The following is a 144,179-nucleotide window of genomic DNA, read 5'->3' as shown; positions in this document are numbered from 1 at the left end:
GTGTCTCTGTGTGTATACAGTATGTGTCTGTGTTTATACAGTATGTATCTCTGTGTGTGTATACAGTATGCGTGTCTGTGTGTATACAGTATGCGTGTCTGTGTGTATACAGTATGTGTCTCTGTGTGTATACAGTATGTGTCTCTGTGTTTTTATGTGTATATGTTACAGTGTGTGTATGTGTGTGTGTGTGTGTGTGTGTGTTTATCTCTTTGTAAAAGTGTGTGTTCAATATTAAAGTAGAACAGATAAAACGAAGATATCTGTGCTGCCTCCTATATACTCTGCTGCCCCCTATATACCCTGCTGCCCACTTACATGCAGGTAACATCTACAACATTATCTGTACTCAGAGAGTTATGACTGTGTCATCTGTGGTGTTACATAGGACTGCAGGTAACACTAGTACATTATCTGTTCTCAGACTGTGTTATCTGTGGTGTTACATAGGACTGTAGGTAACATCTACTACATTATATGTACTCGGAGAGTTATCACTCTGTGTTATCTGTGGTGTTACATAGGAATGCAGGTAACATCTGCTACATTATCCGTACTCAAAGAGTTATCACTGTGTTATCTGTGGTGTTACATAGGACTGCAGGTAACACTACCACATTATCTGTACTCAGAGAGTTATCACTGTGTTATCAGCTGTGTTACATAGGACTGCAGATAACATCTACAACATTATCTGCACTCAGAGAGTTATCACTGTGTCATCTGTTGTGTTACATAGGACAGCAGGTAACGCTACTACATTATCTGTTCTCAGAGAGTTATCACTGGGTTATCTGTGGTGCTACATAGGACTGCAGGTAACATCTACTGCATTATCTGTTCTCAGAGAGTTATCACTGTGTCATCTGTTGTGTTACATAGGACAGCAGGTAAAGCTACTACATTATCTGTTCTCAGAGAGTTATCACTGTGTTATCTGTGCTGTTACATAGGACTGCAGGTAACACTACCACATTATCTGTTCTCAGAGCGTTATCACTGTGTTATCAGCTGTGTTACATAGGACTGCAGATAACATCTACAACATTATCTGCACTCAGAGAGTTATCACTGTGTCATCAGTTGTGTTACATAGGACAGCAGGTAACGCTACTAGATTATCTGTTCTCATGTGTCTTTGTGCTTGTATATATGTGCCTTTTATGTATTTGTATATGTTCCTGTCTGTGTATTTATCTGCCTGTGTATGTGTGTGTGTGTGTGTGTGTGTGTGTGTGTGTGTATATGTGTCTGTACGTCTATATATTTACCTGTATGTATATATTCTAGATGTGTGTATGTATATTTGCCTGTATGTCTAAAATTCTGTCTTTATGTATGTACAGTATATATGTTCCAGTATGTGAGTGTCTATATATGTGGTTAATTTTTGGTTTGTGTAGGGGGCGGCAATAGAGAGTCCCGCACAGGGCGCCATCCAACCTAAGGCCGGCCTTGACTGTACTGCTCTCTACCTGTACTCATGCACTCTCTATGCAGCCAGCTGCTATTTTTAATGCGCCACAACACTAAGTGTTCCCAGAATCATTTTAAGTGCTTGGTGAAGGTCACATGAGACTGAAACATTGCACATACTCACTGGCATAATAATAAAAACAAGAAAAATGATTTCACTACGAATTGGTGTGCCAAGTACTCTCTTTATTATATTATAGGATTGGGTCCATACTCGTGTACCCACCGACACCGAGTGCTGTCTGAACCTCAACCAAACTACCTGTACTACATGTACTGTACTGTTCTCTAACTGTACTACATGTATTGTACTGCTCCCTACCTCTACTACATGTACTATACCTTCTGTACCTGTACTACATGTTTTGAAATGCTCTCTACCTCTACTAAATGTACAGGTTAAGAATTTGTACTCGGCACACCTTGCTTGTGTTACAAAAATATATTTTTATTTTTATTATGGATGCCAGAGGCTGTATGTGCGACGTCGACGTTTCGGTCAGACAGACCTTCGTCGGGCACTGAGCCGTGCTGGGGACTGGATCGGTACAAAATGATGCGTGTATAGCGCTGCTGTGGTCAGTAACCGGCGGCTTACCGCTCTGTGTTGGCGCAGGTCTGTCTGACCGAAACGTCGACGTCGCACATACAGCCTCTGGCATCCATAATAAAAATAAAAATATATTTTTGTAACACAAGCAAGGTGTGCCGAGTACAAATTCTTAACCTATACCCGGGTTGGGACCCTACCTCGAGCACCCAAAGAAACCAGTGCCATCTGAACACAACCATATCTACTAAATGTACAGTCCTGGCCAAAAGTTTTGGGACCGACACAAAAAAAATTTCCACAAAGTTTGCTACTTCAATGTTTTTAGATCTTTTAGTCAGATGTTTCTTTGGTATACTGAAGTACAATTCTAAGCAGTTCATAAGTTTTTACATTTTTAAAGACAAATTGTCACGTACTCTGTGCCTGCGGCTCCCTCGGTCTCTAGGACATCAAGAATTACTCGCTCGGGCGTCGCCGGCCCGGCAGACTGAGGCAGTCTGCAGCCAATAGCAGCTCAGGAGCGTCAGGCCAATCAAAGCTTGGCTGATGTTCCTGAGCTCCCGCCCTCTCCTTATTTAGTTCAGCCTGGGATAGTTGGCCTTTGTCTGTACTTAGAGTTTCCTTGCCTGGTGCTTTCCCTTGTTTCAGACTCCCCTGAGAGACTTGCTCTTTGACTTCTTGTGACCTGACCTCGGCTGGACTCCTGATTATTCTTTGCCTTCTGACTTTTGTTTTTTCCGCACTCTCCCGGTTTGACCCTGCCTGCCTGACTCCGCCTTTTTCTCCTGGACTTGTCCACGGCGCAATTGCCCTGCCTCTCCCTCCGCGTACTTCCCAGATTACCCTTTGTTTTATCTGTTTGTCGGTTTCACTTGTACCAGTATAGGGAACGCCGCCCATTTGTGCGCCATCTTTTAGGTCGGGTCATACAAGTAGGTAGGGACAGAGGTTTGGGAAGAACAGGGACCTCACTGTTTACTGTGTATTTGTTTATGACACAAATACATCAAGTTTATGCAAACACTCAATATTTACAGTGTTGACCCTTTTTTTTTTTCAAGACTTCTGCAATTCGCCCTGGCATGCTGCATATCAGCTTCTGGACCAAATCCTGACTGATGGCAACCCATTCTTGTCTAATCAATTCTTGGAGTCCATCAAAATTTCTGTGTTTTTGTTTGTCCACCCGGTATTTGAGTATTGACCATAAGTTCTCAATGAAATTGAGATCTGGGGAGTTTCCTGGCAATGGACCCAAAATGTCAATGTTTTGATCACCGAGTCACTTAGTTATCACTTTTTCCTTGTGACATGGAGCTCCATCATGCTGGAAAAAGCATTGCTCATCACCAAATTGCTCATGGATCGTTGGAAGAAGCTCTTGGAGGATGTTTAGATGCCATTCTGTATTCATGGAAGTTATCTTAGGCAGAATTGTGAGTGAGCCCACTTCCTTGGATGAAAAGTAACCCCACACATGAATGGTCTCAGGATGCTTTACTGTTGGCATGATGCAGGACTCATGGTAGCGCTCACCTTTTCTTCTACGGACAATCATTCTTCCAGATGTCCCAAACAGTCTGAAGGGGGCTTCATCAGAGAAAATACCTTAACCCCAGTCCTCTGCAGTCCAATCCCTGTACTTCATGTTTTTCTTGGAGAGAAGTGGCTTCTTTGCTGCTCTTCTTGACCCCAGGCTAGCCTCCAAAAGCCTTCGTCCCAATGTGTGTGCAGATGCACTGACACCTGCCTGCTGTCATATCTGAGCAAGCTCTGCACTGGTGTTGAACCAATCCCATAGCTAAATCCTCTTTAGGAGACGGTCCTGGCACTTGATGGACTTTCTATGGCGCCCTGAAGCCTTCTTCACAGCTATTGAACCTCTCCCCTTGAAGTTCTTGGAGATCCGATAAATGTTTGATTTAGGGGCAATCTCACAAGCAGCAATGTCCTTGCTTGTAAAACCTTTTGATGCAAAGTTAAGATTACTGCATGTGTTTCCTTGGAGGTAACCATGGTTAACAGAAGAAGAAAATTATTTCAAGCACCATCCCCCTTTTAAAGCAACCAGTCTGCTCTTATAATTCAGTCAGCATGACAGAGTGATATCAGCTGCCTGGTACTCATTAAAACTCTCTCCTGAGTGTTAATGAGTACTAACGAGAAGATCACTGAAATTATGTTAGCAGGTAATTTTGTGGCAGGGCTAAAATGCTGCTGAAATTTTTGTGATTAAGTTCATTTTCATGGCAAGGAATGCAATTCATCTGATCACTCTTCATAACAATCTAGAGTTAATGCAAATTGGCACTATAAAAAATTTGTGTCAGTCTCAAAACTTGTGGCCAGGACTGTACTATACATTCTGTACCTTTATTATATGTACTATATGTACCGTGCTGCTCCCTATCTGTACTACATGTTCTGTCCTGCTCTCTACCTGTACTACATCTACTGTACTGTTCTCTACCTGTACTACATGTACTGTACTGCTCTCTACCTGTACTACATGTACTGTACTGTTCTCTACCTGTACTTCATGTACTGTACATGGGGCCGCCTTTATAATTTTCTGGGCCCCATACAGTCATGTGCGTCATCGCGCATAACGTCTTGACACCATCCAGCATCAGTCTTGTGAAGAAGAGCTCAGCATTAGTTACCTTGGAGAAATGAACGAGCCCTGCAATATAATGGGGCTCATTCCTTTTTCCAAATTAACTTTGGGCAGCATCGGCGGCAGTGGTCAGTGAGTGATGGGCCGCTGTACTTTCTTTTTTTGTCCGGGCCCCTGATGGGAGAACCAGCGGTACTGCCCTGATAGCAACACTGACCGTACTTTTCTTTACTTGTGATGAGAGAATTTTCTGAAATTTGTTAAGGGACCGATTCTATCGAATCGGCCCTGAAATTTGTTTCAGTCCGAATAAATTTGCCGCTAATTGCAAGTCCCGTGATAGGCCTGTCAGACTCTCTGATGTCTTCAAGGACTGTATTCAAGTGGGATACAGTCCTAGTAGACACTAGATACTCAAACAAGGCTATTGGGGCACTTGCGATTACATAAAAATTAAAAAAATCTATAAACAATCACCACAGCATCTTTTCCCTGCTGGCAAGTAAGATGACATAGCTGTTCCATGTGACCGCTGCAGCTTGTGAATGTTGAATCAGTCTGATCCTCTCTTGCGATCAGGAAGGAAAGCTTTAAGGAAAATTGGCTTTTGGTTTATGGGTAAAGTTTTGCCTTCCTCTGTATCAATAGTGGAAACAAAGTTATAAAATGTACCCATACCACTTACCTTCACTTATCCCCTGGTTGAACTCGATGGACATGTGTCTTTTTTTTTTTTCAATCCTATTTTGAAGCCAATTATTTTTCTCTCTCTTACAAGACCTTGTTTTTTTTTTTTACTGACTTTTTGTACCCTTTTTGAAACCTTCACCTTAAAAACATAAAATAGCAAAACAATATTATTCTATAGCGCAGCACTTGATGTAATAGTTTTGTAGACAGAAATCACACTGTTGTACAATTCTTGTGTGCTTGTGAACATGTAGATACAACACTTTATATTGGGCTAAAAGTAGAATTAGCTGATAGTCCACAGGCACCAACCCATCATGCACTCTCAGGAGATTATAATTTGGGTGCAGGGGTACTTTAATACAACTTCTTGAAGTGATCCTTTTGACACAAGTTATTTTATGGTAAACTATTTTGGTGTTAAATAAGTCAAAGCTCCATTTTTAAAATGTATAATTTGAGGGCATGCCGTTTCACATTTGCCTGAATTACTGCTCAGTTTTGCATAACTGGAGTATGACATTAATTCTGAATGTGAATTAATGGCATTTTTAAGCATATAATACAAGGAGCGCTCAGCTGCAACAGAATTTTCATTAGTTTTATAGACTCTTAATCAGGGAGAAGAGGGTCGTACTTATTCTGTTTAAAATACAAAATAAAACAGTGTTCCCCTTGTTCATGACCTTACTACACATTGTGCATTTAAAGTATGGCAAGAGATTTCTTAACAGCTTCTATCATTGTTGTACAGAGATGAAAAATCGCTCCATAGCAGAAATCAAAATGGAGCCCCATCCCAAGACAGGATGCCCCCCTCCTCCTCATCAATGGTGAGAGAGAAAGTATGGCCAAAGGGCTTGTTCTACATTTTCCTATTTGTTAAAGTGCTAAAGTTAAACTCCTTGTAGAGAATGAGAACCCAGCACAGGTTTAAACCAGCTATGGGAACACAGATATGGCCACCATGAGTCTTATAAATCCTTTCTACAAGCATAATTACTGCAAAATCTGCCTCTTGCATTCTATAATGTTGAGTAGTAATTATTTTTCACACACTTAACAGACTGCCTCAAAACATAAGTTTCCACTCGTTCATCTGCTGATCGTATTGTTTTAACCCCTTCGCGCACCCAGATATGCTATTACATCCGGGTGCGGGGGTGATGTTTGGAGCACGCTTCATATGCTGCAGGTATCAGCTGTATTTTACAGCGGACACCCGGGACTACCAGCCGGGAGCAGCGATAGCGCTGTTTCTGGCTGTTTAACCACTCAAATTCTGTGGTCAATCGCGACCGCAGCATATCAGGCGTTGAAAAGAGGGTGGTGGCCCCCTACGAAAGCTCATCCCCCCCCCCCCACAGTGAGATCAGGGGGGACGACGGTTATTATTGCAGCCGAGGGACCCAATGAAGGCCCCCAGGTCTGCCTTCACTCTGCCTCTGCTAAGCCCAGCGTGTGGCGACAAAAAACATTTTTTTTTAACCAAAACATTTTTATCAATAAAAGTAGTAAACTATAAAAAAAACTATATTAATTTGGTATCACCGTAATCATATTGAGCCACAGAATAAAAATAAGTTGACCTTTTTACCGCACGGTGAAAGCCGTAAAAACGAAACCCAAAAAAACAATGTGAGGAATCACAGTTTTTTCAAAAATTCAGCCCGCAAAGACATTTTTCTCAGTTTCCCAGTACATTATATGGAACTATAAATGGTAGCAAAAGAAACTACAACTTCTCCCGCAAAAAATAAGCCCTCACACCACTCTATTGACGGATAAATAAAAAAGTTATGGCTCTTGGAATGCAGTGAGTGAAAAACTAAAATCAAAAATCAGAAAATGACTTCGTCCCAAAGGGGTTAAAAAACTGAAATATTATCGTTGTCGGCAGGACCTCTCCCTGCGTAAACAGGGAGATACGCTGTCGACACGATAATAATGTATGGAGATGAGCGATCCGAGTAATGACTGTTCATCCCCATACATAGCTCCTTTTGACAGGAGCAAACGAGCACCCATCAATGTCTCGTTGAACGGCGCTCATAGCAACGGACAAAATCGGCCGGCGTAATAGGGCCCTAAGTTTGTGTCAGGAACCACCTATTCCTCTATATAAACAAATATTATTTTGGTAATCTCATAGTTTGATGAACCACCTATTTTTCTTTATTTCTTACTAAAACAAATACATTTTAGAATAACAAGTATGAACAAAATTAAAATTGAAATGTAAGATCTCATAAGGCTTCAAAGGCTGTGAGTAACCGTTACCTTTTAGTCTGTCTCCTTTGGGATCGAAGATCTGTAGATGACAACAAAATAATATTGTTTAAGTCATTGTGTACAATAAAGTGCAAATTTGAAATGATTTTTCGAAAATATGTCTGCAGCAAGTCGACAGTAGTGGAGCGCTAAATCTTACAGATAGCCAGTGTTCTTGTCTTAAAAGTAACAGCGTTCACAATAGCAAAGACGTTAGCTCATGGTGGTATCTTTGATACTGATTTGTAAAAAAGAAGAAAGTAAAGATAAAATGCAATAAAAATTATTATAATACATTTTGGCTCATTTTAACTGACATTAGTTTAGTCACAATGTTAAAAAATTGAACCACACAAGTAAATAAAAATATAGACAATACAAATTAGAAACTTTAGTACTAATTAAATCACATTTTTTGTCTATGGGGTTGTAGTTCAATACACACCAGACTTACATACATGTATTAGGATTAGTGCGGCCTCATCTGGAATATGCAGTACTGGTTCATAAAAAGAATGCCCTGGAGTTGGTAAAGGTGAAAAAAAGAGAAACAAAACTGATATGTGGCATGGGCAATCTTAATAATGAGTAAATGTTTAAAGAATTACATTTATTTAGTCCTGCAAAGAGACGTCTAAGGGGGGACATGGTAAATTTGCAATTTTGTCCCCAAAGGACAAGGGGGTACTCTATCCGTCTGGAGAATAAAAGGTTCAGTCTCCAGAGGTGGCAAACCTTCTATACTGTAGGGCTGGCCATACTGTAATGCTCGTTCAGCCAACACCTATTCCTCCCGACTCCCCCATACCCCTGCATGCTCAACTGAGTGTGAATGTGCTCTCAGGTAAAAAAGCCGCTGCCAGACTAGTTTGTCAGCGACTCATCTAATAATGAACAAAAAGATCGGGCATTTTAAAACTCAACATGCCCACCCCTTCTCTCCCTTGTCATCTGCGGGGAGAGTCGGGACTCCGCCATGCACATTAGATGGTTGGCCAGTCCCGCCGAAATCATCGGGTTCAGCCCCCATGCATCTTAGGTGTATGGCCTACTTAAAGAGGCTCTGTCACCGCATTATAGGTGCCCTATCTCCTACATAAGGAGATCAGCGCTATAATGTAGGTGACAGTAATGCTTTTTATTTAAAAAAAACTATCTATTTATACCACTTTATTAGCGTTTTTAGATTTATGCTAATGAGTTGCTTAATGACCAAGTAGGCGTATTTTCACTTTAGACCACGTGGGCGTTGTACAGGAGAGTGTATGACGCTGACCAATCAGTGACCAATCAGCATCATGCCCTCCTCTCCATTCATTTACACAGCGCATAGGGATCCTGTTAGATCCTTATGTGCTGTCTTATACTTACACATTAACAATACTGAAGTGTTTAGACAGTGAATAGACATTCCACGGGAGGTCTATTCACAATCTCTGCACTTCGTTACTCTGTCTGTGGTAGTTACAGCAGAGGACGCGTAATCTCGCGAGATTACGCGGTAAATGACAGGTTACAACGAGATCACGCTTCCCTGGCTGTAACTACCATAGAAACTGTAACGAAGTGCAGAGATTGTGAATAGACATCCCGTGGAATGTCTATTCACTGTCTAAACACTTCAGTATTGTTAATGTGTAAGTATAAGACAGCACATAAGGATCTAACAGGATCCCTATGCGCTGTGTAATTGGATGGAGAGGAGTGCATGATTCTGATTGGTCACTGATTGGTCAGCGTCATACACTCCCCTGTACAATGCCCACTTGGTCTAAAGTGAAAATACGCCCACTTGGGCATTAAGCAACTCATTAGCATAAATCTAAAAACGCTAATAAAGTGGTAAAAATAGATTGTTTTTTTAAATAAAAAGCACTGCTGTCACCTACATTATAGCGCCCATCTCCTTATGTAGGAGATCGGGCACTTATAATGTGGTGACAGAGCCTCTTTAAGTGTAATGAATATGTGAATAGTAATCTCAGGAACAGTTGATAACTTCAAAAAAGGCTTAAATGATTTCTGAACAGTAACATCAATGCTTATGTAAATGTATAGAATTGTTGAATAAATGTTGATCCAGTTTTGGAATTATTTTGGGATCTGAAAGTATTTTTTCTCTTTCAGAGCAGATTGGCTCATGCCTTTAGTTCTAAGATTTACCCCATCCCCTTCCTTTCAACCACGTCCTCTACGCTACCCTGGTTGAAATTGATGGGCATGTGTCTTTTTTCGATATTTATAACTATTTAACTACATAAACATTATAATAATCAGAATTCAACCATTCAATGTAAACCCCACATTTGGACTATCCACCACCTTTTTAAGTTGAACATTTGTGGTTTTTGTGGTATAATCCCATGAATACATTATCTCCTTAACCTAACCAGACAAAAATGTTCAATGAGTTTCACATATGAACATTTCCTAATTTTTAAAGGACATCTTTCACTTGGCAGAATTGTCCATGTTTAGTCGATGAAGGTGCACTAATATAAAGTACTCTGTTTGCAGAGTTGCTTTTTATGTATATAACAATTCATACCTGGTAGAACAAATACTAAAATCCTACAAAACACCGGCAATATACCTTAAAGCATATTAAAAACGATGTTATGGTAAATGGGACATCAAGCCTCGTATGCCTAACAAGGGTAATATTTGTGTGCCTTTTCTTAGCAGTATAGCCCTGGCCGTTACATCGACATATTTAGGTGCAGAGATCTAAGTTTGTTGCCTAGTGTAATCTGAAGATGTTTCCATTTACAAGGGAAGAAAGCATTCTGTTGTGCTTTGTGCTTTATAACATTTGCCTACTTTATTTTATGTGCAATTTAAATGTTGTTTCAGCTTGTTTTACTCTTATGATAAAATAACGTTTATAGCTAAATAATCCAGAGGCTGAAACAGTTCTACAAAATAATTGTTTGTGGTGGACTGGCCCATTAAGCAACACAATCGTATTAAGAAACAAGTAGTGTCTAGATCAATAAACCAATTTATTTTAAAGCAAATCATTGGTGTGAAGATAGAGTGCTTTGTAACTTCAGAATGGTTCCTTACAACTTTAATAACCAACTTACAACATAAAGCTCGAGCAGCTCTCTGTACACATTTTAGTTTCTTTTATAGATGTTACTAGAGGTTATCCGCACTTATGTGTGTTAGTCACCATGTATGATGCTGGTGTATGTCTGCATTTTCTCCTTTCATAGCAGTCCACAGCAGGCTTTTCTGAATAAGCTTTTATAAATATATTCCTGAATGCAGGGTAAACAATGGATGTTTGCATTTCCATTGTCATGACATCACTAGTCTACAAGAAATACATAGCAGAGTGGAAGCAAGTTCAGAACCAACAGAATAAATGAAAGGCGTCGACAGCAGTACCCAGAAACATTTGGATTTTTTTTACTTTGGAAAAAAGGTGGTTTAGGGTTGAGCTAATCCTTATATACAAATATATCAATAAACAGTACAGCTGTCTAATAATCTGATTATTCCTAGGCCTATGGCTATAACAGGGGTCTTCCACTGCGCCTAGAGGAAAGATGGTTTCTTTCTACATAGACAAAATACGATTATGGAACTCCACGAGAAATTGTCAAGGTTAAAAATTGGCCTGGATGTCTTTATTTATTATTTAAAGATATAATATTGCAAGCTATGTGTACAAGATTACTGGAGATAGGTCATTAATCCAGGGATGTATTTGGAGTTGGGAAGTTTTTGAGGAAAATTTACATTTGCCCTTACGAAATTTGAAAATTGACGATATTTAACCCATATAGGAGGCTGAAACAAGGATCCATATTTCAGTCTTTCAGCTTCCATTGCCTTATATGTGGGGAAATATGGCTCGGTCAGACAGTATAGCAAACGTTCATATCTAAAAGTCCCATTGCAAGATAAGAACTACTACACAAAAATGCTGTAATTGAGCTAAAGGGTATCCACCGGTCCATAGAGAAGGTGGGGAATGTTCCTATAGATTTTTCACAATAAAGCAATGTGGTTTTTACAGAGACCCACTACATATTTACATTAAGTTGAGACGTGGTGGATTTTCTGCAGCAGGCTTTTTTCTCTTTGGTTTTTATAACCATTTAGTTAAGTTAGAGCAGACGTTGCGGAAAACAACCGTGCGGAAACTAGCTTGTGGTGCGGAATTTATATTCTGCAGCATGCACAGTCTGTTGCGCAGAAGCAGCCGATTTTCACTGCAGATTTCAGCCTTTGCAATGCAAAGGCTGAAATCAACAGCAAGTCCACTGCAAAATCCGCCATGTCTGGATGATCCCTCAAATATGCTCATTTTGCTGCAGATTCGTTGCGTATTTGCTGTAAATTTCCATTCCTAAAGGAAAGCATTGCTTATGTACAAAGGTAAATAACCTCAAGATAGCAAGACAATAAATAGCGGTCAGATCAAGTGAAGTTTATGTCCCCCTGGGACAAAAACTTCACTTGACACAAATGAGATGGATATATGAATCACGTGAAGATTTTGTCCCCCCGCCTTCGGATATTCCAGTCAATTGTGCAGATTATGGCCCCCTGCGTTTGGATATTCCAGTCAGTTGTGCAGCTTATTTTTCAGAGGTTTCCAAACACCAGAGGTAAGTAACGTGTAGCCACCTTTTCAGAGAGATGTGCGACTTTTCAAAGAAAGAGCCCGTTCTGACGGATACCCATGATGACGCAAAGTTCTTGTAAACACACTTCCAAGAATATCCATCAGAACATTGGTGACTCGGGATCCAACGGAGAGGTTGATGGCAGTTTTCGCAGTCCAGATTGTGTGCAAGTGAATAGTGCTGTTTCATGAATTCGATGAAATCGGTTTTATTCGTACCAGATATAGCAGGCTGGAGTGTCTTCTCAAAGAAATGTCGATCCATTTTAATTTAAGGACACTAAAATATTGCAATTAATGGGGGAGATTTATCAAGCCGTCTTATAGTAAGAATGTCCTTTGTTGCCCAGAGCAACCAATCAGAGCTCAGCTTTCATTTTACCTGAGCTCATAAATATATGAAAGCTGTGGGGTTGCTATGGGCAACAAAGGACATTCTTACATAAGACAGACCAGGGAGGGGGTCACTTGATCCTGGCAGTCATAAATAATGAAGGAGCTTTATTATAACCATTCTGTTCATCTTTTACAACTTGGAAACATGAGGTTTTGGACATTATCTGTATTTTTTTACTCAGCAAATTACCTGAAATGTGTAATGTGTCATTTCATTAATTCTCCTCATTTCAAAGCACAGTTAGCAGATGGTGTGGCGATGCTAACAGCTATTTTAGATATCGCTGTAGTAGTAAATTGATTTATACACATCTGGGGCACTTATCTGCAGAACAAAACATTTTTTGAAATTAGTAATACATAGTGTGGCGCTAATTTCCCACTTTTCCCATAAAAAAAATTACTTTTTCATTAAATATAATTTACAAGTTTTCTAGTCTTCAATAGATTTGCACAAAAATGGCTTAGCTCACAAAGAAAGTTAACAAAATTAGGTATATTATTTTCAATGCCATTAACCCCTTTACCACCCTATGCCGTAAATGAAGCGCCCCGGATGCTAGCACTTGACTCCCAATTTAACATTTACAGCGCTGTTATCGCAATGGCACAGTAGTTGTGACCGAGCGCTCACCTGCTGGTAGTGGCTATGATTGACAGCTGTCACCCTGCTGCAACGGCTGGGATCAGAGAAAACTCAGATCCCGATGTTTAACCCCTGTGATGCCGCGCTCAATAGCGATCGCGGCATTACAAAGCAGGTGAACTCCCTTTGCTCGCAAATAACAATCGCAAGCGCTGACGATTTTAAGGGACATCCCTGGCCCAAGAAAGAGACACAAGAATGTCCTAAACTCATCCATGTTCGGACATAGTCTAGGTAAGCCCTAACAGCTGCCTGTGCATTTTATATGCACAGACAGTAATGCATTAGAATACATCGACATTCCAATGCATTCACTGGGAAAAAAAATTCAATGTAAACGTAAAAAGTCCCTTGTGAGAAAATGTTTTTAAATAAATAAATGTAATAATAAAATAATTTGTTAAAAAAATTAAGTAGTGACAGGATTATTTCTTACTAAAAACTGTTTTCATTCAAAATAATCCTCTTCATAATTTTTCTGTGGACATTTTTTTTTTATATGCGTGTGTGTGTTCTTTGTGGCAGCTGCAATGAATCGGAGTTAATTGATGGAGAAATATCATAGACTAATAGAGTCTTCCGGATGTGAGGGAGTACAGTCCCCTACCCAGAGACCTGGAGATATGCATAAAGATTATTGTGTGTATAAGTGTCGCTATCCTGCTTTATCTAGGCAGTACAATATTGTTGTCATTAAATCCCTGCCCCAGTCTACACAGCTAAGCTGAAAACTGAGCTTCAGAAAATAGGAAGTTACAGCGTATTGCGACTGCTCTTAACTAGGCCAGAGTAAAAAGTGGAATGTTGCACATAAAAAAAATATATATATTGAAAAAATCTGATTTAAATATTTTGTCTTCTGATGATACATTCCCTTTAATTTGCTCCTTATTCTAACACTGGAGGAAACTGTGGAATACCCTGCATTACTCTTGTGCCAATATCCAATATGCTATCTAAACACAAACTAATTCAAAGGAATACTGCGGGAGAATAATTTGTTCTATTCAATGAAGGACAAGTTACAGGATAGTGCTATATAGGTAATCCCTATTCCATTATCAGGCTATCTGGCTTTGCTTAATGGCCAGAACCTGTATAGAATATTAACCGTATTTCTGCCAGGCTTAAACTAATCAACTCATCTATCTAGCTGTCTGCATTTTCCAAATATCCTTATAAGATGAGTATTGACAGCGGGCAATGGGAAGTAAATGAAAGAGAGTGCTGGGGGATAATACTGGTCTAGTCAGTTGGGAATGTGTCATTTTAATGAATGGCAGAGCTAGTTTAAACTATAGGGGCTACTGCTTTATTAACCAAAGGAGACAGTATTGGCTTACTCATTGATATCATTGCTGAAATATTGAAATACTGTAGATGGGTGGTAACAGAATTATTGATTCCTTATATTCTTTACATTTCTTATGTGGTGAACCCGTTTGTTTTTTTAGCATAGAAAAGTTGCAAAAGAGCCCCAAAGACTTTTGGCCTTTTTACACCACCTTCACCATTTTTGTGGAAATTGGGCATACCTTCGGAAAGGGTGCAGTCTGCACAGCGGTGCAACACATTTATTATAATTTGATCCAGAAAACTGGCATAAATTATAGTGGAAATCTACAGCAGCTCCTAGCTGGTGTAGATTTCACTCAATGGGGCGAAGCAAGATAGAGGCCCCGTATTGAACCACTACCTCCCCCTGTCCCCGGTTTGACTAACTCCCACCCCTCATTGAACAGTTAAAGTGTAGCTAAACATTCGACAAACTTCTGACATGTCATAATGACATGTCAGAAGTTTGGATTGGTGGGGGTCCGAGCACGGAGACCCTCACCAATCACTAGAACGAAGCAGCTAAAGCACTCGTGTGAGCACTCAGCCGCTTCGTGTCTGTTCGGCTTTTTCAGGAAAGCCGATGTATCGGAGTACGGGCTCCTAGACTTTCTATTGAGTCTGTACACCGATAGATTTATTTCCGGAAAAAGCTGAACAGACAGAAAGCAGCTGAGCACTCACACGAGCAATTCAGCTGCTTCGTTCTAGCAATTTGTGGGGGTCTCGGCGCTCGGACCCCCACCAATCCAAACTTCTGACATGTCACTATGACATGTCAGAAGTTTGTCGAACGTTTAGCTACACTTTAAATAAGAAAAAAAAATGATACTCACCTTACCACGAATCTTCTTCCCCTCTGGGTCCTTTCATCACCCCGGAGCAGCTCATACAACGTACTGATGACGGGCAACGTCAGAACGTTGTATGCGACACAGCACTGATGATGTGTCGCATTTAAGGCCCTGATGCTGCTCGGGGTCAGGACCTTATATAAGCTGAACTGGAGTGAAGAGGGGACCTGGAGAGGGAGAAAAGGAGCATTGAGGAGAGTATCTGTTTTTATTACTTTATGGGCCATGTGGGGGGAGGGAATGGATGGTGCATGGCCGCTTTCGTCTCTTAAAAAACATGTTGCAGTTTACTCTAAATTTTCTTTGATAATCAGTGCTTTAGTAAATACCAGTTTATTTCAGCCCTTTTTTCCTGCCTCTGCCCCCTTTGACAGGGATATGAAAGCTAAGTAACAATACCAGTGCCTATTATGTTTTTGGACTGACCACAATGTGGACTGACCAAATTGTAGGCAAAATTAATTTACAGTTCTACAATGTGATTGTCAACCAGTTAATATTCACCAACCAAAATTCTAAAATGTCAAACTTTCAAAAATTTTCTATATTTCATAAAACATTATTTAGAATACAGACTTTATTTTATAAGACCTGTCGTTATCTCTTATATATTGCCTTTTACATTCCAACGTAGGCTCTAACTGATAACATATGAACATACTTTAACATGCAAGAAAAACACAAGGATCATTATAAGGGTCACTACAATATTCTGTCTTGTGACATTCAGGTGTCTAATACATTTGAAGCTATTAAGGTCTTTGAACATAGACTTATTGATTTTTTAATCGTTCGAGCCCAATTGAAAACATAGATGTCATTAAATGTTTACGTAAAGATATAATTAAAACAATTATTAGCATCCACTTAATAGAAGCCCAATACAGAAATACTTATAATCATGTATCTGATTCCTGGCAGTCTATATTGCGGCGGCTATTAGAAGCCATATTATTTATTTGTTCATGTACCTATCAGACTAGTAATAACTACAGTGAATATGAATATTAAAAACAATATCTTAATGCTCTGAAATTACTGACTCTTTGACTTTCTCTACTGAAAAACTTCACTAATTAATTTGCCTTTAGCTTGTATTCTAAAGAAGACAAGTTCATTATAAGCAATGCATTTTAAAAAACAAATTTTTTTCATAGCAGTTTTGTGTGCTGCGGATACCAGTAATTACCATGACCTAGTTTTAAACTTTGGACAATATCGCCCGTATAAGTGCCATGCAAATGATAGTGTTACGGCTCTGTGCAATCTCCAAGTTGTACAGAGCCATAAGATGGCACTTATATACTTCTAAAGGGCCATTCCTTACCCCTGTATGGTTCTGATTTCACACATATCCGACAAAGAAAATCAGATGGCGTATTATGGTGGTGTTTTCTCCTAGAAACAATAAATAGGTCACATGAAATGACTACGCCTCTGTAGTATGGAGTCGCAGGAACTCCATGTGCCACCATACAGGCTCTGTACAAGCCATCATTCCAAACAGGGGAAACATAAATATTCATGTTACTATTTAGAGTAACTATCTCTATCTAGTCCCACAATTCCATTCACTCCTGAACCTGTAACAAAGCCAATCCTATGACATTAAAGCTTAAAGTGTAACTAAACTTTAAAAAAAACTTCTGACATGTCATAGTGCCAGAAGTCTTCATCAGTGGAAGTCCAGGCACTGAGACCCCCACTGATCGAAAAAATGAAACGCTGTGCCATTTAGTTTCTGATGGGCTTTTCTCGGAAAGCCGAGCGAGCAATGTACGGACTCATAGACTCATAGTAAAAGGCAGAACCGTCTGAATAACAGCATTGGTGTCACGATCTGTGGGTATGTGGACCCGCTAGGCCACACCGCTGTAGCAGATGGCCAAACAACATTGTACCAAGTCAATATAAATTCCGAGCACAGGGGTTCCTGTAATAGTCCAGACAGTAGCAACGGCTTAGGCACAGATGGGACCTTGGCGGCAGGTGATGCAAAACGTGGTAGATGACACCAGATGTGGTATAAGTCAGTAGGCATAGCAGACGGCACAACACGACTCCAACACTAGAGATGGCACAGAAACAAATACAGCACAGGATACAGGATACAGGAGCAGGGAACGGGAACACAGGAAACGGAATACGACTAAGGGACCATTTGCAAGACTAACAGAGGAATACAAACAATGCTCAGGCAAGGAGTGAAAGGGCAGGGCTCTTTTTATAGTCATGGGTGATCTGGGAGTAATTAGTTAATTCTTAAAATGCGCGTGCTGGCCCTTTAAAGCCAGGAATGAGCTTGCGCGCGCACCCTAGTGGTCACTGCAGGATAGGACGGCCGCATGCTCCTGGCATCTCCGGGGAGTAGACGTCGGCAGGATGAGAGGGGTCTGCGGTCTGCGACCGTGGCCGTTACAATTGGTTTATATGTAATTTAATGTCTTGGAAACTGAGTGACAACCCCTAGGGGCTCTGTTATGTTAGTCATAAGTGGCTGTCAAACTGCATCTTTTACTTGTAGAATAGACCAACATATTGTGAAATCATCTCAATGACTTTTGGTTATTTTAGTGTGAAATATTCTTCAATGGCATGCATCAGGTCTCTTAGGCAGTGTTCCCTCTAAACTTTGCGCTCTGGAAAGAAAAGAGTAAAAAGAAAACATTCTAATGTGGCAATTTAACCCAATAACAGCTCCACATGTGTCCAGGCTGTGGAATTTTGTAACTTAGGACAGTGCTCTAAGAATCCTCAGTGAAACCATAATATAACCATGGTATCTTCTGCATGTTAATGCTGTACAGATGTTGTAAAGTTTAACTTGACTCTGATAACTTACTGCAGCGTAATATCACACAACAAAAGCCATTAAAAAAGTCACGTTTAAGTTTCTTGGCACAATGTATTTGACGCGCTAAAAGTCAAGTTAAAGATTGCTGCACCTGTCTATAAATCATAAGGCCATGTTAGCTGTAGTGGGATATCTAGTTTGGACCACCCCTTCTTAGGTCATAGATTTGTACAGGGACAAGCTGTATATGAGAGATAACACTTCCCGGATCCCCTGGAATCATATAGCATTATAATGTGCCCATTGTAGTAAATGGGTGTCCATTGATCTATTAATACTGGCAATTTTTCAGTGCCGTAATTCACACCTTTTAGAGAGTATAAAGAAAAAGGTTTCAGTGTTTCGGTACGTCGACTGGTACATCGAGAAATACTGGAGGCTTATATGAAGAGACACTTCTTTTATTATAACAGCAAAGACAACGCGTTTCAGGACCTGATAAGTGCATTCATGTGGTTGTGTAGAAATATCTCCTCATATAAGCCTACAGTGTTTCTCGATGTGCCATGTGCCTTACCCAAGCACTGCAACTTTTTTCTTTATACTCCCTAATATTACCATTCCCTAGAGCAGAATCTGATGCTCCAAGGAAAAGCAGTACAGAAGAGTTGTGCCTACCGTGGCACAACTGAAATAGGTGAGTGGAACAAAATACCATACCTGTATGAAAATCTTGATACCCCTGCATAAAACAATATTACTGTACTTTAGAGGAGCGCCGTCTTTCGTCTTACTCTTTCATGATTCCCACTTGACATTACTCTTAGCTCTAGGTAAAAGCATTGATTTAAGGGAGTCGACTTCTATTAGCTCAACATCACCTAATTGGACATTCATGAAGGGAAAGTCTAAGTCAGTAGACCCATTTAATAGGAAATAAGGAAATTATATTCATGAATACTGGAAGGAAAGTAAAATTCCAGGTCACCTCTAGGGTGACTTGTTCCTGTAACGTTGAGCTGATTTAGATTGCTCCAATTTCACTGGTAAAGTGGTTTCTCTATTAACACGGCTTTATAGCTAAATTGAGATTCTGTGTACACTTTTATTTTCACTCTCAGTTGGAATACAAAGAGCCACATAGTCAAACATTATTGCAAATCACAATGCCAAAGCATGTCGCATTGATCTGTACTTAACTGCTGCGGTTTAATTATCAACTTCAGTTGCTTTTGGATTTCAAATGTCAGTATGTGAATTTTACAGAAGCAGCTAGCATTGCATTTTATGTAGTTATTTAGATAAGCAGGACACTTCAGTAACACTTAATTTTATGAACCACAATCTTTCTGCTGATAGCGGTGATTCTATCGAAAAAGTTTTCAATTTCACCCTTTTTAAAGTGGTTTTCCCATAATAAATATTGATCACCTATCCACAGGATAGGTGATAAATATCTGATCGTTGGGGGCTGATTGTTGGGATCCCCACTGATCACGTGTATGGGCTTACCTGGGAGCCCCATAGGAATGGAGCGGTAGTGAGCATGCTCAACCACCGCTCCATTCATAGAAATAAATGGAGCAGTTGCAAAACGCTGCAAAGTAAGCCTGTTCTTGTGACCAGTGGGGGTCCCAGCGGTCGGACCCCCAGCAATCAGATATTTATCACCTAACCTGTGGATAGGTGATAAATATTGATTTTGGGAAGATCCCTTTAATGTAATTTCATAAATAGGTACTTTGACAGCTAGGCTTTATTGACTACTTGGAGGGGGGGGTGTTCTACTGAACATATTCAATAGCCCATTGTTTGATTCATAATTTTATTCATTGCTAAATAATTTTTTTGTAAATAATGGAATAAACATATTTTTAGATGGATGGCAGGAAGGCTTTGTCTAATAGCAGTGACAAAGAAAGCGGTGAGAAGATCCGTAGCAAAGAAAATATTTGGGCTCCCTCTGGTGCTTGAGAAAAATATCATACGCATAACCACCTGAGACAAGAGCACTCAGTCTTTGTTTGCCCCATCTGCTTTCCATGATCCTTGATTTAATTCCTCACACTATTGTTCGTAGGACTGAACTGGTTCTCACTACCCAATAAAAGAAGAGATGCAGCCAACCTGTCTGAGACCCCTCTCTTTAGGGGCCCCATAGCAGCCTTTTGTGTAAGAGATGTGAAATGTTCTTGATGAGGCTCACTAGGCCTTAGGTTTTATCCTGTGGTACTTGTAATGCAGGGGGTACATACCATGTTCCTTGGTCGTAGTCACAATGTGCACATGTGTTCTAATAGACAGCACTCTACGTGATCATAGCATAGGATGGTATTTTGATGGACGATAGTTGAGTAGGTGGTACTTTGCTTAGGAACATTGAAAAACACAAAGCACAGCCAAGTAGTTGATATAATTTAAATATATATATACACCACTAAGTCTAAGCACACCAGACAAAAAAAGGTTACAACTAGTTTGATATGGATCCCACTTATTTTAATTTTACAAAAACACTAAGACATGCAGAAATGTTAACCATATTCTAACATTTTAGATCAGGAAAATGTCAAGGCACTAGCTAAGAAGACAACATACCATAGTAAAAAAGAGTCTTGTCCGTTTTGGATCAACTACTCTGAGGCTTCATCAATGCAGATTTGACAACGTTGCTTTCTTCATGTCCTAAAAACAATATACATGTAGCAACCCAATTTTAAGGAGGAATGCCATATTAGAAAAAAACTTTTCCTAAGAAAATTACCCCAGATTGCCACTTTAAGATTTAGCCCTGCTGAACATGCATTTTAATGCCTATGGAGAGAAGAAGCGAGAGTGAGTGACAAAAATATCTAGTGGCCCTTACAGATGGAAGGGGAAAGGTTTTGTTTGGTAGCCCCTCCATAAATTCAGTAGAATGTCAGAAAGCTGTTAATGGGTGCATAACTTTAGCGGGATCCACTAAGGGGAATTTAATTACTAAGAGGAACTGTAGTGCTTTACTTTTCTTTGCAAACATAAATTTAATTTAGTGATAACCCTCCATAATCCGTTTTTGACAAGGGCAGGACCCAAAATATTATAAAATATGATAAAAATGGTAAATTCCTCTAATTTATTTAGTAATTTATGACAAAGCTACATGGTGATATTTGGTCATATGCAAATTGCAGTAAAATACCAGGATTACCATGACTGTAATTCCCCCCTACATCTCCCTATGGGACTCAAGGTTGTGATCATCGCAAAAAGTTTCACTGTCTCTGACTTTTGCAAAGGTTACGAGGTAGCCTTAGAGCTTGCTTCCCATATGGAAACATTGAGGTTGCAGTATTCCCATTATTTTACCATGACTTGTGTGCAATCAAATGTATCCCTAGCATTACTGATAGTAAATAACTTTCAATTAGCAATTTTTTCATGCAGGCTCCTCCAATTCATATACTTATTATTTATTTTAATTTATTAGTTTATGTTTTAACTTATCAAAATAGTGATCTAATATCCTCTTGGCCAAATATATGTAAAACTTTGAAAATTCCATACTTGTAATTGATTTTATGTAAAATATGCAAAATACTATACTAATAAATATAAACAGTCAATACTTTACGCTATACATCCATTTATTTCTGACTATGTTATCAAGGCTTACATTACTTTCCAGCAATTATTAATGAAATAAGGGATATCCCAGTGATGGTATATTATAACTTTTCATAAGTATTTGTATCTAACACTAGAAGGTTTCTAATTACACAATAACACTATAGACAGATATTTAATAAGAGATGTGAAATACTTGGATTAATCAAGCGTCAGACATTGATGATTAATATATTCTGCCTATTGAAGTCCTGCAATCATCTGTCACAGCCAGTCGGCCCCATAAACTTGAAAAAGTATTATTGTTCAGTAATATCCAGATACGTCAAGGTCCCTTTATAGCGAGCAGGGTACAATGTGTCTCTACTTTACCAATAGAAAGTCAAAGAGCAGGGTGAGATTCCTGCTAAAACTTATTGCTATGGATTTGTAATAACACATATTTACTGATAGTTCTTCAGCTATATTAAAAAATGTACACCACATTATTAAATAAAACACACACACACACACACACACACACACAGGCATTTTACGGAAATCTCAGACAGAACATCAGAACAGATGTGAACAGAGCCTAAGATAATATTCTAAATAGGTCATGTAAACAGACAAGCAATTTAAGCCATTCCCCACATCCACACCATGATTCATATAGATATAGCTGAGTTTATAAATGGAGCGGAACTGCATTTGACAAAACTCATCATTATATCACAATGTATTTTTTCTTCGTAAGACTGCTGAGTTATCTCAAAGTGGAATTCCAGTTGAGGTCAAATAAGTGATATCTAAGCCACCACCATAGCTACAGTATGCTTGGTTTCTAGGCTGCAATGGGCGTCTGATGTTGTCTGAAACATCCCTCCTGTCTCATTAGTAGCTCAGTTTCTACATTATTCCTCCCTTATTCTTTATACTGCAGCTCTGTGTTTTCAGACCGGTTGCTGCATACAAGAAGGAGCCAAGCACAAGTTCACCAGTCAGTCAGTACATGTTATAGTAAGAATAGAAGGATTATAAACTAAAAGCAAATAAACCACCAGTGAGAATACAATAATAAGGTATTTGCCTTATTTCCACTCCACTATTATAGAGGTTAGTTTAGCTGACCATGGTCAATTGTTAAATGGAACAGAGATCCAATGTCAAACAAGACTAAGGGTAAAGCCACACGGTGCGTCGTTAACGCGGTTTTGTTGCATTTGAAAACCGCATGCGGTCAACTGCATGTGTTTTTTGTCTCTGTAATGCTTCAGTTCTGTTGTGTTTTTAAAGGGAATAATTGATGGACATAGTTTTCACCCGTGTTGAAGTTTGTTAGGTGATTCCTGTATATAGTTCATTACAAGGCATTGCAGAACTGTTAGCAAAAACGCAAGCAGTTCAGCAACAACTTTGGCAGCGCGGTCATTAACTGCATGCAGCCGGACATTATGAAGATGCAGTTAACTGCACGAAAAACACATTGTAATATAATAGCAGCAGTCTGTCCATAACACAGATGTCACCATTGACTTCTATTGAAAAATGACTTGCTGCAGTTCAAAAACGCAACATAAAGGCACCGTGACCGCACCGTGCGGCCTTACCCTTAGACATAAGTGGTGTTGTTTCTATATAAAAATAAAAAAAACAGACCGTTTGTCTTTCTAAATTCATAGAACAATTTTTCTAGGGTACCTGTCACATTGAAAATGCAGAACCATCATGTTATAGAGCAGGAGTAGCTGAGCAGATTTATACACTATATAAAAATAAAACGATTCAGTATAACTTGCAATATAGTCATGTAAACCTCTGCTCATTCTGGACTTTGGAGCCCAGTGGGCGGTCTCACTCAATGAATGACAGATATCTCTGTATTCACTCTCATACAGGGAAGGCTGTCAATCACTGTGTAGCACCTCCCACTGGACTTCTAAGCGCAGATTAAGCAGAAGTTTAAATGAGTATATCAGAAGTTATACTGAATCTTTTGCCACAAAAATATACATCTACCTGCTCACCTACTCCTGCTCTATAACGTGCTGCCCGCATATTGGACTGCATTTTCAACATGACAGGTTCCCATTATGGCTTATGTATTCTTTATACTATGTCAGCCTTTAAATGTAACAGAAGAAAATATGTTTTTGTTCTTAATACTATTCTGTTATTTATTACCTGGAATTCTATATTCTGCCAGGCTATTGACTATTACTAGGCACACCAGTGCATTCATTTCTTCTTAACAATGCACCAGTTGATTAGGGCACACACCCAATGTTTTCCCGAATCTTTATTCTGTATTTTCACCTCATGTTGACTTCCTTCATTGGTGCTTGCAACTCTTTTGTACTCATTTGAAGCTTTAAATGTTAGAATCAATCCCTCAATTTTTGTTAGCTCTCTTGTACATGAAGAAGAAAAACATAAGCATGGAATAGCAGCTAGCTTTTGAATCACTTTTCTAAAAGAGAAGAAAATGATATACAGTTAACATGCTATGGGATATATATTTCCCATAAATTAAAGCTGATAAAATCAAAGCCTCAAAATCATTATATTACTTTGCTTCATTTTTAAAAATTGAAACAAAAACAGTAGTAAATAAATTTGTATTTCATGACCGGTTGCACGGTTGACGAAGTGGCTACCAAAATGGGGCTGGTGCTCATAGCGTGGGCATTTCCAACCCTTTGCACATCAGATTTTGCTTAACCTGTAAGAAAACCCTTATAGTTTACTGATTTCTCGAAGACTATATATCAATGTTGCAGGCTTTCCTACTGAATGAAATACTACTAAATTAAATATGTGGCTCAGACTATATTACATACTATTTGTCACTGTATAGTGCCTCAGTGAGGCATCGTATTACCCCTCTAAGGCCATGATTTTGGAAGTGTACCTCCGCATTACTCCATCAATAGACTGTATTGCCTATGTTTTCATACAGAATCCATTAAAAAAAACCTCTGTGGGCACCACTAATAAAATGGATAGGATATACCTTGAGTTATAGTGGTGATACAAACAATGTATAGGAGCTGCACTGTAGCCTGAACCAAATAAATGGTGGGTGCTATCCTCAGGGATTTTGACCAGATCCCTAAAATCTTCAATCTTTTTTTCTTGGAGGTATTACAGTGGTGATATATATTCACACGGAAATATTGGTGTGGTGCTTTTTGGGTACAACATTCAGTAAAGTATGTAAAGTTGACAGCTGATTTGCTTGTTTCTTGGCTCTTGAAACAGAAAAATATTTTGAAAAGATGGAATCCTAAGGATCACCAAGAAAATCTAAGCTACTACTGGTGTTTCCACTGGTATCCAAGGTGTGTATTATATTAAATAGGAACACTTTATCATATGAGATAATGACTATGTGCTTTGGAGCTGGACCCTTTATCAGGAGCGCACTTTATCATATGAGATAATTACTACGTGTTTTGAAGCTGGATAAGCCCCTTCATCAGGATATTTTAAATTGTAGATTCATGGAGGTAGCGTAGAGCCTATGGATGCTGCATTTTGCATTTATACAACACGGATCCACAATATGCCTATATTCATGAGGGCTTACACTGCATCAACCAAAATATAAAGGTGTAAAATTGGTCAAATGTGCTCATGTTAAGGAACGTGCATTCTCCCATTCTATCAGCTGTGGAGACATTGAGAGTCACAATAAAGTGTCAATGCGGGTTTAAAACCAACCTCTCGGCTCAGCAGTTTGATTTCATAATTAAAAAGGAAAAGCGACCAATATTACATTAGCATTCCCACTGTAACCTTCTCATTTCCTTCTCCATTAATTAGATGCCAGTCTGTTGAGGTGTTAAACCATGGTTTCTGTTTTCCAGTAGCTTAAAAGTAACTGGACTCCCTGCAATTTCAATTAGAAGCAGCATACAAAAAATGTGAAAACAATTAGAGTAAGCGAGGGTCAGGTATTGTGGGTTACTATTTCTATTTGTTCCTTAATTAAAATGATGCCAATCATGCACTCCATTAAGATAACAAGTGCAATACATACAAACAACATGAACTATACTGCAAATGAAAACCTATAGGATTTACCAGCTGTTGAGAACATCACAAACCAGCAGATAAATTACTTGTAGCTAATACAATACAATACTTTAAATACTTTTGTCAGGGCTAAAGTTTAACTCACTGCTACCAATTGTTGCATTCTGGCTCAGTTTATGCCAAGGGCTTAATAACATGGCACAGCCTATAAGGAGGCACAAAGAGTCCCTATGACTCCGTACAAAGGCGCCATAGGCATCTAGTGTCATACTATGATGTCTCCATGTGGCACCATATTATGAAGTCATTCTCCCCTATAAGCAGGAGAGTATATTATGTTGAAATTTAATTAATATTAGGTCCGAAGAAACATGTCACCATGTTTCTTCACGTTGGCTTCCATATGAATCCAACAGAAAATACATCTGTATGCCACCTCATAGAGAGGTGTAGTAGGGCCAAAATATCTTGCTTTATATGTAAACTAAATTATATCAAGAAAATATAATTTATTAAATATGTAATTACATCTACATTTGTAGGTACAAGGTAATTGAACATTTTCTGAAGGGTTCCCCAACAGATTACAGCTGATCACTGGGGGTATAAGCAGATAAACACCCAGTAATCAGCTTAATGTTGGGTGACCCTTCTAACAAAAATTGATTGGCCAAAGTTGACAACCCCTTTAACCTAAGTTTTGTAGGTTTTAAAAGTAAAAGATTTTTTATAAGAATTTCAGTACACAATTCAGACAAACTCTCTGAAGCAAGGGTCGCACAGAATTAACTGCCCCACTGAAGGTAAAATGGATCATCTCGCAGATAATTAAAAAAGATATTCTATGCTTAAGTCTTTCTCTTTAATAAACTCTGTACCATCCAAAATAGCATTATGTTTCCATGGATGATAAAAAAAAAAAAACATGAATAGCTGCAGTTATATGGTCCCCATGGGTAATAAATATGGTTGAACACATTGGGTCAGGATTTAACATCACTATGTATAAAATGTGATAGACATGTCAAAATTCCCCGCACAGAGAATAGTTCAGCAAGAAAGAAAATCATGAATCATTGAAATGTTTATATCTTGAATCCCTACCCGTGCTTGTTTTGAGATTAAGCTTTGACATATTCTAAGCAAGAATGGCTTCGCACTTCGAATGGTTTCACACTTAACTTGCTTTTACTCTGGGAGGCTACAAGCTGTGCCGTTTAAAGCCATACAAAAGGGTAGGCTGCAGAGAAGAGATGTTTCTGGGTGGCAAGTAATGATTTCCTCCTGTTATTTTCTCTCTAACGCATTGATACATTTGCCATGTTTTTGCCCATGCTGCCAGCTTATCTAGGTCGTTCTGTAATATTTTACAATCAAGCTGCGTTTACAAACATCTTACAAAGTTTTGTATCATCAGAAAAATACTAACTCCTTTCTATCAATCCCATCCACAATGTCATTGATAGAGATATTAAAAAGATTTGTGCCTATGACCGTTCCTAGTGGTACCCCACTACTGACTTCGGACAATTTTGAGTAAGTACCATTTATAATGACTATTTGTTTTCCGTTCCTTAACCAATACTTTACCCACATGCATACATGGCCCCCGAGTACCTGCCTCTGTAGCTTCGTTACAAGTCTGTTGTGTGGTACAGTATCAATTGCTTTTGAAAAATCCAGATATATCACATCCACCGCATGACCAACATCCAGATTTGCACTTACCTCCTCAGTTATTAGATTATTCACCGCTATATACTTTTGAGGTTAATCTCTTGGAATACCTGCAAATACTTTACATATTACAGATGTCAAACTTACTGTATGGTAGTTACTCGGTTCCACCTTCTTGCCCTTCTCAATAATTGTTGCAACATCAGCCGTCCACCAATCCTGTGGCACTGATCCGGATACAAGATATTCTAAGAAGATGCAATACAATGGTCTATCCATTACCAAGCTCAATTCCCTCAATACCTGTGGATGAATGCCTTCTGGGCCAGAAGCTTTATTAATTTTTAATTTGCTCAGACGCAGCTGTACTTCCTTCTATGTTCTATGTTAAGTAGATCATATTGGGTGGGGAACTTTTATTACTGTCCCCCTGAATATCAGGCACTGGCAGCTCATCAGTGAACACCAATGAAAAGTACGTGTTTAATATGCCTTTATCCTCTACAATTACATTCATTGTCAACTTTAATAGGGCCAATATTGAAAGATTTTTTTATTTTTGGAAATGATGTACTATTATTATTTTAATGTCGTTAGCTATTTGGTTCTCTGCACGCCAGTCCGACTCCCCCAAACATTTTACATTGGTAAGCTTTTCCAGGAGTGGAAGGGATGAGTGGTCTATTTAGGTCTTAGACCTTTAATATGTTTACCAGTTAGCATTTGACTCACGCTTGTATATTAGGTCTTAGACTCGTTGCCTGCCTGCTACTAGCATCTCACTTTATGCCCACACATCTATATGTATTTGTCTGTATGAATACCATGGCATGGTCTTTAGTGCTTAATACATTTACCATTAATACATCTATCACTCATACCTTATACCCATCTCCTTGATCACCCTATACCATCTCCTGTATATTATAGGGAGTCTCTCGAGTCGTGTTTACACTGGAATTACACAGTGTCCTCCTGTCCTGTATTGTACCTTTTTAACGCTTTCTATGTATGTATTTACGTGTTCAATAAAGCTATTTATTTTTATTTATGGCTTGTATGCTCCTCTTCTTTCTTGTGTATATAACTTTTCTATTTATTGAAGCATTTTATCCTCAGTCTGATCCGTTATGTTTGATGGCTTATAACAAACTCCAATGTCCGGTCCATGGATATTTACAAACAGAAAACCCCTCCCCCTTTTTATATATTTTTTATCCTTTCTAAACATTGTGTAGCCCTCCACATTTGTTACCTAGTCATGGCTCTCGTCCAGCCAGGTTTCTGTTATGCCCACTACATCATAATCTAGGTCAGTCATTAGAATCTCCAACTAGTCCATTTTATTTGCAAAACTTCCTGCATTAGCTAGAATACATTTATTATTACAAACACCTTTATTTTTCTTAGGTCCAAATGTATTCCTAGTCACCTCCCTACTTGGCTTGCTAAGCCCAGCCCACACTAAATCCCCACTAACCCCTGCTGTTTCCCAATCCCTGTCTACCATAACTAACCAGGTTTTTTATTACCACTCCCCTCTGTCCCCTTCAGATCTTAGTTTAAAAACTCCTCCAGCCATCTAACTATTCTTTACCCCAACACAGCTGTAACCTACCCTTTTAGGTGCAGCCCGTCCCTACCCTAGAGCCTTTAGATGATAGAGAAGTCAGCCCAGTTCTCCAGGAACCCAAATCCTTCCTTCCTGCATCAATTTCTAAGCCACTTATTTTACTCCCTAAACTACCGCTGTCTTTCTAGTGACTCTTGTGGCACTGGTATTATTTCTAAAAATACTACCTTAAGAATTTGAACTTCTCTCCTTGTTCCCTAAAATAATTTTTAAGGACCTTCCATCTTCCACTGACTTTGTCAATGGCACCAATGTGTATTATGACTGCCAGGTTTTCTCCAGCCCCAGCCAGAAATCTGTCTATCCACAATATGCTGAACCCGAGTACCTGGCAGACAAGACAGTGATCGGTATTCAGTGTCTAGGCGACAGATGACAGTATCTGTCCACCTAATAATAGAATCCCCCACCACCAGCATCTGTCTGACCTTTCATGCACTCCTATTTTTATTCTCCCCATATCAGACATTGTTCTGGTTGCTAGGAGTAAGCTCATGACTAGCCTCCCTGGCACTTTTTCCCTTACCGCTTCTTAACTATTACCCAGCTGCAGATCTCTGACTCCTGGACTTGCCCACCTCCTCCTTGCTGGCTTCAGCCAGTGCCTACATAGTGAGCTCTAAACTCCTCTCCAGTTGAATGGTTGAAATTTTCAATGTGCTAAAGTGTCCTAAATGTCCAGCTATAATCATAGTGTTACAATTTACACAAAGAATTAATACCTGTAAAAAGCTAAGTAACTTTATATAACTACAGGGTGGGCCATTTGTATGGATACACCTAAATAAAATGGGAATGGTTGGTGATATTAACTTCCTGTTTGTGGCACATTAGTATATGGGAGAGGGGAAACTTTTCAAGCTGGGTGTTGACCATGGCGGCCATTTTGAAGTCGGCCATTTTGTATCCAACTGTCGTTTTTTCAATGGGAAGAGGGTCATGTGACACATCAAACTTATCGAGAATTTCACAAGAAAAACAATGGTGTGCTTGGTTTTAACGTTACTTTATTCTTTCATGAGTTATTTACAAGTTTCTGACAACTTATAAAATGTGTTCAAAGTGCTACCCATTGTGTTGGATTGTCAATGCAACCCTCTTCTCCCACTCTTCACACACTGATAGCAACACCGCAGAAGAAATGCTAGCACAGGCTTCCAGTATCAGAAGTTTCAGTTGCTGCACATCTCGCATCTTCGCAGCATAGACAATTGCCTTCAGATGACCCCAAGATCAAAGTCTAAGTTGGTCAGATCGGGAGACCTATGGGGCCATTCAACTGGCCCACGACGACCAATCCACTTTCCAGGAAACTGTTCATCTAGGAATGCTCGGACCTGACACCCATAATGACATAAATAAATGGCCGCCATGGTCAACACCCAGCTTGAAAAGTTTCCCCCCTCCCATATACTAATGTGCCACAAACAGGAAGTTAATATCACCAACCATTCCCATTTTATTTAGGTGTATCCATATAAATGGCCCACCCTGTATATTGTTTAACTATAAATATATCTATATTATACACACTATATGGACAAATTATTAGGACACCTACACATTACACTGACATATAACATCCCATTCTAAATCCATACACATTAATATGGATTTTAGAGTGTGTCTGTGGGAATTTTTGCCCATTCATCCAGAAGAGCGTTTGTGAGGTCAGACATTGATGTTGGACTAGAGGGTCTGTTTCACAATCTTCTTTCTAGTTCATTCCAAAGGTGTTAGATGGGTTTGAGGTCAGGACTCTGTGCAGGCCAGTCAGGTTCTTTAACACCACACTCACCCAACCATGTCTTTATGGACCTTGCTTTATGCACTGGAATCGAAAAGGACCTTCCACAAACTGTTCCCACAAAGTTGGAAGAACACAATTGTCCAAAATGTGTTGGTATACTAAAGAATTAGGATTTCCCTTCCCTGGAACTAAAGGGCCATTAAAACAACCCCATAGCATTATCCCTCCTCCACCAAACTTTACAGTTGGCACAATGCAGTCAGGCAGGTAATGTTCTCCTGGCATTCGCAAAACCGAGACTCGTTCATTAGACTGCCAGATAGAAAAACGTTATTCATCACTCCACAGAACACGTTTCCACTGCTCCAGAGTCCGGTGACATACTTTACACCACTTCATCCAACGCTTGCCATTGTGGTTGGTGATGTAAGCTTGCATGCAGCTGCCAGAGCACAGTTTTATGTTGATGTTAATGCAAGAGGAGGTTTGGAACTCTGCAGTTGAGTCAGCAGAGCGTTAACGACTTTTATGCACCATGTGCCTCAGTACTCGGTGGCCCGCTCTGTAACTTTACGTGGTCTGTTACTTTGTGGCTAAACGCTTCTACTTTACAATAATACCACTTATAGTAGATATTGGAATATACAGAAGGTAAGAAATTTCACGAACTGACTTGTACAATGGTGGCATCCTATTACAGTATCACGCTCGAATTCAGTGATCTTTTTACACTGACCCATTCTTTCTGAAATGTTCATAAATGCAGACTGCATGGCTTGGTGCTGTATTTTATACACTCGCAGCAAAGGAACTGAATAAAACACCTGTGTTTAATTATTAAAAGGTGTGTCCCAATACTTTTGTCCATATCGTGTAGTTTATTTAAAAAAAAATGGGAGTTATCAAAAGAATTTTTTTTTTTTTAATTTGTATTTTCTATAACACTTGAAAAAAAATAATGAAGGATAACTCTTGGTGCTTTATAATCTGCTAAAAAAAATATTTCTGTAAAATATTGATACACTATAAACCGGTATCCAATCTTAAGAAGCTTTTTAGATTTTAATTTGATAGGATTAATATATATTTGTCTGTCTTGAACTATAAAACATAGGCCTCTCAATTCTAATTAGACCTTAGTTTGCATCTTACATTAGAACCATGTCCTATAATAGGCAATGCATGATCATGGTGACAACAACACATAAAGCCACCAATGATTAATAAGAAGTGACAGGATAGCTAAACACTACAGTGCATGGGAACTAGATGGTTTGTCATTCATCAATTGCCTAAAAGGTGACTGGCCTTCTTCCCTTTGGAGATGGTTTCTCTGGAATGGACATGTCACTTTGATCAAACTGTTACTCCAGTTAATAGTCTTTTGCTAATTAGATTGATTGCTCGAGCTGTCAATCATCCTATAAGCTTTTTTATAACTGAGGGAGAAAAATATGAAAATTTTAGGCAGAGATGTACAGTTATTGCAGACCTGCAGTCAGGAGTGGGATTCAGACATTTCTCCCTGGTTCTCCAAAACTGGTTGCTAAAATTATAGCTGGTTTGCAAAACCGGTGAGAAGGGGAATGCGGACCCGGATCCCCACCAAACTTAAATTATATCCGATTTCTAGTAACTGGGATACATTTGAGTTAACAGGCGCTGGCGGGTGTAGAGGAGCCCTTGGCTTCTTGTCTTACAGTTCGGTGCCTTCTGTGTGATGCGGGTGGCGCGTTGACGTTATGACGTCCACCAGAAAAGGCCAGGCATGGAATGCATCGCTGGATACCGGTGTGGGAACAGGGACAAGTGAGGATATATGTAAATGTATAAATTTTACTTGGCTTTTACTTGGGGCAGCACCGTGCGGCGCTCTGTTTCTTGGATAGCACAATATGTGATGCTTTGTTTTTGGGGGCCGCTATATAGCATGTGGCATTATTGTTTTCTGTGGACAATATAGTGCGGTATTGTTATTTTATGGGGGCTCTATATGTGGCACTTATTTATTGGGGGACTATATTTGGCACTGTTATCTTCAGGGGGTGCAGTGTGTGGCAATATAATTTTCAGGAGTGCAGTGTGGGGAAATGTTTTTTTTAGGGGGTGCAGCACATGGCACATATTTTTTTCAGGTGGCGCAGTATGTGGCCATGTTATTTTCAGGGGGCACAGTGTGTATAACACTATTATATTTAGAGGACACAGCGTGTGTAAGCACTATTACATTCAGAAGGAACAGTATGTGTAGCACTACTGCCTTTAAGGTACACAGTATGTGTAGAACTATTATATTCAGGAGGTGTAGTGTGTGGCCATGTTGTTTTCAGCAGGCACAGTGTGTGACAATGTTATTTTTAGGAGGTGCAGTATGTGGCACCGTTTTAAGGGGACTCAGTGTCTGAAATTATTATATTCAGGGGCACAGTGTGTGTAGCACTATTATATTCCAGGGGCACAGTGCGTGCAGGACTATTATTTTCAAGGGGCACAGTGTGTGTAACACTATTATATTTAGGGGTCACAGTGTGTGTCACACTATTATATTTAGAGGCACAGTGTGTGTAGCACTATTATATTTAGGGGGCACAGTGTGTGTAGCACTATTATATTTAGGTGGCATAGTGTGTAGCACTATTATAATTAGGCGGCACAGTGTGTGTAGTACTATTATATTTAGGTGGTACATTGTGTGTAGCACTATGATATGGAAGGAGCACAGTGTGTGTAGAACTAGAAGCACAGTTTATGCAGCACTATTATATCCAGTGGGCATTCTACATACAGCTATGCTGTTTTATTGATGGGCAACATGTTTGTTAAATGGTATTCAGCAGTCAATATTTGATAAGGTGCTGACCTCTCCAACATGCATTGTATTTTTATAAAGGACACAGACCTTACTAGGGCAAAAAATGTTCACAGCATAATAAGCATAATAAGCCAACAGGGACATACAATCTATCTGTCCAACGGCTCACATTTAGTAACACTCAAAATTTTACAAGGACAACTTCTGCTATTTTAAGATGTCTCCTGGTACTACAAAGTGGGATGGGCCCTTCAAAGCAAGATATGTGTCGCTAATGAGCCATAGAAGTTGGTAGATGTTATGAAATGCATTTCCTAGAAATTAGGACATGAAAAAAAAAAGTAAAAGAAGAGTACTGAATTTACTTCGCCATCTCATAAGAGAAGTATCGAAGTTATTATTTTAAAGATATCAACTAGTGTTTTAATATTTTTTAAATACATTGTAGAGCTAAAGATTTTGTTTAGTTACCTGTTATTTTCCTATTTCAAAATGTTATAATAATAAAATGAACATTAATTTTTAAAGCCCTGCAAATTCAAACTATTAAGCCCCATGCACATGGCCAGGGGCGGATTGGGAAGTTAAAGAGGTCCTGGAAAGAAAATTCAACGTGGCCTCATGTTGTGGGTGGGTCCAATTTGGCAGCAGGCTGGGCTAACACAAGTAGTTGGGGTCAGCAAATCTTTAGCTATATCCACATTGGTGGTAGGTTGGGCCAATGCAAAAATACATTGGTAGACAGAGCCTATGGGCGGTGTTAATGCATAAGTAAGCGAGGAATTTCATTGGTAAACAGGGCCAATGCAACAGAGCAGTAGGCAGAGCAGACTAACAAGTAGCTGACCCAGCACACTAGTGGGTGGACCACACACATCAGTTTTGTGAGCAATTGTGTGTTCACATCGGCGTTTGTTCCGTTTGCATTACCATTGATTTCAAGCTTCCTTTGCAAATGGTTTCCGTTTGTGTCCCTTCTGTAAGGTTTCCGTTTTTTTGGGCGTAATCAATACTGCTGCCGACTGAAGCATTACCATTGAAATCAATGATAATGCAGACGGAAGCTATGGTTTCCGTTTGCCTTTCCGTTGATGGGTTCCTCCGACGGAAAGGTCTGACGGAATCCATCAACGGAAACCAAACACTGATGTGAAAAGGACCTAACACAGATTAATTCAGTAACAGAAAGTTCCCAGGGCTAACGTGGTAGGGATAGTAATTGGGCCTGGAAATTCCTTGCAGTTGCATGAGGCCCTGCCTGCCACCGTGACATCATTCTTACTGCGGTTTCCTTTACTGTCAATTTCATCCTGGCTCCCTAGCAGTTTAAAAGACAAAATAGATCCCATTGCTTTTGTCTACCTTTAACAAATACTAGGAAAGTCTATGGTGAGGTGATCATAGTTAGGCTGGGTTCACACGACCTAGTGTCAGACGTAAACGAGGCGTATTATGCCTCGTTTTACGTCTGAAAATAGGGGTACAATACATCGGCAAACATCTGCCCATCCATTTGAATGGGTTTGCCGACGTACTGTGCCGACGACCTGTCATTTACGCGTCGTCGTTTGACAGCTGTCAAACTACGACGCGTAAATGGACTGCCTCGGCAAAGAAGTGCAGGACACTTCTTTGCAACGTAATTTGCGCCGTTCTTCATTGAACTCAATGAAGAGCAGCTCAAGATTTACGAGCGTCTCAGACGCCTCGCATAATACGAGGAGGAGCTTTTACGGCTGAAACGACGCAGCTGTCTTCTCCTGAAAACAGTCTGTCATTTCAGCCGTAAAAGCCAGCTAGCGTGTGCACATACCCTTATACTAAAAGGATGTTTCTGCACTTTTGTATTCTACCCCTGCCCCTGAGAAGAGGTTCCACCCTGTAATGCCCTCTGTACCTCTACTTTGGGGATACAAAACGTAAAAAAAACAAAAAATATGCTTTGTTATGTTATTGAGTAAAAGACTTTAACCCCTTAATACCGAAGTTATTTTAAACCTTAATGACCAAGCAATTTTTTACGTTTTTCCATCGTCACATTCAAAGAGCTATAACTTTTTTATTTTTCACTCAACATAGCTGTAAGGACTTTTAATGGGACAAGTTGTATTTTTTAATAGCACCATTTTGGGGTGCATATAATTTATTGATGAAGTTTTTTTAACTTTTTTGGTGGGGTAATGGAAAATGGAAAAAGAAACTGAAGTTTTGCAATACTTTTTTGCATATAAAATTTATGCCATTTACCGTGTGGTATAAATAATATAATAACTTTATTTGGCGGGTTGTTACGATTGCGGCGATACCAAATTGATATTGTTTTTTGTTATTTTGTACTACTTTTACACAGTAAAAACAGGTTTTTTTTCAAAAATTTTTTGTGTCCCCATATTCTAAGAGCCATAACTTTTTTATTTTTCTGCTGACCTAGCTGTATTTTTTTGCGGGACGAGTTGTATTTTTATTGGAACCATTTTAACTTAAGACGGTTTCACACGCGCATGTTCGGTCGGTGATATACGGTCCGTAAGTTGGACGCATTTCCCGGACGGAACACACTGCCGGGAGCCGGGCTCCTAGCATCATAGTTATGTACGACGCTAGGTGTCACTGTCTCGCTGCGGGAAAACTGTCCCGTACTGTAATCATTGTTTCAGTACGGGACAGTAGTTCCGCGGAGAGGCAGGAACACCTAGTAAATCCGGCCGACATACAGACCGTATGCGATTCCCACCTCTGGAACCTGCACCTATCTCTAGAAGAGGGCCCCCTAAACCCTGTTCTACTGCTCTGTGTTGTGGCTGAAGCGTGTGATTCCCGACCATGAATTACGTAAACACGTAGCTTGCTGAGCTACGCTGTTTCCGTAACTCTCAAAGTAGTGAATGGCAGTTATGGAAGCAGCGTAGCATGCAAGCTAAGCTGTTTCCGTAACTACCATTCAGTTCTATGGGACTTATGGAAACAGTGTAGCTCATCGTGCTACTCTGTTTTCATACTCCCGATCATACAATCAGGAAGTTGCCGGGAGGCAATTGCAGCAGTAAAAAGGTAAAACAGGGTTTAGTGGGCCCCGTTCTAGAGATAGGTGCGGGTCCCAGAGGTGGGACCCGCATCTATCTGACATTTATGACATATCCTGTGGATATCAAGAGGAAAAGGATTTTTGAAGCAGCACTGATCCCGAGTATGGTGCGGTGCACGCTGTCAAGCCAGGCAAACCCACTCCGGCACGATGTAAATTTCAAAGAAATTTCAAAGAAGTAGTAGGACAACAGCACATGTCTTCAAATCATCAGGCTTGACAAAGACCCCTCACTCACTATGGGTCGAAACGTTGCCTGTCGTTTGTGGATGTCTTGACAATAAAACCACTTTGATGATTTGAAGACGTGTGCTGTTGTCCTACTACTTCTTTGATATTCTGTGGATATGTCATAAATGTCTCTGATGAGAGAACCCCTTTAAGTGATGAATTTGGAATCTTGCCTTTCACCGGGAGACGAACAAATTTCTTGCTAGGCAACCATAAAAAGAACACTGGAAGATGTTTATATTTACGTGTTTCTATAAACATTTTACAACATTTTACAACAAATATGAATAGTTTTAAGTCATGTTAATGCTTCAGTATGCATAGACAGCAAGAGAAAAGGGAATCATGATTTCTTGTTGCGGTAGGTTTCTCAACAATATACTTTGAAGTGCCTGAATATATCTAGATTTGAAATGTAAGTTTTACAAAAGATATGACAGACACGCACTATAGATTTTCTTTTTACATGTCCCCTTACTGGAGAGGGAAGAAGGGGCACGAGAGAGAATAGAGATGGGTTGTGAAGACAGGGGAGTAAAGGAACAACATACAAATCATTGATAACAAATTTTGTTTTGTTGTTGAAGCCCAGTACTAACACTTAGCATTTCTCTTCATACTTTTAGAAGTCTTACTCGACCCGGGAAAGACCACATCCAGCTAAGCCATACGGCTCTCTGTGGCACGCGGAGCTCCTCAGCACCTTAAATATATATATATATATATATATATATATATATATATATATATATTAACACTATTATTTGAGAGAGATTGATAGATTACCCAATAAAATATGTTACTGAATCATATGGTTAAATAAAGCAACCTTTAATGTAATGTGTGTTTAGGCAAAATTGCAATAAAGTCTTCCCAAATTTCAAAAAACTGTTTCTATTTTAAGGGAGACATCTACCTAGTCTATCAGAAATGTTATCCAGGAACAATTTGAATGTTTGGATCCACATATGGAGAATGGATGTAAATTCTGTGGCAGAGAACATATCCAGAAGCTTCCTACTGACAGATTTGCATGGAATGACATTAGTGTCAATATAGCCAAAAATGTCTCAAATTGGATTTTGTAAGACATCATTTGTTAGCAGTTTACCAGTAACGTCACTAACCTTACGCTAAAATACTTGTATTACCAGGCATTGACATAGACAATTATATAAGTCTGCCCTTGCTGAGTGACAGCGGAAGCAGTTGCTGTTGGAAGGATCCCCATCCCATGACCTCTCACTGGTGTGATTTGTTGCTATGTAACGGCTATATGGAAGATAAGCGTAGCTACACTCCAGTGCTTTTAATAGCATAGACACTGAAAAGTTTAAAATGTCATCCATCCATTTAGAAAAAGCTGTTCAATTATGGGTATAGTCTGAAGGAGTATGCGAAAATTGATAGTATCTAAATATGTGCCCCTAAAGCAGAGGTGAATAAGTGAGAACTGCTTGGATGGAAGATGGGAAAGGGTCTTAGATACTTAGTTATGTCTCTGAATATATATAAAAGAAAAAGAGGGAGTCACTGTCACTTTGACATTACTAAGGCTGGCTTTGCAATAAAGAGCTTTAAAGGTGTTGGATACAGTCCTAGAAGACATCTAAGAGTCAGACAAGAGATTTCAGAGCAATAGAGGCACTTACTATTCCCAGAAAAAAAAAATCGGCCCAAATTACATTGATACGATCGAATTACACCCAAAACAAATTTGTTGAAACTCCTTCATCTCCACCAATAACCCGTTACAAAAATGAGGAAAAGGCTTCAGGATAATAACATGATAACAAACATCCCATAGGCATACATTTATTGATATAATATTTACCTTGAAATTGAAAGCCTAAATAATAAAAACCAGGCGGTAAATTGGCAGGAACCTAAATACAGATTTTACATCAGCATTTACAATTGAAGAACCAAGCCCAATACATTGAACAATAGAAACAGCTTGATCAAAGATTACAGAACAAACTGAAGCTAAATCCTTATCAATACTATCATTCAATGAGGACCCCGCAGGGTAAAGGCCCTTTTACACCGTCTGATAATCGGCCGGTGCAACGAGCGCCGATCAACGAGACATCGTTGATCGGTGCTCGTTTGCTCCTGTCACACGGAACTATGGATGGGAACGAGTGGTCGTTACTCCGATCGCTCTTCCCCATACGTTATTATCATGTCGGTAGCGCATCTACCTGTTTACACAGAGAAATGTGCTGCAGACAACGATAATATTTGACTTTTTTAAAACGATACGACCAGCAGATTATCGAGTGTTTTCTCGTTCATCTGCTAATCGCTGCCCTGTGTAAACTATGAACGCTCGTCTGCCTTATAATCGCCCAGTGTAAAACCGCCTTAAGACAGATAGTCGATCAACCTATAATCATTGGGTTCTTTCTTAAGGCCCTTTTACATGGGCCAATGATCGGGCAAATTAGTATTAATATGAATAATTATATGAACACTCATTCCAGGGCAACGATTAGCCAATAAACGAGCAAGCGATCATCATTCATTGACTGTTCGGATCTTTTTTGGCCAAAAAAAATGATCACTAGTGCTGCCAATGTGATGCAAATACATAAGAATGAATGATTGTTTGACCTCATACATTAACGATTGTTACTCCTTGTTAATAGGACCTACGAGCGCTCATCGATGTGCTGTATCATCAAACGAAGCTCGTTCTTCCGGCCAGTAAAACCACCTTAAGGCCACGATCACACATACAGTTTTGATGCAATTATGGTGTAGGTTTTTTTTAGGCAAACATAGGAATGAACACAAATGAAAGGAGATGCATCAGTCTTTTCTTTATACATTTCCTTCCTTTTTGACCACCCTTCTGGCTTTGGCTAAAAAAAAAGTGAGCTAAAAACTGCTACAAAAACGGCAATAAAACTGTGTGTGTGTGTGTGTGTGTGTGTGTGTGTGTGTGTGTGTGTGTGATTCTGGCCTAAGGCATCTCCTCTAAAAGTGACAGCCTAACATTTTTAAAAAAGAGACACATCAAATGGGCCCCCACCTTCAATTATTTTTCAATTTTATTAGCTGCCACCTCAGGATGCTACAAAATTGACTGTAAATTAATCACCCAGGTGCAACCAACACCAGAATAAGATGGGATAATTAAGCCATCGAAACCTTAATTTAACAATTGCGCCATTCTTCCTCTTCCTAACACCTGAGCAGATAGAACAGGAATATTTGTAATAAGTCTCCCTCCTGATGGTCCGGGATATTCACATTATATTCACACATGACAAAGTGTTCCTACCTCCGTATGTCCATTATTGCCATGGTTGCTCTGTAGTGAAGTGAAATGCTGCACCCCTCTGGGATCTCAGCCGTTCCTTCACGGGTCCTGTCTGTAGTCCTAGTGAGTAGGGTGAAGAGAAAAATGTGGTCACTGGCAATATAGGGTTCAGGGCTACCAACACTAAAGGGGCCCAGCGCAGCTGCATAATTTGCCCTATGATTAAAACAGTCCTGTAGGGAAAGAATACATAGTAATGGGTATAGGGTCATCCCTGATGGATGCCTCTAAAACTATCCAAGCAAGTGGAGTTGTGGCCATTAATCATAAGTTTAGTGCCTACATTTCTCGAAACAATTTTTGAGAGGAAGCGTAAATCAAGAGGAGCGAGGAATAATAAAAACACAATTTAATTTTCAAGTTACTCTTTCTTCTTAAGGAAATTATCCATGTTTTATTTTAGTTTCTGTAAGTCAAATGACCTTTACAATTTAGACTTACCTGTTATTTTTGCTTTACATATTTTTTTTCGTATTAGGTTTCAGCTATGAAATCGATCACACTCTTATAATGAAAGTATTTATTATAAACTAGTCTCTGAAGTTCTTTTATTGAATGTACAAATAACTAAAGCATGTTTCTGGATGTAATTGGCCCTTTTCTGTTGCTCTGTCTTGAACAGCTCCTTGGGCGGAAGCATAATCATTTTGTCTGATTTTCTAATAAGCCAACAGATTCAGCGTCGCTGTTTCTTTGATCATTAAGGTGCTTAGTGGCTTTAAGCAGAAACAAAAAGAAAAAGAATGTTAAACCCTGACGGCAATTTGGAATGAAATCATCTTCGTGTTTATTTTCCAGCTTACAAGTTTAATATGTAGATAGTGGAGTCATTTACCGCTTGATGTTTTTATGCTTGTAGCGTTATTTTAGCTATTCAATTGATAATTATAAACTTTTAATTGGTTACCTGCACTGCTTTACTAGGCTGTTAAATATCCAACAATTCCATATAGCACAACTATTTCCAGAAATTTGACTTTTATCGGATAGTACTTGGGAAGAGCATCGGAACAGAAACACGGTGGAAGAATGAAACAAGTAAATGACAAATTCACATTTGCTACATTTTTATTTTGATTCTGTGGAAAATATTATTTTCTTCACCCTTTTTTCTGGCTGTCACCTTGTCCTTTCATATGTGACTCCATTCTATCTATATGAATTGCCCCTTTGCCTGTCAATCATTTTCACACCTTTTATGATTGTCATGGCATGAGCTAAAAATTAAGAGTTACCCTGTATAGCCCCAGATTAGTTGTGAATTTCTTTCCATCAATCAGAAGTAAATATATATGTTTTGATATAAATGGTGCTAAATTTTGGGTTTGGTTTTGGGCCCTAGCATTATATTAACGCTACAGCAGAAGTGGCAACATTTTTTTATTGAGGTGATCTACCAGGAAACCATAGTCAGGTATGTATGGCATGCAGAGGATTCTCCTGCAAAAAACTACATAGGTCTTTTTTAGCCCTTATTTTTACATGAACGTGTCCGTTTTGCGCACGTAAAAAACACAGCATATTTCTTGCATTGCAGTTCCATGTGACATCTCATCATTTCTTTAAGTGTATGTGCACACGATAACGTCAATTACGGCTGAAATGACGGAGTTGTTTTCAGGAGAAAACAGCTCCTGAAATTCAGACGTAATTGCTCGTACTCGCGTTTTGCGAGGCGTCAATTACGGCCGTAATTTGGAGCTGTTCTTCATTGAAGTCAATTAAAAACGGCTCAAATTACGTCCCAAGAAGTGTCCTGCACTTCTTTGATGACGCTGTTATTTTACGCGCCGTCTTTTGACAGCGACGCGTAAAATTACATTACACGTATTTGAGCCGTGTTTTCAGGTGTAATTCGAGGCGTAAAACGCCTCGTTTACGCTTGAAAATAGGTTGTGTGAACCCAGCCTAATTGTTGCGTGAAACACACACAGCACACGTTGCATGAAAAACACTGAATGTCTGAATGGCCCCATTGAATTGCGTAGGTCCGTGTGACGTAACACGGGCGCAAAATACGCTCTTGTGAATAAGGCCTTAGGGTATTAGAAAAAGTATTCGGCACACAAAATTGTAGGTTTTAAATTCTTTGAATTTATTGCATTAGATGCCAGGGGTTTGGTGCGTGCACGCACCAAACCCCTGGCATCTAATGCTATAAATTCAAAGAATTTAAAACCTACAATTTTGTGTACCGAATACTTTTTCTAATACGATTGGGTTGGGACCCTATTCGTGGACACCTCCTCTGGTTTAGTGCACTCTGAACCAATCTCTTCTAAGGCCTTAGGGTATGTTCACACGCATAACAAAAAACAGCTAAAAATACGGAGCCCCTGATTTTCAGTCGTTTTTTAAGCAACTCGCTTTTTTGCAGCGTTTTTTACGGCCGTTTTTGAGCTGTTTTTCTATTGAGTCAATGAAAACGGCTCCAAAAACGGCTCAAAAAACGGCTCACGAAGTGACATGCACTTCTTATTACGAGGCGTTTTTTTAAAAATGGCCGCATAAAAATGCCCTGTGGGAACGGAACGCCGTTTTTCCCATTAAAATCAATGGGCAGATGTTTGTAGGCGTTCAGCCCCCGTATTTTCAGCTGTTTTTCGGGGCATTTACTGCCCGAAAAAAGTCTGAAAATAGGCCGTGTGAACATAACCTTAGATGTGACATTTGCTCCCTTAATAGTGAGAGTTACTTATTGCACTTGAGCCATTTTTTCTTCATACATGACCAAGCTGCTTCTCTTCTCTGGTCTTCTTCGTATATTAGCTGTCAAGGGGTTATGAGACCCACACCGGCTGATAGCACTAGTTGAGACTCTGGAGACTTTATATAATTGAGCATTTCACTAGAAAAAACAGGTAACAAGCAAAGTGAAACATACGCCTACAAGGAGGTAGCTATCCCCTTTCTATGTTAAAGCCATCAGAGAAGACAGCCTAGGGTTGCAGATGAGATCTACTTAAATATCGTGATTTACTATTTTGCGACCATTGCACTACAGCAGTAGTCAGCAACATTCGGCACTCCACTCCGCGGGTCGCATTTCGTGCCGTACCGGTACGGATAGGTGCCCGTGGCCAATAGAACCGGGCGGGTCCATAATGGCGGACCTTATAGCAGTCCACAATTACGGAGATTTAGGGTGGAAAAATAAAAATAAGAAACAAAAATAATGTGGTTGCATAAACAGGCACACACTAAGGGTATGTTCACATGGCCGTATAAAAAAATTGTATTATGAAGAAAAGAGGAAAGATATATATATATATATATATATATATATATATACACTACCTTTCAAAAGTTTGGGGTCACCCAGACAATTTTGTTTTTTCCATGAAAACTCACACTTATATTTATCAAATGAGTTGCAAAATGACTAGAAAATATAGTAAAGACATTGACAAGGTTAGAAATAATGATTTTTATTTCAAATAATAATTTTCTTCTTCAAACTTTGCTTTCGTCAAAGAATGCTCCATTTGCAGCAATTACAGCATTGCAGACCTTTGGCATTCTAGCTGTTAATTTGCTGAGGTAATCGGGAGAAATTTCACCCCATGCTTCCAGAAGCCCCTCCCACAAGTTGGATTGGCTTGATGGGCACTTCTTGCGTACCATACGGTCAAGCTGATCCCACGACAGCTCTATGGGGTTGAGATCTGGTGACTGCGCTGGCCACTCCATTACAGATAGAATACCAGCTGCCTTCTTCTTCCCTAAATAGTTCTTGCATAATTTGGAGGTGTGCTTTGGGTCATTGTCCTGTTGTAGGATGAAATTGGCTCCAATCAAGCGCTGTCCACAGGGTATGGCATGGCGTTGCAAAATGGAGTGATAGCCTTCCTTATTCAAAATCCCTTTTACCTTGTACAAATCTCCCACTTTACCAGCACCAAAGCAACCCCAGACCATCACATTACCTCCACCATGCTTGACAGATAGCATCAGGCACTCTTCCAGAATCTTTTCAGTTGCTCTGCATCTCACAAATGTTCTTCTGTGTGATCCAAACACCTCAAACTTCGATTCGTTTGTCCATAACACTTTCTTCCAATCTTCCAATCTTCCACTGTCCAATGTCTGTGTGCTTTTGCCCATATATAATCTTTTGCTTTTATTAGCCAGTCTCAGATATGGCTTTTTCTTTGCCACTCTGCCCTGAAGGCCAGCATCCCGAAGTCGCCTCTTCACTGTAGACGTTGACACTGGCGTTTTGCGGGTACTATTTAATGAAGCTGCCAGTTGAGGACCTGTGAGGCGTCTATTTCTCAAACTAGAGACTCTAATGTACTTGTCTTGCTGCTCAGTTGTGCAGCGGGGCCTCCCACTTCTCTTTCTATTCTGGTTAGAGCCTGTGTGTGCTGTCCTCTGAAGGGAGTAGTACACACCGTTGTAGGAAATCTTCAGTTTCTTGGCAATTTCTCGCATGGAATAGCCTTCATTTGTAAGAACAAGAATAGACTGTCGAGTTTCACATGAAAGCTCTCTTTTTCTAGCCATTTTGAGTTTAATCGAACCTACAAATGTAATGCTCCAGATTCTCAACTAGCTCAAAGGAAGGTCAGTTTTATAGCTCCTCTAAACAGCAAAACTGTTTACAGCGGTGCTAACATAATTGCACAAGGGTTTTCAAGCGTTTTCTAATCATCCATTAGCCTTCTAACACAGTTAGCAAACACAATGTACCATTAGAACACATGAGTGATGATTGCTGGAAATGGGCCTCTATACACCTACGTAGATATTGCATTAAAAACCAGACGTTTGCAGCTAGAATAGTCATTTAGCACATTAACAATGTATAGAGTGTATTTCTGATTAATTTAATATTATCTTTATTGAAAAAAACTGTGCTTTTCTTGCAAAAATAAGGAAATTTCTAAGTGACCCTAAACTTTTGAACGGTAGTGTATGTATATATATATAAAAAATCTTTAAAAATATATTTTTATATAGAACTTAATAACATTTCTACATAATTATTCTTATCTCAAAGAGTGCCTGGTTTGTTTTGGAATATATTTTTTTTCTTTTTTTTCTTTTTGTATAAAGTCTATGAAAAACAGCTCCAAAAATGTCCCCAGAAGTGACCTGCATTTCTTTTTCACAGTCGTTTTTTTACAGGGCCGTTTTTCAAAACAGCCGTGTAAAAAAACGGCCCTTTGGAACAGAATGGCGTTTTTCCCATTGAAATCAATGGGAAGATGTTTGGAGGCATACTGCTTCCGATTTTTCAGCCGTTTATGGCCCGAAAAACGGCCGAAAATAAGCCATGTGAACATACCCTGAGGCTGGGTTCACACACCCTATTTATGGACGTCATTCGGGCGGTTTAACCTCGAATTACGTCCGAAAACACGGCTCCAATGCGCCGGCAAACATCTGCCCATTCATTTGAATGGGCTTTACAATGTTCTGTGCCGACGGTCATTATTTTACGTGCTGCTGTCAAAAGACGGCGTGTAAAAAAGACACCCGCGTCAAAGAAGTGCACCATAGAAAAACAGCTCCAATTACGTCCGTAATGGACGCAGCGAAAAACGCCGGCTACATGCCATTACGTCTGAAATTCAGGAGCTGTTTACTCTTGAAAACAGCTCCGTGATTTCAGCCATACCCTAACTGTTGAGGCATTCTTCAGCCTGCCTCTCATCTCTCTGCATGGACTATTCTAAAGGGAACCTGTCACCAGCATTGTCACCAATAAACCCACAGCGCCCTCAGGTAGGGTATGAAATATGTTTTTTAGCTTACTCTCGTTTATGTTAAATATTGCCCGTTTACCTATAAATAAAATCGCCTCCAAAGTCATATGCAAATTAGCTGAGAAGAGTCACACACTGCCTGTTATCTGAGGAGCAGTCAGGCTGAGAGGCTGGAGGGGGTCACTCTGTAGAACCTAGATCCATCGTTCTGTGGTCGTTTTAAAGATAAGAACCTTAAGCTTTAAAACTGCACCAAGGGCTATGGACCGGAGATTCGGGCAGTTAAAGACATAGTAGGAAATGTGAGCTGCAGATACAGATCCCACTCTCAACTATGTGTTTAACTGCCCGTATCTCCGGTTCTATATCTTTGGCTCTATAGCACCTAGAACTGTGAGGGTATGTTCACACACAAACTCAAAAACGTCTGCAAATATGGAGCTGTTTTCAAGAGAAAACAGCTCCTGATTTTCAGACGTTTTTAAGCCACTCGCGATTTTTGCAGCATTTTTTCCGGTCGTTTTTGGAGCTGTTTTCTATAGAGTCTATGAAAAATGGCTCCAAGACGTCTCAAGAAGTGACATGCACTACTTTTTCGAGGCCTGTCGGAACAGAACGCAGTTTTTCCCATTGAAATCAATGGGCAGATGTTTGGTGGCGTTCTGCTTCCGATTATTTAACCGTTTTTCGGCCCGAAAAACATCCAAAAATAAGCCATGTGAACATACCCTTAATCTCTAGACCTGAGATTATCATCTTTAACCCCTTAAGGACAGATGCAATTTTGGCCTTGAGGACAGAACTATTTTTTTTATATGTTCCTCTTTGCATCCCGGCGCTAATACCTTTTTTAATTTTTGTACGACGTAGCTGTATGAGACTTTGTTTTTTTGCAGGACGAGTTATACTTTATGTAGGTATCATTTTTTGGTACATTTACAAAATCGTTTAACTTACCATATTTTTCGGACTATAAGACGCAGTTTTTGGCAAAAATAAATCTTGCTAAAAAGTCCCTGCGTCTTAGGCCTCGTTTACACGAGCGTATTATACGCGCGTGCGACGCGCGTGCTTTTCACGCGTGTCGTACGCACCTATAATAGTCTATGGGGCTGTTTAGACGATGCGTGTATTTTGCGCTGCGTGAGTGCGTTGCGTAAAACTCACGACATGTTCTATAATCTTGCGTTTTTCACGCAACACGCACCCATTGACTTCAATGGGTGCGTGAAAACAACGCATGCCACACGGACGGTCCTGCGTTGCATGCGCGAAAAACACGCAAGAGCTGTTATGTCCATTCTAATTAGTCTATAAAGCTACACAAAGCTTCTCCAAACCAGGAAGTGCCTGCCTTTCAAGTGCGAGGGGGCAAGACTAGCCAGTGCCAGGAGAGTTGTCTGGGGATATTTTGGAGTATTTCACAGCCACATACTACAGCCATGCCGCGCGGGATGGATGTGGAGCGCCTCATTCTTTTTATCCAGGAGCATCCAGCAATATGGGATAACAGATGTGAGGAGTATCACAACAGGACGGTGAAGGAGGACGCATGGGAGTTGGTGGCCAAAAACCTCTTTGGGCAAGAGTGGGAGACAGGCCGAACCCGTGACCGCACTCTGTTGGGTGAGTACCTTGCATTTTCTGTCAATGGCTGTCATGCCTATAGAAAACCTGGGCCCTGTATGTGTATTGCGCACATGAGCACGAGAAACTTTGGTGGAGCAGGTGCTTCGCACGTCCCACCGCATTGCCATTGCAGGGCCCTTCATTTTGTAGTGAGAGGTGATAGTTCTGATGGCGTGTTTTGTTTTTGTTACATACACCAGTCCAAGATATCAAGACACGGTGGCGGAGCTGCCGTGATCAATTCAGGCGAGAGATGGGTGACAAGGGACGCAGCGGAGATGGGGCATCTCGCAAACGGCCCTACATTTATACGAAACAGCTGATGTTCCTGAAGGACATCATGGATATGCGCACGTAAGCATTTATGTCGTTGCATGAGTGTACTGTGTGTTTGTCCAGGTCCTGTCTGTCAACGTGTTGTTGTGGGCATTGTTAGATTTTGGACTCATAATTGTTTGCCTCCTTGTAGAACCACCGACAATTTGGAGGATACAGCAGAGGAGACTGACGTGGGGGAGTCTGTGGCCGAAGCCCCTGCTCCCAATATCCTGCCACCCAGCCCCGAGCCGACACCCCAGGAGCCCGCACCAGGCCAGTCAGAACGGCCGGTTGGCTCTCCAGCCCAGGAGCGGCCCGTGCGAGCCCGCAGTCGGCGTCTCCGTGCCCCACAGCCCTCCACATCTGCCCAGGTGGATACGCAGGTACTCGAGTATTTGAGGCGAGCCGCAGAGGAGGATGGCAATGATGCCTTTGGCCGCAGCATTGTGCCCCTCCTACGCCTGGTGCCGATGGACCTTATGGGCCGTCTGCAGGCGTCGATCGTCACATTGATCGACGCTTGCAGACCGCCACACAATCCCCATCCGTGTTTCACGGCAATCGAGCAGTGGCGAAATACTTACATGCCGCCACCCACGGCCCAGGTGCCTGGCCAATTTCACCCTGTTCCCCATATGGCCCGTCCGCATCCATACATGCGCCCTATGGCTCCCCACTTTGCGGGGCCCACATTCCAGCCACCACATCAGCACCACTATGCTGGCCAGGAACAACCTACCCAGCTCCAGGTCCAGCATAGTGGTGCTGAAATGCAGGCATATGCCTCCCCAGCCCAACTATACCAACACCTCTGAGTGTGTTGGTGCCAATATTTCTGGACGGCACTGTTGGGTGTGGTGCAGGCCTGGCCACGTATATTGTATGATCCTGTTTTTCGTTTGGATTTCGTTACACCATGTTGGTGTGTTATTTTTTTTGCCAAAATATTGGGATTGGTCCGAATCCCTTAATAAAAAAAAAAAAGGTCATGGTTTGGTTTCGTTTTATTATTCTTTTCGAACACCCAACAGAAGGTTTGGCACACATTTCCTTAGCCTACACTCTCACACACTTCTGGCCTTTTGGACCAATGCATGGACATGTGATATGAGGTTTTAGTTAATCTCTCGTGGTTTGACATGGCTTGTAAGGGATTCCAAAGTTTAGGTCCTGCCATGGGCCCTGAAGCAAAATAAGTACACTTGCAATTGGAGTTCCCTAACTGCAGTCCGCACAACAGGATATATGGGCAAAGTAAGTCGCCAACTGTGTAAAGTCCTGCTCAAACCCCGAGAGATATAAGCTCGCAACCCGCGTCAAGGGTCCTCATGTTTTGCGAGTCCCTACCCCAACCCCAACACACAAAAGAAACAAAACAAAAAATGCCCACATCTCAGGTCGGTAGTGAAGCGTCAAAAGAACATTCACCCCTTCACAGGTCATCAGCCCCCCACGGTGCTGGTCCAGATGGGCACTCAAAATATGCCGCCAAAGTATCACAAACTCGAAGGCCGGAGGAGACAGATCGCCCTAGAGGAATCACCGGGACATTGTCAGTGGTGTCTGCGTGTGTTATGATATAGTCAGCATCAAAGTTTGCATCATTAATGCGGCAGAAGTTATGCAGAACTACACCCGCTTGGATAACACGTGTGACATTATGCATGGACAATTGCATTGTTGACAGAAAGACACGCCACCTGTTCGACATAATGCCAAAGGCACATTCGACACATCGCCGAGCTCTGCCCAGGCGGAGATTGAACATGCGCCTACGGTCATCCAAGCCCCTTCTTGGAAAGGGACGCATGACTTGCCTTGTGAGTGCGAACCCCTCATCTGCCACGATTACATACGGGATTGGGGGCCCGCTGGAGCCTGGGAGGATGGAGGGTTCCGGCAACCCCAGTCGCCTATTCACGAGTCGCTACCCCATTCTTGATGTACGGAATATGCGGGCATCTGCCGAGCTTCCATACGAGCCAATGTCAACAATTGTGAAACAATAATTAGTGTCCGCCAAGGCTAACAATACCATGGAAAAATACTGCTTGTAGTTATAGTATTGCGAGCCACTGCGTGGGGGCTTTCTCACACGAATGTGTTTGCCGTCAAGGGCACCAATGCAATTTGGAAATTCAGTAGCTCTAAGAAATCCCTCTGATATACTTAGCCACTGTTCTGTCGTGGGCTGAGGCATGACCGTGCTCTTTAAACTCTGCCACAACACGACACAGGTGGATGTGACAATGAACGAAATGGTGGTCACTCCCAAAAGAAATTCAAAATGCAACGAATGATAACTATTGCCTGTGGCCAGAAATCTAGAAAATAAAGAGAAAGAAAAAGAAAGGAAGAACACATGTTAGTGGGGGGCTGGTAAAGCAGACAGCGGCATGGACTAAGTTATAGCAGCTTCATACATACCTCAAGGTCACAAGCAGACGTTCCTCGGGCGAAATGCAGCGTCTCATGTTCGTATTCTGGAAGGTGAGACCAGAGCGAGTTTGCTCAAGCAGAAGGTCAAATGTGGCCACAGACATGCGGCAGAAGGCTCGAAATTTGTCGGGATGCCGGCGTAAGTCCTCAAACAGGGTATGGAAATGCCCTTTTATTGTACGTTGGGCCACAAGTGGGTGAACCCAAATGCGACTTCTTCCAGGCGTGTGGTGCTGCAGCATGTGTCGGCGCTGGCCAAACCGACGTGAGATCATCCAGAGAAGAAGCACACGCGCCAGTGCTGGCGAAGCCATAATAGTTGGGTGTCAAAGCGATTCCAATTTGAAGGGAAAAACAAACACTGTGGTTTCTGCAGAGGCGGAATTAACCTTGCAAATAGATTTCTACCAGCAAGCAGGGGTTGGGCCAGCTGGCCTATTTGTAGGCGGCCGTCCCACTAATCCCCTCTGCGTTTTTTACGCGCGATGCAAACGCTTGTCGTGCGCGCGTTTAAAACGCAACAAGGCTGCGTATACGCAGTGCATACGCCATACAAACGCGCGCAAAACGCAGCGTTTTTTGCGCGCGCAAAACGCACACGCTCGTGTAAATGAGGCCTTATAGTCAGCAGTCAGGGGACCTGGCAGTGCCGGGCCCCCAGACCACTCCTTACTTAACCCCTTCCTGACCCGTGATGCGTCATGTTGGGAGGTGATGTGCCGTGTCGGGAGGTGATGTGATGTGTTGGCAGGGGACAAAATCAATAGCGCAGTCGACTGCGCTATTGATTCCGTTGAAAAAACGGAAACCTGCAGGAACGGTGATAAATGGAAACCATTAGCAATGTTTCCGTCACCATTGATATCAATGGTGATGCAAACGGAAGCTAAGGTTTCCGTTTGACTTTCCGTTGAGGGGTTCCACAATGGAAACCTCCGACGGAACACCTCAACGGAAAGCCAACGTTGATGTGAACAAACCCTAAGTTTAGTTAAAAGTCAGTATAATAGTCATATGGTAATTCATCCAGCACAGCAAAAATATCAAAGAGGAATCAACCCATTCCAATGATCAATACATAAGATAATGTCTACCCGTTGTAATATTGTTGAGATTAGATTTTTTTTCCCCATTTTTCCAAAGATAAAAAACTTGAAAATAAAGCCATGGTTGCTAAGCAAAATATTTTGCAGTGTATGTTATATTGTGTAGAACTGTTATGTTCTTTCTAATAAATGAGAGTGCACTAACACTCAGCTCCTGTATATTAATGTAGCAGTAACAATGGAATGAATGCATCGATCCACTTAACATATTCCTTCCAGGTTTCACCTGAGACCTCTCAAGCATAAACCATTGAGTCACTGGTGGAGAATGACCTTGATTTTGGCAACCTATTTATATGTCAATTTAAATTTCCTTCCACATCAGTATATATAATGTATAATTGTACCCTACTGTTCTACGACCTTCACACTGTTCATGTGACCTTATTAGTAAGAGCATGTAGCAGGTATTTAAGACTCCATGTGAAGCCAACCGTAGACTTTTACTCCATGCTCATAATTTGTCACCATAAGGGCAGTACAATTCTTGCCCGTCCCATTCTGTTAGTTGGGGCCTGTATAGTGAACATGGGACTCTCTGGAGGGGTTGGGTAGTGGGGGAAATTTTTTTTTTAGGCTCCTGGTAGGAAGCTTTATGTAGCATAAAGATCATGTCTGGATTTATGCACATGTTGAGACCTCTAAAGTACTTTTGATGGTCACCCTAACAACATGGTGAATAGCATCAGGGCTGTATTTGGAGTTGGTGCTGCCCGAGGCAATTTAAGTGCTGACGCCCCGATAACGCAGTTTCCGCCGCAAAAATCGCAAATGCTAATGGTTGCGGGTTTTACCTCCCCAATGAATTCAATGGGGAAAACCTGCAACAGAAAACCAGCAACCCCAGTGGGTTATTTATGCAGCGTGTGGATGAGATTTGTTAACATCTCATCCGTTGCAAAAAACCTGCAGTGTTTACATTACATGTAAACTTACCCTAAAATAAATGCTCAGCTCTACTCCATTAACATTCCCTCCCCTGTTCCCCCCCACATGAACACTGGGGCCCATTTCCCATATTATTGATCGGGTCACAGTTTATTATTTTTTAGAAAAAAAACAAAAACACTCTTGCAGCGGCTGCCCTTCCCGATTGGAGCAAATTACACCCTGCCGGTTACATCAGTACATTGGCCTACTTTTAAAAGTAGGCCAATGAACTGAGGTAATCTTGGATCATGTGATGTAAACTAACCAATGACAGCTTAGAGCTGTCACTGCATAGTTTACTGTCACAGACCCAGGAAGGTAAGTATGATAATGGTTTAGATTTTTTACTTATTAGTGTTACTAATGTTTTGTGGGGGTTTTTTTGTGTTTTTTTTAAAGGCTTTGGTCATTGGACTACTTCAGATTCGAGGACTACTTCGATGATGACGTTTTTATTTTCAATGAAATGGTTAATGAGGGTTGTGTGGGGTGTTTTATTTCAATAAAATATTTTTTCTGTGTTGGTGTTTTTTTAACTTTATTACTACTGCCTTAGGCCTCATGCACACGACCGTAACCATGTGCACGGCCGTGATTTTCGGGTCGGCCGGCCACGGAGTGTCACCCGTGAGCCGCCCACAAATCGCGGGCCATGCCCATGGCCGCATCCATTATTTTCTATGAGCCTTTATTTCACGGCTGTAATAAGACATGTCTGTTCTTTCTGCGGTCCAGGCTCCCGGTCGATGCACGGTCGTGTGCATAGGCCCATAAAAATGAATGGGGCCTCACTTCTCTCGTGGATTTTTGGGGCAATTGCGGCCGCAAAAGCACGTTCTGATAGACAGCTTCCATTACTAAGGCGGGGCTTAGTGTTAGCTGGTGAAGAGGCTAACACTAACCCCCCATTCTTTCCCCGGTACCCACCACCACCAAGGGAGCTGGGAAGAGCCGGGTACAATCCAGTACCCGACCATCTGCAGTGATGGTCGGGTACTGGAGCGGCTGCAGGCTGGTATTATTAGCCTGGGAAAGCCCAAAAACAATGGACCTTCCTGTTCTGGTAATGCTAGGCTGTGGCTGGTTTATTGTATCTGGCTGGTTCTGAAAAATGCGGGGACCCATGTTGTTTTTTTCAATTATTTAAAAAGAAAACTACGTGGGGTTCCCCCCCCCCCCCCCATTTTTCAGCAGATTTCCTACTAAACTTTCCTTTTCCTTTATACACTTGCTATGAGGCATTGTGTTTGATTTTTTATCTTATTAGCCTCATAACACATATAATACCAGATGACAATATCCTATAATCTGTGTGAGGCAGCCATTACCACTAAACAGAACTATAGTTCCATGCACACATTTTCTATTTATAAAATGTTACATTTAGGAGGTTCATATTCCTGAAAAATAATTTCTTAAAGCAAGGTTCACATTTTACACCTGACATTTATTGACGCGTATAGAAGGCAACAGCATGAAGCAGAGCTCCAATAAAACTTCCCAACGTGCCAACATTGTCATTTTACTTGATTTAAAACACCAGAAGACTGGACTTGCCAGTGGTGTTTATAGAGATGAAAGTTTATTTAAAGTCAGGAATGGAGTGTGATGAATTGCTTGTATTCCTGGGCTGTCAGGCTGGAAATACAACACAGACGCAGTCATTGATTCTGTGGAAGTGATAATGACACCAGTCACTTTACAGTCATTTTGTGAAACAAAAGAATCTCAGTGATTGCTTAAATAATGGCTTTTTCCCGCAGAATCCATCACAGGCTTCACTAAGAGGAATGAAAGTAGAGATCTGTCTTCACAATATTATGATTTTTTTGAGAATTACGCTTTAACATTGCCTGGTGACATTTATACTGAGATTTGTAGTCATTTTTTATCTCTAGACACAACATCAGTAATGTAATATATGTAAGAGTTTAACACAAGAACTATATAAACTGAGAAAATATGATCGGAAGCAGATTGTTTAAATTTATCATAGACATTAACCCTTTCAGGACCAGACTAATTTTCGTTTTTATGCTTTTGTTTTTTCCTCCCTGACTTCAAAAAGTCATAACTTTTTTTATTTTTTTTGTTGACACAGAAATATGAGGGCTTAATTTTTCCGGGACAAATTGTACTTTCTGATGGTACTATTTAATATTATGTGTGATGTACTGGGAAGCTGGAAAAAAATTCAGAATGGGATGGAATTGGAAAAAAACAGCAGTTCTACCATATTCTTATGGGTTTCGTTTTTACAGTGTTCACTGTAAGGTGAAAATGACACATTGCCTTTAGTACGATCATGGTGAGACCAAATAAATATAGCTTTTGTTATGTTTTAGTAATTTTTTTGCATCGCCATATTGTGATCCCCATAATTTTTTATATTTCTGTGTCTTTTGCATGTGGAAAGATGTCGTTTTTATTAATACCATTTTGTGGAATGTCTGGCATTTAGATCACTTTTAATTAAATTGTTTGGGGGGGTTGAAGTGGCAAAAAAACGTTTTTTCCTGCTACTGTATTCACTGTATTGGAAAAATATTTTTATATTTTTATAGTTCGGGCATTTTCGGTAAAGGGAATACCTCATATGTTTATGTTTATTTTTGTTTATGTATTTTTATATGTGATCTAGGGAAAGGGGGGTGAATTTAATTTTTATATTTTTTTATTTTATTTTTTCTATTTTTAAAAACTTTTTTTTACATATGTTTATTACTATTAAAACTATGCCCCCCCCCCCCAACCCTTAGGGGCTTGAACCTGCAATCATTAGATCGCTTATGCCATAGACTACAATATCACAATTTTTTTCAGTCTATGGTAAAATTAGGTCATTGCTATTGAGACCTGACAGGCAGAGCTCAATAGCAATCTTTCTATAGTAGGGCTGAAAGCATTCATAAGGCTCCCAGCTAGTATAGGACTACACCGGCTCCTGTGATCTCGCCGCGCGGAAGCCCGTGACCGGCCCCGAAGTGAAAGTGGCAGCAAAAACCCTCAGATGCCGGTGGTCACACCTGACATCGACATCTGAGGGGTTAAATGCTTGCGATGAGATTTTTTTCTGATCACAAGCATTGCCGTTGGGTCCCTGCTGTGCAACACAGCAGAGACATGGCTGCTATGGCGCCCGCTCGGCTTCTGAGCAGTGTTCCCTATAAGGTGTGCAGCTGCATGGCCGCACACCTTCCACGGTCCCCCTGCTCACTAATTTGTAAAGCCCGCGCACTGTCACGGGCGGTGGGGGGATGCAGTGGCACTTCTATACTACTATAGGCTGCAGGCCACGTTAGGCCTGTAGCCTATATGGCGCTGGGAAGACTCCCTGCATCACACTGATCTGTGCATGCGTCCCACCCGCAAGGCAGTGCAGTGCTCCATCTGTCGTGGGAACGGGGCAAGGTAAGTAGTACAATATAATTTTTTGGGGAGGGGCTATGTGGCAAAATACAAGGGGGATTGCTGTGTAGCACTATGTACATAGGGGATTGCATATACACGCGGGGGGAGCTGTGTGGCACTATATACAAGAGAGGGGGGCTGTGTGCCTGTATATACAAGGGGGCTGTGTTTGGCACCATCTACAGGGTTGTATGGCGCTATCTACAGGTGGTGTGTGGCGCTATCTACAGGGTGCTGTGTGTGATTCTATCTACAGGGGGCTGTGTGTGATGCTATCTACAGGGGGCTGTGTGTGGCACTATCTACAGGTGTCTGATTGTGGCACTATCTACAGGGGCTGTGTGTGGCGCTGTCTACAGGCGGCTGTGTGAAGCTATCTACAGGGGGCTGTGTGTGTGCCGCTCACTACAGGGGGGTGTGTGTTGCGCTCTCTACTGAGAGCTGTGTGCCGCTATCTACAGGGGGCTGTGTGTGGCGCTACCTACAGGGGGATGTGGGTCTCGCTCTCTACAGGGGGATGTGTGTGGCGCTATCTATAGGGCTGTGTGTGGCGCTCACTACAGGGGGATGTGTGTGGTGCTCTTTACAGGGGGATGTGTGTGGCACTATCTATAGGGCTGTGTGTGGCGCTCTTTACAGGGGGATATATGTGATGCTATCTACAGGGGGGGTGTGGCACTATAGGGACAGTGGTGTAATGAGGGATTCTTTCATTGATGCCTATATTTGGTGTTTATAACTGTCTATTTTACTGCTGTACTTGTAATATTATAGTATTTAAAATAGTAATTAAAACTGATTTAAAATAAGTTTTCCTTTTTTCTTATTATGGTTTACTGGGGGTATTACTTTTGGTTATCAAATCGCCCACCAGTGATGGAGACTTGCTGTGCTCCCTGACTGCTCCGCTCAGGAGCTGCCAAGACTTAGAGGGAACATTGCTTCTGAGCGGGCGCCATTTTTAAAAACCCTTTCCCAACGTTAATAGGCATATTAGCGATGCGAAAGGGTTAAAGGGAAATTTCTATCCTAGACTTTTATGGCATAGCCACAGGATGTGCCGTAAATGTCTGATAGATGCAGTTCCTAGCCCTGGGACCCGCACCTATATCAAAATTGGGGGTCTACCGATGACCATCCTGTCTGGTGAGGAGGCCTCCGACTTCCGCATCCATATGAGTAAGGCACGCTAAGCTGTTTCCCATTATACTCGCTGTCTGGTGAGGAGGCCTCCGACTTCCGCATCCATATGAGTAAGGCACGCTCACCTGTTTCCCATTATACTCGCTTAGAAGTGAATAGAGAGATCTTCTAAAGGTGTCATTTTTCTAAGCTTTTCTTAATTTCCCACCTTCCAAAAAAGGTGAGAAGAGGACCATTTCATGTTTTTCTGAGAGGACTTTACAGACTTTGCATTTGCCCTGCATTACCCCGGAACAGGAATACAAGTCCACTGTGAAAATGTTTCCTGTACAGACATTCACTTATTTTTTTTTGTACATGTAATTCTTTGCAAAACTTATTCTGCATTAAAAGAAAACTTTGCATCGGATCAGGAAAATTTGGAATTTCTCATTTCACATTTCAGCTTTTATTTAGTTGACATAGGCACAAAATGTTACCATGGCAATGATTATATGTAGGATAGAAAAGACAAATGAATGCATCTGCAAGCACCTCGATAATAGCAGAAAGCAGCTCAGGTTTCCAATAAAAAGTTATCCTATAATTATTTTCTGTCTAGATTCTTTGAACTCATTGTTTAGTGTAAAGTGTAGTCTCATAAATCATTTTCTTCATCTTTACTTTATTCTTTTCAACATGGTCAGCTACATTCACCCTGTACAGATTCTGTGGGGACTGCTTGGTGACAGAGCCGCAAGTAGTAGCTCAGTAGCACACTAGAAGTATTGGTTAAAATCAGATTCTCCCTGTACCAATGTTTATAGAATAGAGAAAAAAAACAGGGGGCGCCTCATGGGACAAGCTTCTGTCTTATGAAAATCACTGAGATCTTACACGTAAAATCATATACTCTTATCCTGGTATTTTGCATAGTAATGTAATCCAGCCAGAACTCTGTCGATTAGTATTTTTTAGTATTGGTATATACCATATGTAGGTGCTGGTTAAACCAGTCCTCACCGCACAGGTCAACGGTTTCAAAAAAGTATTTGAAACATAGAAAAAACAAGACCAGGGAGCGCTCTTAGTGTATTCTTGTATTAGAGGGAAAAAGTCATTGGTGGTGCTCAATGCTCTCATCTCGTATTGTTGAACTGACGGTAAAACACCTACGGATGGAGCCAAGTTTAACTGCAGCGTGATATCACACAACAAAAGCCATTAAAAAGTAATTGAAAAAGTCAAGTTAAAGTTTCTTGCCACTGTGTATTTAATGCGTTAAAAGGCAAGATAAAGACGGCTACATCGGTATAACCGCATAGAAAATCAATCAGCTCAGATTTATCCATTTTCTTCCTGTAATGTCAGCAGCATAACACGTTTCAGGGTATTCACTGTCCTCTTCCTCATATCAATATGACATAAAACATCAAATACACGTTCAGTTAAAAAATTATTCCCAATAAGGTCAAGAGGTACAGATGGTGCATTACAATCATCAGTAAAGAGATACAAACATACATAATTGGTAGAAGTTATAGAAAATAATTTCTCATAAACCTAATCTAATATAAATAAATGGGATCCTTCAATGGAGAAAAAAAAGTTTAATAAAGTGTTTATAGTGCGTTTTTTCACAGTGTGGCTCCAGATCTGAAACTATGATTGACAGAATACTAGACCTATAGGGCCGGGTAACAGTCCGGTCAAGATTACTATAATAAGAAAAAAGCGTGGATCCTTAAGGGCTGGGATCTAAAAGGAAGAAAATGTATAACTCTGAGCTGATTCATTTGATATGCAGTCATATCTGTTGCTCCATCAGTGCAACAATATAAGATGAAAGCATTGACCACCACTAATGGCTTTTTTCCTTTATATACAACAATTTACAAGGAGGGCTCCCTGGTCTTGTTTTTTCTATGTATATACCTTTGCCAGTGTGGACTTCTTCCCTATACTCCAACATGAAACAACATGAAGTAGGAAAAATACATACTAATAGGAGCTTACAATCAAAAAGTAAAGTTTATTGTCACAGAGAGAGAGAGGGATAAGAGGCTGCCAGACGGCTTGGACAACACTTATCTTGTGTTAGAATAAAGAATTGGGCAGCCTAAAACCTTCTATACACATTAGATTATTGGTGGGCCAAGTTAAAATAGACAATATTCACCAATAATTATCTAATGCCACTTAACAGTCTAAGCAAGTGTGCAAAGGGAGAAGTACAAGAGTATGTAAATAATGAGTAGTAAATCAGCCATTTGACTAAAATCTTATGGTTTATAAAGTAGAAAACTTAAATGATTAAAAGGGATGTCTTACCAGAAACAACCCTTTCACATGGGGGCCTCTGCGAGCATTGGGGCACATTCACACGTGGCGGAATTGCTGTTGAATTCTGCGGCGGACAGTCCGCAGTGGAATTCTACAGCAGCCGTTTTTTACATTTGTTTCTATACATTTTTAGGAAACTTAGTTCAGACGTTGCGGAAAATAACTGCGGAATTTAGGCTGCGGTGCAGAATTTTCCCTCCGCAGCATGCACATTCCATTGCGGAGAAGAAGCGGAATTTCACTGCGGATTTCAGCCTTTGCAATGCAAAAACTGTAATCTGTGGCAAGTCCGCTGTGTTTTCTGCAACGTCTGAATTACCTGTCAAATATGCAAATGTTGGTGCAGATTCGTTGCGTAATTGTCCCGAATCTGCACCATCATTTGCAGCGTGAAAATTCTGCCACGTCTGAACATGACCTTAGGGATCTGTCCAGTATCCAACTTGCAGAAAACATTGATTTCCGTGACCAGCCAGACATTTCCCCCCATGAAATGTAGTAACACATGGCAGCTATTCTGATAAATTGCTGTCCATATAAAACGTCTTCCAGAGCATAGAGGGGGTCCCGAGTGGGATATTTCGCTCTATGACCTCTCTTTGCCTTAATAGAGCATATGGACAGGGGTTGTCTTCATGAGACCAATTCCTTTAAAGGGGATTTCAAGTTTTATATACAGTAAATAAAGTCTGATTATTGTATATTAAAAATGTATTCCACTTTCCAATATATTTTATGTTTTAATAACTCATTATATTTAAGATATTTGCTTGCTGTAAGTAAATCGAAGCATTCTTGATTTTCCATCTATAGAATGAAAATATATAATACTTTCCTCAGCTGAGGTTTTTTGGGGAATTAATATTTCTCTGTGAAAAAATCATCATGGACTCCAGGTTCATACAGGTTCATCTCAAGGGCTATTATGGTCCACAGCAAGACGGCAATGGAGGCTGGAATGGAGGTCTATCCTCTTCAGCAATGAGTCCTGCTTTTGTCTCAGACTCAATGATAGCCAGAGATTGGTCTGGAGACCAGGTGGGCAACACCATGAAGAGGCCTTCACAAAGGAACGTCACACTGATCCTACTCCCGAGATTATGTTGAGGGGTGGCATAATGTATGGTAACCGGACCCCTCTAGTCTTCATTTCAGGTACACTAACAGCTCGGCGTTACATTGATTTGGTCGTGGAACCAGTGGTACAGCCATTTCTCTAAAGTGTCCCAGAAGCCGTTTCTCAACAGGACAACACCAGGCCGCAAGTTGCTTGTGCTACTGTGAGGACACTGAATGACCGAAATGTGCTACCATGGTCTGCGGTGTCCCCGGGGCTTGTCTCCCATCGAGCGCATCTGTGACATCATTGGTCGGCAATTGCAAAGGGAGCTGCCATGCCGAAGGGTATTCAGCGTGACATAACATTCAACAGAAAACCAATAATAACCTCACTGATAGCATGCCAAGGTGTGTAAGTGCGTGTATTTCTGCATGTGGCGCTCATACTCAATACTGAATAAATAAAGATGTTTGGAATATTTTGTTTCCACTTTTTTTATCATTTGCATATTATTAACATGTCTAACATCCTGTGACTTCCAGAATTCCAAAGCTTTTCCTTCTTGGTGTTGCAATTTCAAGGTTGATGAGAGTGTATGTATATGTATGTATATATGTAAAAACCTGAAGTTCTGATTGGTGAGTGGATCTACTACACTTTATTCTAACACAACTGAGGCATACTTGATTGTGTCTTAATCACATGATTTTATGAATTTTGTATTTTATATCGTTGTTCACGATATTTTGTATGAGCACTTGCACTTTATGTATCATATTGACATCTTGACTGATACCTTAAATCACTTGCTGATGATGATTTTTTGCACTATGCACTTTATTTGTGTTTTAATGAGATTAATTATGCAAATGAATCCCAGCCCTATATATGCTTGCAGTTTTTGATGTGTCACTATGCTTGATAAAGGTCCTATTGTAGGATTGAAACGTCGCTTTATGTTTGACTGAATAAACCACCATTTTTTCACACTGGAGTGCTGCAAGTGTTCTCTTTCTATATTTGATATTCCGTCCTAGGATCAGGACGACTTGCTGGGCACCCGTACAACAGTTTTTTGTGAGTCCTGCTGCTTTCCGCCTGTATGTATATATATATATATATATATATATATACGTATATATACTGTAACAGAAAAAAATAGAGGCAGCACTCCAATGATGTGAGTAAAGTAGTGGGTTAGACCAGCAGCAACGTTTCAATCCAACTGAGTGGGATCTTTATCAAGCATGCTCGCATCATTGGAGTGCTGTCTCTATTTTTTGCTATTGGAATCTTTTTGACTGAGTCTGGGAGGACTGATTTGTTCCCGAAGCGGTGCTGCTTTGAGTTAGAGTATAGATAGAGTAAAAGCTCACTATTTAAATACCTCTCAGTATGAATTTAATTGCTAGAGAGTGTAAATAATGTTATTGGAAGCATAAAAGTAATGAAATGAAGCAATATATTCATTACAGATTTATATAGTGTTGATTTAGGACTGCATGTTTCTATTCCAACGCTTTCTTGTAAACAATGTGTTTTGTCTTTTGATCCGGTGCCAAGATGTAGAGATTCTTTCCAGTGCAGACTCTGGAGCAAGCAACATATACTTGCCCATGGGAAAAACAGGGACTTTGAAGGTGTATTCCTGCCACTTTCAGGGATTGACCTTGAGCCTTGTTAATTGTCATTGCGAAGGCTAGGCGTACTGGGAACTGTTGCCGCTTGAACTCGAAAGGAACATCATTTGGAGCAAGGGGAATGCAAGGAATAAAGACAACTTCCGCCTTGGCACGTCCTGCTAGTATGGTGGCCTCGATGACGTGATGCATTTTAAACCAATGAAAAATTGGGCTTCAAACAAACAAACTTTCGAAAATATATATAAGATATTAGTTTTTTTTTCTTGTGGTTATTTTTACTATTAATGGACAGCCTAATGCAAAGAATTTCTACCAATGCATTAGAGGCTTACATTATTCACCTGTGTAATAAAGCAGCTAACCTGCTGCACAATTTGTTATTTAATAATAATCTAATAAGCCACATACTACACAAGTCCTGTAAACCAGCGGTATTAGTAGCATTTTTATCATTTTATTAAGTAATTTATTAGTACTGTCGTGTAACAAATTGGATAGCTATCTCCAGCTAAATCATCTTTACTACGCTTTAATGTAATGTATGCCTGTCAAATGCCTTAATAGATGTAATACAAACTGTGCAAAGTTCTGTCATATTTCCCTCCATTTCAGGTTCTGTATTTAGCTACTGTATCATAGGGTCATTTATTCTAGAAATCGTTAAAGGGTGTTCTGGTTTCAGAAACTATTATTTTATTTTTTGTATAATTAAAAGTTATAAAATATTCCAATATACTTTCTGTATCAATTCCTCATGGTATTCAAGATCTCTGCTTGATGTAATTTAATAGAAACGTTCATTTTTTACTCCCAGGGGATAAAGTTCTGTCCATGGTCAGGTGTCTATCACATGATCAGGACATATTTTTGTCCAATGGAAGTAAACAATGAAGTTCCGTATTGACAGTCAGCAGACATTTTGAAAAAAGGAATATGTACAGAAAGTATATTGCTAAATTCTAAAACCGCCGCCGGCAATATTTACTAGGTAATAGTTACTAGGTGGAATAGCATGTTTTTCATCAACAGGTATGTGAAGGAATCGCACAAAATGAGCTGTCATACTTGTTGGAACAATTATTTTATTCTATACCACCATGAATGATGTTTGACTAATGTTCTCCAATGTATAGTACTTGTACTAAATCGCTTTACATTCACAGACCAATCCTGCCTATATGCCATAACTCCAATAAAATTTGTGCTTTTTTGCTGACCAAAAACGGAATATTATAAATGCACATCAATGTGTCATTTAGGGAGGTCAGTTAATCGAAGATCTATAATGGGATAGAACGTGGAACCCAATTTATGGACAATATTTCGCCTGGCTGGGCAGTTTTGGTCTGAGTTAATATTAGGGCTCATACATGTGGCAATGCCATGTACACAGATCCTGTGCGGCTACACGCAGAGAACATACGGGTCTGGATTCTGGACCCATAGGTACTCAAGGTATCAGTGTAGGGTGCCTCCATGTGCTACCAGGTTCTCCCCTAGAAGCAATGCTTGAAACATGACACATGACACAATTTTTTTCTCACAGTTTAATACAGAATCCATGAGAAAAAATGTCCTTGTCCTTATGAAATCAGAGGCATTTGGAGGTACAGTATGGGCTTATATCAGGTTCTGTATAACATAGATCCATAATACAGCTACGTTCATGAGCCCTAAGGCCAATAATTCAGCATCAGATTAAAGGGACAGTCCACACTCGGGACTGTTTTTTTTACTGATGACCCAGGATAGGTCATCACTATATGATCGATGGGTGTCCGACAGTGTAGTGGTCGATGCTAGAAGTAACTAGGAGCAGAGCTGCAGTAACCCAGCTATACTGCGACCAGAGCCTTCCGCTTCCGGCTTAGCCTCCGGCGTCTGGAGTCACCCATACAGTATCTGACCCCATGATCACATATTGATGACCTAACCTGTGACCTATTCGCGGGTACAGATCTTGGGGGCAGTAGCAAATATTCAAATGAATTTTCAAAGCAGATTTTGTTCGTTTCAATGAGAGGGGTAAAATCTATGGTGAAATCCGCGAAATATTCCACAGCATAACTGCATGGGTAACATTCAGCTTTTGCCGCGGTTTTGCAGTGGATTTGCAGTGAAATCCGTAGGCAGAGTTTTGACTGAATTTTTCGCTACGTGTGAACGCAGCCTGTTATCTACCAGTGAGAAACATTATGTACTGTATATAAGCCATTATTTGACATGTATAAAGTGTACACATAACTATTAACCTCTAGTGTTTTGGTGATGTTGATGTTGATGCACAAAGGGAAGAGACTAGAGATCATCATGAACTAAAGACATAATTAGAAATAAAAGTTTACAGACTGCATCTATCTAATCCGTGGGATCTGCCCCTGAACAAAATATTCATTATTTATTGACCCTCTTCTGCTTTGCATCACCCTGAAAACAAAGCTCAAGCATGCAGAAGCCTTACAGTGTATCTGTGAAATGACAATCTGTCACCTTCAGATCACAGGACCGTGCGGCTGCAAGTGTCAGACGTGTCATGTCAGTATACGTGTAACAGGTCATAGAAAGGCAGTCAGGCAATACAAAAATATTTAGAAATAAAAGCCATAAATTATTCATGGGAAAGGTTAATATTACTGTTATGTTCCCGCTCCCTGTTATAATAGCATTACTGGTCCTGAAGCAAACTTTCTGCTTATCCCTATTGATGTTACCCAGTAAATCCAATATTATTAAATCATATTCATATATTACAGGGCGGGCAGGTTTTAGGTAAATCAATCTGTATGAAAAGCCAACAGAAAGTTATGGCACATTGTGATCTAATGACGGATCCGTGAAACACTGACCGTACACGTTGTTTCAACGGACCAAATGAATGAAAAGGCCGAGACTGTTCTGCCAAAAACAGACAGATGTAGGACCTGTGTTCATGGCCCCATTGAGATGAATGTGTCAGGGTAATATCAGTTAAAAAAACGGATAGCACCCTGAAGAAAATAACTGAAGTGTGCCTTAGTGTGCTGCGTTTTTTGCGCGTTGCAGTTCCGTGTGTCATCGGTGTTTGGTGCGAGGCTGCGTGATTTTCGAACATATGGCATCCTTATGACACGCGGTTTTGAGGTTTAGAAAATGAAATGAAGGAGGTGCTTTTATCTTTCCCTTCATTTCTTGAACAACGGTTGTGCGAATCACGCGCAGCACACGGAAGTGCGTCCGTGTGCTGCGCGTGATTTTCACTCACCCATTGACTTCAATGGGGGCGTGATGCGCAAAAAACGCTAAAGTATAGGACATGCTGTGAGTTTCAAGCAGCGGACACGCGCTGCGTGAAAAACACGGAATGTCTGAACGGCCCCATTGACTTACATAGGTCCGTGATTTTCACGCGCGTATCACGGACGTGAAACACGTTCGTGTAAATAAGGCCTTACTTTGTGTTTGATATATTTGTGCAGTAAATTAATAGCTTGTTAATCTACAATCCATATATTGTCGATCTTCATGTTGTCATATAAAATAGCCACCTGAATAACTGGATTCCATCATGGAAACCGTAAAAGCCAATCTCATAGCGTTTGGCCACCATTTTCAAACACACAACACTTCGAGGTGTTACGCCCCTTTCTCAAGCTAGAAAAGCAGATCAGCACATGCCTGAGACCGCTGATGATGAGGTCATATGGTTATATTATGTGACATCACTAAGAATAATGTGGGGATCTAAAGTGGCATTACAGTTAATACCTAATGTATCTGGTGGTCTAGGGCTTAATATTGATATCAATTATCCATGGTGGATCCATAGAATACATACAATACTTACAATAAATGTTTCATGGGTTTGGGTAGGACTGCTGGAACCCATGAAAATGTGGTCCATGTCCTGCACTATTATTGACTCAGCTTTCTAAATCCATTATGTTACTTTTAGCATTCAATTGATTAATGGATAAGTGAAACTTTTAGGTCATGTTCAAATTTAACCCGTTAGTGACCTCCAATACGCCTTTTCACGGCCACGGCTTTATTCTGATGCATACGCCTTCAGAAATTTCTGAGGGCTGGGGGCATTCCTGCTCTAACAGGTGAGATCGATATCAGTATCAATCTCACCCGTTTAACCCCTCAGATGCGGCACTCAATAGTGAGCGCCGCATCTGAGTTGATTGGGAGAGAGGGAGCTCCCTCTCTCATCGCACCGGCACCCAGCAATAAGATCGCAGGGTGTCGTGCCTTCTATGGCAGCCGGGGGCCTAATAAAGGCCCCCAGGTCTGCCTGTAGTGTATGCCTGCTAGGTCACGCCAGGAGGCATGGCCTAGCAGATGCCTGTCCGTTTTAAACAGACAGGCAGTAATACACTGCAATACAAAAGTATTGCAGTGTATTATAAAAGCGATCAGATGATCGCATAGTAAAGTCCCCTAGTCGGACGAGTAAAAAAGTAAAAAAAAAGTTTAATACAGTTCATAAAATAAAAAAATTGAAAAAAATTTGTGGTATCGTTTAATGGTACCATTTAATGTACTGAGAAACTTGTAAAAATTGTCCGCCATAGCTCTTTGGGTTTTGTCTTTTTCCGGTGTTCACTGTGCGATAACAATTAAATGTTAACATTATCGTGCGGGTCAGTACGAATACGGTGATACCAAATTTATATATATAGAAAGAGAAAACCTGCAGCACTCCAGTATGAAAAAATTGTGGTTTATTCAATATATTGAAAAAATGTAAAATCCACTTTTTCCCCTTACAAAATGTATTATTATTAAGAAAACAAAATAAAGTAAAAAAAATTACACATATTTGGTATCGCCGCGTCCGTAACGACCTCAACTATAAAGCTATTACATTATTTAACCCGCACGGTGAACGCCGTAAAAAAATTAAATAAACAACTATGCAAAAATTGCTGTTTTCTGTGAATCCTGCCATAAACAAAATGTGATAAAAAGTGATCAAAAAGTCGCATCTACTCCAAAATGGTACCAATACAAACTACAAGTCGTCCTGCAAAACAAAAGCCCTCATACAGCTGCATCGGCGGAAAAATAAAAAAGTTATGTCTCTTCAAATATGGAGACACAAGAACAAATAATTTTGAAAAAACAAAAGTGTTTTTACTGTGTAAATGTAGTAAAACATAAAAAAATCTATATAAATTTGGCATCGTTGCAATCGTAACGACCCGCTAAATAAAGTTATTGTGTTATTTATACCACACGGCAAACGGCGTCGATTTAGGTCCTGTGGTTTTGGTAATTTATGCCATGGGCAATGATGACCTTTATTTTCTCCTGATGGCCGAATTGCTCACTCTTATGAGAGAAGCACAATTTTTTTTTTTAAGACACACCCGTAATCACACCAAATCTCAACCCAATAGCTGACCCCACACATTATGATGCCCTCTAATTTCAGACGTAATGGCAAGTGCAGGCGTTTTTCGCAGCGTCCATTACGGACGTAATTGGAGCTGTTTCTCTATGGAGTCAATGGAAAACGTCTCCAATTACGTCCCAAGAAGTGACAGGCACTTCTTTGACGTGGGCGTATTTTTTACGCGCCGTCTTTTTGACAGCGGCATGTAAAAAAAATTACCGTAAAACGCCTGAATTACGTCCGTAAATAGTGTGTGTGAACATACCCTTATGATTAAATAATGTGATATTTTAATAGTTTGGACTTTAACAAATGCGGCAATGCAAATTATGTTTATTTTTTTATTGTGTTAATTTTTTATGTAGAAAGGTTTCTTTTTTAATCTAGTAATTGACTTATGGTCGTACAATTAGTCATCAATAAAAGCTGTGGCCGACATTCTCCCACCAAACAATATACTGGCCTTTTATATAAAGGGTTTATTGGAAGGGGGAAGTGGTTTGGGACAAGTCCAGGGTGAGATCTGCTCTCGGCAGTCCTTTTCCCCTTACATGGCAAATCAGACCATGAAATACTGCATCAACTGTATATAGCTAGATACAAAAGCACTGTAAGAATCCATCCTAAAGGAATGTATGGTTACATCTGCGTTCTAGAAAGTGTCCAAAAAGTGTCCAAAAAGAGTCCATCTGTCTAGGAAAACAAATATTCACTTGAAGGAGGCAAATACAGTAGTTATGCATTCAAATATATTGTTTAAAGGAACATAACTGGGAAAATGTACAGTATACATGTGTTATGTCTAGATTCATTCAGAGAACACTAAAGAGGGAATCCCTGTGTCATGCTCCGCCCCCTCAGGCTCTGCACTAGACGTCACACACTGTGTCAGTTTCGCCCGGAATATACCTTTAATCATTGTAACTAATGTAGATGAATTTTAGAGATTTGTTTTTACTTTGTCCCTCAGCTTAATGCCTCATGCCCACTTCAGTTATATTCTTCAGTGTGCTATCCATTTTTTTAACGGACAGCTCACTGACACATTCATTTCTATGGGGCCATGCACACTTCCATTGCTTTAACAGAATAGTGTGGCTGTTCTGACAAAAATAGGTCAGGTCCTACTCCTGTCCGTTTTTGACGGAACAGTCTCAGCCATTTCATTCATTTGGTCGTTGCAACAACGGACTGCACACGGAACCCATCCGTGTGCGGTCCGTATTTCACGAATCCGTCATTAGCGGCCGTACAATGGCCAACGGAAGTGTGCATGAGGCCTAACAGTCTGGACTACAAGCTAATACATTTGACCTACAGTGATACATAGTAGCAAATAGAACAAGAAAGAGTTTTGTGTTGCTGTTGATGTTTTGAGCACATATTGCATTGCCTAGACTGGATATAATTGTAGCAAATTCTCAGTTGTGAATAATATATAATCTGTAGGGGTTTTCTGCCTTTGGATGAACACACATTACATGTGCTCAGTTACATAGTTTATGACTCAAACCTTTACACTACAGATCCTGCTCTTTGTGACATTCCCCTTACTTTTTTTTTTCTTGTTCTATAGCAAGAAGTTCTATCTGTACAGCAGTTACAGGAGGACCCAGCCCGGGACCTGTCTAATGGTGTGATAAACATATGCGAACATCCAAAAAATGATTTAATGTAAGTTTGGAGGTGAGGTTGCTTTTGTCACTCCAAACTCAAATAGATTTTTAGCTATTTAGTCACAGATATCTAGGTATGTGGTTTAAGAGATTGTATACACAGAGGGGGAGTACAGACTATTTATGGCTGGGGGGCCACATAGCCCCATTGGTCAGCAAAAACACAAAAACATTTAAGCTATTCATACACAGGTATCTAGGTATGTGTTTTAATAGATTGTATACACATAGGGGGAGTATGGACTATTTATGGCTGTGGGGGGGGGGGGCACATAGCCACATTGGTCAGCAAGAGCACTCCATAAAGTTTAACTGCATTTATATATTTGTTAGAATATATTTTTTAGAGTATATAAAAGAAAAGAAATGCAGGTGATAAGTGCGCCTCAAATGCATAGCCCAAACGAGTGTATCATGGCTATAGGCGTTAATAAGGGGCCCATGATGTTTAAGACTGAAGGGCCAAATCTCTTTCAGTCCGCCCCTGCAGACACATATTATACATGACAGATCAAAACATATATATAATATAATATAAAAAAAACGAATTGTAATATCTCATTAAAGTTTCCTGCAGTCCTTTAAGCATAAAAGCATACAAAACACAAAAAGTGGTTGCCCCTATGTTTTAACCATGAAACCGCCAGTTACCTGATTGCAAGAGTTTTATCATAGAGATCAGGAAGAATTCGTTTTTCAAGCCCTTCCTTTTCACTTCGATCCCATAAAACCAGTGCAGGGTCAGTCTGTGATTAATATTCTTACCAACATTTGAAAAGCATATTACCCGGGAATGCCCTAAAACTACAAGATACTGCCTTTTGGAGCAAATTAGCATAGACTTACACATTTGGTGGTCCGTTTCATGGACATGTCTCGCAAAAATTGGTGGCAGCCACTTATTGGCTAAGCATCTTGATGATAATAATAATAATAATACTAACAATAATAATTCCGCCCACTTTATTACCCTAGACCACCAGAGGTATTACAGGGCTTGTGAAGTGTGTACGCATTTAAACCGGATAAACTGAAGTATCCATACAAGCAGCATTCATAATCAGGTTTGCAACCCTACTAGTTCTTGGGAGCATCAGGTTTAATCTAATGTCTAAGAGGACAGTTTCTGGAATAGATAACTATTTTCTCTTTATTGGTCCAATGCATCTAAAATGCAAAAAATGAAGTACCTTTGAACAGTCTTGATTAGAAATTTGTCATTTTCTGCCTACAGCTCCCATGCAGATCTACATGTCTCCATGGTAACAGACTACAAACAAAACCTGTGTAGTCTGATCCTGCGGTAATACTTCCTTTCATCTATCTACTATTTATTGCAAACATACATGCGTCTGCATATAGCCCTGCATAGGAGCTGTACACAGAAATCAGTGGGATATTTTTAATCAAGACTATTTGCAAAGTTGCTTCATTAGGAAAATAAAAATTGGTTCCAAAAGGTTAGATACCCTTTAACCAGTAGGATTAAAAGGTACCTGTCACTAGGTCATATAGGTTGAACTAGTTAACTAAACTAAATTGCGCTGTCTCCCTGATTCCAGGGCTGTTTCTATTTTTTTGCCTGGACCCCCCCACCCCTACCCGTTCTAGAGATATGGTCCACTGTTCTGTTGGCTTCCTATTTGCTAATTTACTGCAGTTAGCTGATGGGGTGGAGTTAGCTTCCCTGCCTCTGATACTAAACAATCAGCACGAGGCTAACTGCAGCAAATTACCATATAGGGAGCCAACACAATAGTGGGCCATATCTCTGGAACAGAAAGGTCCAGGAAAAAAAGAAAAACAGCACTGGAATCAGGGAGACAGTGGTATTCAGGTCAGTAAAGCAGTTCAACTTATATGACCTAATGATAGTCCATAAAACTTGTAGTTAATTTGGATCATTGCACATGAATACTGTAATGTCGGGGTAGGGAGACAGACAGGTGAGCCCTAATCTACCCGCCACTCAGTCCCTGCCTACTTGCAACGACCCACCCTAGGTGACGGGGTACAACTGGGCGACGGTCCCTACACTCAATAGGTGCACGACAGACAAACAGACAAGGGTACAAAAAAGACAGGGAAATGGGGAAGTTGCCCACGGGGACACTGTGAGCAACAAGCGAAGTGAACGAGCCGAGTCAAACCAGGAGATGAGCGAGGTACAAAAACGCAGAGCAGAAGAGTGGTCAGTAAAGCCAAGGTCAATCACAAGCAGAGGATAAGTAGTTCAAGAAGCTGCAGCAGGGCCAGGAAACCAGCAGAGAAGAATCACAAGCAAAGGAGGAACAGGAAAGGCAGGGGGCGGGAGCTAGACAGAGGGCGGGAGCTAGCTCCGTCTGGCCAGGCTGTGATAGGCTCTCCCACTCCTAAGCCTGCCATCCTGGGTGTTAGAAGATGGAGTCAGTCTCACAGACATAGAAGCAGGTGCAGACTGATTACCTATGGGCGTCGACACAGAAGTTGTGTCTGGCAGATCCTTTACAAATACAGTAAATTCTTCAGATTTGAATATATGAATATTTGAGGGCAAGCCCTTATATTTAAAGAGAACCTTTCACTAGCCCATACATGTACAGCTGAGTGCACCATGTTATAGGCACTGCGGCACAGACCCTGGGGCATTTGTTCTGTGCTCTCTCCTCCTCTTTCCAGTTCTTGTCAGACGGCGATGACAAGACTGTGTGATCTCGCGAGAGAGATCACACAGCACAAGCACTACGATAGCTGATTAGACAGCTATTTGAAAAAAACGCCCCGATGACAGTACAGGGGGTAATTTACATGTCAGGTGCCAAATATCACGGCACCGATATCTCAAAAACGGTGGAGGCTAGACAGGTAGTTTAAAGTACCCCAGAGTCTGTGCAGTAGTGCCTATAACATGGTGCACTCAGCTGCACATGTAGGGGCTAGTGAAAGGTTCAAAAGACTGAAATGTGTGTTATCTGCATATCATCTGAAATGCTCATACATGTGTATAATATACAATGTTGTGGAACGAACTGAACACCATTTTATTTAGTCAAACTCAAGAACTCTTTTAATTTTAAAAACTATTTAACAGGCTGACAAATCTTACTTTAAAATCCCTGCTGATCATATTGACAGTTATATCAATGCACTAGTCTACTGGTGAACAGCATAGCAACAGATATTCCATTCACATTGCATAGTATGAACAAAGAAAACAGAAGGGAGCAATGTTGATAAAGGAAAAGACAATAAATCACAACTGGAGCCGAGGTATTGTACAACTTCAAAGTATTATTCACGGTAGGAACATTATTAGAACATGATATTGTCTTCTATTGTATAAAAAACAACATATTAACACAATAACATTAGTCTGTCTTAAATGTATTATGTATTAGTGGTTTAATATAACAATCTGGAATTTTCTATATATTACTGGCTTGATATACCAGTTAGTAATTCGGTGCTGCAGCTTTTGTTGTTATTATTATTATCATCACTAACATATTTTTAAAAAAATATATCAATCAATATTATGTTATTAAATAGGAGAAGAAGAAACATGAACAAACAGATGTCATCTAAAGGGAACATTTGTTTGCATGTATAATGTAGACGTTTTGAGTTTGTATACTTAAAGTGTAACTAAACTTTCAACAAACTTCTGACATGTCATAGTAACGTCAGAAGTTTTGATCGGTGAGGGTCTGAGCACTGAGGCCCCCATCGATCGCTAAAACAAAGCTGCAGAAGCGCTCGGTGAACGCTGAGCCGCTTAGTTTCTGATCAGCTTTTCTCAGATAGCCAATGTAACGTGTATGGGCTCATGGACTTTCTATTGAGTCCATACACCTTTAGGGTATGTTCACACGCAGTGGTTTCAGACGTAATTTGGGCGTTTTACGCCTCTAATTACGCCTGAAAAACGCCCCTAATATGCCTACAAACATCTGCCCATTACTTTCAATGGGAATTATGATGTTCTGTTCCCACGAGCGTTTATTTTACGCGTCGCTGTCAAAATATGGCGCTTAAAATGACGGCTCATCAAAAGAAGTGCAGGTCACTTCTTGGGATGTTTTTGGAGGGGTTTTTCATTGACTCCATTGAAAAAAAGGTCCAAAAACGGCCGTAAAAAACGCAGCGAAAATCACGAGTGGCTTAAAAAACGTCTGAAAATCAGGAGCTGTTTTCCCTTGAAAACAGCTCTGTATTTTCAGACGTTTTTAGTCCAGCGTCTGAACATATCCTCACATTGGCTTTCTGAGAAACCAAGTGGGTCTGCGCTCAACCAAGCGCTCAAGCTGCTTCGTTTTAGCGATCGGTGGGGGTCACATTGCTCCATAGATCCCCACCGATCAAAACTTCTGACATGTATCTATGACATGTCAGAAGTTTATTGAAAGTTTAGTTACCCTTTAATGCTTATGTGTGTATTGTGTGGGGATTGCAATTTGTGTGCGATTAACATTGATTTTAATACTTTAACATTGAATTGCTTTTTAAAGGGGATTTTCCGCATTTATGTAAATAAAACTTCATAACTATATAATAAAGCATCCTGCAACTTTCAAAAAAATACATTGGGGGAAAATTTTAAGCAATTTGCACCAGGTTATAATTTTTGGTGCATGCCTTTTTAGCGCAAAAAAAAACAAACTCTTTTCCATTTTGAGTGTTGCCCACTTTTCTACTGAGTTAGTGGGGCTTAGTGGGAAGGGCTACCTGTTGCGGAAATCTGCGCCAGCCCATAGAATGTTAGTAATAAATAAATTATATAAATAGATATATAAATATTTTATGTCATATAACATGCTTTAGCTGAGTATTTTACCAATAAAGATAAAAAATATTTTACAATTGGATTAACTCATCTGATTACATTTTACTATTCAACCCTCTTAGTCACTGTGGTTCATAGTTTTCTTCACTTTATTTGAATTACAATTTATTAGAATAGTTTGATTTAATACTATGTTTTTTGGTAATCTATTGATTATTTCTTATTGATGTCTTTTATATAAAGGAATGTCTCCAGCTATGTACTCATATTAATGGTAAAGCTATACCTCAGGCGCACTATTAAAACGCAATACTTTGAAAATTGCATGTGATATTGTATTTTATAGTTGCCTGAAAACTGCCTCCTTATAAAACAATAAAAAAAGTGGAACTTACACCAGTAGCTTCCATGGTGCGTAGCAATCCATGTATACACTAAAGGCATAAGGGTCAGATTATGTAAATAACACGTACACCGGCACTGACAAACATGGAGAAAGGGGAGGAAAATGAAAGAAAACTTAGGTCTGTATAAACTTTTATCCAACTTCTGTGACTGCGTGACAAACAACTGCTCCCCATAGCCTCCAAAATACTAGCAAGGTAGGCTTTATGTCCTACTAAGTCCCTGTTCACGCTGAGCTTTTTTACACGTTTTTTGCCGTGGAAACCGCAGCAAAAACCACGGCAAAAAACAGCCGAAATTGCCTCCCATTGTTTTCCCGTGAGCAGAAAAAAACGCTTGCGGGAAAAAGAAGCGACATTACCTATCTTGAGGCGTTTTCCGCCTCAAAAACCCCTTTGAAATCAATGGGAGACAGAAAAAACTATGCGAATGGCCGACGCGTTTTTTTGACGCGTTTTATGTAAAAAAACACTTTTTTCAAAAATTACATTTTCTAATCATGTTTGTTTTTTTCATAATCACTTTCATTCACCTTAACGTACAGTTACATCATGTAAAGGCTTAGGCCCCATGCACACGAACGTAAAAATGGCCGTAATTACGTCACGTTTTTACGGGCCCATGGACTTCTATAGGCCACGGGTACCTCCCCGTATGCTGACTACGTGTGTGCACCCGTAATTACGGGAGCGTTGCTAGGCGACGTCAGTGGATAGTCACTGTCCAGGGTGCCTAAAGAGTTAAACGATCGGCAGTAACTCTTTCACCACCCTGGACAGAAACTACCGATCACAATATAGATCAACCTGTAAAAAAAAAAAGACGTTCATACTTACCCAGAACTCCCTGCCTCTTCCTCCAGTCCGGCCTCCTGGGATGACGTTTCAGCCCATGTGACCGCTGCAGCCAATCACAGGCTGCAGCGTTCTAATGGACTGCCGCGTCATCCAGGGAGGTCGGGCTGGATGTCGAAAGAGGGACGCGTCACGAAGACAACGGCCGGGTAAGTATGAATTTCTTTTACTACAGAAAGGGCTGCCCATTCTCTTTATCCTGCACTGATAGAGAGAAGGGCTGCCAATTACTGCAGTGCAATTTTGCAGAGAAACGTGCCCGTAAATACGGGTGGAATACTGGTGACACCGGACCCGTATTTACGGGCACGGGTCTGTAAATACTGGTGCAATACGGGTCGAATACGTGTGACCAAGGACCCGTATTTACGCCAGTATTTACGGGAGGGAAAAAATACGTTTGTGTGCATGAGGCCTAAAAGGTGTTTTTTATTTTTTTATAGATTATGCTATATCGACGGGATAGGCTAAAAATTAGCAAATTATGTTGGTGGATTGATGGCCTATGTGCAGGATAGTCCATCAATATGTGATTGGTCGGGGTCCACCTCCCATCACCCCCTGTGGCCTACAATTAGAATTTTTTAACATTTGCAGAAAATGACGTGCGTTACAGTTTGCATAAAGTAAGAGATCGTTTCCGCAAGCAAGTGGGTAAGCAATCCAAAAGTGGATCGTCTCCATCTAAGCAGGGCAAAATTACCCACTTTGGGGAGCTGCAGTTCCTTATTCCCAGCAGGGAGCTACGATCGTAAGTATATATAGAGAGAGGTAGAGAAACACACACACACACACACACACACACTTCTGTATATGTTAAAAAATATTTTGACACCTACACATTACACATTTTATGACATCCCATTCTAAATCCATAGCCAACAATATGGAGTTACAAATGTCTGTAAAGGCGACTGCAAGGCGAGGTGCTGGACTAAACACCTGTGGTAATGAAACTGAATGAAACACATTTTTATCCTGACAAAGTGAATAATATGAATATAACCTGTAAAGTGAATAATATGAATATAACCTGTAACCTAAATGTTATTATGAAATGTTTATTTTGCTGTAGATCTCAAGGCAATATGTCACCTCGGCGTGAGCAAGTCCCTGGCCAAGCACTGATGCCGAAGCACAGGGAGGGAGAATCTCAACATGTTGAAGGACCACTAATTGGGCCCGGAGAGATGGCCCCAGAATATCATGGATGACCTACATTATTTTGGGTATTATGTGGCTGGTCACTGTCGACGCCTGTCTCAGAATAGGCAGTCTGCCTTTATGACCTGCGTGTTTGCCCATGCAGACATCTTTGAAGCCCCCGAGCCCCTGATTGATGTGGCTGACTCCATATAACACTTGCGCACACTTAGTGAGCGTAGGGCTGACCTTTCTCCTGCTCAGCCACATTTTCCAGAGGCCCCATCTGACCACTCAGTTCCTCAAGAGCCCTCTTTTTCTACCTGGTCTGCTCCTACTTCTTCTTCCTCATACCGTTCTTTTCAAAATCCTCCTTCTACATATTCTTCTTCTTATCCCGCTAGCTCTTATTCTTCAACCATTCCTCCTCTTCATATTCATCCTCCCACCTGTTCCTCTTACAACATCCTTACCACCACCTCCTCCACTGCTCCCCTTTCCTGCCAAGATTTTTCCCCACCAAGATATAATACATTCCTCTATTTTTTTCTTGGATTTAATTTGGCAGCAGAGGATTATGTTTTGTCCTTTCTCCTGGTCCATCTTTTGGGTCAGTGTGAGGTTGTTGTTTTAATCTTTGTTGTTGATTAGCAGGGAATCAGAGTGATTTTGTCTAAGGGGATGCTATGTTTCTGGGAAATATTGAAATAATCATATTTTTTTGAAGACAAACATAAAAGCTTGTGAAGACTTATTTGTTTTACGGTCTCTTTTTGTGTTTTGGCTTTGTAACATGTTAGTTAACACACAGGGAGTGGAAGACTTTTGGGACTCCCAAAAATCCGCAGAATGAAGGTACTTTAGTGCTGTAGCCCCTTTACTGATTTTATCTGCACAGCGGGGGGCTGGGAATGCAGCTGTGTAGAAGAAATGTCAAAGGTGTCTCAGTTCCTTCTTTCTCTAGAACTATGGGGTCCCAGATGTTAGGCTACCACCCAAAAAAAAATTATGCCATATCCTAGTGATATACCATACCGTTATAAGACGGAAATACCCCTTTAAGACTCACTGAGCTATAAAATGCTACATCCTCTAAAATTCATTAGAATTTGCAGAACACCATTCACCCCATGTCTCAAGAAAATGTCCTTTTTTTCTTAAAGCATTAGCCCCAAAATCGCTGTATTAAAAGATAGTCTAATTTTGTAAAGTATGTATAAGACGTACATCTGTTTTATTTAGGTGAACATATATCTGACAGTCTGTATTCTCTAAAAAAACACAAAAAAAAAAAAAACAGGGTTAAGCATAAATATGGATATGGTGAAATGTTTCCAGGTTACATTCTATTCCTGGAAATGAAGGTAAGGACCTAGATCCTCTTCAGCTGAGCTGTTGGAAGTACTGTCTGGTCCTCCTTCTAGGAGAGAAATAATGTTAGGTTTTTTATTTCTTATTGCTAATTGTAATGGCGTACAACCATTACTGTCCTCTATATTCTGTTTGGCATTAGCCCGGAGTAAAGTCTTTACGATGGCTGCATTAGCATTTAGAACAGCCACATGTAATGGTGTCCAGCCAAACCTGTTCTGAACATCTACATCAGCTTTGTTTTCAATCAGCTTAATAACACTGCAAAATGACCCCCTTTGAACAGCAAAATGAAGTGGTGTCCAGCCAGACATTTCAGCAACATTCGGGTCAGCCCCCATATCCAATAGAAGAGAAATTATAGAGTCTTCACAATAACGAACAGCCAAATGGAGTGGAGTCCAAGTCATATCTCCAACAGCATCTAATTTGGCATTACTGTCCTTGAGTAAATGTATTATCTCTGAGTGTCCTTTAAATATTGCAAGGTGCAAAGGTGTCCAGCCCTGGTTGGTCTTCAGGTTAACATGGGCACCGTGCTTTATGAGTTGTTTACATATCAAACTTTTACCTTTTACAGCTGCCATGTGTAAAGGGGTATATTGGCTGTGATCAACAGAGTTCAGATGAGCCCCTTTCTGTATCAAGTGTTGCACTACTCGAAAGTAACCTCTATCGGCAGCAATGTGCAGAGGAGTCCTATGATTATTTTGCTTGCTGTCTAGGTCAGCTTTTTGGCTGATTAACAGCTTGACAATATTATAGTGACCATAACAGGAAGCTACATGCAGAGGTGTTTTTCCATCTATTTCTTGACTATTTGGGTTGGACTGACGTGTGAAGAGGACCCGGGCAACATTCTCAAAGCCATTTTGGGAGGCCAAATGCAGGGGAGTCCAGTCATCCCGTTCTAATGCATCAACATGTGCTCCATGGTCTAAAAGTAGCCGAGCTATACGATCATCTCCTCCCTGGGCTGCAAAATGCAGTGGTGACCATTTGTCTTCATCCGTTATGTTAACATCTGCTCCATTCTCTATTAAGCAAGCACATATGTCCGGTAGCTTTCTCTGCACTGCCAAGATGAGAGGTGTGGATCCACTCACAGTGCGGCTATTCACTTTAGCATTTAGGCTGAGAAAATGGTTCACCCTCTCAAAGTTACCTTCAGCAACCGCAAAATGAAGGAGAGTAAAATTATTTTCATCCATCCAAGCAATATCTTCGCTGATTTGTAAGAGGCTCTTAAGAAAGCTTTCTGTCCCTACAATAAATACAAATGGTTAATTAACTGAGTCAACTCATTCTTTGATTGCTTATTAATTTATATTTGTATATATAGACCTTCTCATATAATTCGAATCATTTTGCAGAGACCAGTTTTATACCCTGGATTTAAACAAATTTTTGGGTAAAAATCTGATTTGCTTAGATGTGCAGTTGAAAATTCACTATTATACACGTTAAAATCCTAAGTATTTGGTCTTACAGTATATTCAATGTATTAAAATGTAAACATATACTGTCATTTTCTTGCTAAATTACTAACTACTGGGCAAATAAGAACAACTTTATACTCTAAGGAAGTTTAAGTAAATTATTGGTAAGGAAAACAAAACATTTAAAAGCATTGAGAATCCAAATTTAAAGGAATTGTCCAGTTTTCACCATCCCTTTTTAAATAGTGGTTCCTAGGAGTAAGGCTGAATTCAGATGGTTGTACCGTCTGTGTTATACCCTTAAGGCGAGGAACCTTCACAGTTCTACTGAACTTTCATCAGAAGATACATTGTACCCATAGATCTTAGAACTGTATAGTAAACAAAGCTTGGTTTAGCTAGAGGTCCAGGTGCTGGGACCATAAAAAAACCAACCTAAAGTAAATTTACAAAAAACAAATCTCATCCTGCCAAACTAATATGCACATACTCATATGCACATGCGCATACATACAAATCCTCACATATAGACTTAATAAGAGATTTGCCATTGAGATGGTTTATATTAAGCCTTATGACCTTGGTTGTAGCTGGGCCTCATTTTTATGTCAAAACCTGAGCCCAACGTATGATCCTCTTATGGGCAAGTCCAAACCTGGACATGTAAGTTAAATAATGTAATATTTTGCCTATATTCTGATGAGAGGCATTATTAATTAATTTGCCAATCATTATATACAATCAGATGTAGATGACAATCAAATCAATTTGTGTATAAACTTCTAATCACATGTAGAAAGAGGTTAAATTCTTGAATCTTAAAAAAAATGTTTTGAATATGTCTAGTGCACATCAAATAACACCAGTATTAGCAAGACCACAACTATGGGAGGTAAAGAGGATGCAGTCACACCTGGGGTCTTTTGCCCGAAAGGGCCCAATTGTTCGTCTACCACATAAAGCACACAGTACTAAAAATGATACATGATAATTAATGGGTCATGTTACAGATTTTGCATCAGGGCCCAGGAGCTTCAAGTTACACCTCTGCACGCAGTTAGCAAGTTTATTAATGACATACCAGTTATATAGAGACTTACCACTGCTCAGGGAGCTTGTAGACGATGGTGGTTGACTGTCCTGTATTAATGAGACACATATTGTACAAGTTAATAGTGTTCATCATAAATAATTGTGGCTATTTAAAGTGTAACGAAACTTTTGTAAATCTTTTGACATATATTGATTTGTCAGAAGTTTTGATAAGTGGGGGTCCGAGCACTGAGACCCCAAACGATCGCTAAAACAAAGTAACAGAAGCGCTCATGTAAGCACTGTGCCACTTCGTTTATGATCGCCTTTCCTCGTCTACTTTTTATCTGAGGAAAGTCGAGCAGAGCCGATCAGAAACCGTATTCCATATATCTGTCATAGATTAGACAAGACAAACTAATCACAACAATTTTAAATCTCTTGAAAATATATTCTATAATGAATTTAAGAAAACTACTATTTTTGGACCTTCTGCTCCAGAAGAGTCACCTTTTTAAATAGCTATTTTCTTAAAGATTTATCAAAAAATAAACTAAATTATTAGTTACCCCTGCCTCCAGTTTTTTATTACTTCACTTACATCTCTGTTTCGATTAAGCAATGCTGCAGCTGAAGACTTAAGAGGATCCTGTTCAGCTTTGTGCCCAACAGCTTCATGTTCTGGGAGAGGACTTTGCACTAAGCAGAGTAACATGTGGGATTCAACAATGATATCTAAAAAGAGGAAAATAAGCATATGAGTACACGGCTTGGTAACAGAGGGTGTCCCAAACTACATTAGCAGACTGCTATTAACAGAGGTGCTCCAGACTACACAGCCAGACTGCTGTTATAGGGGGTGCTCCAGACTACACAGACTGTCATTACTGACTACACAGCCAAACTGCTATTATTGGGGGAGGTCCAGACTACACAGCTAAACTGCTGTCATAGAAGGAGGTCCAGGCTACACAAACTTTCATTACTGACTACACAGCCAAACTGCTATTATTGGAGGAGGTCCAGACTACACAGCCAGACTGCTGTTATAGGGGGTGCTCCAGACTACACAGACCGTCACTACTGACTACACAGCCAAACTGCTATTATTGGGGGAGGTCCAGACTACATAGCTAAACTGCTGTCATAGAAGGAGGTCCAGGCTACACAGCCAGACTACTGTTATAAGGGGTGCTCCAGACTACACAGACAGACTTACGTTACTGGGGGAAGTCCAGAATATGCAGTCAGACTGCTGTTATAGGGGGTGCTGCATACTACACACCCAAACTGCTATTATAGGGGGAGGTCCAGGCTACACAGCTAGACTGCTATTATAAGAGGGGGTCCAGACTAAACAGCCAGACTTCTGTTACTCTGTAAATGTAGGGTGCGGGGATGGCAAGACTCAGGAACTAAGCTATCTCCAACAGCAGCAGGTGTCAGCTGTAACATTCTGCAACCCAGCTAACTCCTATCTCGGTAATTTAACTAGTACAGCATATTATGTAAGCAATCAAATGATAGCATGTTCAAGTCCCATAGCGGGGGTAAATATATTGTAAAAAAAAAAAAAAAAGCTATAATTTTGTAATTTTTTACTGAAAAAAAAATCCCAAGTAGAAAACAAATTTCCCTTACAAAATGCTTTATTATGAAAAAAAAACCAATACAAATAATTGGTATTGATGCATCTGAAATGACCCGTACTATAAAACTACTATGTTTTTTTATCCATCACAGTGAACACAAAATTCTAAAAAAACAACACCATAATTGCCGTTTTTTGTTCATCTCGGCTCCAAAAATAAGTAATAAAAAGTAATCAAAAACTTCTATGTACCCTAAAATATTATTTCCAAGTAGCAGATGTATTTACTTTCAATTACATAGATCCCCTGCTGGGCAACGTAGCATATATACTTGTGGCAGAAAAAAAAACCCTTATAAAATATAACTAAAATATAATTTTTATTAACTATAGAAATACAATTTTACTAAAAAAAAGAAAACAGAGAGCGAGCCAACAGGGAACTCATCTGACGGAATTGATAGTGAACAGTATCCAGCTGCTTGCAATGTATTCAATTTTTAATTACATAATAGATGCAAAGCAATAACAAATTTTACGTAAAGGTGTTCATACCATTTAAGGCCCAAAATAGGCCATGCGCTTAAAAGGTGATGCCTAAATATTTTAGGATTGAGTATCTTTTTCACCATCTTGTTGCATGTTATGTTTCATCTTAAACTGTATTGAGTTTTGTCTTTAGGGTTTAATTGTATATCATACTGTTATACTTGTCATATTTGCAACCATGAGTTTTTATATAAAATCTATTACTGTATGTGTGATACATACAACCTGTGCTCTTATGTATTGTGTATATCATTCCTCTTAACTGCTGTCTATCTCTATTTAGCTTCATTGAGCTGACCAAATTTCCATACCTTTCTTATGTATTTATTATGTGTGTTTACAATGTTTGTTTTTGGCCTGAAGAAGACACCATTTTGGTGTTGTAAGGTGTAGCCTTAATAACCAAATCCTACTATTACGATATCTCACTTCTTTTCCTGATGTCGGCATTGCCCATAATTCCTTAAATTTAACCATGACTTAGCTATTATAGGAAATGCTCCAGACTACACAACCAGACTAGTTTTCTAGGGGGCAATGCAGACTACACAACCAGACTTTTGTTATAGGGGTTGCTACAGATTAGACAACTGGATTACGGTCATAGTAAGCACTCCAGACTTCACAACCAATCTGCTGTTAGGAAGTGCCCGGCTTCAGGAACCTCTGTCAATCTGCAGATATCATTGGGGGAAGCTATGTCTGGCCGGACACTTCTCCTCCAGCAGAAATGTAGTATTATATGCCAGCCATTTAAATTTATGGTTGACCATGTAATACAAGATTTTTGTTAGCAGCTCACCTCTCTGGCTCATAGAGAATGTTCTGGGCAGTACATTTAGATGTGTCAGCAGATCTGCTCCATTGTTCACATCTCTGGAACCAACCTCAGTGAGTGACATTGCAGATTTGGAACATAAAATACATACAGTACATACTTTTAAGATTGCTGTCTAGTAAACTTGGATTAACATGAAATTAGACAATATTAACCTCAATAGGCAATATTCAATGAGTTTATAGATAAATGTATAAATTGATAGCTATGAAATAAAAGATACAAACCCGAGAAACTTGGCCGTCTATTGGGATCTTGGTTCCAGCATCTCTTCATTAAGTCAATCATCTGCTGACATTCCATAGGACCATCCTCCGAAATGTCCTCTAAAGGAGGCCGATGCCCTGCTGCTACTTTCACGATAACAGTCATCATGCTGTTACCTAACGGTATAGAGATAAATATAAACTATTAGAGAACTTTATTTGCAGTACACTCATGCTCTATATTTTGGTGTTCTGTATATTTATAAGCCATCCAAACCAAAAATATTCTGAATGTCCGACAGTTTTATCTTTGTATGGTGGTATTATTTTATCTTTGTATGGTAGTATTAGTTGGTCACTGTATTGCTGTAACACACATTATGCTATAGATCCAACAGGCTACCATGAACTTTTCCTGTCTTCTGTTTATATAAGGGGATTGTTATTTAAATAATCCAATAATATAATCTTTAATAGGGCACAAAAATGTTAACTTCAGTTTAATGTTATTTTAAAACCAATAAAAGTAATGGGAAAAGCAAATTTTTTAATCAGAAATAAGTATAAGTAGAAAAAAGCCTAAAATATTCTGGTTGTATATAATTTTAGGCCTCATATACATGGCAGAGTCATCTGCACAGAGCCTATATGAAAGCCCCATACTACAGGGCCATAGGCAATAAACGTGCTGTTGCGTGATGCTGGTAGGAGAGAAAAGCACAGCATACCGTAGAAAGTATTCTGGAGAAAAACCTTTTAATTGTTTCATTTTCAACATTATATTATGTGAGGAATTGTATAACTCATGCAAAAATAACAAAAAAACAATCCCACCCTGACAAATTAATATGCACTAGATTAAAGCTCATACATACAAATACTCACATACATATTTAATAAGAAATTAACAGCCTGCCATTTCTAAATGTTATTCACCGCAGGCAGAAAATTTTAGAAAAATAAATCTATAGTCCAACAGTAAACTTTGGATATTATAAATCTGTTTTTTCCTTGTTCTTTACACACAGTACCTTCCAATCATAAAATAATTACACAGTTTTTATTTTTGCTTTGTGCCCCTTCCAACTTTCTCATTTCATGCAGTCGCATACGGACTCTACTTTCCATTTAAGTAGACACATTGCTGAAATTTGAATTGGACATAAAAGGCGTAAAAAGTATATTTACCTGCAAAAGGCTTTTTCTGAGTCAGAAGCTCCCAGATAACAATTGAATAGCTGAAAGACAGAGAACACACATAATAATGATTCCATGTTTGACAGCTACAATATTTTTCTGCTTTGTTTCCCCTATATGCTTTTCAAAATAGTTCAGTTACTCCAAGTATTTCCAGCAGAGACGCAAACCACAAACTGTTGATTCATCTAAGAAGGCATTCGGAGGCGTAGTAGACAAGTCTGTTATCAGTATTATCAGTGTATTGAAAAGTTCCATGAGGAAAGGCAATTTAGTCACTAACGGCCCTTTTAGGGCACATTCAGACGTGGTAGAATTTTTCCGCTGCAAATGTTGCTGCAGATTCGCGGCAATTACGCAATGAATCTACACGAACATTTACATATTTGACAGGTAATTCAAATGTTGTGGATATCACAGCGGACTTGCCGCAGATTTCCGTTTTTGCATTGCAAAGGCTGAAATCCGCAGTGAAATTCCGCTGCTTCTCCACAACAAAATGTGCATGCTGCGGAGTGAAGCGCTCGTTCATCTTCTGATCGTATTGTTTTAAAAACCTGAAATATTATCGTTGTCGGCAGCGCATCTCCCTGGGAGATGCGCTGCCGACATGATGATAATGTATGGGGACGAGCGATCGGAGTAATGACTGCTCGTCCCCATGCATAGCTCCTTGTGATATGAGCAAACGTTGATCGGCACCCTCTGCACCGGCCAAAATCGGCCGGTGTAATAGGGGCTTAAACGTGGGAACGGGGTAAATAATTCTGTTTATACTTTGTAAATTATGGAAAATAAAGGGAAAGTCCCATTTATTTAATTTTAGATTAATTAATTAATTATATGCAATTCTGTATGAGATACATATGAGATACACACTTAATTAATTAATTCATTGTCTGCATATAAAATTAATCACAGTGTTTGTTTGTTGTTTTTATGTTGGGGGGGGTGTTGAAATAAATTGTAATCATTTGGAAAAGAACTGTCATAGATCATTAGAGTCTCCAGGAATTGATGGAGTAGAACCCTCTCCCCCAGAGACCAAAGATTGACAGGGGAGCAGCATACAGAGCTATATCTGTGATAATATTCTGCCTTATTTAGGCCTCCACCTGTACACTACAGTTGCTATTAACTTGCCCACCCTCCAATGATAATGTGATGACTATTTCTGCCCCAATCTAAACAGCAAAGCTGAAAGTGAACTGTAGAAATTACTGTTTAATCACTGGGTCTACACCCCATCTGTTTTTTCCACTATCTCTAGTTATATGATTTTTTTGGGTATAAACCATTCAAAACCTATTGTGTCTGCTTTAGTGGCAAGTTTGAAAGCTGGAAACTTAAAAATATGGGATAGTCACATAAAAAAGTAGAAAAGAAACACTACTAAATGTTTGTTTGTTTTTCAAATGTGCGTAAAGTTAAAATCACATTCAATTAATATTTAATCTTCTGATGATACATTCACTTTAATGGAGTTTCAAATAGCCTCTACTCTAATATACCAATTGCATTTCTTCAGAAGTACATCGATTAGTTACCCATATCAAGGATTGCCAACATTTGTGTGGTGAAGTGGATCTCTAGGGGAAACGTAAAAATGTTGCTTTTGCAAGAAGAGGGGCCAATGTCCTATCCTCCACAATATTTTTTTACCTGATATCCCTTAGACCATGTTACATGTAGACTTTTTGCAGTGCTACTGATTGATTTTCATTTTTGAGCTACAGCTACAGTCCACATGAATACATTGAGCTACATGCAATCTTGTGGACTGCAGCTGTCACTCAAGAGTTTAAATCAATCAGCGCTACAAAAAGTTGAGGTGTAGACCTGGCCTTAAAGAGGTTTTCCCACAATTAATATGTATCACCTGTATGGTTGCTGGGGATGATCCCTGACACACCCCAACGATCTCTAGAACGTGGGTCCCGACCCCGTTCCTCCTTATTGCATGATCACTGTGAGGGGAATTTTGAATAGGACGGTGGTAGCTTTATTCAATGTGTAAGGGCTGAGGGGATCAGCGAAGTGCTGTTCTCAACTGTTTTTGTCGGTCCCATAGACATTGAATAGGTGATAAATGTTAATTGTGGTAAAAACCCTATAAAGCTGGCGCCCTCGATTTTCTGCATAGGAGCGAAGCATTTAGTAACACCATCAGGGGTATTTGTTACTAGAGATGACTGACTAGGTTCATAACATCACTGTTGTGACACAATCTACTTTAGCTATGCATAGACCTCACAATGATAAGAACCAAAGAAAGTAATGTCAGGTTGAAAAATAAAAAAATATTATTACTATACCACACTGCAATAACATATTTCAAAAGTATATTTTGTTTCAAGATGAAAAGTTTTCTTTTAATCATGTTATTTTTTAGTTGTTTTTTTTATCTACAGAAACGTTAACAATTGAAATATGATTAGTTGCCCTAGGTTATGTTTCTCTTCAGTGTAGCATATGACCTACTGTTCTCAATTTTTCTTTTTTTTTCTTACATTTATTCATTAAAGTTTATATCAGAAAGTTTGCATTTTTATCTGTCTGTCTGTCTATCTATCTATCTATCTATCTATCTATCTATCTATCTATCTATCTATCTATCTATCTATCTATCTATCTATCTATCTATCTCATATCTATCTATCTATCTATCTATCTATCTATCTATCTATCTATCTATCTATCTATCTATCTATCTATCTATCCATCCATCCATCCATCCATCCATCCATCCATCCATCCATCCATCCATCCATCCATCCATCTATCTATCTATCTATCCATCCATCCATCCATCCATCTATCTATCTATCTATCTATCTATCTATCTATCTATCTATCTATCTATCTATCTATCTATCTATCTATCTATCTACAGACGTAGCCGTCTTTATCTTGACTTTTAATGCATTAAATACACAGTGTCAAGAAACTTTATCTTGACTTTTTCATTGGCTTTCCAATGGCTTTTGTTGTGTTCTCTCTCTCTCTCTCTCTCTCACTGAAATGATTGGAGGGTTTCTTAATGGTTAACTGGAGGTACGATTTAAGTATTATTACCATCATTATTATTATTTCCTTTCAATTAACCCCTAATGACCAGGCCTTTTTGCGCGTTAATGACCAAGGATTAGTTTTTGTTTTTTGTCGCATTCTAAGAGCGGTAACTTTATAGCCGTATAAGGGCTTGTTTTTTGCGGGACAAGTTGTATTTTTCAATTGCACTATTTTTGGGTGCATATAATATATTGATTAACTTTTATTAACTTTATTTTAGGAAAGAATTGAAAATAAAGAGCTATTCCAGCATTGATTTAAATTTATGCGGTTCACTACGTGGCATAAATAACATGTTACCTTTATTCTATGGGTTGGCACGATTACGGGGATACCAAATATGTAAAGGTTTTTTGTTTTCTTACGTTTGTAAAATAAATACCTTTTTGTTAAAAAAAATGAATTGTTTTTGTATTGCCGCATTCCAAGAGCCGAAACCTTTTATTTTTCCGTCGATGCAGCCATTTGTGTGCTTGTTTTTTGCGGGGCAAGGTGTAGTTTTCGTTAGTAGTATTTTGGGATACATGGAACTTATTGATTAACTTTTATTTTATATGGGAGGAATGGGAGAAAAAAATGAATTTTGCCGTAGTTTTTTGCATTTTTTAAAATTTTTGTTAATTAATGTGGAGTCATTACGATCGCGGCGATACCATATATGTATATGTGTTTGTTTGTTTTTTACACTTTTACTAAATAAAACCATTTTTTGGTGGAAAAAAGTGGTTTTATTTCATTTTTACTGTAATCTTTTTATTTTTTTCACATAAACTTTATTTAACAATTTTTTTGTCCCACTAAGGGACTTCACCATGTGATCTTCTGATCGCAGATATAATGCTTTGGTATTCTTAGACTACTAAATCATTATTGCCTGTCAGTGTAAAACTGACAGGCAATCTATTAGGCCATGCCTCTGGCATGGCCTAATAGGCAGATGCTGAAGGCAGACCTCGGCTGCCATGGAAACCGATTGGCACTCCGCAATATCATTGCGGGGCTGCCGATGGGGTGACAGAGGGATTAACAGCCTATTAACAGCGGCATCTAATGGGTTAAACTGCCGGAATCGGAGAGCGCTTCGATTCCGGCAGTTGGGGCAGGAGCCAGGCTGTGTATAACAGCCATGCTACTGCCGCTGATCTCGTGGGTACACTGGCGGTACCCACGAGATTAGAGTGACGGATATATCCGTTGCTATGCAGGAACTAACACCTGCTTGTGACGGATATATCCGTCACTCGTCGTTAAGGGGTTAAATAAAAATAAAAAAATATTATGCAAAATAAAATAAAGACACATTGATTTAATAGATATCTTAGGAATAATTATTCTTTAGTTGCTCTTACCCTTAGCATGATCTCATATTATGTTCTATAGTTACTTTAAGTTTACAGTACTTTACAATAATGCTAGCTATAGATGTAGCTCCCATTTTCTTGTTATTGGGTTGTACTCTTCTCACCATACCTGTACACATCATATTTTATCCCTGGCACCCTACTGCTCTCCAGGAATACTTCTGGAGGGATGTAATTAAGGGTTCCTTTGATCGCTGATCTTTCTATATATTCCTTTCGAGTTGAATTTTCTTTCCATTTAGAGAGGCCAAAATCAGAAATCTGAAAGAGAGAGCAATTTTCAGTAGATTTAGTTACCTGCAGTAAATATGTAGTTACCTGAATTGTTGCAAAATTTAGAATGGCAACCATAATCTAGAAGGTGGGTTGGTGGAACCTTGTAGCACCAAGAAATAAACACATCACAAGTATCTTATTTGCAGGTTTGATCAAAGGAACTAGAGAGAGCTTCACAGATGTTGATGAAGGTAATAATGGTTCTAAAAGGCTATATACACCTTTTGAAATATATATTTTTTTATCATTTCCTTTTATGAAGCTTTCTAAATACTTTTTATTAAAAACAATTTTAACTTTTTCAGATACAGCTGCTTTGTATCCTGAATACAGAGCAGCTGTATCGTGCACTGAGACCTGAATCTGTCAGGTCAGCAGCACTGACGGGTTCAGTTGTCAGTGCGTCCTGCATGTCTCTGACATGCAGGATCCACCTGTTATTGATCACACCTAAGTTATAAATTTAGATGTGATCGGTAACAGCTCGATCCTGCGTGTCATGGACCTGCAGGACCCGCTGAGATTGAACCCATCATTGCCGCTGACCTGACGGATAAAGGGTTCAGCACTAGATACAGCAGCTCTGTATACAGGTTACAAAGCAGCTGTATCTCAAAAAGTAAAAATAATTTTTAAGAAGAAGTAATTAGAAAGTTGCACAAAACACACTGATAGACATTTTTATATACATTAAAAAAAAAAAGTTTCAAAGGTGTACATAGCCCTTAGGGGCTTCAGGAAAGTGACGTTGGTACAGAACATAAAGTAGCATATTTTTTAGAACATAATATATACACATACTTGGTAGAGCATTCTTATTGCTTCCTTAATTGGATTTATGGTATAAAATGGGCAGAAAATTAATCACTTTGAAGGTGTAAAAACAAGTTAATTGACTTATTATAAGGTGGGAGAAGCATGGATTGAGTGTCCTGATCCCTGGGCCCACCCTGCAATCGTCATGTGTCACACTTTGTAGTTTCAATATACTCTAAAAATAAAGCAAGCTCTGTCTTCATTTATTAGGTTATAATGAAATTATGATTATACACCCCATTTCCTTTATACGCTACTGTTATGTGGCTCCTGAGCCCCCACAGCTATACCACTTTTAAAAGAATATCTTAAGTAAAGTACAATATAAGCATTCATACCTACGCCTATATATTTTACACAAATATTTTCTTTACTGTTTAGCAGAAATTCAAAATTTTTTCTTCTTTGTCATTGATTTTATGTCAAGAACGTGATCAGATCCCTTCAGAACAAAGCGGGGAAACCTTTACCAAATATAAACTTTAGGAAAGACTTTCCTGCTTACTTTTGAGGTGACCCATGAAAATGTAAGGGTAAATTCACGTGCGGAAAATTTGTTGCAGAGATTTCTGCTATTGTCCAATTCATCTGAACAGAGCCTGCAGAAATACTGCGGTTTTTTTATGTGAAATTTTGAACAAATATTTTTCCAGATGTTTTTTAAGTTATTGAAAAACTTATGATGAGAAAAACATAAAAAAATGATGCTAAGAAAAACACTGCTTGTAAAACTGCCTAATTCAGCCATCTGAAAGCAACTTTAGAGCTCAGCTACATCATGTTTGACAGCAGAATGGAGATAAATCTTGGTCATTTTCCAAGGACAAACAACAGCATTTAAAAAGCAGCTATGGATATCAACGGATACAAATATATCAAAATCAGTTAAGTATTAGGAGGGTCGCTCAACATTGTAAGTACATTTAAAGCTTGAATTTTGAAAGCAGAATTACATAAATTATGTTACATCCGACAGGACTTCGTCATGCAATGATAGGGTTCACGTACACAGCTGTATAAGTGTCCCGTACAAGATCAGAGTTGTACATAACCATAATATAGCACCCATAGAGGTCTATGGGACCATAATGTACCCTTATACAGTGTTCCCTCTAGCCTGTGCACTCTGGAAAGGAAAGAGTTAAAACATTCTAATCAGGTCAATAAAAAGAATAATAGCGGATCGTGGAATTTTTGACACTATAATTTCCAAAGCGCACAGCTTAGATGGAAAAGTGCCACCATATCCCTTTTATTTCATACAAAAGTATACAGATTCCTACATAGCTTCTAGGTGGGGAACCATATAGAGGCACCATATGGCAGCACATTGGAGTGCCTATTGCTCTGTGGTACTAAACCAGAGGGACACCATGGGCCATTATATCGGCTATGACACACAACCCTGCCTAAAACTACTCTAGAATTATACTTTTTTATGGAATCCAAATTTTTGTTTGGTCTTTTTTTAGAGCCGCAGAAATGTCTATTTACTAATAAGTCAAAATCAACTTGGCATTTTATTAACAATGATCCATGTTTGGACTGTAAAGCGATAGTGTTGATTTTTACTTGACACTGCAAGGTCAATAACTTAATGAATTAATATCAGTCTTTGTCATCAATACTGTTTCCCTGCTCTAGGAAATAATACACAATATGACAAATGTGGATACATACTGTGTCCATACCAGAATGTTTAATATAGAAACCAGTCAGATATCATTAAAATTAACATAACTGGAACATTTCATTCAATTTCTGACAAAACTGATAAATGACTGATACTTATGACGCATACATTCCACCGTAATTAAAAAAAAATTATTAGCATTTCTAGTTTTTTGTTCTGCAATCAGAGAACTTTTTACGTTATTAATTTTTAGGAAATTTCAGAAAAATGCAGCTGCAATTTTTTTTTTCTTCAGAAACAGCGCTTTGTGCATCCCTGAGCTCAGTCTGGTTATGCAGTTCATCCTGATGCAAGTTTGAGCTCTGATACCAGACACCACCTGTCAGGGGGGTAACAAGGAAAGACTGGGCCCCATGGCAAACTCTTGACTGGGGCCCCCCCAGTGCAACAAGCAGACCCCCTTATAGATAGTGCCCCCGGTAGAATGTGCCATACAGCCCCCCTGTAGATGGTGCTATACAGCCCCGCCTATAGACAGTGTCACACCCCACTTGTAGATAGCGCTCCCCACCTCCCCTTTGTAGATAGTGCCATACAGCCCCCTGTAGATATCGCCATAAAGCCCCCCCTGTATATAGCGCTATACAGCTCCCACAGTATATAGTGCCACACAGTCCCCCTCCCTTGTATATATTGCCACACAGCCCCCCCTTAGTAGATAGTGCCGCACAGCCCCCCTTAGTAGATAGTGCCACACACAGACCCCAGTAGATTGCACCATGCACAGCCCCCTGTAGATAGAGCCACAGTGCTCCCCCTTGTAAATAGTGCCATATAGCCCCCTAGTACATATTTCCACACAGCCCCCTGTTATTTAGTGCCACACAGCTCCCCCATGTGTATAGTGCCACCCAGCTCCCCATTGTGTATAGTGCCACACAGCTTCCCCTTGTGTATAGTACCACACAGATCCCCCTTGTGTATAGTGCCACACAGCTCCCCCTTGTGTATAGTGCCAGACAGCCCCCCTTGTATATAGTGCCACAAGGCAATGGCGCATCCAAAAAAGTTGTATCAGCCAGGGGGATGTCAATCAAACATGGAAAGTGGGTTTGGAGGCAGGACTATGTGACTCTTCAGGATAGCGGCACCGACGCATGACCCTTTAATGAGTAATTAGCATATAGTGTGCGCTGTTTTAAAAGTGGATTTTAAAGATTTTGCTGCATCTAAAAAAAACATACATTTGGAAATATTGTCAGGTCATGTATTACCGCATGGTGGTGGTTTAAGGGGTTAAAACTACCAGACAGGTTCCCATGAAATATACAATGAACTGAAAACAATTCTATCAGTCCTGCAATTTTGTTAATATAAATATATCCTATAATTACAGCTCCAGAACCAAGCTCTGACATGTATACAGTCCCACAACCAAGCTCAGTACATATATACAACACCAGAACCAAGCTCAGTACATAAATACAGCATCAGTACAAACCTCAGTACTTAAATACAGCATCAGAACCAAGATCAGTAAATATATACAGCCCCAGAACCAAGCTCACTACATATATACAACACCAGAACCAAGCTCAGTACATATATTCATCCACAGAACAAAGCTCAGTACATATATACAGCATCAGTACAAACCTAAGTACTTAAATACAGTATCAGAACCAAGATCAGTACATATATACAGCCCCAGAAACAAGCTCACTACATATATACAACACCAGAACAAATACACCTCAATTTAGTGCAACCCCTGCCATATAGGTTTGTACAGCGTAAATCTACAGCTCCCAGCATGGCCTGAACAATGTTAAGGATATGCTGGGAGATGCTGTTTCACAAAAAAACAAAACCATACCACCCATCATCTCGCTGCAGATCATACAGTGACTACAGTGCTGATTAGAGGCAGAACAAACATTTTCATTAAGTGACTCACTGGTGACGTCTCAGATTCTAGTTCTTCTCTTCTCCCTCCGGTCCAGATCTCTATGATGTATTTCTCCCGGCCACGACCCATTTCTGCAGTTTTTCACTCAGATGTCTTCGGCTTCTCACTTTTAAAACATTTTTGCACCTATAAACAAAGTTAAAATTCTAAACACAACTAAATATGGGCAGCACGTGGCTCAGTGGTTAGCACTATTGCCTTGCAGCACTGGGGTCCTGGGTTCAAATCCAACCATGGAAAAAAAAAGAGGACCTCTGTACAGCACTGCGTAATATGTTGGTGCTATATAACTAACTGTAATAAATGAATAATATAATAAAGTGACATACACTACACCACTAACTATAATAGCACCATACACTGTGTCCCACAAACACTCCATGCCCCCCATAGAGCCTCTGTATATAGTGCCCTACATAGTGCCCACATATGGACTCCAGAGCTTCCTCTATAGAAAGTGCTCCACCTATAGCCCACCTCTGTAGATAGTACCTCACATAGAGCTCCCCCTGTATATAGTGTCCCACATATAGCCCACCCTTATAGGTAGTGCCCTATATATTGTGCTCTACACATAGTCCACCCCTGTATATAGTGTCCCACATATAGACCCCCTGTATACAGTGCTGCACATCCCCACCTATAGAACACCCCTGTATATAGTGCCCCCCCAGTAGATAGAGTCCCAACTGTAGATAATGCTGCTCAGTTTTAGAAAAAAACAAATAAAAAAATTACATACTCACCCTGATCCCATTCCCGCGCCGTCCGGTGGCATTGCAAACCTGCTCTCTTTGGAGCTGAACAAGCGGCGCGTCAATCAGCGCCATTGAAGCTTGGACGAGGACGTCATCGTGCCGCTAGCAAGTAATTTTGCCCCACCAATCAGCGTCATTGTAAGGGGCTGAATCGTCGGCCACGGAATGTGCCCGGCTATCCTGCGTGCTGTAGACGCAGGTACAATTACTGCAAGAGGGGGTGACTGTCTCTAGCACCGGAGCCCACTCCTGTGCTAGCGACGCTCTCGGGCATGAGAGGGCCTATATCGCCCGGCTCATACATGTTAGAGGCTCGGCGGCGCGGGCCCCGTAGTAGCGTCGCTGCCGCTGTAGCAGCCATAACGGCTGTTAGCGGCACCACCCAATCAAGCCACGGGCCCCGTAGCGGCCGCTACGGCTACTACCTCGGTAGTTACGTCACTGCCACCAGTACCTTGTACACACAAGTGAGGTGCAGTTCCTCGAAAACATGCAAACTCTTTTTTTTTCATGCTGGACACATTCTTAGTTTTTGTCATGCTATACCATTGTTCAATACATTTTGCAAGTTTCAACAGCACAGTTACAGTAATTCAGGATTTGGTCTTTAACGGTAGAGCCAGGTTTGAAGTTTTCACCAATCTTTTTAAATATGTCCTACAGTATTTTTATCACTTGCACTTCCTATGGCATGTAATAGATGTCTCCCACCTGTCTATATACTAATTCTTCTTTCCAGGTTTTAGATGGTTCTAACTGTATCCCTCAAGAAGGGGTGTTCCAACCAATCACATTCATATCCACTTCTGTACTAGAGAATGTGGATCCTCAGAGTATAATGGAGAGAGATGTGCACATGCCTGGCACCTAGCTCGTATTCTTAGAGCTATGCCATAATTGCCCTTGGGTGAAATACAATTTTAGAAAAGAGCATGGAATAATCTTGTGTGGGTTTGATCCCAGACCTTGATTTTCCAGCACCATAGCATCTTGTCGGTAAGCTATTCAGCTGGTTAGGAATACCTAATCCTGTTCTGTGTCTTTTGTGCTCTTTGATTCTGATGTTGGGAGTTGTAGTTTCACAACAGCTGAAAAGCCACAGGTTGGAGACCATTGTCCTATATAAACACACCTATATATCCACAAACAAACACTGTAGAGTAAATTTATCATTGTGTATTTAAATATGCAAAGATAATGGATACATTGTATGACAAGCATGCACATAAGGGAATCCAAAAAGCATTGTGTGACTCAGAACAGTAGTTTCTAGGTCACCCTGGTAGTAAAAAAAAATGCTTGCCAGCACCTGGAATTGTAAGTATGAGCACATATTTGAAATTCAGTGTCAATCGCATAGCTTGGAAGACTAGCATGTATATAAAAGCTTTAAAAAGCATAATATATCATATGTCAGTATTATAAACTTCAATGTCATTCCTAGGACACTTATCAGTAAAAATAAAATATATTTAGAATATCATTACAAAGGAGAAAGCGACTCCATGGGACCGACATTAGCACATACAGATTAGATACTAGGCTAACAACGATATAAAAAATCAGGGAAAAGTATGAAAAATTAGGCACTTGCAGCATACGTTTGATGTACACATATGTATACTAAACTAGTATTAAAATGTATAATGTAACGTTCCTTTAGGTTTGAATGGGGCAATTGTATTTTCAACCATTGTCCTTTAGATATATGTTTGACAGGTTTACACCTGGATGCTGTATTTTATGGCATTGAATTGTGTACCTGCCATACTATTCAACACGGCAAAAAACAACAACATATATCCAGTGGTTGGTAAGTTTGTTTTTGTTTTTTTTAATTTGTTTTTTATAATGGAAGTCAGTAGGTATATGGATATACGTGTGTGGCATCAGTTTCCTTTTTTTTGCTCAATAAATTCTAAAGTAATATATGGGCGTGCCCCATTAAGTCCCCTCATGTATTACCTGCAGCAGAGAATGACACATGCATAAATTACATGGACTGATTTCAATGAGATCTGTGTAATGCTTAATTTCTCCGGTGGTGGCGGAACTGCAGGCATATTGAACATTTGCTTCTGGGTTCCCCAGCAGCTGGATTACATCTGATCGCTGGAGGACTCAGCAGCAGGAAATCCTGTGATCAGCTTATCGCCAATGGTTCTGATAAGAGTCCTAAATTGGTACCATGTCTGTAAACTTAGAATTCCCTAATAGAGTATGAGACTTCAGGCAATTATACCTAGAAAACTATACAACTAGATCTACTCCACCAGGAAGAACGTTATCTATAAAATCCCATTTCACAGCTATCTTATTTCCAATAGCATTGCTACCCTGTTAGACAATATTTCACTCCGGTAGGACTCTTAGACCAAGGCTCGGTGTCACGGTCTGTGGGTATGTGGACCCACTAGGCTGCACCGCCATAGAGGGGAGGCAGCTGGCCAAACAACAGAGCACCCAATCAATACAAAGTCCTGCACTAGGGTACCTGAATAGTCCTGACAGTGACAGAGGCTTTAGCATGGATAGAGGTGGAGGTGGGTGCAGCTGGTTGTGCCAGGCATAGCGGATGACAGCAGGTGCAGCAGGTTGCGCCAGATGTGGCGGGTGACAGCAGGTGCAGCAGGTTGCGCCAGACGTGGCGGAAGACAGCAGGTGCAGCATGTTGCACCAGACGTGGTGGTTGACAGCAGGTGCAGCAGGTTGAGCCAGATGTGGTGGATGACAGCAGCTACAGTAGGATGCGCCAGATGTGGCGGATGACAGCAGGTGCAGCAGGTTGCGCCAGATGTGGCAGATGACAGCAGGTGCAGCATGTTGTACCAGACGTGGCGGATGACAGCAGGTGCAGCAGGTTGCGCCAGATGTGGCGGATGACAGCAGGTGCAGTAGGTTGTGCCAGACGTGGCGGATGACAGCAGGTGCAGTAGGATGCGCCAGATGTAGCGGATGACAACAGGTGCAGTAGGACACGACTCCAAACACTAACAGGCTCAGGAACAAGAACAAAGCACGGGATACAGGATACAGGTAGCAGGGCACGGGAAAACACTAAGGGACCATTTGCAAGGACTAACATTGAAATACTAATAACGCTCAGGCAATGAGCAAAGGGGCAAGGCCCTTCTTATAGTTCAGGGTGATCATGGGCTAATTGCTGATGCTTACATGTGCATGTACTGGCCGTTTAAGGCTGGGCGCGAGCCTGCGCGCGCACCCTACAGAACACAGCAGAGTGGAGCGGAAGTGAGCACTGGCGTCACCTGGAAAGGAGATGCGGGCCAGTGCTCAACAGACAATGGCTGCGGACGTTGAGGGGTGAGTAATCCCGATGGTCCGTGGCCATGGATGTTACACTCGGCTTTTAGCTAACTTGAACCGCATCTCTGTAGCAAATCAGTGTCGATCCTTCATCATCGTATCTCATCAGCTTCCTCATCCAAGACATCTCATATAGCTAACCAGTTCCTGCTGACTGCTGATGAGGTCCAAAATACTGAAACAGATCTGTTAATGAATAGTTAGGCAGTAAGAAAAAAGGTTTCAAATATTGTGGACGAAAAAGCTGAATGAGAGATTAGCCTTTGACTTTTAACTTAAAGAGGACCTGTCACCTGTTATGAAATAAAAATTGTGCCATTCCTCTGTTACTCCTGCTCGAATGGTGGGACAAAACTCCAAAGGACATTTATTCATTGTCTTTACCGCTTAAATAGTTTTGCTTAAATATTATTTAAAGGGTATAAACACTATTACAACTATTTTTTTAAATGTTCCAATGCATGTATAATAAAAATGAAGCAACTTTGTAGCTACAGCTCCCATATAGACATATAGTGCTGCATGGTTACAGACTACAAACAATCTTTGTATAGTCTGATTCTGCATTCATACTCTCTTCCATCTGTCCCCGACTCCTTTCACACCTTTGGAATATATGTTAGTAAGACGTAGGGGACAGATTTAAGGGAATATTGTTGCAGGATCAGACTACACAAGATTTGCTTGTAGTATGTAACCATGGAGACACATAGGTCTGCATAAGAGCTGCAGGCACAAAATGATAGTAAATAATAAATCCAGACTATATGCAAATGTGCTCAGTATTAACTGATGTTCAATCCTTATCTTACCTTCACATGCAAATGCTCATCCAGGAGAATATTGCCAGGTTTTAGGTCCAAATGGAGAAGTGGTGGAGTCATAATATGGAGAAAGTTCATTCCTAGGGCTATCTCATGAATGAAACGGAACTTTAGCTGCCAGCTAAGTGTATGGGTGGGAATTAGTTTCTCAAGGGATCCATTTTCCATAAATTCCATCACAATACCCAGAGGATTTGTGCAAATTCCATAAATTTGTACAATGTATCTGAATTTTATCTTCTCCATCTTAGATGCTTCTTCCATCACATTGTTATAGGTTGTGCTGCGTAAAAAAAGTAAACAAAACATAAACAGCTCTATCTTATAAACTGAATTATAGTGGTATCATAGTCTACAGTATAAACTATAGAAGTGCATGTATAAAATTTAACTTTTAACCAATTCTTTTAAAATACACCACAAGTGTCCCATAAAAAACAGGAACATACAAAACATGATAACATAGCTCCAGTAATGATATTGTGGAACGGTCTTGCTGTAATTCAGTTGTCACGATGCTCATTGCCAATGGTAACCACCAACTTACTATCCCTTTTATTTTACTTATTATAGCCTTCTTGAGAAATAGGGCGACCACCCTGTAAGGAGTGGCACAACATTGGAACCTTACCCTACATATCGTTTTTTGCCCCTATCTTCCCTATGCTTTTCCTCCTATGATGGTTTAGGATTACTCAAGGGAGATAGAGATTGGGGTCCTCGTATACAAAGAATAAATAAATAGGGAGTTTATGAATAACGTGTTGTTTCCTATTACTTCACAACACCTCACGTTTTCTTATGTAATGATGCAGCCAAACATGAGCCAAGAGGGTCTTGTGGCTATAGTTTTGCTGACTAGTTAAACTCTTGCTGCTGTGACAGTTCCACGAGCTCCGTTTTCTGGCGGAAACTAGTACCAGGGCAGGAAATTAGAGTGTGATTCTCCTCCCTACGTGTCCCTTGTAAATGGCTGTTATCTATTAGTATAGGCGTAACTAATAGGCTGCTAGCCGTCATGTTGTATTGCACGTAACTGTATGACTGGCACTTTATGGAAGCCTTATATGTGTGCAATTTTAATACTAATCAGCCACCCCGTCATGAATCAATATGTTACACTTGTGCGATCCCGCTCATAAAACATTGTGGCTTGTATGCATCCCCCTCGGAAATGGTATTTTAACCTGCCCTTGTATCAGTACGCATTACATTTTTTTCTGCAATCCTTGAGGTTCTTCCTACACTCCAAAAAACCTACTAATAGTTAATTTGCATCCTATAAAATTTTCCCTAGCGTGCGTCTGGGATAGGGGACAGGAATGTTACTTAGTAAATACTGCTAAAAAAAAAAAACACCAGGGGATGGGTGAAGGTAAGTGGTAGGGGTACATTTTATAACTTTGTTTCCCACCATTGATGAAGAGAAAGGCAAAAATATACCCATAATGCATGACACAACCTGCCATAAAAGGGAAACATTTCCTTCCTGATCGCAAGTGGCAATCAGACTGGATCAACATTCAAACAATTCTATACATTTACATAATCGTTGATGTTATTTTGTTCAAGAAAACATCTAAGCCTTTCTTGAAGCCATCAACTGTTTGTGCTAAAACCAGAGACTGGGGTAGAAAAAATCACAGATTCACAGATCTTACAGTAAATAAGTCTTGTTATATCTAAGGATTGAACATTTTCTCTCCAGACGGAGAGAGTGCCCCTTGTCTTTTAAAGGGGATTTTACATGTAACCACTTTTCACCATATTTTTCGTAAGGGCCTTTAATATACTTATATAGATTTATCATGTCCCCCTTAGACATCTCTTCTCAAGACTAAATAAATATAATTCTTTTAACCATTTTAGAACCAATGCCTTCCAATGCCTTTTGTAATTTACCAACGCTAAAACATAATCACTGTAACTTTTGAGAACAATGGTCACCATCTTTTCTAGCGCGCTTCCATCCTTTAGGTGGGATGTGGTATTTGTAAATGGGCGTGAAGCACTCATATACACAAATTTTCATAGTAGCTGTAAGAGCAAATAGGAGCAGGGTTCACATATGTCCGTTGCCCCTGTCAGCGTGTTGCAGAAAAGCCGGAGGGAAACTGATGCTAGAACGGGTCCCATAACTTTCTATGGGATTTGTTCTGGCACATGGGACATAAGTTTTGCCACCGTACAGCGCGGGACATGTGCAGGAGCCGGATCCAAAAACATTACCTAATGCGTTTTTGTGTCCAGCTCCCTGGGTAGTCCAGCGCTGCATCCTATTTAATGTATTGTTCACAAGTTCAACACCGGCAGCCACCTTCCAGCAGCCCCCATCGCGGGATTTCCTGGTCAGAGAATTGCTGACGCTCTGGCCGGAGAGCAGGAGTGGAATTTAGTGCCACCCATGCCCCCCTGTAAAAAGCGCCACCCCCCCCTGTATATAGCGCTACCCCCTGAAGATAGCACCACTGTAGCTCACTCTAGGAGCGGAATCCCCAGCCAGAGAGTTGCCATCGCTGTGGCCGGCTGGGGAATCTGCTCCACAAGGAGCCCCTGACATCACTGTCCATAAATGGACAATGACATCAGGGGCTACTCCTGGAGCGCAATCCCCTGCCAGACCGTCTGCAATGCTCTGGCTGGAGATTCCGCTCCTAGAGGTAACCCCCTCATGCCCCCCTATAGATAGTGCCACCCACCGCTCCTCCTGGAGGAGCCCTTGACTTCACAGTCCATATATGGACAGTGACGTCAGGGGCTCCTCCCGGAGGGAATCCACAGCCAGAGAACTGCCGATGCTCTGGCCGGGAATTCCGCTCCAGGAGTAGCCCCTGACGTCATTGTCCATCTATCTGTAGGGGGGGCATGAGTATCACTATCTAAAGGGGGCATGGGTGGCACTATCTACAGGTGGGCATAGGTGCCACTATCTATAGAGAGGCGTGGGTTGCACTATCTACAGGGTGGCATGGGTGGCACTATCCAGAGGGGGCATGGGTGGCGCTATCTACAGTGGGTGTGGGTGGTGCTATCTACAGGGGGTTGTGTGGCGCTATCCACATGGGGCTGTGTGGGGCAATCTACAGAGGGCATTTTGGTGCTATCTACAGAGGGCACTGTGGCATTATCTACACAGGGTTTATAGCACTATATCCGGAGAGCAGTGTGGCACTATGTGCAGAGGGCACTGTGGCATTTTCTACAGAGGGCACTGGTATTATATACAGAGGGCACTGTGACATTATCTACAGAGGGCACTGCAGCATTATCTACAGGGGGTGTGTGGCACTTTATACAGAGGTCACTGTGGCATTATCTACACATGAAATTAATTTGTTTTTAAAACGGACAATGACAAACGGATGCAAAATGGGTTGCAATGGGCTGTCAAAACGGAAACACGGACACGAAACGGATACAAAATAGATGCAAAACTACCGTCAAAAACGGGCAGAGAGGAAAGTTTTTAAAGGCCAATACCCGGACCCTGTCATGTGAAAAGAAACAATAACAATCCCAGTGTGGTGTGGGGAGGGTTGGAGATGAGGAGTGGTATTTTGTAGCGGAAACGGCGCCAAAACCTAGCTACTCCCTGAAGTTAGGGCTAGTATTTGCCGACTTTGCAGGTTAACAAGGCTGCTTCGAAGATCTGATCTGAGGTGAGCAGACAACAGCTGCCTTCTGGGCTCTCCCTCTTAGCGACGGCCTCAGTGCTGCACTGAATATGACACATGTGACATTAAAATGTGTGTGTCAGACTTCAGTGTAGCACCAAGGCTGGAGCAGAGAAGGAGAGCCCTGACATGCCAGGATCACGTCAGAAGTTTTGTGAAATGACAAGTACACAACATGTATCTATTCTTTCATGTATCCAATCTATCACAAACTATGCACCACTTTGATAAAATGTACACATTTTCAGACCCTAGACTACCTACTTGGTGGACCATTGCGGTAAAAACTGATGGTAAAAACTGATTGTAACTAATGACAACCGATGACAACTGATGGTTTTGTTGTAAAAATTGTGAAAAAGCCTGATGGCAACTGATACATTTTTGCATCAGTTTTTGCAAATATGTATCAGTTGATAGACCAAAAAAACTGATGCTGATTCAACTATTATATGTGAACGCACCCTTAGGGTATGTGCACACGATGAGAGGCTTTTACGGCTGAAATGACAGACTGTTTTCAGGAGAAAACAGCTGCCTCGTTTCAGCCGTAATTCCTCCTCCTCGCATTTTGCGAGGCTTCTCTGACAGCCGTAAATTTTGAGCTGTGCTTCATTGAGTTCAATGAAGAACGGCTCAAATTACGTCTGAAAGAAGTGTCCTGCACTTCTTTTGACGAGGCTGTATTTTTACGCGTCGTCGTTTGACAGCTGTCAAACGACGACGCGTAAATGACAGGTTGTCTGCACAGTACGTCGGCAAACCCATTCAAATGAATGGGCAGATGTTTGCCGACGTATTGTAGCCCTATTTTCAGACGTAAAACGAGGCATAATACGCCTCGTTTACGTCTGAAAATTGGTCGTGTGAACCCAGCCTTAGAGAGACAAAAACTAATGGCAGTTACTAATTTGATTTGATATAATATAGAATCTGAGATTTGTACGCATTATTATTGGAACATAGTCACTGACGGTGTGAATGGCTTGGGGGAGCTGTTAGAAAAAATATTTCACACACCCTTTTCTTTAGTTTTTTTAATTATCTTTATTTTTTTATTATCTATTTATTTTGTAATTTTGCTATTTTCTCTTATTTTACTTCTTTTTTTTTTCCTTGTCTGGAGGAAGTTGAGATAGCATGATGTGTGTCCCCCTAGTATTTCTCTGAATGCAGATCACAGATAAGCAGTGATCTACATACAGAGGATTGCTGGAAGGACACATCTCGTTTTCTCCCAGCATGATCCTCTAATCCATCACTGTTGGAAACTCGTGACATTATCAAGCCATCACGGGTTTTAATGGCAATGGCCCAAATGCAGGAAGAAAGCTGCCTGTATTCGGCTCCTATTGAATAATACAGCACTAACTTTGTGATTAGCGTATTTTGTGACAGAGAGCTAATCATTTCAGCTCCCTGTCACTTCAGTGTCAGACAGATCTCTCTAATTACAGAGCGCTATACAGTACAATCTGCCATTAAACAGGATTACATAAATTTATGTAGTTGCAGCATGAGGTATATGTTGCAGTGACGTAAATAGCCAGATTGGCGAAGTGAAAGGGTTAATCTTTCGATGTTTTATGGCTATTATTTGTCCTTTTCTACCTCCCAGGCATCCTTTCTATGAACTGGTGCTTAGAACTGAACTGCATATTCTAGATGGGGCCGCACTAATGTTTTGTAAAGTGGTAATATTGTAATATTACATCCCTGTCCCGTGAGTCCATGCCTCTTTTAATACACGACAGTATCCCGCTGGCTTTAGAAGCAGCTAATTGACACTGCATGTTGTTATTTAGTCTATGATCTGCAAGTTTACCCAGATCCTTCTCTACAAGTGACTCGCCCCCTAAGACATATGAAACATGCAGATTAATAGTACCCAGATGCATAACTTTACATTTATGCACATTTTAATGGTGACAATCTCTGAACAGCGCTGTAAAAGATGTTGGCACTATAATGGGACATAAATGTATATGAAAATAAATAATAAAGGGTAAATTCAATATTCTACAAAGAAAATGAAAAACTGATAAATCTCTGCTGAAAAATATAATAAGCTTTATAAATTAAATTGAATTGAACAATTCTATCCTATTTCTTATTTTCCTATCACATTATGTGCAATGCTTCAGATCATATTCCTTTCAAGCACTCTGCAACACATGGTATATTGGAAATGTATTAACATTACTGACCATATCCAATAGCAATTTAATTAGGTACTTAAAAAGTAATTCTACCATCCTGTACAATAACAAGCTTCCTTGTATTTCAGATTAGGTCAGATTTTTAAGAAATGCTAATGTCCTATAATGTTCACTGAAGAGTAAAAAATATTGCCCAACTTGTTATTTATATTTACATTTTTTATTTTATTTATATAATAGTTATGAATGAGTGTTTTTGCTATTGAAGAAGATATTAACCCAAATGGCCATGGTGTTCAACATCGGGGGACGTTGCAAATCCTTAAGTGAAACCTCAGGACAAAATCAGTGATTCATACAAGTGCTATGGTTTTTGTAAAATAGAATATTAAAGTAGTTTTTCAGGAAAAAAAAACATTGAAGGCCTATCATTAAGATAGACCATCAATCCGTGATCGGTGGGGGTCTAAGAGCTGAACTCAGCAGCAGATTATAGAGGCCACGGCTTTTGCATTTTAAGTAGGCATATCAGATTATTTGTACATTCGTCTCTGCCTTATACTGATCCATAAGGATTTCAAGGCCATAAAAGATTTTAGCACAGAAAATGTTTGTTTACACTAAACCTTGTATCTCTACATCTAAAATATTAGTCCTTTAGTCCCCCTGATAATTATTTTGTCCAGAATGCTGGTTGACTGGTCAATAGATACTTCACACAATGCTCTTGCGGCCTTTATTTTATTACAATATCACTGCCTATTCAGGGGATGGTCTAGTCATGCTTATTGATATTACATAGTTTGTACGGTTGAAAAAAGACTCATGCCCAACAAGTTCAACCAAGGGATGGGAAAGGGGAAGTAAAAAAAAAAATTCTACACAGATTTTTTTGTTCTAGGAAATGATCTAAGCCTTTTTTAAAGCCATCTACTGTCCCTACTGTGACGGCTCCTGCGGTGACTATTCCATAGATTCACAGTTCTCACAGTAAAGAAGGCTTGTCGCCTCCACAGGTTGAACCTTTCTTTTTCCAGACGGAGGGAGTGCCCCCTTGTTTTTTGAGGGGGTTTTACATGGAACAGGATTTCACTATATTTTTTGTATGTGCCATTCATATATTTATATAAGTTACTTATGTCCCCCCATTAGTCGTCTTTTTTCAAGGCTAAATAGGTTTAGTTCTTTTAATCTTTCCTCATAACTTAGATTCTCCATGCCCCTTATTAGCTTTGTTGCTCTTCTTTGTATTTTTTCCAACTCCAGGGCATCCATTCTATGAACTGGAGCCCAGAACTGAACTGCATACTCTAGATGAGGCCTTACTAATACTTTGTAAAGTGGTAATATTATATCCCAGTCCCGCGAGTCCATGCCTCTTTTAATACACGACAATATCTTGCTGGCCTTTGAAGCAGCTGATTGACATTGGATGCTGTTATTTCATTTATGATTTACAAGTACACCGAGTTCCTTCTCAACAATTGACTCCCCCAGTGTAGCTCCCTCTAGGACATATGATGCCTGCAGGTTGTTCGTACCCAGGTGCATAACTTTATATTTATCTACATTAAACGTAATTTGCCAAGTGGACGCCCAAACACTTAGTGTGTTCAAATCAGCTTGCAATTCACGAACATCTTCCATAGTCTGAACTATATTACATAGCTTGGTGTCATCTGCAAAAATAGAAATAGTGCTATTAATCCCATCCTCTATATCATTAATTAATAAGTTCAATAATAGTGGTCCCAGCACTGAACCCTGTGCTACACCACTTATAACCAGGGACCATTCAGAGTAGGAATCATTGACCACAACTCTCTGGATACGGTCCTTGAGCCAATTCTCAATCCAATTACAAACTATACGTTCTCACAGTGATGCAGAAGACCCGCTCTGATTGGACAGTTTCACAGTGATGCAGGAGGCAACGCCTACTGAGGAGAAATAAGGTCTCCTCCTTTCTGAAACACTCAAAATTAGCATATTAGCCGCCAAGTGGAGCAGGGGTCACAGCGGGACAACGGGAAGGCTAAAAAAATGAAACAACATTAGAATCGAGAGTACGCCAGGAATAAGGGTAGGCATGTGGTTAAAAAAAATCAAATTCACGACAGAACCTCTTTAAGTTGAATTTTATTCCCCTTATGACTTTTAAAATTAATTATTCTTATCTTCTGTAAGCCCTAGGCAAATTTTGCCCATTATAAGACTACCGACCTAAAAAATTACCAGATATTCAACATGTCTGAGTACTAATAAATATGTATTTTTTTTTTTTGGTCAACAGCATGAAGATCCAATCTAGAAGCTCATCCTGGTCCTCATGTGAGATGACATTATCCATGTGTAGTAGAATCATAGTAGAGGAATGAAGCATGGTGTTAACTATGGCCAAATCAGTATTTTCAATAGTAACCTGATGTTACAGCACTGTTCTTTAAGGATTGTCTTACTAGGAATATTTAAAATGACTGTCGGATATTAGTTCTTGATCCCTGCCTTTGACTGGACTACTCTTATGATGCTCATTTCATAAATTTTAAGCTCCCTGAGTCTCGAGAGTGGTTGAGTCATAATTAAAAACATGAACATTTGAAACTAATCAACGGATTTAATCTCCAACTAATCAGCATAATCTATTCTTAACGTGCTCAAGAGATTTTCATGCAAATTGCATTTTTTTAACACAATAACAACTTTATCTATTCATAGGCCTTTTCATTTTAGTTGGTCTTTTACGGATATGCTTCTTTGTTCTAACATGGAATAACATGTATGTTAAGAAAGTTTAGAGATTTAATCATTAGTGATCAATATTTAGTAAAATGATGACTTCAATAGTTCTATTACCAGGCTAAATTGTACCTGTCCATTAGTTAATGAACATGATTAATTGATGACCCAATGTATATTTTATTTGTAAATAAACACTGGATCCTCAGTTATTGCAGCAATACATTAGAAATAATACAAGATTCACTGTTAAACTGGCCGTTCACCTAAAATGAACAGACACTGCTGGGTTTCAGACAAGAAGAGGTCCTTTGTATGTTAGTGGTGTATTAAACAAGAGGATATTTCTTTTTGAGTAATGCGTTTCAGGGACATATATTCAGGGGCGGCCTTAGGATAGATGGTTCTCTGTGCGAAATGATCTTTCGGCACCCACCGCCGTTATTAATAAAAAAATGCCCCATAAAAAATGATAATGCCCCTTTAGTGCCCCCATACACTATAATAATGATATTTAATAATATAATATATTACAACCCCTTCAAGAACACCGTATTTTGTCCTCTAATTGTGCCCACAGTAGTATGCCACCTGTAGTACCCCTACACAGTATAATGTCCGCTTAGTGGCGCCCACACTGTATAGTGCCCCCCTGTAGATTTTACCATACAGCCTCCCTGTAGACAGTAGAAAAGAGTATCCGGCACACCAATTTTGAAACAAAGGTATTTTTATTTTGTTTTTGTTTTTAATGCCAGTGGCAGAGTGCGACATTTCGGTCTAAGCGACCTTCATCGGGCATTGAACCCTGTAGACAGTGCCATAATTCCCCACCTCCTCCTTGTAGACAGTCAAATACAGTCACCCACTTCCCCCTTGTAGACAGTGCCCCCAAACAAAAACACCTAGGCCCCGTCCCCATGACAAACTGAGTTGCTCCCCGGTGGGATCCTTGCGTAGGTCAGCGTGATCCTGTAGTCTAGTACAGAGTTTCCCAATCTTTTCGGAATCGAGGCAGCACTGGAAAAATAAAATTTCCTCGGGGCCCCTACCAAAAATTGTTTCCAGAAAGACAGAAAACGCCTAAAAAAAAAAAGCACTACACTCGTAGGGTATGTTCACACATGTTTTTTTGTAAGGGAAAAAAATCGACAGCATTGTTTGACCTTTTTTTTCTGTTTTTTCTTAAGCTGTTGAAGCAAATGCAAAAGACGCAGGCAAAAAAGCTCCAAACGGGTGCCGCAGATATTTTCTGCCTCCAATTAATTTCAATTGGAGGTCAGAGGCGGAACCACTTGAAGACCATCAGCCCATACTCACAGTAAAATGCCCATCAACCCGCCACTCACAGTAAAATGAGCATCAGCCCACCTTTCACAGATTTCCCCTGTAGGTAACGCCACACAGCCCCTTGTAGGTAGCGCCACACAGCCACTTGTAGGTAGTGCCACATAGCCCCCTTGTAGGTAGCACCACACAGCCCCCTTATAGGTAGCACCACACAGCCCCCATGTAGGTAGCGCCACACAGCCCCCTTGTAGGTATCGCCACACAGCCCCCTTGTAGGTAGCGTCGCACAGCCCCCTTGTAGGTAGCGCCACACAGCCCCCTTGTAGGTAGCGCCACACAGCCCCCTTGTAGGTAGCACTACACAGCCCCCTTGTAGGTAGCACACACAGCCCCATTGTAGGTATCGCCACACAGCCCCCTTGTAGGTAGCGCCACACAGCCCCCTTGTAGGTAGCGCCACACAGCCCCCTTGTAGGTAGCGCCACACAGCCCCCTTGTAGGTAGCACCACAAAGCCCCCTTGTAGATAGCGCCACACAGCCCCCTTGTAGATAGCGCCACACAGCCCCCCTGTAGATAGTGCCACACAGCCCCCTTGTAGATAGCGCCACACAGCTCACTGTAGAGAGGGCCACACAGCCCCCTGGTAGGGAGTGCCACACAGCCCTCTGGTAGGGACCGCCACACAGCACCCTGGTAGGGAGCGCCACATAGCCCCCCGGTTGGTAGTGCCACACAGCCCACAGCCCCCTGGTTGGTAGTGCCACATGGCCCACAGCCCCCTGGTTAGTAGTGCCACACAGCCCACAGCCCCCTGGTTGGTAGTGCCACACAGCCCACAGCCCCCTGGTTGGTAGTGCTACACAGCCCACAGCCCCCTGGTTGGTATGCCACATAGCCCACAGTCCCCTGGTAGGTAGTGCCACACAGCCCCCTGGTTGGTATGCCATACAGCCCACAGCCCCCTGGTAGGTAGTGCCACACCCCCCTTGTAGATAGCGCCACTGTAGCTCCCTGAAGGAGCGGAATCCCCGTGTGGCCGGGGATTCCGCTTCTGGAGCGCTCCGCTTGATGTCTCTGTCCATATATGGACAGTGACATCAGGGGAAACTCCTGAAGTGGAATCCCCGTCCACAGTGTTGCCGACGCTGTGACCGGGGATTCCACTCCAGGAGAAGCTCCTGTCGTCTGTGTCATCTTTTCCCTTCTACTTGCACCACACTGGTTATATACTATGAGGCTAGTGAATGTATTTGTTTAGACTCTCAGTACATCTAAAAAAAGAACGTGAGTTTAAAAATTCCAACATGAGTGAAATGAGGCACAGGTTGTCAAACGCACTGTTCCTCTGTAAATTTCTGTTGTCATGCTTGGATCAGAAATGTAAGCTGTTTATGCTTTCCCTACTTTACAAAGCCGCGGTGTTAAAGACTACGCACTCAAGTAGTATAACTGGCTTAACAAGCCAGCCAAGCAAGTCTGATTTGGCAAGTGTCATTTTCGGAATTCCATCTTAAGAGGTATTTCAAGAATGAGTCACTTTATAAGGTGCAGATCAAAAACAATGTAGTGCAGGATCGCAGATTTTCAAGAGAAGAGTCATAAAGTAGTCATAAATGTCTCATGGATAAAAACATTATAGCATGACTGAGAAATGTCCTCTCAGTAAGGGCGGGTTCACACATGGCGGAATTCCACTTAAATTCCGCTGGGGACACTCCGCAGCGTTAATCCGCAGCGGAGCCGTTTCTCCATTGACTTTCACTTTAATTTAGCAGTGTTCGTTTACACGATGCGTACAATTCCGCGGCGGAGCATAGGCTGCGGAGCGGAATTTGGTGTCCGCAGCATGCTCTGTCTGTTGCGGAGCAGTGGCGGACTCATGGCGGAATTTCTCCATTGACTTCAATGGAGATTCAAAGTTCCGCAATGAAGTCCGCAGCTGTCATGCACATGTCATGTGTGCTGCGGATGCGTCTTGCTTTTTTAACTTGACATTTCTTCATTCTGGCTGGACCTATGTATTTCTAGGTCTACAGCCAGACTGAGGAAGTCAATGGGGCTCCCGTAATGACGGGAGCGTTGCTAGGAGACGTCTGTAAATAGTCACTGTCCAGGGTGCTGAAAGAGTTAAGCGATCGGCAGTAACTGTTTCTGCACCCGGGACAGTGACTACCGATCCCAATATACATGTATCTGTAAAAAAACATATAAGTTCATACTTACCGAGAACTCCCTGCGTCTGTCTCCAGTCCGGCCTCCCAGGATGACGTTTCAGTGTAAGTGACGGCTGCAGCCAATCACAGGCAAAGCACAGGCTGCAGCGGTCACATGGACTGGCGCGTCATCCAGGGAGGTCGGGCTGGATGCCGAAAGAGGGACGCGTCACCAAGACAACGGCCGGTAAGTATGAAAATCGTTTACTTTCACTAGGGAAAGTGCTGTCCCTTCTCTCTATCCTGCACTGATAGGGAGAAGGGAAGCACTTTTCCCGCAGTCTGCAGCAGCTAGTCCGCATCAATGTACTGCACATTTTGTGCAGATCCGCTGCAGAATCTGCAACGCAGATTCTGTGCGGCATCGATGCGGACAGTTGCGGAGGAATTCCGCCATGTGTGGTCATGCCCTAACACTATCCTCTAGGATATCTAGAGTGTTACTCATTTAATTTAGTAGCTGGAATGTGTTAGCGAGTGTCTATCATTTTACAGTTTACATTTAGAATTATACTACATAAAATGATGAGTAACGTTGCAAAAACATAACATGTTAAAGATCAAAGTTTTATTCTCAAAGAATTCCTTGCTTGTTCAATATGTGCAAAGAGCTAACTGGTGATTTGCCCTCTGGGAAATGTAGTCTTTACATACAAATATTTTTTCCCATTTTATGTATACAGTTCCTATGCAGTCCTATATGTCTCCATGATTACAGACATCAAACTAAGGGAGGATTTACACGAGCGTGTAATACCTCCGTGCAAACGCGCGACAGGTCCTATATTTCTGCGCTGTTCATGCATCACGCACCCATTGAAGTCAATGGGTGCATGAAAATCACGCGCACCACACAGAAGCACTTCCGTGGGACGCGCGTGATTCGCGAAACAGCAGTAAGAAGTATGAATGAAAACAGAAAAGCACCACGTGTTTTTCTGGTTAGAAACATAAAAACAGAGTGTCATAATGATGCGAAAATCATGCAGCCGCGCATCATATGCTGCTAACACACGGAGCTGTTAAGTGCCTTTTGCGTGCGCAAAACGCCGCGTTTTTTGCGCGCGCAAAACGCACACGCTCGTGTAAATCCTCCCTAACCCGGTGTAGTCTGATCCTGCAGTTATACTCCCTTTCATCTGTCCCATACTTGTTGCTAACCTCTCAAATGTATGTTAGAAAGGGGGAATTGTTAAAAATCCTTTAATCAGTCATTTGGAATTTACACATGAACATAATAGCTATTTCACAGCTCAATGTCTTGATGTGAATCAGCTATGATAATTTATCTTTGTGACTTAAAATTAGGAGATATGGAAATAAAGGTCTGGAAATGAAAAATTTCCATATTGTCAAAGGCATAAGATAATTACACATATGCTCAATGATGAGAAACCAAAACGTCTTGATACTTGACCTAATTTTGCATACAGATTATGTTCATAATAAAGTCCTAATAAGACAACTGCTAAAAGTAACATTGTCAAAACGAAAAAATGTGTCTGATATAGTGAATAACAAATCCATTACACTAACTAGTTAGTTAACCCCTGTGGCCTCCGTCAGATTTAGAATCCGCTAATGTCAAATTACTTGAAGATATAAATTGTGGCACAAATTGTAAGCAGTAAAAAAAATTGAGCATTTAAAGCAGGTGATTATGTATGCCCAGCTAATACATTAAGAGGTTTGGGGACTGTTTTTAATGTAAAAATGTTCTAAGACATTAACCCCTTCCGCTGCAGATATTTTTGGATTTTCACTTTCGTTTCACCCCCCACCTTCCAAAAGCCGTAACTTTTTTATTTTTTCATAAATATTGTCGTATGAGGGCTTAATTTTTGCGGGACGAGTTATAAAATTTCACAGCAACATTTATTGTACCATATAATGTAGTGGGAAACTGGAAAAAAAATATTTGTTGGGTGAAATAGGAAAAAAACTGATTCCTCCATATTTTGGATGTTTTTGTTTTTATGGCGTTCACCGTACGGTAAAAATGGCATGTTAACTTTATTCTGCGTGTCATTACGATTACAGCGATGCCAAATTTATATAATTTTTTTATGTTTTACTACGTTTACAAGAAAAAACTGATAGTTAAAAAAAATTTTTAGTTTTGTCGCCACATTCTGAGATCCATAACTTTTCTTTTTCCGTCGATTTAGCAATATGAGTGCATATTTTTTGCGGGGCGAACTGTAGTTTATATTGGTGCCATTTTGGGGTACATGAGACTTTTTGATCACTTTTTATTTAATATTTTGTGGGAGAAGAAGGGACCAAAAAACAGCAATTCTGACAGTTTTAATTTTTTATGACGTTCACCGTGCGGATTAAATAATGATATATTGTAATAGTTCAGACTTTTACGGACGCATCGATACCAGTTATGTTAATTTTTTATTTTTTTACATTGTGCTTGAGGGAAAATGGGAAAAGCGTTGTTTTTTTTACGTTTCTTTTTTTTTCTTTTTTTCTTTATAAAAAAACTTCATTTTACTGTTTTTTACTTTTTTTACTTGTCCCAGCGATCATTGGATCGCTTGCACAATATACCGCAATACATTAGTATTTCGTGATTCTGGCAGACTCCTATGAAGCACTGCCGAAAGTAGGACTTCATAGGAGTACAAAGATGGCAGACCTGGGGGCCATCTCTCTGCGGTGGGCGGTTGGAAAATGACAGGGAGTTGCCACCCGCCCCTGTTTTTAGTCATTTAAATTCAATAGCGACCGTGGCATTTAACAGGTTAAATGAGTGGGATCGAGCTCGAGTGGGATCGAGCTCGTTACCCGGAAGTGTCGGCTGTAACACACAGCTGACGCGCTCATCCTATGGAGCAGGCTCTGCCCGTAAGCCCGCTCCATACTCCCCCACCCGACGTGTGCCTTATATATACGGCGGATGTCGGGAAGGGGTTAACTATTCAACTACTTTGCTATTAAAGTGTACAGAAACATCCATACTCACCAAAAAATTGTGTCCAGTTTTACATAGTAAATAGAAGACAGAAAGGAGGGGTGTGCAGCAGCAGGTTTTTCTTTCTGCATCTGTAAGACTGCATACTGTAAGAGGGAAGTGGGCAGAGGGGGGTGAGATATCAGCACAGCACCTGTATTACACCAAGAAGAGAAAATATGCATTTACTGAGAGGGACAGTATCCAGGATCAGTGTCTTGGGGGGGGGGGGGGGGGATAAAGTAGTACGCAACAGGCTCGTTGCCATTCTCTTAAAGGGGTTGTCGCAAAATCGAATAGTTTTTTCAAAATGACTGTAGCCTAAAAGAAACCCAACCATGCTTCCCGATTTTCACAAGCTAAATTCTTGCTCTCCTGGTACTCTGTGACTCTTTGTCTCTGCTCAGTTTGAAATGGGCGTTCCTTCAGGTCTGCTAATGTGATTGCGGTATGCTTGTGGGAAACTACATTTCCCACATGCATCTCGCTCCATCTGTAGGATCTCTACACTCTCCTGGGTATGGGCATATCTTTGCATATTTCTATGTATTTTTTAAAGACATTAGTGGTTTAATGGGTGATACTTCTGCACCAGCTTGTCTGTGCCTAGCACACATCCGAGCGGCGCAGACAAAAAGCAGTTGCTGCTTCTTTGACAGCAGTTGGTGCACAGTGTGCAGTGAGGATGGTGCAACCGCGCATGCGCTGTTTTACTGCACAAAAAGAAAAGAATACCCACTATAGAAGAAAAACGGGTATCAACTGCACATGCTCAACTGGGATAAAAGGAACTACAGGAGGACGGATCCCTGAGCAGCGCGTTATACACAAACTTGTAAAATGGGGCTTTTGGGGAAGTGATGTCTCGAACAGCATGCACTATGGGCAATAGATTGTATTCAAAAACTTTATTTATTTTATGAGTGTGGGACATTGAGTAATGAGTAAGATTGTGGGAATAACCCTTTAAATGTGTAAGCCACTTAGTCAACACAAGGAAAATAAAAGAGTGGAAAACAGAAACACCAATTCACACAGTCAAAGACACGCATACACTTGCTCCTTAAGTCACAATATAACCAAAAATACTGCCATATTGTGACCATATAATGGTCTGATACCAGTTCTACACAGGCGGCCTGCAGAGTATCATTATGCTGCAGACTATACAAGTGAATACAGAACTGGTCAGACATGGGCAGAATACAGAACAATTAAATCCAGTGACTCACAGGTGACAACTTCTCAGATTGGATCTGTTTATTTTCCCTTTCTTCTCTATCTGGCCCGGACTGCCTTTAACAATACGCTTCTGCAGCCCGTTTCCAGGCTCTATAAAAACTCCCCTTCCCGAATCCTGCTGCCAGCCAATATACTGTAAGTAGAAAATGCAGAATGGGTCAGGGGGGCTCCAAATCCTAGAACAGACCGCAAATCAGACCCTACATAAGTTTAGACACCAGACCACTAAATTAATCCAAAGCCCAGACGCTTAAAATGAATTAGACTCCAGACCAGTCTCCTAAATAAATTCAGACCCCAGACCAGACCCATCTATTTACCTAAAAACAAAAAACGATATAAACCCCTAGTATACACAAATCTATATATAAATCACAATAGTCTTTGACGATGTAGGCCAAACACTATTCTAAAATCACATTCAATGCACAAGACATGTAAAAGGCTAAAACAACTTCTATTTACTTACCCTTTTCATCTCCTGACAAAGGCAAAAGAGCTGAATAGGACCCGGGAGAGAAGAGGGTAATATGCAAAGCCTTTGATAGGTTCAATGAGCATTCATACAAACGTTTGTTCGCGATCATTGTCCTGTGTAAACAGGGCAAAGATCAGCCAACGAACGAGCATACGCTTGTTCATCTGCTGATCAGATCTTTTATGCGGCCATGTAAATGGTCGCTATTCGGCAGCACATCTCCCTGGGTAAACAGTGGATATGCTTTCGGCAAAATGCAAATGTATGGGGATAAACAATCGTATTAACAGGTATTACCGGACGTTATATATTGTATTAATCCAATAAATAACGGCCAATTTAAACAGTAACGGACACAGACAGCAGAGGGCCCCTGTGCAAAAACAGTATTTGTGCTACTGGCTTTCTAAGAACTCATTCACACAGGCTTATTTGGCGTCAGTAGGTCCAAAACTCAGAAGAACAAATCTTTCCAGTTTACCTTTTACTGAAATAATGTCAATAGCTTGTCCCAACCCCCTGAGAAGGTCACATGATCACCTAGCATCTCAACCACAAAACACGAACGGCCTACGGACTTGAAAACCACGGTCAGCATACGGATACCATCCACGTGCCGTCTGTGATTTCCATGTCACCACAGACTTGAATAGGGGAGACCGAGCCACAAACAGGGACAGGAATAAGACCTGCTTTGAGATTTGCACCCGGTTCCACGGCCCCCACACGGATCCGTGAAAAACATGGTAGTGTGCATGGGGATATAGAAATGAATAGGTCAGTGGATAAATAGCACACTGACGAACACAACGGTCGTGTGCATGTAGCCAAACCACCCTGGCATGATCTAGTACAAAAATTACTCCTATTTAAAAAGTTACCTAATAGGTCAAAAAACATACAGTATAGGCCTCTTTCACGCGACAGTATTTGTAAACGTTCATAAAACAGATCCGTAATACGTCCGTGTGAACCGCCTCATTGATTAACGTTAGCTTCGTATCACGGACGGAACAAAATTAATCAAATACTGATAAATAGGGGGAGGGAGGGCAACACTGCTGGTGAAAGCGGCATAGAGGTAGGGCTTAACGTGCTTCTTTTTTTAATCCCCTACACGCGACTCATCCCTAAGGTGAACTAGTAAAAAGGAGTGGGAGTGTAAAGGATCTGCCAGGCACTACGTCTGGGTATACTCCCAGGATTAATCAGTCGACACCTGAGGCCAGACCTCTGAGACTGACACCTGCTCCCACCAATCAGGGTGGCAGGCTCAGGAGTGGGAGAGCCTATCGCGGCCTGGTCAGTCAGAGTTAGCTCCGCCCCCTGTCCATTTATACCTGCCGTTTTCTCTTCCTCCTTGCTTGTTATTCTTCTTGGATTCCTGGCCCCACTGCTGCCTTGCTCCAGCCTGCTTTTGCCGTGCTTCTGCCTTGCTTCAGTTCCGTTTATCCTGCGTTGCTCTGCCCCTGGCTTGCTTCTGCTCCGTGCTCCCGTTTGTATACTCCACTACTTCCTGATCCTGACTGGCTCATTCACCGCTCCGTTTCCTCGCGGCGTTCCGTGGGCTACTGTATTCCCTTGCGTGTACCCTGTTTGTACTCCCTTGCACTTAGACAGCGTAGGGACCGCCGCCAAGTTGTACCCCGTCGCCTAGGGCGGGTCGTTGCAAGTAGGCAGGGACAGGGCGGTGGGTAGATTAGGGCTCACTTGTTCCCTTCACCTCCTTCCTGCCATTACATAATAACAAGCCGTTACCTAGTCTACCATTTCTTCTACGCTGACGCTATAATGGACCCCCTTGAGACCCTGACCCAGCAGATGCAGGGCCTCTCCCTACAGGTCCAGGCCCTGGCTCAGAGGGTCAATCAGTCTGACGCTGCCTTTGTAGTACCCCTGACCTCACCTTTAGAACCCAACCTCAAGTTACCTGACCGGTTCTCAGGGGACCGTAAGACTTTTCTCTCCTTCCGGGAGAGTTGCAGACTTTATTTCCGCCTAAGACCTCACTCCTCAGGTTCCGAGAACCAGCGGGTGGGTATCATTATATCCCGACTCCAGGAAGGGCCCCAAGAGTGGGCCTTCTCCTTGGTTCCTGACGCCCCTGAACTTTCCTCCGTTGATCGGTTTTTCTCTGCCCTCTGTCTCATTTACGACGAGACTGACAGGACTGCCTTAGCCGAGAGTCAGCTGGTGACCTTACGTCAGGGTAGGAGACCTGTTGAGGGATACTGTGCTGATTTTAGAAAGTGGTGCGTAGCTTCTCGGTGGAACGACCCGGCCCTAAAGTGCCAGTTTAGGTTAGGATTATCTGACGCCCTGAAGGATCTGCTGGTTAGCTACCCCTCTTCTGACTCCCTAGACCAGGTTATGGCCCTAGCAGTACGACTTGACCGACGTCTCAGGGAACGTCAGCTTGAACGTTTCAATGTTTTCCCCTCTGACTGCCCTGCGATTCCCCCCGAGGTCCCGTCTCCTCGCTCTTCCACGGAGGACTCGGAGGTACCTATGCAACTCGGGGCCTCCATGTCCCCTCGACAACGTAGAGAGTTTCGCAGGAAGAATGGTCTCTGCTTCTATTGTGGGGACGACAAGCATCTACTGCACATCTGTCCCAGGCGCAAGAATAAGCAGCCGGAAAACTTCCGCGCCTAAGTGATCATCGGGGAGGTCACTTGGGCGCACAGGTATTTCCCGTTAATACTAAACGCAATAAGATTTTGCTTCCCTTTCAGGTCTCGTTTGCTGGCCGGTCTGCCACTGGCAGTGCCTTCGTGGATTCGGGCTCATCTGCTAATATCATGTCTGTGGAATTTGCTATGCCTCTAAAGATGCCTTTTATTGATTTACCTTATCCTATCCCGGTAGTGGGTATCGACTCCACTCCTCTTGCTAATGGTTATTTTACTCAGCATACTCCTGTTTTTGAACTCCGTGTTGGCTCCATGCATTTGGAGCAGTGCTCTGTACTGGTGATGCAGGGATTATCGTCCGATCTGGTATTAGGTCTTCCCTGGTTGCAGCTGCATAATCCCACGTTTGATTGGAATACTGGGGATCTCACCAAATGGGGTAGTGAATGCCTGATGTCATGTCTTTCGGTTAACTCTATTTCTCCCCGGGAGGAGGTAAACACGCTTCCTGAGTTTGTTCAGGACTTCGCTGATGTGTTTTCTAAGGAGGCCTCCGAGGTGTTGCCCCCTCATAGAGATTACGATTGCGCCATCGATTTGGTGCCTGGTGCCAAGCTTCCTAATTGGAGGATATTTAATCTTTCATGTCCTGAACGTAAAGCTATGAGGGAGTATATCCAAGAATGCCTGGCCAAGGGTTTCATTCGCCCCTCGACTTCTCCTGTAGGTGCTGGCTTCTTCTTCGTGGGGAAGAAGGATGGTGGTCTTAGGCCGTGCATTGATTATCGGAACTTGAATAAGGTCACAGTAAGGAACCAGTATCCCCTTCCTTTGATTCCGGATCTTTTTAATCAGGTTCAGGGGGCCCAATGGTTCTCTAAGTTCGATCTACGGGGGGCATATAACCTTATCCGCATCAAAGAGGGGGATGAGTGGAAAACTGCGTTCAACACGCCCGAAGGTCATTTCGAATACCTAGTCATGCCCTTTGGGTTGTGTAATGCCCCTGCCGTCTTCCAGAATTTTATTAATGAAATTCTGAGAGATTACCTGGGTAATTTTCTTGTAGTGTACCTTGATGACATACTGGTGTTTTCCAAGGACTGGTCCTTGCACGTGGAGCATGTCAGGAAGGTCCTCCAGGTCCTTCGGGAAAATAATCTGTTTGCGAAGACCGAAAAATGTGTGTTTGGGGTACAGGAAATAAAATTTTTAGGTCAAATCCTCACTCCTCATGAATTCCGCATGGACCCTGCCAAGGTTCAGGCTGTGGCGGAATGGGTCCAACCTGCCTCCCTGAAGGCGCTACAGTGTTTTTTGGGGTTCGCTAACTATTACAGGAGATTTATTGCCAACTTCTCGGTCGTCGCTAAGCCTCTTACGGACCTCACTCGCAAGGGTGCTGATGTCCTCCATTGGCCCCCTGAGGCCGTCCAGGCTTTTGAGACCCTCAAGAAGTGCTTTATCTCGGCCCCCGTGCTGGTTCAGCCCAACCAAAGGGAGCCATTTATTGTGGAGGTTGACGCGTCCGAGGTGGGAGTGGGGGCCGTCTTGTCCCAGGGTACCAGCTCCCTCACCCATCTCCGCCCCTGTGCTTACTTCTCTAGGAAGTTTTCGCCCACGGAGTGTAACTATGATATTGGCAACCGCGAACTTTTAGCCATTAAATGGGCTTTTGAAGAGTGGCGTCACATCTTGGAGGGGGCCAGACACCAAGTAACGGTCCTTACTGACCACAAGAATCTGGTTTTCCTAGAATCTGCCTGGAGGCTTAATCCTAGACAAGCTCGTTGGGCACTATTCTTTACCAGATTTAATTTCTTGGTTACCTATAGGGCTGGGTCCAAAAATATTAAGGCTGATGCACTGTCACGTAGTTTCATGGCTAATCCTCCTCCTGAGAAGGATCCTGCTTGTATTTTACCCCCTGATATAATTGTTTCTGCCACTGATTCTGACTTAGCCTCTGACATCGCGGCTGATCAAGGTTCAGCTCCCGGGAACCTCCCTGGGGACAAACTGTTTGTCCCCCTGCAATACCGGCTAAGGGTACTCAGGGAAAACCATGACTCTGCTCTATCTGGTCATCCTGGCATCTTGGGTACCAAACTCCTCATTACCAGAAACTATTGGTGGCCTGGGTTGCCTAAAGACGTTAGGGCTTACGTCGCCGCTTGTGAGGTCTGTGCTAGGTCCAAGACCCCTAGGTCCCGACCTGCGGGCTTACTACGTTCCTTGCCCATTCCCCAGAGACCTTGGACCCATATCTCCATGGATTTTATCACCGATTTGCCTCCATCTCAGGGCAAGTCGGTGGTGTGGGTGGTAGTAGACCGCTTCAGCAAGATGTGCCACTTTGTGCCCCTTAAGAAACTACCTAACGCCAAGACGTTAGCTTCTTTGTTTGTGAAACACATTCTGCGTCTCCATGGGGCCCCAGTCAATATCGTTTCGGACAGAGGGGTACAATTTGTTTCCTTATTTTGGAGAGCTTTTTGTAAAAAGTTGGAGATTGATCTGTCCTTCTCCTCCGCCTTCCATCCCGAAACTAATGGCCAAACGGAAAGGACTAACCAATCCCTGGAACAATATTTAAGGTGTTTCATTTCTGACTGTCAATTTGATTGGGTCTCATTCCTTCCCCTCGCCGAATTTTCCCTGAATAACCGGGTCAGTAACTCGTCAGGGGTCTCCCCGTTTTTCTGTAATTTCGGGTTTAATCCTAGGTTCTCCTCCGTTTCCCCTGGTTGTTCCAATAATCCCGAGGTAGAGGACGTTCATCGGGAACTGTGCACAGTCTGGGCCCAGGTTCAGAAGAACCTAGAGGCGTCCCAGAGCGTACAAAAGATTCAGGCTGATTGTAGACGTTCTGCTAACCCCCGGTTTGTCGTCGGGGATCTGGTGTGGTTGTCGTCGAGGAACTTGCGCCTTAAGGTCCCGTCCAGGAAGTTTGCTCCCCGATTTATTGGACCTTATAAGGTCATTGAAGTCCTCAACCCTGTATCCTTCCATCTGGAGCTGCCCCCATCCTTTCGCATACACGACGTCTTCCATGCCTCCCTCCTGAAACGCTGCTCCCCGTCCTGGTCCCCCTCGAGGAAACCTCCTGTTCCCGTTCTCACCCCTGAGGGGGTGGAATTCGAGGTGGCCAAGATTGTGGACAGTAGGGTGATCCAGGGCTCCCTCCAGTACCTGGTCCATTGGAGAGGATACGGGCCGGAGGAGAGGACTTGGGTACCTGCTCGAGATGTTCACGCTGGGGTATTGATCAGGAGGTTCCACCTTCTCTTCCCCACTAAACCGGGTCCTCTTAGTAAGGGTCCGGTGGCCCCTCATAAAAGGGGGAGTACTGTAAAGGATCTGCCAGGCACTACGTCTGGGTATACTCCCAGGATTAATCAGTCGACACCTGAGGCCAGACCTCTGAGACTGACACCTGCTCCCACCAATCAGGGTGGCAGGCTCAGGAGTGGGAGAGCCTATCGCGGCCTGCTCAGTCAGAGTTAGCTCCGCCACCTGCCCATTTATACCTGCCGTTTTCTCTTCCTCCTTGCTTGTTATTCATCTTGGATTCCTGGCCCCACTGCTGCCTTGCTCCAGCCTGCTTCTGCCGTGCTTCTGCCTTGCTACAGTTCAGTTTATCCTGCGTTGCTCTGCCCCTGGCTTGCTTCTGCTCCGTGCTCCCGTTTGTATACTCCACTACTTCCTGATCCTGACTGGCTCATTCACCGCTCCGTTTCCTCGCGGCGTTCCGTGGGCTACTGTATTCCCTTGCGTGTTCCCTGTTTGTACTCCCTTGCACTTAGACAGCGTAGGGACCGCCGCCAAGTTGTACCCCGTCGCCTAGGGCGGGTCGTTGCAAGTAGGCAGGGACAGGGCGGTGGGTAGATTAGGGCTCACTTGTTCACTTCACCTCCTTCCTGCCATTACAGGGAGGGTAGGAGCTGTCAAATCCTCACACCCCTCTTTAACCCATCCTTTTCCTTGCATTCTTTGGCACCACCCTTATTCAATATGGTACCTGCTAATTTTCTGCTAAACCACCATTTAAAACAATTGTACATTAATGCAAAATTGTGTTAGAGATTTCTAGTCACGAAAATCCCTACAAGGGTTTTGGCACTGTATAGGGTGCAACAGTCCAGTTTGGAAGTCTGGGCTCATGGTCCCACACTGATAACCTCATCTGATGTTTCACTGTGATATGTTTTCTGCTGGATTTCCCCTTATTTAGCATCTTCCTTTAACCCCTTAAGGACACGGGCAATTTTGGCCTTGAGGACTGAGCAATTTTTTTTAGATTTCCCTCTTTGCATCCCGACGCTCATAACTCTTTTATTTTTTGTACAACGCAGTTGTATGAGACTTTGTTTTTTTGCGGGACGAGTTGTACTTTATGTAGGTACCATTTTTTGGTACAAATACATTATCGTTTAATTTCTATAAATTTTTTTTTTTTGCGAAATTGCATAAAAAAAAGCAGTTCCGCAGTAGTTTTAATATTTCTTTTTTTCCACCATACATCGAATCATAAATAATGTTATACATTCATTGTACAGGTTGTTACGGTCGTGGCGATATCAAATATGTCTCTATTATTTCATGTTTTGGGACTTATATTTTAAAAGTTTATTTATTATAAAAAAATGTGTGTTTCTGTGTTTTTTTTACTTTTTATTTATTTATTTATTTAGCATAATTTTTTTTTTTTACATTCATTGAACTTTTTGATTTAATCCCATAAAGGGATTTATCATTTTGATTTTTATTTTGTAACTGCAATGTACTGGCATAGATCTATATGCCAGTACATTAGCCTGTTACTGATCGTACACAGGCAGTTGTTAGGGCATGCCTCAGTATGCCCTAACAACAAGAAATATGTTCAGACAGCCCTGGGGTCCTTCAATGGACCCTGGGCTGTCTGGCCATATGAGTTGTGGGCTTTGATCGCGTCACAGTTAGGGTATGTGCACATGATAAGTGTCTTTTACGTCTGAAAAGACAGACTGTTTTCAGGAGAAAACAGCTGCGTCGTTTCAGACGTAAAAGCTCCTCCTCGTATTATGACGTATTTGACGCTCGTAATCTTGAGCTGTTCTTCATTGACTTCAATGAAGAACGGCTCAAATTACGTTGCAAAGAAGTGTCCTGCACTTCTTTGCCGAGGCAGTCAATTTACGCGTCGTCGTTTGACAGCTGTCAAACGACGACGCGTAAATGACAGGTCGTCGGCAAACCCATTCAAATGAATGGGCAGATCTTTGCCGACGTATTGGAGCCGTATTTTCAGACGTAAAACGAGGCATAATACGCCTCGTTTACGTCTGAAAATAGGTCGTGTGAACCCAGCCTTATCTTCTGTGACGCGATCAAAGTGCAGTCCCCTCTCCTTGAACGACGCGATCAGCTTTCATCGCGGCGTTCAAAGGGTTAACGGCGGAGAGAAGATGTTTCTCTCCTCTCCGCTGTCAGAGCGGGGCCGTGGCTGTGTATAACAGCCGTTGCCCCCCTCTCTCGATCGCCCGCAGAGACGGCTGTCACACAGGATGAGAATGCTCGTCCTAATGCGCGAAGTACTCGCTGCTCAGGACGAGCATTCTCGTCCTGTGTCGGCAACCAGTTAAGCTGCATTCCTAGATGTAATAACAGATGACATAAACAAAAACAATATCTGCATTTTTCTAAAAAAAATAAATTAAATAAAGTAGTTTAAAGGTAATGTATACTTTTGTTTTGCCACTTCGAACCTAACTGATATCAATTATTTCCGCCGAAGAAGCTTCCTAGAGGGTACGGTCTCTCTGAGAATACAAGGAAAGCAATGTTATACTTTTTGGAAAATTAACATAAAGTTTTCAAAAACCCATGTTGTTACATGACAGTGCATGCCCCATAAAAAAATTATAATGCCCCTTTAGTGCCCCCATACAGTATAATAATAATATTTAATAATATATTACAACCCCTTCAAGGACACAGTATTTTGTCCTCTAATTGTGCCCACAGTATTATGCAATCTGTAGTACCCCTACACAGTATAATGTCCGCTTAGTGGCCCCCACACAGTATAGTACCCCCCTGTAGATTTTGCCATACAGCCTCCCTGTAGACAGTGCCATAATCCCCACCTCATTTTTGTAGATCGTGCCATACAGCCCCCCCACCTCCCCCTTGTAGACAGTGCCATACAGTCCCCCACCTCCCTCTTGTAGACAGTGCCATACAGTCTCCCATCTCCCCCTTGTAGACAGTGCCCCCAAATAAAAACAAAAATTGTACACACCTAGGCCCCGTTCCCATGACGAACTGAGCTGCTCCATGACGGGATCCTTGCGTCGTTCGGCGTAATCCTGTAGCCTAGTACAGAGTTTCCCAACTTTTATTTAGTCTAGCTAAAGGATTAATCCTTTTAGCTAGATTAAATAAAAGCTATATCTTAGTTTATTTCCACACATTTATTTGATAGCTGGGAAAGCTGGCTATTTTGTGTGTTCCTGCACAGTTGTCCATTTGTGTAGGTATTGCCACACAGCCCATAGCCCCCTTGTAGATAGAAAGCCTCCCCAACCCCTTCCAGTATAGATAACGCCACTGTAGCTCCCTGAAGGAGCGGAATCCCCATGTGCCCGGGGATTCCGCTCCTGGAGCGCTGCTTGATGTCTCTGCCAATATACTGTATGGACAGTGACATCAGGGGAAACTCCTGAAGCGGAATCCCCGTCCACAGCGTTGCTGACACTGTGACCGTCGATTCCACTCCAGGAGAAGCTCCTGTTGTCTGTCTCCATTACGTAATTGGCTTCTCCTGGAGTGGAATCCCCACTCATAGCGTCTGCAACGCTGTGACCGGGGATTCAGCTTCAGAAATTTTTCTTCTGATTTCACTGTCCATATATGGACAGAGACATCAAGCAGCGTTGCAGGAGTGGAATCCCGGGCCACATGCGGATTCCCCTCCTTCAGGGAGCTACAGTGGCGCTAGTAGATATCAGAGCAGGGAGATACCTCCCTGCTCTGCTATAGTGCCGTCGCTACCGCTATAGCAGCCGCAGCGGCTGCTAGCGGCGCCACTGCCCTCATGCCCGGTGACACCGCTAGCAGCCGTTTTGGCTGCTACAGCGGTAGCGACGGCCACTAAGTTAAGAAGTGCCCGGGTGGAATGGCGACTGCAGTTAGTGTGTGTATCCCCGCTGGTAGTTGCAACGGCGCGGGGATACACACACCTGCTAGCGCCTCTCTTGCAGTGTGGCGGCTGGCGCCCTGTGCGACTGCACTGGTCGAACGTATCCAAGGCTGGCCATGTACACACCTGTACACAGAGAGGTACAGTTTATACATCTACCTAAATACACATGTACACATATATAAATATATACCCACCACACATGCAGCTGCACTTACAAATACACACACATACACATTTACATACAGTGAAGAACCATTCACTACTGTGCTCTGGATTGAATACATAGAAAGAAGAGAATTTGCACTAGGTGAGTTATGACGCAGGAAATACAGTACCTCATATTAGTGCAAATTGGCAAAATGACAACTACTACATATGTATGCCCCGTAAATAACAGCTATGGTATGCTTCCAAGTACACAAGTAGTCAATCACTTATTGTATGTGTATGTGATATATATATTTATATATATATACATATATATATATATATATATATATATATATATATATATATATATATATGCCTTTATACTAGGTCATGGTATAGCTGTATAACAAAGTAATGTCGATTTTTCTTATTATGGTTTTTAGAGAGACAGTAAATAATACAAATTTTCACTGTCATCATACGATTATGTAAAAAGGTTGTAAGGCAAAGAGAATTTGGCGACAAGCCTGGTGATCGTAATTTGCATATACATACTTATGTGAGTTATAAGGAAGTGCACTTAGCTATTTATAGAGTAAGGATTCTGCAGTCTTGTCGATTGTTTTAGTAAAGTCACTATTCACAGAAACGAAGACTCGTTCAATTGAGTAAACACAAAAGTTCTATCTACAAACACCAGTTCATTCAAAACAGTGTATAAACCAGGTACTATATACTTACTCCTCGTGCCACACACAAAGCTGAGACAACAAAGAATTTCTATTCAAAATGGGATGGAAATATTATTTCGAAAACGGTTTCTGAAAACATTTGCAAAAACAGTTAATTTTTATCCAGCTCACCAGCCAAGTGGATGCGCGGAGGGTGCAAGACTGCACCAAATTGTAGCAGAAAGGCAAGAAGGTTCCAGCATCAAAATCTTGAACAAATTGGGGGTCCGATGTGGCGACCATACCAGACTTCATTGAATATTTGAATTCAAACCCCCTGAATCTCAAATTTATATACACTTGCCATCCCAGACAGATTTCCTTCTTGGATCTGTTGCTTACCAGTGAAGCACATCTTACATCAGTTGACACGATGACATTCCGAAAGAGCACGGCAGGTAATACCACCCTGCATGCTACTTCATGTCACCCGTCCCATATCATCAAAAGTATCCCAGTGGGTGAGTTTATTAGAGCGAAACGTAATTGCTCCTCCCTCGCTACTTTTGACCTAGAAAGTGACATCCTCATGAGTAGACTGCATGATCGCAAGTATCCTCGCTGGATGCTAAACCGTGCCCGCAATATCTCCTTAGAATGCGATAGGGATACTCTGCTGGGAGTCTCTCACTATGGGGAGATACAGAGTAAAAAAAATATCAGCACCCCCGTGTTTTTCTCCACTCCCTTCAGTGTAGAATACCGCAGCATATAATATTATCAAAAAATATATTCCCATCTTGCATCAGGACCCTTTATACTCCAGGGCCTTAGAACATGGTCTTAAATTTGTGCCTAAAAAGGCCCGTAAGATTGGCTCTATGCTAACCCCAAGTCTGTTCTTCACAAAAAAACAGACCCCCCCCCCCCCACTTGGTTTAACTATAAAGGTTGTTTCAAATGTAATCATACTAAATGCATCTGCTGCAATACCATCAAAACATGCACTGAATTCACATCTACGGCCAACAACAAAACATTCCAAATAAAACAATACATCAACTGTAACACGACATATGTGGTTTATTTAATCACGTGCACTAAATGTAAACTACAGTATATTGGGAGCACGTCCTGCAGTCTCAAAACACGCATCCGCCGCCATCTATCAGACGCATTGATTAAGAACCGCAACATTTCAGTGGTCTCTTCTCATTGTGCATCATGTCATAATGGAGATGTATGTTCCTGTAAAGGATCTGCCAGGCACAGCTTCGGGGTTAACGCCCATAGATAATCAGTCTGCACCTGCTTCTATGTCTGTGAGACTGACTCCATCTTCCACCACTCAGGGTGGCAGGCTTAGGAGTGGGAGAACCTATCACAGCCTGGCCAGACGGAGCTAGCTCCCGCCCTCTGTCTATTTATACCTGCCTTTCCTGTTCCTCCTTTGCTTGTGATTCTTTTTGTTTGTTTTCCTGGCCCTGCTGCAGCTTCTTGTACTATTGTCCTTGCTTCATATTGACCCCGGCTTGCTGACTACTCTCCTGCTCTGCGTTTGGCACCTCGTACTCTCCTGGTTTGACTCGGCTTGTTTACTTCTCTTGTTGCTCACGGTGTTGCCGTGGGCAACTGCCACTTTCTCCCCCTAGCTCTGTGTACCCTTGTCTGTTTGTCTGTCGTGCACTTATTGAGCGTAGGGACCGTCGCCCAGTTGTACCCTGTCGCCTAGGGCGGGTCATTGCAAGTAGGCAGGGACTGAGTGGCGAGTAGATTAGTGTTCACTTGTCTGTCTCCCCACCCCCCGTCATTACAGTTCCCTTATTGTACAAGCCATAGAAAGGGATAATTGTCCTTCCAGGGGTGGAGACCATTTGAAACAACTCAGGAATAGAGAGGCTTTCCGGATGTTTCTACTTGGCACCTGTGCACCTAATGGGTTAAACCGCCGACTAGATTTCATCCTTTTCTATTAAGATTGTTTTCTCTTACACATTTACTGTTAGTTCCCTATGATATTTGTAACATTGATATGTGTCCTTTTTCTCTAATGAACTGCTTACAACACATGCCTGATTTTAGAACATGTGATTATTTCTCTGTTCATGATTGGCTGAATATATATATATATATATATATATATATATTGCCCCCTGTGTGATCTGTTTGCTATGCTGTGACTAAGGGCCACTTGGGCCTGAAACCGGTCAGCTTCTGCTCTACGTGTTGTGCCTGATATTACGGAGCCTCAATAAAGCCGCAGTTTGTTCAAGATTTTGATGCTGGAACCTTCTTGCTTTCCTGAAAACATATGGTAACATCAAAATGAATATAGCATCCATATAAAGGGTTTCTCCAGAGTCTGCTAGAGTCTATTAGAGAGCTTCTAAATTGATCCAGAGAATGCCCCATATAAAGTGTCAGTCAAGAAGTAGCCCAATAAAATGTGGCAGAAAAACAGTACCTCCATAATTAGTGCAAGCCAGAGTACTCTCATATACATTGCCAGATTGCTGCATTATCAGTGTAAGAGTTCCCCCATAAACAATGCAAGACAGAAGTACCCCATAGACAGTAAAATAGTACCCTCATAAACATTGCCCTACAGAAAGTGCCCCCATTAACTGTGCCAATCCGTCAGTGCTCCCATAAATGTTGCCAGCCATTGAGCACTACAAGGAAATGATTTATGAATGGCCAATATTTGAGCTCTTAGGGCATGTTCACACGGCCTATTTTCAGCCGTTTTTCGGGCTGTAAATGCCCTGAAAAATGGCTAGAAATACGGGGGGCGCTGAACGCCTCGAAACATCTGCCAATTGATTTCAATGGGAAAAACGGCGTTTCGTTCTACAGGGCGTTTATTTTTGCGGCCGTTTTTAAAAACGGCCCGTATAAAAACGCCTCATAGAAAGAAGTGAATGCCACTTCTTGAGACGTTTTTGGAGCCATTTTTCATTGTGTCAATAGAAAAACAGCTCCAAAAACGGCCTTAAAAAAACCCATCAAAAAACGTTTGACGCTTAAAAAATGGCTGAAAATCAGAGGCTGTTTTCCCTTGAAAACAGCTCCGTATTTTACAGCCGTTTTTTGTTAAGCATGTGAACATAGCCTTACATGTCTCTGCCTCTCCCAGCACTGATCTCTATCCCCACGGATTAGGGCCTGGGGAAGTGTTATGTTCGGCGAAGTGATCAGTCAATGCTTATATTAGTGCTGAAGTCTATTAACCCCTTCCCGACATGCGCCGTACATGTACGGCGCTGTCGGGAGGTGCTTCCCGCAAAGCGCCGTACATGTACGGCGCAGTGATTGTGCGGGCTCAGAAGCAGAGCCGGCACCATCACCGCGGGGTGACAGCTGTATTATACAGCTGGCACCCTCCTGTAACTGCCAGGACCGGAGCTACTCTCCGATCCGGCAGATTAACCCCTCAGATGCTGCGCTCGGCAACCCAGTGATGCAATCGCTGGGTTGCTGTGGCAATCGGACGCCAGAAAATGGCGTCCGAGTCTGCCTTGTACGGGAGCCGATGAGGACCCGCCTTCGGCGTGTCCTCATAGGCTTGCTGTCAGTGAATAACTGACAGCGCTAATACACTGCACTACATATGTAGTGCAGTGTATTAGAGTAGCGATCGGGGCATCAGGCCCTCATGTCCCCTAGTGGGACAAGTCAGAAAAGTAAAAAAAAGTTAATAAAAAATGTGGTAAAACAATAAAAACACACACATTTCAAATAAAAATAAAGCTAAACTGACTTTTTTCCCATAGTAAGTCTTTTATTATGGGAAAAACCGTAAAAATAAAAAAAACTATACATAATTGGTATCGCCGCGTCCGTAACGACCCAAACTACAAAACTATTATGTAATTTATCCCGCACGGTGAACGCGGTAAAAAAAAAACATGAAAAACAACGCCAGAATCTTTGTTTTTAGGTCACATCTCCTTCCAAAAAATGCTATAAAAAGTGATCAAAAAGACACATTTACTCCAAAATAGTACTAATAAAAACGGCAATCCGTCCCGCAAAAAATAATCCCTGACACCGCTTTGTGCACGCAAAAATAATAACGTTATGTGTCTTACAATATGGCGACACAGAAAACAAATGATTTTATAAAAAAAGTGATTTTGTTGTGCAAAAGCCGCAATACATAAAAAAAACTATATAAATTTGGTATCGCCGTAATCGTATCGACCCGCAGAATAAAGCTAACATGTAATTTAGGGCTCACTGTGGATGCCGATAAAAAAAACAATAAAAAACGATTCCAGAATTGCTTGTTTTTGGTAATTTCCTTTACCAAAAAATGAAATAAAAAGTGATCAAAAAGTCGTATGTGTTCCAAAATGGTACCAATGAAATCTACAGCCCGTCTCGCAAAAAACAAGCCCACACACCGCTCAATCAACTGAAAAATAAAAAAGTTACGGCACTAGTAATGCGGTGATGAAAAACATCTCAATGCACAGGCCGGAGGGGAACATTCCTGCAGTTTCAGGGCCCTAGTATTTAGGAACTAGGAAAGGGAAGGGACATCGCACATCCGCTGGAAGCGAGGGCGCCCGTATTATACCAGCGCAAAACTTTCCCAGTAATATTTCCCAAACTACGAAGGAGAAAAAGTCCCCAAAAGGTGCAGAGCGTTACAGAAGGGGGATAAGAAAGAAAACAGTTTATCAGTGTGACACCGGCCTGCGCATAACGGATCGCTTCACAGCGTAACACACATCTATGGAGAATTGTATTATTTACCCCATTATTATACCCTCTTATTATGCCCTGATCTACCCGCACAGATTACATATACCCTGATGTTCTCCGCACAGATTACATATGCCACCACATTATAAACTGAAATACCAGCAAAACTCAAACAAAACTACCAAGCAAAATCCATGCTCAAAATGGCGGTCTTTCCCTTCTTAGCCCTACAGTGTGCCCAAACAGCAATTTATGGCCACAAGTAAGGCATTACCATACCCGGGAGAACCCGCTTAACAATTTATGGGGTAACATTCTCCAGGGGCACAACATCTTGTGTGGTGAATGGGCAGATCAGTGGAAAAATTGCAATTTTCACTTTGCACCATCCACTGCGTATTAATTTCTGAAAAACACCTGTGGAGTCTAAATTCTCACTACATCCCTTGATAAATGCCTTTAGGGGTGTAGTTTCTAAAACGTGGTCACTTTTGTTTGGTACATCAGGGGTTTTGCAAATGCAACATGGCGTCCGCAAACCATTCCAGCAAAATCTACGCTCCAAAAGATAAATACCGCTCCTTTTCTTCTGAATGCTCCCATATATGTCAACAGCTGATTATAACCACATATGGGGTGTTACCGTACTCGGGAGAAATTACTTTACAAATGTTGGAGTGCTTTTTCTTCTCTATTCCTTGTAAAAATGAAAAATGTTGATCTAAAACGACATCTTGTTGGAAAAAAAAAATATTTTTCATTTTCATGGCTTAATTCTAATTAATTCAGCAAAAAACCTTTGGGATCAAAATTTTCACTATACCCCTAGATGATTCCTCAGGGGTGCAGTTTCCCAAATGGAGTCAATTTTGGGGTGTTTCCACTGTACTAGTACTACAGGGGCTCAGCAAATGTGACATGGCGCCCAGACACTATCCAAAATCCAAATGGTGCTAGTTCCATTCTGAGCCCTACCGTGTGTCCAAACAGCCGTTTATGACCACATGTGGGGTATTGTTTTACTCGGGAGAAGTTGCTTTACTAATTTTATGGTGCTTTTTCTCCTTCAGTCCTTGTGGAAATGAAAAAAAAAACCTAAACCTACATTTTATTTCAAAAAATGTAGATTTTCATTTTTACGGCCTACTTCCAATAAGTTCTGTAAAACACCTGTGGGGTCAAACTGCTCACTGTACTCCTAGATAATTTCCTCATGGGGTGTAGTTTCCAAAATGGGGTCACTTGTTGAGGGTTTCCACTGTTTTGTCCCCTCAGGGGCTTTGTAAATGCGACATGGCCTCCGCAAACCATTCCTGCTAAATTTGAGTTCCAAAAGCCAAATGGCGCTCTTTCCCTTCTCAGCCTCGCCGTGTGTCCAAACAGCCTTTTATTACGACATGTGGGGTATTGTTTTACTCGGGAGAAATTTCTTTACAAATTTTATGGTGCTTTTTCTCCTTTAGTCCTTGTGGAAATGAAAAAAAATTAGCTAAACCTACATTTTATTTGAAAAAATGTAGATTTTCATTTTCACAGCCTACTTCCAAAGATTTCTGCAAAAAACCTGTGGGGTCAAAATGCTCACTATACCCCTAGATAATTTCCTCAAGGGGTATAGTTTCCAAAATGGGGTCACTTGTTGGGGGTTTCCACTGTTTTGTCACCTTAGGGGCTTTGCAAATGTGACATGGCCTCCGCAAACCATTCCTGCTAAATTTGAGCTCCAAGAGCCAAATGGCGCTCTTTCCCTTCTAAGCCCTGCCGTGTGTCCAAACAACCGTTTATTACCACATGTGGGGTATTGTTTTACTCGGGAGAAATTTCTTTACAAATTTTATGGTGCTTTTTCTCCTTTAGTCCTTGTGGAAATGAAAAAAAATTAGCTAAACCTACATTTTATTTGAAAAAATGTAGATTTTCATTTTCACAGCCTACTTCCAAAAATTTCTGCAAAAAACCTGTGGAGTCAAAATGCTCACTATACCCCTAGATAATTTCCTCAAGGGGTATAGTTTCCAAAATGGGGTCACTTGTTGGGGGTTTCCACTGTTTTGTCACCTTAGGGGCTTTGCAAATGTGACATGGCCTCCGCAAACCATTCCTGCTAAATTTGAGCTCCAAGAGCCAAATGGCGCTCTTTCCCTTCTAAGCCCTGCCGTGTGTCCAAATAACCGTTTATTACGACATGTGGGGTATTGTTTTACTCGGGAGAAATTGCTCTACAAATGTTGTGGTGCTTTTTCTACTTTAGTTCTTTTGGAAATGAAAAAAAATTAGCTAAACCTACATTTTATTTGAAAAAATTTAGATTTTCATTTTCATGGCCTAGTTCCAAACATTTTTGCAAAAAAACTGGCCGGTCAAAATTCTTGCTACACTCCTATATAAATTCCTCGAGGGGTGTAGTTTCCCAAATGGGGTCACTTTTGGGGGGTTTCCACTGTTTTAGTTCCACAAGACCTGTTCAAAGCTGACATGGTGCCTAAAATATATTCTAATAAAAAGGAGACCCAAAATCCACCAGGTGCTCCTTTGCTTCTGAGGCTGGTGCTTCAGTCCAGTAGCACACTAGAGCCACATGTGGGATATTTCCTAAAACTGCAGAACCTGGGCAATAAATATTGAGTTGCATTTCTCTGGTAAAACCTTCTGTGGTACAAAAAAAATTGATTCAAAATGAATTTCTGGAAAAAAATAATGAACTTTGTAAATTTCACCTCTACTTTGCCTTAATTCCTGTGCAATGTCTAAAGGGTTAAGAAACTTTCTAAATGCTGTTTTGAATACTTTGAGGGGTGCATTTTTTAAAATGGGGTGACTTATTGGGGGTTTCTAATATCTAAGGACCTCAAACCCACTTCACAACTGAACTGGCCCCTGTAAAAATAGCATTTTGAAATTTTCTTGAAAATGTGAGAAATTGCTGCTAAAGTTCTAAGCCTTGTAACGTCCTAGAAAAATAAAATGATGTTCAAAAAACGATGCCAATCTAAAGTAGACATATGGGGGATGTTAGTTAGCAACATTTTTGTGTGGTATAACTGCCTGTCTTACAAGCAGATACATTTAAATTGAGAAAAATGCAAATTTTTGCAATTTTTCGCTAAATTTTGGTGTTTTTCACAATTAAATACTGAATGTATTGGGCAAATTTTGCCAGTAACATAAAGTCCAATGTGTCACGAGAAAACAGTCTCAGAATCACTTGGATAGGTAAAAGCATTCCGGAGTTATTACCATATAAAGTGAAACATGTCAGATTTGAAAAATGAGGCTCTGTCAGGAAGGTCAAAAGCGGCCAAAGAGGGAAGGGGTTAAAGGGATTTCCCAGGACAAATTAAGAATTCTGAAGTAAGCAAGCAGCAAAAGTTCTTACATTTCCTAATAATTTTAATTCAATCCTTAAAGAGAATCTGTCATGTTTGCAGACATGTTAATCTACATTGCTCCCTTCCCCCCGATTCCAGTGCCTTTTATTTGGTGCCTCAGTTCCTCTGCAATCAGCCGGTTCATGTCGGCGGCTGATATGCTAATTTAGGAATAAACTGTTAACACCGCCCAGCGTTAACAGGGCATGAACCTAGGCAGTTCTGTCAGAGCAGTTAGGTTCATGCCCCATTGACAACTGGGTGGAACAGAGACCAATTGCAGAGGAACCAAGGCAACGACAATAATGGTATAAACGGCGCTGGAATCGGGGAGAGTAATGCAGGTGTAGGAGCAGATTAACATTTCTGGCGACATCACAGGTTTAAGCTTTGATCTCATCTACAGCTATAGCGGGCCCTGTGTTATTTAATGTATATCTTATCCAAGGTCAAGGGAAGCAAGTAATTTTTTTATTTGTTTTTAGAAAACTTCTTAACCCTTTGTTTCTTGGTGTGTAAACCTGCTGCATACAGTAACTTTCTCCCTCAGTGATGTCACCCCTGAACTACAAAGCCCAGAATGCAAAGCTGATGGGACATTCAAAGTCTGTTTTACTATTATACTTTCACTACACACATGCATCAATTATACTGTATACTGTATGCTGGGACAGTTTCAGAAGAGCTGGAGAATTTCAAGCATCGGAGAAAATGTAGATGTGCAAGATCTTACCCCTGTAGCTATCAGCAGGGTTTGGACTTAAGATATAGAAACAATTAGGCATGTGAAAGACATGGGACAGGGATGGCTGTCTGACATGAAGTAATTACCAAGAATAGATATGAGAGGGAGGGCACGACTGGCGTGTGACAGAGATATTAACCCTATCAGAAATTATATGGCTGACGGTCATTAGCTTTCTTTTGTGTAAGAAATTGAAGAATGGAGAAATCTTGATCATATTCAGACTTTAGTTAAAAAATTACTTACAATTCCTTCACAAAGAATCAAGAGTGACTGGCAAATTTTCATATTTGGCCACGTACGTTAAGTGATTCATCATGCCGGGCGTCATTTGTCCAAGCAGATAAGACTGGGACAGTTCTAGTCTAAGTAGTCTGGCCATTTACTGAATGTATATTCTTGTTTAACTTCTTCATTTGGTTCAATTGGGGTAATAAGAGGCCCCAGCTATGACAAATATGACTTTCTGAAAATCCTAAATGACATATTAGAAAATATAAAAACTTGGGAACCTGTTTATATATCTCCGTATAGTACATCTACTTCTATTACAATAAGGCACTTACAATGTATGCACTGGTTCTAACAATATACAGTCACTTCCAGTGAATGGGACCACAAAGGGACAGCGGCCAGGATTTATACAGCTTTGCAAAAAAACAAAACGTTTTTGTGAATGTTTTTGGACAGATCGGGTTGTGGGGTTTAAAATGTCCCAGAATTTAAGATTTAAATCCTATTCTTCATTTCTACTGTTAGTTTAGCTTCCATATAGCTATACTTTAGATGTAAGTCTTGTCTCTAATTCCTATCCTTTCTTATATAAACGGCTTCCTTTATTTACACCTTCCTCCATAATAAATAATCCAGTGTACAAACCTAAGACTGACAACCATGGATCCTGGAGCTTAACTGTAGTCAACACTGATCTTAAGTATCTAACTTTCGTCAACTAAAGTATAATGAAGCAGGAAAACTACACTTTAATAGAAAGAATAGGAGTTGGTTTGTCTATAGGGGTACTTCCCTATCACTGCTGCCACTTAGTTTCTAGCAATTTGCAAGGTCCACAGTGGTCAAACCCAAGCTGATCGCACATTGGTAGCTTATCTTAGCAAAATGCCACCAAGGTCTAATCTAAAACATCACCCTAAGGCCGGATTTACACGAGCGTGTGCGTTTTGCATGCACAAAAAACACGGCGTTTTGCGCGCGCAAAAGGTACTTAACAGCTCCGTGTGTCATCACCATATGATGCATGGCTGCGTGATTTTCGCACAGCCGCCATCATTATGACACTCTGTTTAAATGTTTGCAAACAGAAAAGCACCTGGTGCTTTTCTGTTTTCATTCATACTAGTTTTGACATCAATAATTACTCAGTATCATATCCATTGCTAACTGAATACCAAGTCATTGTGAATTAGGAATACTTTGGTTCAATTTAACGTAAAATTGCTAACTATTAATTATTACTCATTAAGGAGGTGCTGCCTATTATCAATAAATGTGTTCCATTTGGCTATCAAATCAATAGGGTGGATAATATTATGTACAGCAGAGCCCAGTGTGTTTCATTACAAATAATCTCCCTAAAGACACATTTAAATTGGTTGATAAAAGACGCATGAGAATGTACATGGCATGTAATCCCTTTGTGGTGCTTCTTGTAATATTTGCTTGGAGCCGTATAAGACTGCAGTTCTTACTGCAAATTCTGCTAACCCTATTGGGTGCACCATAGGATTTAGATACATAGATCATTCCTTGCAACTGCAGTCACTAAGTATGTTAGTAAATGAGAGAATCTCTAGTGCTCGCTAATATCAGCAATATTTATGTATTCCCATAGAACCACAGTCATGTCCATGGCCGTGGGCCATCAGGCTCACTCACCACCTGACGGCCGCAGCCATGGGTCTGCGAGCGCTGGCCCCAGTCTCCTCCTCAGGAGCAGCCAGCGCTCACTTCCGCTTACCTCAGCCGGGTCCCGTAGGGTGCGCGTGCAGGCTCGTGCCCGCTCTTAAAGGGCTAGCTAGCACACCTGAGTTAACGTCAAAATTAGCCCATGAGCACCCTGGACTATAAGAAGGGCTCAGCCCCTTCTTCCCATGCCTGAGCGTTGTTGTCATACCCAAAGTTTGTCTAAGCAAATGGTCTCCTAGTGTTTTCCAGTTCCCAGTGTTCCCCGTTCCTGTACCCATGTCCCGTGCTATCCTGGTGAAGTGCCGTGCCAAACTGAAGTCATGCTGTGCTGTATAGCACACCTGTCCTGCTTTACCACGACTGACGTCTGCCAGCTGCCTAGTCCCAGCCGAGCCTGTCTTGCTACTTTCCGAGCTGCCACAGCTACACTATATGAACTATAGACTGTGACCTGCGTCCTGTTGGCCAGCTGCCATACCGTCAAGGCGGTACGGCCCAGTGGATCCACGTACCCAACGTGACAACCACATTAAGAAACCTAAAATCATGGCTGATATATGAATAGATTCACTGATACCATATGCACTGTGGTTGTTTATTCACAACGAGCACAGCTGAGTTAATGTCAAAATTAGCCCATGAGCACCCTGGACTTTAAGAAGGGCAAAGCCCCTTCCTCCCATGCCTGAGCGTTGTTGTCATATCTAAAGTTTGTCTAAGCAAATGGTCTCCTAATGTTTTCCAGTTCCCAGTGTTCCCCGTTCCTGTACCCATGTCCCGTGCTATCCTGGTGAAGTGCCGTGCTGAGCTGAAGTCGTGCTGTTCTGTATTTCACGACTGTCCTGCTACACCACGCCTGACGTCTGCCTGCTGCCTAGTCCCAGCCGAGCCTGCCTTGCTACTGTCCGAGCTGCCACAGGTACCTATACGAACTATAGACTGTGACCTGCGTCCTGTTGGCCAGATGCCATACCCTCAAGGCGGTATGGCCCAGTGGGTCCACGAACCCAACGTGACAACCACATTAAGAAACCTAAAATCATGGCTGATATGTGAATAGATTCACTGATACCATATGCACTGTGGTTGTTTATTCACAGCATACTTTGGATCAGGTGCCTACAAACTAAAAATGTACAGTCAGCACATTACTGGTCACAGACATATTAAACAATACAAAAAGACTAGAAGATGAAAAACAACAAGGTAAAACTACCCCAGGCTGTATCTACCTGCAACTTTCTTCTCTTATAAAGAAAAAGCAAGTCAGCTCTGCAAGCAGCAGTACAGTAGATGCTACATGTTAAACGGCAAGATGTGCGAGCATAGATGGTTTGTCATTTTGTATAAACATCTACACCATTGATACCGATTGGTGTTCCACCATAATCTGATTTCAGAAGCTTCCACTATCAAACAATTCTGAGCCTTATCTACTCATGTGAGCCCCAGGTTTACATGCAGAAATGATTTATGATGACCAGAAAAACACTTCCTATGCATAAACCGGCACAGCTCTTGCCATATGGCAGGTGTATTTTGTGCCGAACTTTTTGTGCATTTATCCTTTCCCATTGTGATTAATTTGTAGCCTATTATTGACTTTTATTGTATTTTGCATCAACATGTGGTTTTTAATTTTTACATCATATACATAGTATATGAATTACTAACAGTGTGTCCCATATGCTTAGCTATAGCACTACTGCGTATGTTTCTATATTAGGGTATGTTCACACGACAAAGCCAAATACGTCTGAAATTACGGAGCTGTTTTCAGGAGAAAACAGCTCCAGAATTTCAGACGTTTTTACAAGTGCACGCGTTTTTCGCAGCATCTTTACAGACGTAATTGGAGCTGGTTTTCATTGGAGTCAATGAAAAACGTCTCCAATTACGTCCCAAGAAGTGTCCTGCACTTCTGTGACGCGGCCGTAATTTTACGCGCCGTCTTTTGACAGCGACGCGTAAGATGACAGCTCGTCTGCACAGAACATCGTAAGACCCATTGCAAGCAATGGGTAGATGTTTGCCGACGTATTGGAGCCGTCTTTTCAGGCGTAATTCGAGGCGTAAAACGCCTCCATTACGTCTGAAAAGAGGTCGTGTGCACATACCCTTACCATCATTTATAATTTACCATCAACATATTGTACAATTCTAATAACATTGTAAGCAAAAACATCCCCCCAGAATGAAATATTCCACCTTTGGAGCCTAAGTCTTTGTTCACACTTCATTCCATCAAGTTTCTGTTTCTTAAAAGGGCAGAGCAGTAAAGTCAGCTGCTCTGTCCTACTCCTGATAAATTATTAAAAGTCAATGGCATATATTACAAAACACATCTTAACGGATACATCACACAGCCAGGATCAGATTGGCCCACCAGAGAACCAGATGAGCCCCAGATGGGACCTTAAGGTCTAGCAGAAGTCAACACCATTTGAGTTGACTTTAGAGTCATTCACTTGCCACGAGGGGTCATTTCTACAAATAAACTATTAGACCTTATTGATGATATGTCCTGTGTATGCAATGATAACAGCAAATACTATGATGAAATTAAAGGTCTACTTGTTCTGTAAAGATGTAAGTTACATCAACAGAATTATTGGGTGGGCACAAGGACTACCAGTTCAACATTTCATACACATCATGGATCTTTTAAAAAGGGAAACAACAACACCAGTGTGAAGAGGACGTTATACAAACTTTTCACCAAATACTGCCTTCACAAGGAGCAACGATATACATAGTACAGAAACACAGAGGAGAGGAAATTAAATTCCCCATGGCTGCCCTCTGAATGTCATCAGCAGAATACAGGCTTTGCTTATAGATGCCTATATTTTATAATTTGAGGAAGCGGAGCGGCTCTCACCCTACTCATCAGCCTTGCAACAGCCTTTCTGCTTCTTCTATTGACAGAATACAGGGTAACACAAAGTATGTTAAAGAGGTTCCAGGTGGAGCTTCACTTAAAGCAGATTAAAACCAGACACTTATAGAGCTTAATGGTCTATAAATGCACACAGAAATAATAGCTGAAGTACAATATAATATGATATAATAGGATAAAGAATGTAATGCCTGATGCCAACTTTATTTGGACAAAATGTGAAATCAAGATCACATGAGAATAATTTGCATTGAAACATAATAAATATAAAGGTGATACATACAATTGGCCCTTTAACCTGTTAACGCCGAAGGACGGATATAGCCGTCCTCTGCAGCTGCTAGTTCGCGCAGGAGGACGGATATATCCGTCCTGTGATGGCGCCGGTACTGACAGTGTACACACGCGATCAGCGGCAGGAGCACGGCTGTTATACACAGGATGGCTCCTGCTGTAACTGCCGGAATCGAAGCGCACTCCGATTACGGCAGTTTAACCCATTAAATGCCGCTGTCAATAGCGACAGCGACATCTAATGTGTTTGACAGAGGGAGGGAGCTCCCTCTGTCACCCAATCGGCGCCCCCCGCAAAGAAATCGCGGGTCGCCGTCGGGTTTCCATGGCAGCCGGGAGTCTAACAAAGACCCCCAGGTCTGCCTACAGCAAATGCCTGTTAGGCATGGCCTAATAGATTGCCTGTCAGTTTTAGGGTATGTTCACACGGCAGCGTGTGAACAGCTCCGTAATTTCAGCCGTAATCGCATGTTGAGGCGCTTTTTCGCTGCATCCATTACGGACGTAATTGGAGCTGCTTTTCCATCGAGTCAATGGAAAACGGCTCCAATTACGTCTGAAGAAGTGACAGGCACTTCTTTGACGCGGGCGTCTTTTTTACGCGCCGCCTTTTGACAGCGGCGCGTAAATAAAATGGCCGTGTGCACAGAACATCGTAAGACCCATTCTAATGAATGGGCAGATGTTTGCCAACGCTGTCGAGGCGCATTTTCGGACGTAAATCGAGGCGTAAAATGCCCGAATTACGTCCGTAAATAAGCCGTGTGAACATACCCTGACACTGACAGGCAATAATGCTTTGGTATACTAAGTATACCAAAGCATTATATATGCGATCAACAGATCGCATAGTGAAGTCCCCTGGTGGGACTAAAAAAAAAAAAAGTAAAACAGTTAAATAAAGTTTGTGAAAAAAATAAAATAAAAATTACAGTCAAAATAAAATAAAACGACTGTTTTGCCCAAAAAGTGGTTTTATTTAGTAAAAGTGTCAAAACAAATAACACATACACATATATGGTATCCCCACGATCGTAACAACTTGAACAATAAAATTAACACATTAATTAAACCGCCGGATGACCAGCGTCCCAAAAAAAACGCAAAAAACGACGGCAAAATTCTCTCTTTTCTCCCATTCCCCCCATAAAAAAATAAATAAAAGTTAATCTATAAGTCCTATGTACCCCAAAATAGTACTAATGAAAACTACACATTGGCCCTCAAAAATCAAGCCCACACACGGCCACATTGACGGAAAAATAAAAAAATGACGTCTCTTGGAATGCGGCGATGCAAAAACAAGTATTTTTTTTCTAAAAGGGTTTTTATTGTGCAAACGTAGGGAAACATATAAAACCCTTACATATTTGGTATCCCCGTAATCGTGCCGACCCATAGAATAAAGTTAACATGTTATTTACGCTGCATAAATTTATAACGTGAATATTAATTCTGGAATAGCTGCTTATTTTCAATTCTCTCCTAAAATAAAGTTAATAAAAGTTAATCAATATATTATAAGCATCTAAAAATGGTACAATTACAAAATACAACTCGTCCTGCAAAAAACAAGCCCTTATACGGCTATGTCGACGGAATAAAAAAAAGTTACGACTCTTGGAATGCGACAGTGAAAAAACAAAAAATAATCCTTGGTCATTAACACGCAAAATGGCCTGGTCATTAAGAGGTTAAAACAAAAATCTGTTCTTGACACCGAATATTTACATAGTATAAAGAACCGTATGTTTACCCGACTGTTCAATTAGTATTGGACATGACAATAGTTTCTAGGGTTACTCTGTTGCAAAACAGTTGCAGCTACACTTGTGGTGTTATGAGGAGGCAAATAACAGAAGGCCGGGTAACTAACATTCTCCTTTGGTTAATTTAATGTAACAAAATAAATATAAATCCAAATAATCTGAAGTCACACAAGACTCATTATACTGTCAATGTTACATCCATTTGTAGATGAACTGTACCCCTGTAGATGTGTGTCATTCTGTTACTATTTCTTATGTACAGATGTGTCACAGTTAATAATATCATTTAACTGATTGGGTCTGCAGTGCTAAAACCACAGATTTTACAACATAATATGACATATAGAGACACTACAGGGAAAAAACATATGACACAGGGCCATTTAACAAACCAAGCTCTGCTCCATGTGAAGTACGTTGACTGCAAAATACAATACAACCATTGGACTGGACAACCTCTTGTCACATTTTGGGGTCCCTAACCTCAGTAGATTGTGGGTGTCCTGCTGTTGAAGCCTTTTGAAATCAGTCATCCTCTGGATTTGAACAGGATGTTGCTGAGCAGGGGACCTACCTCTATCAGCCTAAAGCCAGGGGCGGACATACCATATGTGCAACCTAGGCAGCTGCCCAGGAGCCCAGTAGATCAGGGGGTCTATTTCCACTAAAAAAAATTAGCTTCCTACTGTATATTAGATTGTATGTGAGGTTCTGAGATAAGAATTACTTGAGGATTATTAAAAAGACAAGAAGGGAGCACCATGATGAGCATTTGGAGGGCAAGGGACCTATGTTCTGTTCTTGCACGAGTGCCCTCTGCTGTCTGTGTCCACCCCTGCCTAAAGTATATATACAGCCTAAAAAAAAAACATGACAGTGCTAGAGAGTCCTTATATGCAATAACTGTGTGAAAACTTCTTCTTCAGCGTTGTCTTACAATCAGTTTCTGGGATAAAATGTAAGCTACCAGGCAAAACCCACTGTCAGCCATATTAGCGCATTTTAATCTGTCACCCACAGGGTCCTCCCTCTCTCAGCTGTGCCTGGCAGCCAACCACAGTCAGAGAACCCTCCCATTCTTCTAATAATGCAGGACATGGTTGATTAAATCTGTAGCTGTAGAGTTTGCAACAAGATCTTGTATCAGTGACCAAGTGATTAAATTTACTTTAACAAGTTTAAAAAGGAATGTTGGGAAGAGTAGTTCAGCAGCAACATCAGTGAAGTAATGAATTTGAAACGATTACCCCTTTGATATAACATTCCCGGATGCTGAATAAAACGTACCTTTCAAGTTCTGGTTCTCCATAGAATGCAGTTGAACATTTCACAGCATAGACCGACCACCATTTCTTGTGTCTCACTTTGTAGACTTTCCCAAATCCACCTAAAGCTATGGGAATCCAATCATTCTCAAAGTCCTCCTTCTTAAACTGAGTCAGGTTGCTAATCTGCTCTCCTCCGTCAACAGCCATGTTATTAAAGTGTCTTTCTTGAACATTTGTTAGGACTCGTGTCTCAGTTAAAGACGTGAGTACAAGATTTTTTTTAAGTGCTCTTCTTCCTGGATTGAGAACTACAGAGTTATACTGAGAGGGCGGGTTAGAGGGTGTAATGCAGGTGGAATCCATCCTATAGCGATACTTGCATATAAATACCGGTTTTACAACTCCAGATATGTTATGCCAGTACAGAATGGAACTATTAAAACAGCACTTCTTGTTATTTAATCCTTTCATAGGGAAACGTTTGAAGTACAATAAAGATAAGTCACGGTTTATTAACCATACAAGTTGTGATGGTTACTTTCTCTGTTATTTTCCTAACATAAAAAGGTAAAAGCAAATTAAAATGCTGAGATACTTAAAGGGGTTGTCTGCTTTGGACAATTCGGTTTTATTAGAAGGGTTCCCTGATAATAAAGTGATCACAGTTTGTTCCAAACTGGACCTACAGCCAGGGCCGCCATCAGGAATTTCAGGGCCCCCTACAGCTAAATTTTCTGGTCCCCCCTACCGTGGCACCGCCTGTTAACGGTACTCCGTCCAGCACTATATCATGGTACCCAGGGCCGCCATCAGGGGGGTATTAGGGGTACTGATGTGAGAGGCCCGGTCAAACCTAATTGAAAGGGGGGCCCGGCAAACTGCCGCGACTTGCCTTTGGTAGAAAAAAAACAGGCCCCTGCAATGGGGCCCGTTTTTTTCACCAAAAGAATGTAATGAGCTGCGGGCCCCCCTTTCAATTAGGTTTGGCCGGGCCTCTCACATCAGTACCCCTAATACCCCCCCTGATAGCGGCCCTGGGTAGCATGGGGGCCGTCAAACACCGCCGCCCGTGCGACCGATCGCGCGCACCCGCAACCTCCCGCGCATGCGCACCGGCGACCGCCTGGAACCGCACACCGAATTTTGAGGCAGATTTTGACCTGCCCACACTATCTTGCCGCGTTTTTTGCCCGC

General features: G+C 41.1%; 1 protein-coding gene across 1 annotated transcript; it reads right to left on the bottom strand.

Moving 5' to 3' along the window:
- Positions 1–77,691: 77,691 nt before the first annotated feature.
- ANKK1 (ankyrin repeat and kinase domain containing 1) lies at positions 77,692–143,192 on the bottom strand. Its single transcript, XM_075840982.1, has 8 exons — positions 143,005–143,192; positions 98,593–98,887; positions 89,111–89,262; positions 84,560–84,609; positions 83,393–83,548; positions 80,789–80,922; positions 80,256–80,295; positions 77,692–78,980 (listed from the first exon to the last, which is right to left on the bottom strand). Exons 1-8 carry the CDS (start codon positions 143,190–143,192, stop codon positions 77,692–77,694), a joined length of 2,304 nt encoding a protein of 767 aa, XP_075697097.1.
- Between the last annotated feature and the right edge of the window lie 987 nt (positions 143,193–144,179).

The sequence above is a fragment of the Rhinoderma darwinii genome, chromosome 10 (genome assembly GCF_050947455.1).
Source record: "Rhinoderma darwinii isolate aRhiDar2 chromosome 10, aRhiDar2.hap1, whole genome shotgun sequence".
Lineage (NCBI taxonomy): Eukaryota > Metazoa > Chordata > Amphibia > Anura > Rhinodermatidae > Rhinoderma > Rhinoderma darwinii.
This window is presented reverse-complemented; position numbering and strand designations above follow the sequence as displayed.

Excerpts from the sequence above, each read along its gene's own strand:
- ANKK1 (XM_075840982.1), bottom strand. The coding sequence starts at position 143,192 with ATGGCTGTTGACGGAGGAGAGCAGATTAGCAACCTGACTCAGTTTAAG. Across the intron at positions 98,888-143,004 it reads GGAGAACCAGAACTTGAAAG|CACAACCTATAACAATGTGA; the intron begins GTACGTTTTATT and ends TTTTTTACGCAG. Across the intron at positions 89,263-98,592 it reads ATGAGCATTTGCATGTGAAG|ATTTCTGATTTTGGCCTCTC; the intron begins GTAAGATAAGGA and ends TCTCTCTTTCAG.